The sequence below is a fragment of the Pan troglodytes genome, chromosome 6 (genome assembly GCF_028858775.2).
Source record: "Pan troglodytes isolate AG18354 chromosome 6, NHGRI_mPanTro3-v2.0_pri, whole genome shotgun sequence".
NCBI lineage: Eukaryota > Metazoa > Chordata > Mammalia > Primates > Hominidae > Pan > Pan troglodytes.
In genome coordinates this window covers 108998387-109142565 of record NC_072404.2, presented here as the reverse complement: position 1 = coordinate 109142565, position 144179 = coordinate 108998387, and the positions used below count along the sequence as shown (strand labels likewise).

Below are 144179 nucleotides of genomic sequence, written 5' to 3'. Positions count from 1 at the left end.
TTTTTATATCATGAATGGGAGTTGAATATTATCATGTATTATTAATATATTATTATTGAACTATCAAAGGCTCTTCCTAAAACAATTGAGATGATCTTATAATCGTTCTCCTTTAATCTTTTGATGATATCATTGGTATTTATACTTTTTCTCCGTTAACTATTCTTGAGTCTCAGGTTTAAATTCAACTTATCGTCTTAAATAAAAAAATTAAATGAATTAATTCAAACTCCTAGAGGGACACAGAGGCTGAGAGGCAGGCAGTCCTGCAGGGTTCTTCTGACTGGGACAAGGAGGACCTTGGTCTTCATAGGCCAATTCTGGTCAATTTTCCCCATGGACAGATGAGGAAACAGGCCCAGGAATATCCAAGGTCTCACACTTCCCATCCGTCAAGACTTGTTAATTCAGTTGTAGTCATGTCTTTCAAAGAGAGCTAGAGTTTAGGGAAAGAAGGAAGGAACAACTGTGTCTGATACCACCGGGAGCTTAAGTAAAGGGTTCTTTTACTTCATAGCATTTTTCCCAATTTGTAATTCAGTATTATTTGTGTTGCTGTTTAGCATCTCTTTCTCCTATTAGAGAGCTAGCTTCATCAGGGCAAGGATTCTGATTCTTTAATATTTAGTGCTAGCCACATGCCCTGAACACAGCAGGCATACAGGCTAACCAACATACAGTGGCCTCAAAGTAAGGCACCTACCTCCTCCAGTGCCTACAGTACATGGTCATGGACCTGTCACTCTCAACACCACCCCCAAGCATGAGGCCCAAAAGCATTAGCTAATCCCCTCCTCCAGCCACCAAAACTTAAAGGCCAGGTGTGGTGGCTCCCATCTGAAATCCCAGAACTTTTAGGAGACAGCAGCAGGAGGATCGCCTGAGGCCAGGAATTTGAGACCAGCCTGGGCAACGCACCTAGACCCCATCTCTACTAAAAATTAGCTGGGCATGGTCATATGCCTGTAGTACCAGCTACTAAGGAAGCTGAGGTAGGAGGATCACTTGAACCCAGGAGGTGGAAGGTACAGTGAGCTATTACCACAGCACTGAACTCCAGCCTGGGCAACAGAGTGAGGTCCTGCCTCTAAACAATTTTAAAAATAAATAAATAGAAACAAAATTTAGATACCACCTGGTCACCCCAACCTGCAAATTCAAGTTTTCCCTTACTGAGAAGAATGGGGACTTGAGAGCTGAGTTACAGAGAGATAATCTTCCTTTTTTGTTTTTGTTTCCGTTTTTGTTTTTGTTTACATCCTCAAGATCATGACCTGTGAAATTTGAATCTAATACACAAATCATTCCAGAGCAATGTTGCTTCCCCATACCACAAGTAATTCACTTGGCCACTGGAAGTCAGGACAAGCTTCCCAGAAGAGAGGTACCACTTGGACTACCAATATAAAAGGATGAAAATATAGGAGTGAAGGTGTTCCTTGCATCACTGAGTCCCTGGACAGCCTGTCCACTCATGCTGATATCTGAGCCTAATGCTTCTCTGAATGTTGAGATTTAACTTTGATCCAATGAAACTAGACCAAGAAAGAAGAAACGTCTTTCATTGTTGATAAGGACATTATATTTCTCAAAGTTTTATGATTATTTTTCCTTAGCTGTCGTGTAATTATTGCTTATTTGTCTCTTCTCCATGTGCTTAGGGTACAAAGTTGACCAAAACCAAGAATAATGTCTGGGAGCATAGTACTGAGAGCACAGCTTTAAAAAACATGATGAATGCTTTAATACAGGAAATGAGTAGGGGAGAGGCAAGTGGTGCTTGGGTGTTCTTCCAATGCATAGTATCTTCCTTGACACAGTCTGTGCAGCTCTCAGTAGACAAGTCCCTACATGTTAGAAGATGTTACCTTCTGTGGAATTAGGTGGCACAACATGCCTTCAGTTATTTTCCTTTGCAGAACACCAATTTCATTAGTTAGGACAGAGCGCTGGTTGCATTTGAATTCCAAGCAACGATTAGTCTATCACTGTTGGTATAGATTCCAACCAGTCACACCACCTCCTGAAGTTTGTAGGGCAGGTAAATCTTCATCTTAGAATAAAAATTATCTTAGCCAAGTATGTGTTTTAGAGGAAAGAGAAAACATATCTGTTTCCATAAGAGTTTTGTTTCTAAAAAAAAAAAAATAAGAAAGGCTCTTGGTTTAGGTGAGAGAATGAAGTTAATAGTTATTAGATGACACTGGAATATTTTACTTGTATGAATGTGCTCTGTGTACCTCTCAGTGTGGGAACATAGAGAGGGAGATCCTCCAGCAACGCCACTGATACAGTCAGAAACTGCATCTTTCTTTCTCCCTGCTGAGATGAGATGGAGTCCTTTTTTGTAGAAGACCCATGGGGTGCTGCTGGGAGTAACACTTGAGACAGGAACATGAATCTCAACCAATTTCTGGTTGCAGCCTTGAGTCTCACTATTTGCCATAGTGACGCTTAGCAGGGAATGGCAGGTGCACCAGAGCAGCAGAGGACCTTCTATCTCCCTTCCTGTTAGCTTTTTATAATGTTTTATTGTGATCAATAGCAGTTGGGAAGCTACTTGCAGCCACTGAGCCTCAGTTTCTACATCTGTAAACTGGAGATAGTAGCATGGCCCTATTTAATGGCCCAGCAAAGCCACTAAAAGGAGACAGAAATGTATCGGAATTCCCTGGACTTTTATCCTACTTCTCCTGGGGATTGTCACCCATCTTCTCATGTCCACCCTTTGTTGCTTTGACACTTGCTGTCACTTCTTTTCTTAGCTACCTCTCTGTAGGGCTCCATTTTTCCAGGGATTCCAGGGTTACAGCACATGCATACCTCCATCCAAGCATGTTTATGTGTCTCCTGCTTCACTAGGCTGTCCCCAAGGAACATGTGGCTCCCGGTACATACCTGGCACAACACTGCACATAACATTCACCCACTTGGTCTTGAATCTGACATGGAATCTGCCATGATGTTCACCCACTCAGGCCAGGTGCCAAGGAGCCCTGGAGGCTTAGGGGCCAGAGGGATGGGAAAAGATGCGTTTCTAGGGTGAGAATCAGTTTCTGCAGGAGTGCTGAATGTGAGAAAGAATAAAGAGAGAAGGAAGTGAACAAGCACAGCTTAAACATCATCTGTTTCTACTGAGTTTTAACAACTCTGAGATTTTGTTTGTCATGTAATCCATTCCTCAGGCCAAGCAGACACAGAACTTCAGTGTGAGTGAAGATAATGAGCTGATATAATTTTCACACCCTCATCACTGAGATCTCTCCCATCAGGAATGGGTCACGGGGTTCACAGGTGGCAGCAACTGCTATTACAGGCCTCATCTCTACCAGCTCCTGGCACCTGCTCTCCTCCCATTAGAAAATCCTCCACTTGTCAAAAAGAAAGCCATTTGCTTTGAATTCCAATTCCACCCTCAAGAGACCGGGACCATCTTATTGGAGTCCTTGATGCTGTGTGACCTGCAGTGACTGCTGCCCCATCGTTGCTGGCTGAGGTGGTTTGGGTCAACCTGGCCATCTGGGCAGCTGTTCTCTTCTCTCCTTCCTCTCCTACTATTTCCAGACATACAGTATTTCCAGAGAGAAGGGGCCACTCTTTGGCAAAGAACCTGTCTAACTTGCTATCTATGGCAGGACTTTTGAAAGGTTCAAAGGAAGCAGCACAAATTGATACTATTCCACCAAGCCATCAGCTCCATCTCATCCATGCCCTGTCTCTTTTTTAGGGGTCCTCTACCCAACAGAATCACAGAGGATCAGCCTGAAAATGCAGAGACAGCAGCTGAGGCACAGCCAAGAGCTCTGGCTGTATTAATGACCTAAGAAGATGGAGTGGTCACCAGAAAGTCAGAGGAAGTGACACACAGGGGCCCAGCAATCTCAGCCAAGTCAACTCCACCAGCTTTTCTGGTCCCCACTGTGTGTACAGCACCCTGATAGGGACCAGAGCCATGAGAGTGAGTAGACCAGACTATGCCCTTGAGGAGCTCACCTCTGCTAAGGGAAACAGGCCTGGAAACACACAATGGTGGTAAAGAGGAAAGAAGACAATAGAACTGCATGAAGGGGATGGAAAGTGCCCAGGGGAGGAAATGGTTACATCTGTGTGAGGAGGTTGGTGAGGAAAGACTCTAAGAGAAGGCTCTGTCTGGCTGGGTATGAAAGGATGTGTAGGAGTCTTCTAGGGGGCACAGGCACACTCCAGGCATAGGTAAAGATCTGTAGGCATGGCTTGTTGGAATGAATTTCAAGTATTCTGGAATGAGGACAGCCATAGAGACAAGGGCAGGAGAGAGGAGATTTAATAGATTTTATGCCAATGGCTCCATTTGAGTTTCTGATAAGAACCCAGAACCCTTGGACTCCCCAGTAACACTGATTGAGTTGTTTATGATTCCACATAGAATATGAACTCAAAGGAGGTCAGTGAGTGGTGTGTGTGTGCCAAGGTGGAGAAGCCTCTTCCAACTGCAGGCGGAGCACGGGGGGCCCTGCTACTGGCTGCAGCTCCAGCCCTGCCTCCTTCTCCAGCATATAAACAATCCAACAACCTCACTGAATCACTGCTGTGCAGGGCAGGAAAGCTCCACGCACACAGCCCAGCAAACAGCAGCACGCTGCTGAAAAAAAGACTCAGAGGAGAGAGATAAGGAAGGAAAGTAGTGATGGATCTCATCCCAAACTTGGCCGTGGAAACCTGGCTTCTCCTGGCTGTCAGCCTGATACTCCTCTATCTGTGAGTAACTGTTCAGGCTCCTCTTCTCTGTTTCCTTGGACTTGGGGTGCTAATCAGGCCTCTATTTTCCTTATCTGTTTTGTAGATCAAAAATGATGTTCAGGCCGGGCGCGGTGGCTCACACCTGTGATCCCAGCACTTTGGGAGGCCGAGGCAGGTGGACTGCCTAAGGTCAGGAGTTCAAGACGAGCCTGGCTAACATGGTGAAACCCTGTCTCTACTAAAATTACAAAAGTTACCTGGGCATGGTGGTGCATACCTGTAGTCCCAGCTTCTTGGGAAGCTGAGGCAGGAGAATTGCTTGAACCTGGGAGGCAGAGGTTGCAGTGAACTGAGATCATGCCACTGCACTCCAGCCTGGGTAACAGAGTGAGATTCCATCTCAAAAAAAAAAAAAAAAAAAAAAAAGAGAGAGAGAGAGAAAAGAAAAAAAAAGATTTCAAGGAGAAGTAGCTTAAGTGTTGGATGCTACAAACATATAGAAGTTATGGTGGATGTTTTGCAGATCTATAAAGGAATAAATAAGCATCTCCCCCATTCATCTTTAGTGGAAAGAAGGGTTTAGGGACAGCATTGATTGAGGATAATCTAATAGACAATGGTTTGGACCCAGCTTACTAAACCAGAATTTGGATTTTACATTTTTCCCTTTAAGTTGCAGGAGAAGAGGATGAATCTTCTCACCGGTGAGATCCTGGCATCCTAGAGCAGGTCGTGAGAAGAGTCACTCCCTACTGTGTGTAGAGGAGGTTTCCCGCCTGTCACATTTTACTTCTAACTCAATTTCACAGTTATTAAGAGTAAGGAATCATGGTCATATGGAAATAGAAAATATAAACCTTGTTTTAATTCTTTCACAGAAAAGTTAGCAATTCAGTGAGTTGTGGTAACATAGTTTCCATCTACTGGCAATTTAACATGAATTGATATGGCTTAAATTCATCCTTTTTAAAGCCAGATTTTTTTGGAGATAGACTATTTCCAGCATGTTCCTTCTGGGTGATAAAAGAGGGCTATTAGTTCAGTATTTGTGACAATAAATGTGTATAAAATAACCTCAACTTTCCAGAATAATGTCAGGAATATGAGTCTAATGCACAAATGTACATCTCTAGGACAAGATTGCATATGTCTTCTTAAAAATACCTTCCCAATAGTTTATTTTAATACCCCCATTTCAAATACACCTGCTTAGCAGGTTATCCTAAACTCTCAGGGCTAGGAAGTAAGCGAGACTGTGAGCCAGTGATGACAGCAAAAGCATCCAGGTAGGATCAAGATGAAGTGAGAAAATATTCCTCACCCCTCAGGGTAGAACTCCAAATAGACATTCGTGGGTCCTGGCCCCCTAGTGGAGGTCACTTGAAGGAAAAACATGTTGGCATCTCATCTGCTTGAAGCCTGGACACAGGGGCACCATCAGTGTCACTCTGTGTGTGGTCTGCCATGTTGTGGGGCTGTCACTACAGATTCTGGCAGTCAGGCAGACAATACCTTAGCCTTAGATGATGCCAGTACAGGCCAGGATTCAGAAGATATAGTGTAGACCATGCCCTTCTTAGGCCAACACAATTACATGCAATAGATGACGGGCTTTTCTGTTAGCCTCTTCATTGGAACCGAAAGCAGCATTACTCTACCAAACAGAGGGGAGCTGGAAAGAAACTAAACAGTTCGCCCAGCACAGCCTCTGCCTTGACATGGAACCATGTGAGTCTAGACACTCACCTAGATCTGTCCTCGGGGGCCAATGCTGCTGACACATTAACTCAATAGTTTGTCTTGGCCTGAGAGATCATGTAACATGTAGAAAGTTTAGAAGCAGAGATTAGTGTCATTGATTTTCCATGGCTGTGACAACAAAGGAAGAAACAGGAGTGGGAAAACCCAAGGCCACCCTGGTTTTGGTAGATGGTGCACACACTTCCACTAACTATTCTGGGGCAAGGATCCAAATGCACTATTAGGCCTGGCTATGCTGTCTCTGCTGGGTTCTCAAAACACGAGCCTCCACGCCATTTCTCAGTTGTATTTTACCACATATTATAAGAGTCACTGGATTTGTTTAGAATGTTTGGAACCTATACTGCCTTAAGGGCAGCCCTTTAAAGAAGAGAAAACAAGGTCTTAATTGAACTGTCTGGAACATTTTATGGTTACTTATGTGGAATACTGCATCTTTTGCTATGAACAGGAAGGTACGTGGACATTAGAAGGTGCCTGTCTTTCAGCTGAAAGCACATATGAGGTATATGGATCCATTTATATACACCATACTTTTCAGCCACATTTTCCTAATTTGCCTCTCTGGGGACAACCTTGTGGGACTAGCAGATTCATGATTGAATTGATGGCTGGTGACCTCTTCCATCAGCTTTTCTTCTTCCTCCAGTCTTCCACCCCTCAGTAACATCACACTGAGAAGGTCTTCAGACATCCAGAACCCACAGTTGGGGGAGTCCATACACGACCCATCAAATATGAGTTGCAAGCAGGCCTGCCATATGGAGCAGCAGCCTTAATGGGTTTTCCTACAGAGATATTTGACGTGCAGAGGCAATAAACTGACTGCTTTGTGGTTGATCACCTTGAAAAAAATGAGCATATCTGGCTGTATTAGTCTTTTCTCCCACTGCTATAAAGAAATATCTGAGGCTGGATAATTTATAAAGAAAAAAGACTTCATTGTCTCATGGTTCTGCAGGCTCTACAGGAAGCATAGCGACTTCTGCCTCTAGGGGGGCCTCAGGAAATTTACAATCATGGCAGAAGGTGAAGGAGGAGCAGGCAGATCTTACATGGCTGGAGCAGAAGCAAGAGAGGGTGGGGAGGAGGTGCCACACACTTATAAACCACAAGATCTCATAAAAACTCATTGTCATGAGGACAGCACCCTAGTGGGAATGGCGTTAAATCATGCTAAACTGCCCCTATATCCAATCACCTCCTACCAGGCCCAACCTCCAGCATTGGGGATTACATTTCAACATGAGATTTGGGTAGGAGCACAGATTCAGACCATATCACTGGCACTGTGCTTATCAGGTGAATATCACTAGTTGGAAGGCTAGATTCCACAAGAGGAGGAATGTCCTGGTTCTTTAGTTGTGATTCTTCTGCACAGTGTCATTCAGGGAAATATGAGTCAATCATCCTCCCCAATAGCTCAATCCAACCAGATCATCTGACCACAGAGACTGAGGTGTAGCTGAAAGATGCCCACATTTCCATAAGGCCAATAGAAGCCATGAACACACTAGTCAATCTGTAGAAATAATAACTCTGTGACTCCTCCAAGACCCCTCTGTGAATGACGGTTTAAGAAGGGCCAGATCCTAAAACAGGGTCAGAGCTTAGAGGGAAGGGAAAGCATAAAAGCCTCTGAGTAAATTCTAAAGACAGGGTCACCACAGACTCTCAGTGACACTCTGTGATTGAGTGGATGCAGTGATGCAAAATCTCATCATCTGTAATGCCCAACCTTGTTTTTACTAACCCTGTTTTTAGACTCTCCCTTTTCCTTTAATCACCCAGCCTTGTTTCCACCTGAATTGACTCTCCCTTAGCTAAGAGAGCCAGATGGACTCCATCTTGGCTCTTTCACTGGCAGCCCCTTCCTCAAGGACTTAACTTGTGCAAGCTGACTCCCAGCACATCCAAGAATGCAATTAACTGATAAGATACTCTGGCAAGCTATATCCACAATTCACAGGAATTCATCCGATTGATAATGCCCAAAGCCCCGAGTCTATCACCTTGTAACAGTCTTAAAGCCCCTGCACCTGGAACTGTTTACTTTCCTGTAACCATTTATCCTTTTAACTTTTTGCCTACTTTATTTCTGTAAAAGTATTTTAACTAAACCCCCCTCCCCTTTCTAAACCAAAGTATAAAAGAAAATCTAGTCCCTTCTTCGGGGCCGAGAGAATTTTGAGCGTTAGCCTTCTCTCGGTCACCGGCTAATAAAGGACTCTTAATTCATCTCAAAGTGTGGCATTTTTCTAACTCGCTCGGGTACAACAATCACTGCAGAAGACAAAAGAAAAAATTCTCACCCTTTCTACTCGGATGAGAATCCCAAAATCAAGGAAGAGTTCACTTACTAAAAAGACATAAGGGAATGAAGTACCCTGGAGGAATTCCTGCCTGAACCTCTCAGAAGCACTCACATTTGAGAAGATTGATCAAGTATTAATTCCAGGATTAGGACCATGAAGACTCCAGCTGCTTTGAGCTAATCATTGTGCCTTTTTTGTGTCTCATGGTGGAGGCGGGAAAGGACCTGATGAACAAATATAATCATTGCCGTCAGAGTTACTGTTATTATTTCTTGCCTTAATGTTACCTCCTTCTCTTGGGCATTCCAGTTCCTCAGTCAGTGACTCACCAGCCCCTATATCAATAAAGTCACAATCCCTGTGACCTGATTTCTGTTTCACTTTGTAGATATGGAACCCATTCACATGGACTTTTTAAGAAGCTTGGAATTCCAGGGCCCACACCTCTGCCTTTTGTGGGAAATGTTTGGTCCTTCCGTAAGGTAAGTGTTTTTGAGCTTCCTCTTTTGCTTCTTATGATTGCAAAGAGCAGCTTATTCCATCAGTAAAAATGCTTCTCATCAGGAGGAAGGTCTGAGGTTTTATACTTTCAGAAACAGTGTGTAGGCATCACCCAGAGCATGGCAAAGTTTACCCTGGGGCTCTCTTGCTAACTCTCAGGAACCTCTGGTTTGTCGCAGTTGAACAGCCCAAATCTCAGGTAGATCAGCAATCTGATGTTCACAACTTGGTGTGCAGACTTTGTGAGCACCATAAAGAGCATTTCCTTTTTGCTCCAGCAGGTTCCCAGGAAGGTACAGTCATACTTAGTTAGTATTAAAAGTAGGAACAGGAGTCCTTGATTGTGGTTTGTTATCTGTGGACATGAGAGTAAAATTCCTCTCTGTAGCAAGAGCTCATGAGTAGCCTTTTTTCTACTCATGAGAAGAGTTTTTATTAAAGAGGCATTAGTGATGGAGGACTCTTGCATAGTGAGGAAACCTCTTTCAGCCCATATAACAGTGTGGTGGTGCAGGATATGGAAGGCACATTTGGAGTCAGTATAAATATTGATGCGTAGTCCCTTTGCAAGCGTGAAGGTCCAAGTTAAGGCAATGAATTTGGCTTGATGACAGGTAGTGGAGGGGGACAGAGCGGTAGCCTCAATGATAGATGTGGAGGATAATATAGCATAGCCTGCCTTTGCTGGTGAGTGGTGATTAGGTCTGGTGGAACTGCCATCAATAAACCAAGTGTGATCAGGGTGAAAAACAGGAAAGAAGGAAATACGGGGAAATGGAGTGAATGTCAGGTGGATCAGAGAGATACAGTCATGGGGGTCAGGTGTGGCATCAGGAATAATGTGGGAGGCCAGATTGAAGTCCGGGCCAGGAACAGTGGTAATTGTGGGAGACTCAACAAAGAGTGAGTATAGCTGAAGGAGCCAGAGAGTAGAAAGTATACGCATCAGGTGTGAGGAAGAAAATTGATTTTGGAAGTTATGAGAACTGTATGGAGTGAGTTGAGCATAGTTTGTGATTTTGAGGGCCTCTAAAAGTATTAGGGTGGTGGCAGCCACAGCACAGAGACATGATGGCCAGCCTAAAACATTAAGGTCAAGTTGTTTGGACAAAAAGGCTACAGGGCACAGTCCCAGTCCTTGTGTAAGAATTCTGACTGCACAGCCCTGCACTTTTGCTGTGTGTAATGAAAAGGGTTGGGATGAATCAGGTAGAGCTAGTGTGGGAGCAGTCTCTAGAGCTGTCTTCAAGGAATGGAAAGAGGAGTGGGGAAAGGATTTAAGATCTATGGGGTCAGCTAGGTTTCCCTTTGTGAGTTTATATAATGGTTTTGTTAGGATGGCAAACCAGGTATCCAAAGGCAAAAGTATCCAACCATGCCCAGGAAGGAAAGGAATTGCTGTTTTGTAGAGGGGTTGGGGTTTGAGAGATCAGCCGGACATGATCAGCAGGGAGAGCACATGTGTTTTCGTGAAGAATTATGCCGAGGTATGTAACGGATGGAGAAAAAATTTGAGCTTTGGAGGGGGATACCCAATATCCTTTGGAGAATAAATGTTGAAGGAGCAAGATGGTATTTTGTTGAGAAGACTCAAAGGAGGGACTACAGAGAAGAAAGTCATCAACATATTGAATAAGGTGGGAAGCAGAGGGGTGGAAAGAAAGTAAATCATGAGGAAGAGCTTGGCTGAAGTAACGAGGGCTGTCCCAGAAGCCTTGTGGCAGTACAGCCCAGGTAAGCTGTTGGGACTGATGGGTGACAGGGTCAGTCCAGGTAAAAGCAAAGAGAGGCTGGGATGAGGGGTACAGGAGAAAAGTGAAAAAAAGCATCTTTAAGGGAGGGAGTAGAGGTGTCCCATACCTGTGGGTTAAGGTGGAGGGATACAAGAGGAAGACACGAAGGAGGCTTTGGGTTGGGAAGGGTAGCAATGAGATATGACTGTAGTCCAGGAATAGTCAGAGAAGCAGATAATTTGGTTAAAATATCTTGGCCTAATAAGGGAACTGGGCAGATGGAGATAACTAAAAAGGAGTGCATAAAAGAATGTTGTCCAAGTTGGCACCAAAGTTGGGGAGTTTTAAGAGGTTTAGAAGCCTGGACCTCAATACCCACAACAGTTATGGGGGCAAGGCAAACAGGCCCTCGAAAAGAAGGTAATGTGGAGTGGGTATCCCATGTATCAATTAAACAGGGAATGGACTTACCCTCCACTGTAAGAGTTACCTGAAGCTTACCATCTGTGGTGGTCCGGGGACTTCCAAGGCGATTGGGCAGTGCCAGTCTCCAGCTGCTAAGCCGAGGAGATCTGGGAAGGAGTCGGCCAAAAAACGTTGGGTTTGAGCTCCAGGAGCTTTAGGAGCAGCGGCCATGTGAGTCAGACAGTCTGACCTCCAGTGGGGGCCCGCACAGACAGGGCATGGCTTAGGAGGAATCCCAGGCTGTGGGCATTCTGAGGCCCAGTGGCCAGGCTTTTGGCATTTGAAGCAAGGTCCATGAGGAGGTTTTGAAGGAGACCCTGGGAGCTGTGGATTGGATGTTCTGAAGGTTTTTGTATGCTGGAGATGTGGTTGTGGGTTGTCTTACAGCAGAGGCAAGTAGCTGTAACTCAGAGATGTATTGTCGCTTGGCTGCCTCTTCTCTATTATTGTACACCTTGAAGGTGAGGTTAATTAAGTCCTGCTGTGGGGTTTGAGGGCTGGAATCCAATTTTTGGAGTTTTTTTCTAATGTCAGGAGCAGATTGGGTGATAAAATGCATATTAAGGATTAGGTGACCTTCTGGGCCCTCTGGGTCTGGGGCTGTGAAGCGTCTAAGGGTAGCTGCTAAGTGGGCCATGAACTGGGCTAGATTTTCATCTTTACCTTTGGTAGTTTCCTTTAGCTTGTCATAATTAACAGCTTTGTATGCTGCTTTTTTGAGCCCCTCGACTAGGCAGGAGACAATGTAATCTTACCTAACTATAGCAGGGGAGTCCATCTGGTATTCCCAATGGGAATCCTCTCAGGGAACTGCCCTGATGCCTTCTTGAAGGTCTGGCTCATGACACTGGTGGGTGTCAGTGTGAGATTGGGCTAGGGTATAAACTCTTTCCCGCTCATCTGGGGAGAGGGGAGAAGTCACGATGACATTTCAGTCACTCCAGTTTAACTTGCAGGACCGAGTTAAATATTATAATTCCTGTATATGTTTAGTGGGGTCTGATAAGAAAGAGTCTAAACACTGACTGATCTGGGAGAAGTCTAACAGAGAAAAAGGCACATGTACCCTGACTATGCCTTCAGCTCCAGCCACCTCTCTAAGAGGAAATTGTTGGGCAGGTAGGGGAGGGCTAGTTGCAGAATGAAACTGTAAGCTGGACCAGGTGTGAGGATGGGAGGTAATAGAAGGATTATAGGGTGGGGAAGCAGAGGCTGAGGAAGAAGTGGGACCTGGCTCAGCCTGGAGAAGAGCAGCCTGGGGAGGAGGGGAGAGGTCAGATGGGTCCATAGAAAAGGAGGATTCACAGGACTCAGAGCTTGGGGTGGAGACTGAAGGAACAGACAGGAGAGAAAGAAGAAAGATTTGGGAGAGATCACATTGGGAGCAGAGACTAGGGAGGGACTGATGTGTAAAACAATGCCTGGATGTCAGGCACCTCAGACCATTTGCCCATTTTTCGACAAAAATCATCCCCGTCTTGTAAGATGGAGAAATCAATAGTGTTGTTTTCTGGCTATTTGGAAGCATTGTCGAGTTTGTATTGGGACCAAGTGGTATTGCAGAAGAAAATAAGGCATTTAGGTTTTAGGTCAGGTGTTAATTAAAGGGGTTTTAGGTTTTGAAGAACACAGGCTAAGGGAGAAGAAGGGGGAATGGAGGGTGGAAGGTTGCCCACAGTGAAGGAGGCAAGCCAAGAGGAAAGAGAGGGTAGAGACATAGAAAGAGGGGGCATGGTACTTGCCAGCCAGGGGAGGTGGTACTTGCCACCAAGATGAAGGATCAAGGCAGGCACCCCTGCAGTGATCAGACACCTCTGAAATGTGGGTGGAAAATGAGGCAGGCATCCCCACAGTGATTTAGACACCACGGGAAGACTGTCTTCCCGAGTCCGTGACTGGTGCTGGAGTTTTGAGTTGATGGATAAAACACATCTCCTCTGTCTCTACCAGAAAGGGAAAGAAACCGAAATTAAGGAAGGGAGAGATTGAAGGGTGGAGGGATAGCAAGAGAGGTTGGAGAAGAGAATAAGAAGAGGCCGCTTACCCAATTGAAAATTTGTGAGATGTTCCTTGGGCTGGTTGGTCTGAGGACCCGAGGTTATAGGTGGATCTCCTCATGGAGTGAGGGTGAGGACTGGGGACTGTTCTCCCAAAGGAGTCCCCCTGTCCCAGGTCTTCAGCACCAAACGACATGTGTGTCCATGTGAAGAGACCACCAAACAGTCTTTGTGTGAGCAATAAAGCTTTTTAATCACCTGGGTGCAGGCCAACTGAGTCTGAAAAAGGAGTCAGCAAAGGGAGATAGGGGTGGGGCAGTTTTATAGGACTGGGGTAAGCAGTGGAAAGTTACAGTTAAAGGAGGTTATCTATTGTCAGCAGAGGAGGGGGTCACAAGGTGCATTTGGGGAGATCATAAGACTCATTGTCCAGAAGAAGAATGTCACGAGGTCAATCGATCGATCAGTTGGGGCAGGGCAGGAAAAAGTCATAATGGAATGTAGTAAGGTTGGTCAATCAGTTAAGACAGGAGCTGGCTATTTTACTTCTTTTGTAGTTTTTTGGTTGCCTCAGGCCATCTGGATGTATACTTGCAGGCTTGGGCTCAGAGGTCCGACACCCACCACCTTTCCCATATCAACTTTTTAGTAGATGTACCCCCAAGATACACATTCCTCAGACCTTCTTTTCCATAGTTAAAATTTCAAAGAGCTTCTGCACAGCAAAAGAAACTACCATCAGAGTGAACAGGCAACCGACAGAATGAGAGAAAATTTCTGCAATCTACTCATCTGACAAAGGGCTAATATCCAGAATCTACAATGAACTCAAACAAATTTACAAGAAAAAAACAAACAACCCCATCAAAAAGTGGGCAAAGGATATGAACAGACACTGCTCAAAAGAAGACATTTAGGCCGCCAAAAAACACATGAAAAAATGCTCATCATCACTGGCCATCAGAGAAATGCAAATCAAAACCACAATGAGATACCATCTCACACCAGTTAGAATGGTGATCATTAAAAAGTCAGGAAACAACAGGTGCTGGAGAGGGTGTGGACAAATAGGAACACTTTTACACTGTTGGTGGGACTGTAAACTAGTTCAACCATTGTGGAAGTTGGTGTGGCGATTCCTCAGGGATCTAGAACTAGGAATACCATTTGACCCAGCCATCACATTACTGGGTATATACCCAAAGGATTATAAGTCATGCTGCTATAAAGACACATGCACACTTATGTTTATTGCGGCACTATTCACAATAGCAAAGACTTGGAACCAACCCAAATGTCCAACAACGATAGACTGGATTAAGAAAATGTGGCACATATACACCATGGAATTCTATGCAGCCATAAAAAATGAAGAGTTCATGTCCTTTGTAGGGACATGGATGAAGCTGGAAACCATCATTCTCAGCAAACTATCGCAAGGACAAAAAACCAAACACCGCATGTTCTCACTCATAGACGGGAATTGAACAATGAGAACACATGGACACAGGAAGGGGAACATCACACACCAGGGACTGTTGTGGGGTGGGGGGAGGGGGGAGGGATAGCATTAGGAGATATACCTAATGCTAAATGATGAGTTAATGAGTGCAGCACACCAACATGGCACATGTATATATATGTAACAAACCTGCACGTTTTGCACATGTACCCTAAAACTTAAAGTATAATAATAATAAAAGAGATAAATTTCATGATACATAAAGCATATCTCAATAAAGCTGTTAAAGAAAAAAATAAAAAAATAAAATAAAATAAAATTTCACCCCTGAAATGTAGAAACAGGAAGGTTTGTTTTTAAGTTTCAGTGCAAACTCTGAGCAGGTGTCATAATTTGCTGTGTTTGATGTATAGAGGTGACATTTTCTCAGAACTTCCATCTTAAGCTGGAAAACTGGAAAGTGAGTCCACTTTGTCATTCTGTCACGCACTCATTTTCTCACTCAACAAACATGCCTCACACTTATCTAAATCTGCTAGACTAAAAGAGGTCCCTGGCATCTGTAACTTTCCAATTCTGCTAGAATTCTAGAGCCAGCTCATGAAATAAATGAAAACGATGAAGAACAAAGAGATAAAAGAGTGCACGTTCCTTTCTGATGCTCACTCACTTTCCCTCATCCTCAGTTTCTCCACATGCCCCTGGAGGTGATCATTCAGGGATTTATGAGATTTTAGAGACAACACATGGAAAAGCAAAAAGACATCAGAAAGACAAGGAGTTACTTAGTATTTATACACAAGGGTAAGTCATCCAGTATCCACAACACTTGGAGAAAATTCAAGAGTAATTTTAAATTTCCCATTTCAAATACCTCCTCTGTTTTCTCTCCTTTCCCTCATGATGTATCTAAATAAGCTTCCTCTAACTGCCAGCAAGTCTAATTTCATTGGTTTTGAATGTTTTCAGCCCCAATTAGAGGCAGGGTTAAGTACATTTAAAATAATAATGTAATATTATTTTGTTTCTCCTCCCAGGGCTTTTGGACGTTTGACATGGAATGTTATAAAAAGTACAGAAAAGTCTGGGGGTGAGTATTCTGGAAGCTTCCATTGGATAGACTTGTTTCTATGATGACTTTATGCCGCTGCACAGAGGACAGTCTCAGCCCAGGGTGTCTTGGGATGAAGATCTGGCCAACCTAACTGCAGAGAGGTTTTCTGAAGGAAGAGGATATATATTTGGGAGTAGAGTATTAGAATGGGAATCTGTGTGCCATTATAAGCTATGTGCAAATTCAGGGAGGTAAAGGAAGACAAAGATGTTCCAAAGAAAATATGAGGAGGACTTCATATGGGTTTTGAAATAGTTCTCCTTCACTACAAAGATCAGTAACAAGGGTGATGCCACACCAAGGTTGGACAGGCAGTTGCTGCGCCAGTGTCCTTGCAGAAATATTTTTGTGTAAGGTTGGGTTGGGCTTTCTGCAAGCTTGTGGTTTCGCCAAGTCTTTTGTGATCATTTTGTTATCAGGCACACAAGCATGAGAATCCACTCTTCATAGCTTTCTTTATTTGTCAGGGTTTTTAATAGCACACATAGGCACACAGACACACTGACACACACAAACAGACGTGCTATAATTTTGGTTCTCACAACGTTCACACTCGCTATTGTAAAACTTTTTGAGACTTGTCCTACCAAGGATCCCACATGTCACCAAGTGTTGAGGTCTTCAGTCTAAACTAGGCTGGGACCATTGTGGTTACCACTTTTCTCCAGGCTTTTGTGGCCCAGGGACTCATCATGTTCTGTCCAGTGTCTGCCTATTCCCCTCTTCTTTTTTTCTTCCCTTGGTGCCCTTTTATCACATGCATTGTCTCAGACTTTTCTAATATGTGCTCATAAATGCATGGCATCATCTCCTTCCCACATCGATTCACTTTCAATTAAAAGTCAAAACTCTTTCATTTAAACTTTGAATTTAACATGCTTTTGAAAGAAGGGTTGAGAGATACAGAGAAACAGATTGGGAAACCATGCTCTGCTGTTTGTTTGTTTAACTTTCTGTGTAAGTGTGGAATTTTTCATTCTGTTTTATTATTAACTTTAAGCCAAGATTTTTAAATTGTTCAATTCCCACCTATAGAAGTATAATAAAAAAATATATAAAGACTTTTTAATAGAAGGATATATGAGTATATCTTTGTCTATACATTTCTGCTGAATTTGAAGAAATGCTGAATATTCTTAAACCATTGTGTTTCCTGGTGGGCTGATGGACTGTGATTTTATAAGGTGGCCTTAGCCAACTGCAGCAGCTGTTCCCTGTCAGAGGGGCTAGAGGTTTGGCGACAGTGGTGGAAGAGGTGCAGTGGTGTGTTCATTCACTAGAAGCATCAGGGAGGTTTTGCCTCTTTTTAGTTCATCTTGTCTCATCAAGTCCTCAGAAACCACAGTGCTGCCTGAGGGTGCTGTGGAGCTGGCATGACCCATACAGGCAACACAACTGAGTAGAAAGAACACACAGCTCTGGATGTCCATGGGTCCCACAACAACTGCCCTTGACACATTTAGTCCTTGTGAGCATTTGATGATTTACTTGCCTTCAATTTTTCATGGACCTAATATTATTTTTAAAAGTGAAATATTTTAAACATATGAAACATTGTGGAGAATGGCATGGGAAATACCCACGTATGCACCACCCAGCTTAACAAATGCTCTCCTGTCATTTCTAACCATGATCTCTTTGAAGAGCTCTTTTGTCTTTCAATGTCTCTTCCCTGTTTGGCCCACATTACCCTTCATCGTATGAAGACTTGGGTGGCTCCTGTGTCAGACTCTTGCTGCGTCTTATACCTAATGAACTAGAACCTAAGATTACTGTGTATTGTACATCTAGGGGATTATGTAATGTCAGGATCAAAGTCTGGCTTCCTGGGTTTGGCTCCAGCTGTAGTATAAGGCTGTTGATGTTTAATCAACTCTGTTTTTCCACACAGTTTTTATGATGGTCTACAGCCTGTGCTGGCTATCACAGACCCCGACATGATCAAAACAGTGCTAGTGAAAGAATGTTATTCTGTCTTCACAAACCGGAGGGTAAGCATCCATCTTTTGAAATTAAAATACTCATTGATTGATTAAATTTTTATTTTGCAATTCTTATATGTTCATAGACAGTTGCCTAAAAACTGTGCAGGAAGCTTCCATGTACACTTCATCCTGTCCCCCCCAGATGGTAACATCTTGCAATCTTGCATAACTACAAATACAGTATACTCATGTTACTATAGTACAAGAAATTGACATTGATACAGGTCACAGAGCTTATACAGATTTCACCAGTTTTATGTGCCCTCATTTGTGTGTGTAGGTTTTTTTGTTTTTTGTTTTTGTTTGTTTATTTTTTGAGATGGAGTCTCACTCTGTCACCCAGACTGGAGTGCAGTGGTGCAGTCTTGGCTCACTGCAAAATCCGCCTCCAGGTTCAAGTGATTCTTCTGCCTCTGCCTCCCGAGTAGCTGGGACTACAGGTGTGCACCAGCATGCCCTGCTAATTTTTGTATTTTTAGTAGAGATGAGGTTTCACCATATTGGCCAGGCTGGTCTTGAGTGTGTGGGTAGTTCTACGCAAATTTATCACATTTGTAGATTTGTGCAATGACCAGCATGATCAAGACGCAGACCTATTCCATCTCCATATGGCTCCCTGCTGCTATCCTACAGTCACAAGTCTTTTTCTCTGAGAGGGTCTTTATCAGAGCTTTTTTTTATCAAACATTTTTTATTTTGAGGAGGCTAATGTATTAATTTTTATTTATGAATTGGACTTTCGGTGTCAAGTCTGAAAGTTCTTTGCCTAGCCCTCCTTCCTATGTTGCCAATTTTTCTAAAAGTCATAAAGTTTAACACTCTACTAAATGTAACTCTATTATCTATTTTGTGTTATTTTTTGTATAAGGTATGAGATTTAGATCAACGTTCATTTTTTGTGGCTTATGGCTGTCCAATTTTTCCAAAGCCATTTTTGGAAAGGTGGGCATATTGTTAAAAATCAATTGGGCATATTTCTTTGCATCTCTCATTTGCTATTCTGTCCCATTAATCACTGTGTTTATTCCACCACCGATAACAAACTGCTGACTCTAATAGCTGTACAGTAACTCTTAACATCATGTAGAGTGATTCTTCCCACTTTTATGGATGTATTTTTTCAGATTTGTTTTAGCTCTTCCTGGTCCTCTGCTTTTCCATAAAAATTCAGAATGAGTTTCTCAGTGTCTATAAATAAACATGCTGTTATTTTGACAAGAATTGAATTAAATGTATAGATCAATTTAGGGAAAGTCTTTATCTTCACTGTGTTTGGTCTTTCAATTCATGAACCTAGTATGCCTCTCCATTTCCTTAGATTTTCTCTGATTGCTTTTAGCAATTTGTAGTTTTCAGCATAGAGATCCTGTACATGTTTTGTTGGATTTACAGCTAAAGTATTTCATTTTTGTTGGAGTGACTGTAAATGATATTATGTTTTTCTTGTATTTTCAGATATTGATTGTTGGTACATAGAAACATGCTTGGTTTTTGTTTGTTGATCTTGTATCATAGAACCTTGCAGAACTGACTTAGTATTTCAAGCATTCTTTTTGTATATTCCTTGAGATTTTATACATTGACAATTACGTCACTTGAAAATAGAGACAATTCTTTTATTTCCTTTCGAATCTGTATGCCTTTTTAATTCTTTTTCCTTGTCTATTGCACTAGGACTTCCAATATAATGTCGAGTAAATGTGGTGAATTTTTGAATTGTTCCTAATACTAGGAGGGAGGCATTCAGTCTTTCATCAATAAGCATGATTTAGATGAAGTGGTGTTTTTTTGTAGATTCTCTTTATCAAATTGAGGAACTTTCTCTCCCTAGTTTGCTGAATTTTTAACATAAGAGTGCTGTAAGTACTCATTATAAAACAAAATATTGTTATGGAAGACGAAAGAAAGGTGCAAGCATGCTGGTTTGATAGCCAAGTTGGCAAAAATAATTATTTCTTTCTTTTTCTTTCTATCCATGGAATAAAAAATTAAGAGAAAAGAAAGTTCATAGAATTGTATTATTTCTTTAAAATACGTTCCTAGTTTTAAAAGTATTACCTATCATTTTTTTAAAACCACCATATCGAGGCACCTCTTTTTCACGTTGCCCGTGCTGTAGGAGAACATAAAGACAGCTCGTTTTAGGCAACATACAGTCCACCAAAGTCACCTGCTTCTCTGTCTCCACTCCCTCTCTACACTGCAGAAGTACTAGGTCTTGATTGTGTCTACTCTACTGGAAGAACACGTTGCCTACCATGTGGATAATCTGAATGTAAAAGGAGACTGGGATATACAGGCTGGAGACCACATCAGGTGGCTGGGTCTCCTGAACACTGCCCCCACACACAAATACATCCCAGGACACTGGGTATCTGGGATAAATCTCTATTGAGCATCTAGCATAGGGCCCGTCACCTAGTAGACAGTCACTAAATAATTGTTGAAAACGTGATTCCTGTTTAACACATTTTCTACAACCATGGAGATCTCCACAACTGACGCAGGACAAAATGTTTCTGCTTTGAACTCTAGCCTTTGGGTCCAGTGGGATTTATGAAAAGTGCCATATCTAGAGCTGAGGATGAAGAATGGAAGAGAATACGATCATTGCTGTCTCCAACCTTCACCAGTGGAAAACTCAAGGAGGTATGAAAATAACATGAGTTTTAATTAGAAACTTAAAGAATGAATCTGGTGGGGACATGTAGAAAGTAAGATCACAGTCCCTTTCCAAGGGGTAGTCCGCTGAATTTGAGCTTCCTAAAAATGGTCTTATATCTTTATGTACATAAAAGACATCACAAAATTCTTTATAAAATGTCACTTATTGTTCCATGCCAGGTAAAGTCATGTCCTTCTGGGACTTGTGTCTGCACACTTAACAATGGGTGGTGTTGTGTTTTGTGCTTAGATGGTCCCTATCATTGCCCAGTATGGAGATGTGTTGGTGAGAAATCTGAGGCGGGAAGCAGACACAGGCATGCCCGTCACCTTGAAAGAGTAAGTAGAAGCGCAGCCATGGGGTTCTGAGCTGTCATGAACCCCTCCAGCTGCCTGCCATGAAGCTGATATTCCTGCTGTTGGGTTATTCCAGTGACCAGACAAAAGGATGGCTGTGGTATTGCAACTTCAATGGGTCTCCCAAGATGGGGCAGTTCCCAAGAGGAGGTGGGGCAGCTGGAGGAAAAAGGTCTTCTCCCATATGCACATGGGCAAGGATTTACTTATCCATTAAATTGTCAGCATGAATGTTCTGGAAGACTAAATGTATACTTTAGGGGGGAAAATGTGTGATTGTACCAAAGTTTTAAGCATGGCGTGTATGGGATGGTAAAAGGGGAAGGCACTTGGTATCTGTTGGTTGGCAGTGAGTAGAGTGGGAAAGTTATAATGGAGAACTTTGAATAACTTTGACCCTTTCATGGTTTTTCTAAGGATATCAGTAGAATACTAAATATTAAACATTCCCACCACTGCTTTTTCCTCCAGTCTTAAAGAGACAGGGTGCTATAAATGCTATAGGTAAGGTAAACCTATTATTTGCTGTCTACACTGGTATGTGCTTCAATCATGCAGGAACAACAGGTGTAATCTGAGCCTGTCCTGGGCAGACCAGGGATACATGGTCACTCATCTATAGGAATTTCCAAATCAATTTTTAGTGACTTTTTTTTTAACCAGGATATTGTCGGTCATTATATTTTACTAAAATGATTCTGCCGTCAGGGCAATCTCAGCTCACAAGAGCTGGGGATAGTGAAATTTTCCAAAGCTTGAGCAGGGAGTGTAGAGAATAAGGACGATATTTCTAGGAGCTCAGAACAGGGTGTTGCTGTTCTGCGAAGTGCTGAAGAGGAATCAGCTCTGGGCATAGAGTCTGCAGTCAGGCAGTGTCACCTGTCTTGAGCCCCTTAGGAAGAGTGAATTTTTCTACTCTTGTTCTGCTGAAGCAGAGGGCTTACACATCTTGTATCATCCACACTCAACACATGCTACTGTAGTTGTATGATAGTGGGTCTCTGTCTTCCTATGTCAGGCTCCTTGATCCCAGAGGTAAGTCTAACTCAGTTGAGTGGCTCCATTACCCCCAGCATAGGGCCAGCTGCGTCACTGGCACCTGATAACCACCTTCAGAGGGAATGCGATGGGAGATGATCCAGTAGATAGTTCTCAAAGTCTGTGGCTCTTTGTCTGTCTTGACTGGACATGTGGGTTTCCTGTTGCACATATAGTGGAAGGATGGTAAAGAGGTGCTGATTTTAATTTTCCACATCTTTCTCCACTTAGTGTCTTTGGGGCCTACAGCATGGATGTGATCACTAGCACATCATTTGGAGTGAACATCGACTCTCTCAACAATCCACAAGACCCCTTTGTGGAAAACACCAAGAAGCTTTTAAGATTTAATTCATTAGATCCATTCATTCTCTCAATAAGTATGTGGACTACTATTTCCTTTTCTCTCTCTCTCTCTTAAAAATAACTGCTTTATTGAGATGTAAATCACCATGTAATTTATCCATTTAAAATGTACAGTTTAATGGTTTGTAGTACATTTGAAGATATGTGTGACCATCACCATTTTAAACTTTGAAACTATTTTTGTCCATCTAGAGACCTCATACATTTTTAGCTATCAACCCCCTGCCACAAACCCTGTCATCATATGCAACCACTAATCCACTTTCTGCCTCTATGGATTTGCTTATTCTGGATGCTTCATAGAAATGATATTAATTTGTCAGGGTTTTTTTTTTTTATTCTCTAGTTCATGAATTTATACTTTAGTCTGTATTATTTTCTTTCTTCTGCTGGCTTCAGGCTTAGTTTGCCCTTCTCCATTTACTGTGTTGTGGCATGAATGTAGATTATTGATTTGTGATTTTTTGTTCTTCTAAATTTACACATTAAACTATGAATTTCCCTCTAAGCACTTCTTTGCTAAAAACCATGAGATTCTGGCCTATCACATCTTAATTTTTGTTCAGCTCAAAACACTTTCTATTTGCCCTTTTAACTTCTATTTTGACTCATTGGTTACTTAAAAGTTTATTATTTAACTTCCACATATGTGTGAGTTTCCCAATTTTCTTTACCTTATTGATTTTAGCTTTATTCCATGATGGGTGACAGAGATACACTGTGTTATTTCTATCTTGACTACCTGCTGTTTCTTGAATGGCACGATTAATTTAAGCAGCAGATTATGATTTGGGTTATTGTAACAGACTCATCCAATAGATAAAGGCAAAGAGATTAGGGCATTGAGTTTTGTTTTTTTCATTATTCGAAAGATGCAGAAGGGACTGCTGATCTCACTGCTGTAGTGGTGGTCCCTATGCACAGACCTGCCCTTGCTCAGCCACTGGCCTGAAAGAGGGGCAAAAGTCATAGAAGGAATGGCTTCCAGTTGAGAACCTTGATATATTTTACTCTTCTGATTGGTAGAGAAAATTAGAATTGCTCCAGGTAAATTTTGCACATTCACGATGGTTTCATTTTCTGTTGTTTTTTTTTCCTACAGAAATCTTTCCATTCCTTACCCCAATTCTTGAAGCATTAAATATCACTGTGTTTCCAAGAAAAGTTACAAGTTTTCTAACAAAATCTGTAAAACGGATAAAAGAAGGTCGCCTCAAAGAGACACAAAAGGTAAAATGTGGAGGTAGTTATAGGAGGATGTTTAGTTTTTCATAATTTTTTAGGTAATATACATATGATTGGTGCACTTCCCTGTATGTTTTTAGAGAAAGATTTTAACACAAAGAGTACTTATGTTTAGAGCAAGATAATTCATTTGGTAGGAATGCAGAAAGTGGAGTTTGAGGAAGAAGATATGAGAATGAGTCAGAGAGAGCACTTAAAATTTGATATCAGGCACAAAAATTAGTATGCCATGGCATAAATATTATTCAGATAAAATTTTATCACATCACTTCCCTTCAATAAATTGTCAAATGATAAACATTACTGTTTGAAAATATATTTTACTGGTATTATGCTTTCTCTAGATCATAGATTGGTAAAGAGTCATTTCAAGTACAAGCCTGTTATTTTACACATTCTCCAACGAAAGACCCTATCAGGCCACCTGCTGAAACGTAGTATGTGTTACATTTGAGCCCTCTCACAGCCTCAAGTGAACAGGGGTCTTTCATGGGAATTGAGGCTGCAAGGCTGGCTAACTCACCTTGCTTTTATGAGCCCTAGATTGCAGCCAAAGGATGTCTGCAGGTCAGGGAGGCAAGAAGGGGTAACCCAGATGTCACTGAAGATAGTATAGATTTTGGGAATGTTGGAGTATTTGAAGATGCTCCCACCAAAGCTGCTGATAAGTTCTGGAAATGTCAGGAGAATAATCTTTGTGCACATTGGTGAAGAAGAAGACAGAAGAATAAAAGGTCCAGGACTTCTTCACGGGTATGCAGTTAGGACCAGGGATAAGACCAAAAAGATTTGTTTCAGGAAAACATCCTGCTTTCCAAGGATTTAGATGGATTTTTTTTTTCCACTGGGGACTCAGGGAACACCCGTCAGATTTCTGGTCTTCAAGGGGTCATATTCTCAGAAGGGAGGTTGAGGACTGCACTTCTGATTAACTTCTGACTTCATGAGTCACTTTCTGTCAATAAAATTTCTCTTTTTGCTTCTAGCACCGAGTGGATTTCCTTCAGCTGATGATTGACTCTCAGAATTCGAAAGACATGGAGTCCCACAAAGGTAACCAAAGTGTGCTTCTGGGGGCTACTTGTGGGGCACTCAGAGGGAGGGCCTTGTTCTGAAAGTGTGCAAGAAGTATTCCAGGAAGATGAGAATTTCTGCCACATAGCAGAACGACACAGGTTTGAATGTTATAAATGGTAGCTGGAGGCACTTTCTGGAGGCATGCAGGCATAGATGGCCATATTCTAAGCTTAAAGGGCAACGCTAAGGAAACCTGGCAGGCCAGAAAGAGTCAGCGGTCTGTGGATCACCTATATAAAACCAAATGCCAGTTCTCACCCTCCTCCAGATCCACAGAATTAAAGTTTCTGCCTGGAAATGTATTAGGTTTCTGCAAAAGTAATTGCGATTTTTGTGATTACTTTTAATGGCAAAAAGCGCAATTACTTTTGCAGCAACCTAATGCATCTAACACCTAATCAGGAGGCATGCTGTCCAAATAAGGGTGATTTTAACTGGCAATTTTTGGTGAAAGTGTGTTCACCAGGTTAATCGACTACAAAGTTATTTTTTCCTTTGGAATGGATAAGTAACTTGGGAAAACCTCCGAGACTGTGTAAATATCCTCTTTGTCTTCAATCTTTCACCTACTAGTTTTACAACCCATGTATGATTTTCACTGAAGTCACTGTTACTATGACAGTGGCAAAATGATGGCCATGTTCAATTTCAAGCCACCAAGATTTGGCAATCATGTCACAAAATTCCTGAATATTTAATCATTGGTTCTAGAGAGCAGGAGTAGGCTGACTTCAGCATACCGCTTTAAATATGTCCATGTCCATGTCTACATCTACTTCTATCTGTCTATCTATCTATCTATCTATCTATCTATCATCTATTTATCTACTTATTGATTATCTATCTATCATCCATCTATCTATTCATCTACTATCCCAATACAACTTGCTGTGATAAAGGAAATAGCCTATTGTTTTAGTGTTTCATCTAGAAATCACTACACACATATAGCTATTGAGCACTGCACATGTGGCTAGTGCCACTAATGAAAAATTTTAAATTGTATTTAAGTTTAATTGAATAAAATTTGATTTTAAATAGCCACATGTCAATAGTGGCTACCATATTGGACAGCAGAGCTCTAAACTTTGAGATAATAGTTCAATTTTGCATCAGTATCATCAGGTTCATGGTAACTGAATGCAATTATTAGATAGTTGAATTTACCCACAACTGCATCACAGAAATCTTCACTGGCAAATCACAGTTCTGTCGACATTTCTCACACACCTTTCATATTGGTTTTGGTTGTGAATTACATGGTTGGAACAGGCATCATATTTATTTCTGTGTTCCAGGTCTCTAAATGTCCTAATCCAGTCCTGATCAAACAGACCAGTGATGGACCATCCTGAGCTTCTCTCAGGAGAAAAATCAAGAAGGGGGCAAACTTATAATCACAGGAGCTTATACTATTTTAATGCCATTCATCAGACTACAGTCAATCACCACTCATCTAGCTTTTTGTCCATCTTCAGTTGCTCTACATCCTGAGATAGTCAATTTTGAGACCTGTAGCCTACACCTATCACCTGATGCATTTCAAAGATATAATCCATACTTCTCAAGCTGGGCTAGGCACACAAATCACCGCATCTTGTGAAATTCAGATTTTGAATCAGTAGTTCAATGGTGGGGTTTGAGATTTTGCATTTCTGTTTTTGTTGTTGTTGTTTGGTTTTGAGATGGAGTTTTTGCTCTTGTTGTCCAGGCTGGAGTGCAATGGCACGATCTTGGCTCACCATAACCTCAGCCTCCCTGATTCAAGCAATTCTTCCACCTCAGCCTCCCGAGTAGCTGTAATTACAGGCATGCGCCACCATGCCTGGGTAATTTTGTATTTTTAGTAGAGACAGGGTTTCTCCATGTTGGTCAGGCTGGTCTTGAACTCCTGACCTCAGGTGATCCACCCGCCATGGCCTTCCAAAGTGCTGGGATTACAGGTGTGTACCACCGTGCACAGACTTTGCATTTCTAATAAGCTTCCAGATGCTTCTGACCCATGGACCACACTTTGAGTAGCAAAAGGTGGTCTGTATTCCAACAGTGGTCTCTTAAGTTCCCTCAAACATATCTACAGGAAAGGTCCTTTAGTTTCCATACATTTAACCATTAATGTTGCAAATTCTCTCAAAGTTTGTCAAGGTATATTTTAGCTATAATAAATTACATTTTTCTTGGGAGAGAAGACTACCCCATATTAATTTACAATAAAGTACTTTTAGGATCATTAAACGAGCACACCCATAACACTGAGTATGTTATGCAGAAATGCTTTCTCTGGAAATTACCTAGCTGTGCAGATGGCAGGGATGGCACAAGGAGGAGTGGATGGCCCACATTCTTGAAGACCTTGGGGGAAACTGGATTAAAATGATATGCCTTGTTCTGGCTCTATAAGATACACATCCGAGTGAAACCACCTCCAGTGAGACTCTGAACTGCTTTTCTATTTTTTCCCCTAGGGATTTGAGGGCTTCACTTAGATTTCTCTTCATATAAACTCTGATGCCCTACATTGATCTGATTTACCTAAAATGTCTTTCTTCTCCTTTCAGCTCTGTCTGATCTGGAGCTCGTGGCCCAATCAATTGTCTTTATTTTTGCTGGCTATGAAACCACGAGCAGTGTTCTCTCCTTCATTATATATGAACTGGCCACTCACCCTGATGTCCAGCAGAAACTGCAGGAGGAAATTGATGCAGTTTTACCCAATAAGGTGAGTGGATGATATGTGGAGAAGGAGGGAGGAGGTGAAACCTTAGCAAAGTTGCCTCCTCACCACTTCCCAGGAGAATTTTTATAAAAAGCATAATCATGATTCTTTCACTAACGCTGTGTAGGAAGGCTCTAAAAAGAAAAAGAAAGAAACATAGGGAATGGTTGCTACTGGCAGAAGTATAAGATCTCTGTTAAACAGTCCTGGCCCTGGTTCATCTGCTTTCTGTTATCACAATAATGCTAAATAAAAAACATCCAAAAACCTCAGTGGCATCTAACCATAAGCATTTATTGCTCACAAGTCTTGATAGTGAGCTCTGGTGATATTGGCAGGACTTGCTCTGGTCTGGCTGTGGTCTGATGGAGCCTGGCCCTGGGTGCGCTGTGCAGGCTGACACAGCTCTGCCCCACACGTGTCTCATGTTTCAGTCAGGTAACCACTGGTGAAGAAGCAAGCTAGGAACCAGGGTATCTGACTCCTGAGCTAAACTCTTAAACTCTATAATATTGCCTTTCAAATATAACACCAAGTACTAGGTGCATATCAACCGTACTATTTTCAGACCTCTGCCAAAACTCAGATTCTTTGTGGTATGAAGAGACGGCTTTGGGGCTGGCCTGGGTGTGGCAGTGAGATGAACACAAAGGGATGTTCTTCAGAGATTACAGTCCAGCCCTGAAGCAACAACTAGGAGACTGTTTCAGCAAGTGAGGACAGGGCTGTGTGGAGTTCTATCCTCTTTATAACTTCCACTAGCACTGAAATCATGTGCTCTGATAACATCCAACCAGAACCTTCTTTTGTCATATTTGGGATAGAAAGGAACTAGTTTGTCCTCAAATTATTGATAGAGATTTTATATAATATAGTGCTTCTCTCCACATTTTATGTATATAACAAAAGTCCTGTGTGTGTGTATATATATATACACACACATATACACACACACACACACATATATGTAATACAAATCCTGCTTAGTAATTGTTTTTGTTTGTATATATAACAAAAAGAGTTATGAAGCAGGACTTTGACCAATAGTCCTTGTGTGGCACAGAGAATTTGCTTTTTCTATCTGTTTTCACTTTCTTGGTTACAGACATGTGATCTCTTTTTTGAAAGGTGACAATCACTTTGTCATATTTTATTTGACGCTAGTGGTCATAGCCTATTAGTCACGTTTGTTTCCATGAGAAAGAAAAACCACTAGACGGTTATGCTAAGGACTTCACACCCTGGGGAGAGATCGGTCCTGAATGTCTCCCGCTTTCATAACTCCTCCACACATCTCAGTGGGCCATTGAGCACATCAATGAGCATGACAGTTACTCAAACACTTTATGAGGGTGGGGGAGGGGGGAGGGATAGCATTAGGAGATATACCTAATGCTAAATGACGAGTTAATGGGTGCAGCATACCAACATGGCACATGTATACGTATGTAACAAACCTGCACATTGTGCACATGTACCCTAAAACTTAAAGTATAATAATAATAAAATTAAAAAATAAAAATAAAAAAATAAAACACTTTATGAATGCTATGATCCTTTACCAGTATGAGTTATTCTCTGGAGCTTCTAACATGTCAATAGTACTGCATGGACTGAGTTAAAAGTTAATTCAAAATCTCAATTTATCCAAATCTGTTTCTTTCTTTCCAGGCACCACCCACCTATGATACTGTGCTACAGTTGGAGTATCTTGACATGGTGGTGAATGAAACACTCAGATTATTCCCAGTTGCTATGAGACTTGAGAGGGTCTGCAAAAAAGATGTTGAGATCAATGGGATGTTTATTCCCAAAGGGGTGGTGGTGATGATTCCAAGCTATGTTCTTCATCATGACCCAAAGTACTGGACAGAGCCTGAGAAGTTCCTCCCTGAAAGGTACAAGGCCCCTGGGAAGGGAGCCCTCCCTGAACCAGCCTGGTTCAACCATATTCTGCCTCTCTTAATCTACAGGACAGTCATGGGCTTGTACAATCATTTGCTTGTCTTTTTACATTTAAAAGTTTTTTTATCATCAAATTGATCATTGTCACACCTTACAAACCGTAGACTAGATAAAAGAAAACTACAGCCAGCCACAGTCCCAGCAACTTAAGATGAAGGTCATCAGTTATGTCCTTATGGGTTATGTGTCCAAAATATAAGGACTTTTTTAAAAACACATGATCACAATGCTATTATTATGTCCCACAAATGAATATTTTTTCCTTAATATAATCAAATATTTAGGAGTCAAGTTTGAACAAAAAACATGGGTCTAATCTTCAAAGAATTTATAGGTTAGTGGAACAGATAGACAAAGAAAGCAGTGATGATACTGCTTTGCATTGGTACAGTAGCATCATATGCCCGTGTAAATTATCTGACTTAAACTATTCTATGGAGGTGTGGGGGAGAAAGAGGGAGAGATGGAGAGAAGAAGAAGGAGGAGAGAAGGAAGGATAAGACAAGATAGGAAGGAGAAGGAGGAGACTTAGAAAAACAAGAGAGGAGAGGAGAAGCAAATGCAAAATAACAATTTCGTAATAGTGCAAGACAATTTCTTCTTCTCCTTCCTCATGACCAACATAAATGTGAGGCGAGGGAGGAATTTACTTTTCCATCAGTCAGTCTCATCACTTATGTGCCTTTTAAAGTGTGAACACATCACCACCCTGAATATAATCTGAGTATTTAGAAATAAATATTCTTTGCAACACTGTTTATCTCCTCTCAACAAGACTGAAAGCTCCTATAGTGTAAGGAGAGTAGAAAGGATCTGTACCTTACAATTCTCATAGCAAAATATGCATAGCAGGATTTCAATGACCAGTCCACAAAAGTATCCTGTGTACTACTAGTAGAGGGGTGGGCCCTAAGTAAGAAACCCTAACATGTAACTCTTAGGGGTATTATGTCATTAACTTTTAAAATATCTACCAATATGGAACCAGGTTCAGTAAGAAGAACAAGGACAACATAGATCCTTACATATACACACCCTTTGGAAATGGACCCAGAAATTGCATTGGCATGAGGTTTGCTCTCATGAACATGAAATTTGCTCTAGTCAGAGTCCTTCAGAACTTCTCCTTCAAACCTTGTAAAGAAACACAGGTCAGTCAATTTTCTGCATAAATAATGTTTTATTAAGAATTATTTTAACTGAAGGGTCTATACATTTAAAAAAGAATACACTCATTTAAACTTTTAATAATTTGTTCTATGGGCCAAGGAATCTATTTGGACCCATCTATGATCTTTAAGGGTGCTTCAATTCTGGCATTCAAAAGCTGTAGCATTAAAAACATCATGAACGCCAATGTAGATTAGCATGGCATGACTATCTGCAGTCTCCCTGAACTTGAGCAAGGTTTAAATTCAGTTTCAAGTTGACTGGAAAGATGGGGAAGTATTTTGCACAATTGTGAAGTGCAATTATTATCTTGTTTTGACTTTTGAATGGTGATCTTCCTTCCCAGAACTTGTAGAAGCTTTCTCATGACAGTGGCTCCCAACCACTAGCTGTACATTGGAATCACCAGGGAGCTTTAAAAATTCATGATGCCTAGGACATCTCAGAAATTCTAAACTAATTTGCCCAGAGTGTGGCTTTAAAAGCTCCCCAATTGCTTCTCATGTGAAGCCAAGGTGGAAAATGACTAATTTAAAGTATTTCTATTGGATATGAAGGACTACCACAGTCCAAGGCCATACTTACTGACCTCACCTTCCAGTTGCCTAGCTCTATCCAACTGGGATCCTTTTCAACCCAATTATAACTCTATTAATCTTCTTCCCTTTCTTCTCCTCATTCTGTTCTTATCTTTCAAGACCTAGTTCAATTCTCAAGCTCCTCCAAGGTGTCTTCTCGACCTAGTCCACAGCTCATTTACTCCTCTGCTCTGTTATTGGTTACCGGAGACTATTATCATATAATTTCATAATTTGCCATTAAATCATTGAATTTTGTTCTCTATATTTTCTCTGTATCTAAGAATGTCTTCTCCCTATCCATTAACAATATCCTCTCATTTTATTCCTTTTAAAATATCCCAGTGGTGCCTTGCAAGCAACCTCATCTAACTCAAGCATTTGGGCACTTGGTAAATGTTTAAGGAGTGATATGCAGTCAATTGGCTTGCATACAAATATTAAGGTTTTTAATGTGAACTTTAAACAAAGTGACATTCATGTATTTGCATGTGTGTGCATGTGTGCACATGTGCATGTCTGTCTGTAGGGAAAATATATTCATGCCTTTTGAAAATTTTTAAATGATAAGGTGTTACATTTAAAAAAGATTTGGAATCTTTTCTCTGAAGAAGTTAAAGAACAGATGTCATTGATTCATATTAAGCAAGACCCTATAAATCTTATTTCTAGGTCTCATGTATTTATTAAGCAAATCCACCCCTTAAGCAGGCATTCTACATAGGAGAGGAAGAAGATAGAGACAGTTTCCATATTATTTCCATATTCCACATTATTTGTGGCTTTAGGCCAGCTATGTAGCTATCCCGTATTTGTGCTCAGACAGAGGACTCAGCCCTGAGAGAAAGTGGTCCTCTGGCACACCTGGGATGGGGAAGGTACTCCCTTGGAAGTCCCAAGCTTGCACTTGGTCTCCATGGCAATTTTCTTGCCCATCACTCCATGGAGATCAGAATATCACTCTGTTGTGTTCCCTCAACACTGAAGCAGTGTCTCAATAAGAATAGGGCTAAATGTTGAGTCAAAACACTGTAGGAATTGAGAGGTTCCCCACTTGCGCTACCCTTGGAAACCAAGAGAAGATGTTAAAAAAATAAAACGATAATGCTTCCTGAAGGTGTCTTCCCATCTTTACACTAGATGGGTTCAACTGGGAGAAATTACTGGTCTCTGGAAGTTGAAGACTGTCCATATAATTAAAATGTATAATAGGTACTCAGGATTACCTTTCAAGTTTCAACATATACAAAATTAACTTTATATAACTCTTCAAAAATAGTTTACCATTATACCTAATAATCTGGTTTAAATTTTTAAAACTCATCCATTTTACTTAAAATTTAAATCAAAAAGAACACAGGTTCCCATGAATTTGTCTCAGGTCAGGCTTGGCACAGAATAGTTGCTCCATAAATATTTTGTTAAATGATAGATGATGAATGCTCTCACTATCCAATCTTCACACATCTTATAGAGTAAGCATAAAGAATCCAAGATTTATAGTGCTGAAAGCAGTTTTTATATGTTTACAAAGCATTATTGTCATTAATGCATTTTTTTACTTTGATGCTATACTTTCTACTTTTGCTTTATTTAATGCTTCTCAATATGCTTGTTTATCTGTTGCAGATCCCCCTGAAATTACGCTTTGGAGGACTTCTTCGAACAGAAAAACCCATTGTTCTAATGGCTGAGTCAAGGGATGAGACTGTGAGTGGAGCCTGATTTCCCTAAGAACTTCTGCTTTGCTCTTCAAGAAAGCTGTGCCCCAGAACACCAGAGATCTCAAATTGCTTTGTGAACAGAACCCTGAAATGAAGATGGGCTTCATCCAATGTACTGCATAAATAACTGGGGATTCCGTACATGTATTGAGCTCTCTCACAGTCTATATAGAGTGTTATACTTGGTAATATAAAGGAGATGAACAAATCAGTGCTGGGGAAGTAGATTTGGCTTTTCTGCTTCTCCTAGGACTATCTTCACCACCCCCAGTTAGCACCATTAACTCCTCCTGAGCTCTGATAACAGAAAAAACATTTCTCAATAACTTCATCCACAATCATTAATGAAAATAAGAATTATTTTGATGGCTTGAACAGTGACATTTATATCACATGTTATATCTGGAGTATTCTATAGTAAGTTTTATATTAAGCAAATCAATAAAAACCTCTTTATAAAAGTATTATTGGATACTTCCCACACATTAATGAGAAAACTATAGAACCGATGACAGAGAACCAACAAGCAAATATTTAGATCATTGTAATCACTGTTGATGTGGGGCCTTTGTCAGAACTCCAATTTGATTATTAACATAGGTGAGAGTTAATCCACTATGACTTTGCCCATTGTTTAGAAAGAATATTCATAGTATAATTATGACATTTTTGACCAGGCATATTGGCTCATGCATGTAATCCCTGCACTTTGGGAGGCCAGTGCACGCAGATCACCTGAGGCCAGGAGCTCGAGACCAGCCTGACAAACATGGTGAAGCCCCATTTCTACTAAAAATACAAATATTAGCTAGGTGTGGTGGCACACGCCTGTAATCTAAGCTACCCAGGAGGCTGAGGCAGGGGAATTGTTTGAACCTGCAGTGAGCCAAGATCATGCCACTGCACTCCAGCCAGGGTGACAGAATGAGACTGCATCTCAAAAAATATATATATATGACTTTTTGTTGCACATATATTTAGTAACATACAACTGAAGCCATTATTATATTATTAGTTTTGATTTAATGTTTTCAGCCCATCTCCCCTGATATTTCTGGGAGACAGGAAATGTTTTCTTACATCGCTTGCATTCTGTCCTCAACTCCCAACTGTCTCAATGCAATGAACACTTAATAAAAAACAGTTGATTGATCAATTGATTGGGCAACAAGGCTAAAAGTACTCATTCCTTTTCTTTTCCTATTTCTTCCTTTATTTTTCCTTTCTGAATAATTTAGTCCTAGAGCCATTAGGTGGGTGGCAGCCAGATGGTGGCCAACATTAAGGTAGAGAAGAGAGTCATGGTGGTTCCAAGTCAGAGACCAAGTAGGATGAGGACCAAGTGAGTGTTCATATGGAAACAGCCTGCCTGGGTGTGGGAGTCCAAGCAAGCAGAGAAGGGGTCCACATAGAGGTGTGGCCTACAAGAGCAGCCATAGCCTAAATATGGCATGGAAAACCCACACAAGGTCAGGAGGGCCTCCAGGAGTGGAAAGGGATGGGCGAGGTTTGGCTACATAAAGGGGATTTATCAAAGAAGTAAATATATTAAGGATGATGGAAGCCAGGCTTCTCACTTTTGCAGAAGGGAGTCACGGATTCAGAAAGGGAGAAAACTAGCAGGAATCCCATGAAATTAGATTGGAGTGGATGTACTCGTGTATACTCATACCCTTCTAGATAGACAGATGGGTAGATAGGTAATAGATAGATAACAGATCAATGACAGGTAGATAGATGTAAATGTATATGTGTGTTTGTGTGTGTGTACAAAAAAATTTAAAAACCATATATTTCCTAGGTCTCTCCACTGATAGGGCTAAGTAACAATGACATTTCAATAGCAATGAGCACACTTAGTGCCAAGATCTTGGCTTATGAATACCATTTACCACCGAAGGGAACCAGAGCTCTTTAGAGAAATGCCTGATTCCAGGGCCAGGTTGAGAATGTTCAAGACAAGCCTAGGACACATTTTGTGCCAGGAAGCAAGAAAATGTTCACATGATTTCCAAGTAATGTTTGGAAATGATATTTGAAAAAGACTTCCAAATGATAATTCCAAATTATTTCCAAATGATATTTGCAAAAACATAAAGACTCCACCAAAGAACTATTAGAACTGATAAACATATTCAGTAAAGTTGCAGAATACGAAATCAACATACCAAAATCAGCAGCATTTCTATATGCCAATAGCAAACAATCTGGCAAAAATAAAAAAGTAATCCCATTTACAATAGCCACGAATAAAACTAAATACCTAGGAATTAACTTAATCAAAGAAGAGAGAGATCTCTATAATGAATACTGTAAAACACTGATGAAGGAAATTGAAGAAGACACAAAAACAGAAGGATATTCCATGTTTACATATTGTAAGAATCAATATTATTAAAACTGTCCACACTACCCAAAGCAATGTACAGATTCAATGCAATCCCTCAAAATACCAATGACATTCTTCAAAGAAATAGAAGAAAAAATTCTAACATTTCTATAGAACCACAGAAGACCCAGAATAGCCAAAGCTATCTTCAGAAAAAAGAACAAAACTGGAAGAATCATATTACCTGACTTCAAATTATATTACAGAGGCATAATAACCAAAACAGTATGGTACTTGAATAAAAACAGACGCATAGACCAATTAAATAGAATAGAGCACCCAGAAACAAACCCACACACCTACAGTGAACTCAATTTCGACAATGTTGTCAAGAACATACACTGGGGAAAAGACAGTCTCCTCTGGTGCTGGGAAAGCTGGATATCAATATGCAGAAGAATGAAACTAGACCCCTATATCTCACCAGACACAAAAATCAAATCAAGGTGGATGAAACACTGAAATCTGGCCGAGTGCGGTGGCTCATGCCTGTAATCCCAGCGCTTTCACAGGCAGAGGCAGACAGATCACTTGAGGTCAGGAGTTCAAGACCAGCCTGGCCAATAAGGTGAAACCCTATCTCTACCAAAAAATACAAAAGTTAGCTGGGCATGATGGTGCATGCCTGTAGTCCCAGCTACTCAGGAGGCTGAGGTGGGAAAATCACTTGGACCCATGAGGCGGAGGCTGCAGTGAGCCAAGATCATGCCAATGCATCCCAGCCTGGGCAACAGAGTGAGACTCTGTCTCAAAAAAAAAAAAACGACTGAAATCTAAGATCTCAAATGATGAAACTGCTACAGGAAACATTGTGGAAACTCTTCAGGACATTAGTCTGAACAAAAAATGCTGAAGTAATACCCCACAAGCACAGGCAACCAATGCAAAAATGGGCAAATGGAATCACATCAAGTTAAAAAGTTTCTGTGCTGCAAAGAAAGCAATCAACAAAGTGAAGACGCAAACCACAGAATGGGAGAAAATATTTTCAAACACTCCAACAACAGATTAACATCCAGAATATACACAGAGCATAAACAACTCTTGGAAAAAATTTAATAATCCTAATAATCAAAAAATGGGCAAAATATTTATACAGACATTTCTCAAAAGAAGAAATACAAATGCCACATAGGCATATGAAAATATGCTCAACATCATTGATCATTAGAGAAATGCAAATCAAAACTACAATGTCATCTCTCCCCAGCTAAAATGGTTTTAATCCAAAAGACAGGCAATAACAAATGCCAGCGAGAATGTGGAGAAAAGGGAATTCTTGTACATTGTTGGTGTAAATTATTACAACCACTATAGAGAACAGTTTGGAGGTTCCTCAAAACATTAAAATGGACCTATCATAAGATCCAGAAATCCCCGTGCTGGGTATAAACCAGGAAGAAAGGAAATCCATATATTGAAGAGGTATCTTCATTCCCATGTTCCCAATAGATGCTATTCACAGATGCCAAGATTTGGAAGCAACCTACGTGTCCATCAACAGATGAATGGATAAAGAGAGTACTTCACTTATGCACAATGGAGTACAATTCAGCCATGAAAAAAGCATGAGATCCTGTTCTTTATAATAACGTGGCTGGAAATGGAGGTCATTATGTTAGGTGAAATAAGCCAGGCACAGAAAGACAGATATCCATGTTCTCACTTATTTGTGGGATCTACAAATCAAAACAATTGAGCTAATGTCTGGGTCTTAGTCAATTTTGTACCCTAAGTACAGGGAGCACAGCCGTTAAAATACATGATGAATGCTTTAATACAGGAATGAATAGGTGAGAGACGCAGGGTAGTTGGGTGTTCTGATACATAGTATCTTCCTTGACACATTCAGTACAACTCTCAACAGGTAAATCTCTTCATGTATGTTACCTTCTGAGGAATTAAGTGGCAGAACATGCCTTCTATTATTTTCCTTTGCAGAACAAGACCAATTGCATTAGTTGGGAAACAGTGCTGGCTGCATTTGAGTCCCAAGCAACCATTAGTCTATTGCTATCACCACAGACTCAGAGGGAATGACACACAGGGGCCCAGCAATCTCACCCAAGTCAACTCCACCAACATTTCTGCTCACCCACCATGTGTACAGTACCCTGCTAGGGTCCAGGGTCATGAAAGTAAATAATACCAGACTGTGCCCTTGAGGAACTCACCTCTGCTAAGGGAAACAGGCACAGAAACCCACAAGGGTGGTAGAGAGGAAATAGGACAATAGGACTGTGTGAGGGGGATAGGAGGCACCCAGAGGAGGAAATGGTTACATCTGTGTGAGGAGGTTGGTAAGGAAAGACTTTAATAGAAGGGGTCTGTCTGGCTGGGCTTGCAAGGATGTGTAGGAGTCATCTAGGGGGCACAAGTACACTCCAGGCAGAGGGAATTGCATGGGTAAAGATCTGCAGTTGTGGCTTGTGGAGATGGATTTCAAGTATTCTGGAATGAGGACAGCCATGGAAACAAGGGCAGGTGAGAGGAGATTTAAGAGGCTTCATGCCAATGGCTCCACTTCAGTTTCTGATAAGAACTCGGGTTCCGTGGACTCCCTGATAAAACTGATTAAGTTGTTTATGATTCCCCATAGAATATGAACTCAAAGGAGGTCAGCAAAGGGGTGTGTGCGATTCTTTGCTACTGGCTGCAGCTGCAGCCCCACCTCCTTCTCCAGCACATAAACATTTCAGCAGCTTGACCTAAGACTGCTGTGCAGGGCAGGGATGCTCCAGGCAGACAGCCCAGCAAACAACAGCACACAGCTGAAAGTAAGACTCAGAGGAGACAGTTGAAGAAGGAAAGTGGCGATGGACCTCATCCCAAATTTGGTGGTGGAAACCTGGCTTCTCCTGGCTGTCAGCCTGGTGCTCCTCTATCTGTCAGTAACTGTCCAGATTCCTCTCCTCTGTTAACTTGGACTTGGGGTGCTACTCAGACCCCTGTTCCCTCATCTGTTTTAAAGATCAAAAGAGATGTTCAAGGAGGAGTAGCTTCTTGGATGCTACAAACACATAGAGGTTATTATTGGTCTTATGCAGATTTATGAAGAAATAAATAAGCATTTGTCCCAGCCACCTTCTAATTTTGGTGACTAGGAGGGTTTGGGGACAGCATTTGTTAGTGGGAATGATTTGATTAGCTTAGATTTGACCTATACTAATCAATGAAAACGAAAACCCAGCAAAGGCAGATTACAAACTGCTGAACAGGACGAGGAGTGTGATCCTCATCCCCTTCCCAGGTTCTCGGGATTCTGGGGGCAGGAGGGAGCAGCTTGGGTTTTTGTCTCATTACCTTCATTTTCTGGGTTCTCTGTCTGCTGGAAGAGATGTGTAGAAGTTTTTCCTCTGTGGACCTGGTGGTTCCTGCTCCCCTAACTTCCACCCCAGGATATCATTTACATAACACACCAGGGAACACCAAGACTTCATGGGAAGCTGTTCCCTAGCTCTTCCCTCTTTCCTGTGCCATGTCCCAAAACATCCCCTCCCTCCTATGACTCACTCCTCCACCCTGTCATACACAGAACTATTTACCTTGCAATGATTAATCTCCAGAGCAAAGGAGACTTGGAGGAAGTTTTGAAGATTTATTCTTTGCTTTAATCTTTTTCCTCCCGTCTCTGGGAGGCTAGCATTAATATAGAGCTTTGTTTCTCAGCTAATGGGAATCTGCTAGCAGCCTGAAAAGGCAGGAGCTGTGAAAGCCAATTTGGATTTTACACATTTTTTCCCCTTTATGCTACAGTAAAGGAGGACAAACCCTCTCACTGGTGGGATTCCTGGCATCCTAGAGCAGGTGAAGAGAAGAGTTACTTTCCACTGTGGGTAGTGGAGGCTCCACCTGTCCCATTAACTTCTACCTCAATTTGACTTTTAAGAGCAGGCAACAACAATGACATGAAAATAGGAAATATAAACTTCATTTTAATTTTTTCACAGAAAGCTTAGGAATTCAGTGAGTTGTGGCAACATGGTTTCCATTGTCTAACATTTTAAAATGAATTGATATGGTTTAAATTCATTCATTTTTAAATCAGAATTTTTTGGAGATGGAATATTTCCAGCATGTTCCTTCTGGGTGATGAAACAGGGCTGTTAGTTCAGTATTTGTGACAATAAATGTGTGTAAAATAACATCACCTCTCCAGAATAATGTCAGGAATATGAGTCTAAAGCATGAATGTATATCGCTAAGACAAGACTGCGATATACATATTTATGTATATCTTTTTATATGTAAAAAGATATGTCTTTTTAAATATACATGCCTGACAGTTTATTTTAATACCTCCTTTTTGAATATACCTGCTTAGCAGGTTATCTTAAACTGTCAGGCAGGGGAGTAAGCAATACTGTGAGCTAGTGATGATAGCAAAGGCATCCACGTAGGATCCGTATGAAGTAAGAAAATATTCCTCAGCTCTCAGGGTAGAACTCCAAAGAGATATTCATGGGTCCTGGCCCCACAGTGGAGTTCACTCAAAGGGCAAACAGGTTGGCATCTCATCTGCTTCAAGCCTGGACACAGGGACATCAAATGTGTCACTGTGTGCGTGGTCTGCCATGTTGTGGGGCGGTCACTACAGACTCGGGCAGCCAGGCAGACAATGCCTTAGCCTTAGACGATGCTGGTGCAGCCCAGGAGTCAGAAACTGTAATGTAGACCATGCCCTCCTTAGGCCAACACAATTACGTGCAATAGATGACTGGCTTTTCTGTTAGCCTCTTCATTGGAACCAAAAGTGGTATTACTCTACCAAACAGAGGGGAGCTGGAAAGAAACTAAACAGTTTGCCCAGCACAGCCTCTGCCTTGACATGGAACCATGTGAGTCTAGACACTCACCTAGATCTTTCCTTGGGGACCAATGCTGCTGACACATTAACTCAATAGTTTGTCCTGACCTGAGAGATCACGTAACTTCTAGAAAGTTTAGAAGCAGAGATTAGTGTCATTGATTTGCCATAGCTATGACAATAAAAGAAGGAACAGGAGTAGAAAACCCAAGGCCACCCTGGTTTCAGTAGATGGTGCACACACTTCCACTAACTATTCTGGGGCAAGGATCCAAATACACTATATGCTGCCTCTGCTGGGATCTCCAAACACGACCCTCCATGCCATTTCTCAGTTGTATTTTACCACATATTATCATAGTCACTGGATTTGTACAGAATGTTTGGAACCTATACTGCCTTAAGTGCTACCCATTATAGAAGAGAAAACAAGGTCTTCATTCAACTGTCTGGAACATTTTATGTTTACTTATGTGGAATACTGTACCTTTTGCTATCAACAGGAAGGTACCTGGACATTAGAAGGTGCCTGTCTTTCAGCTGAAAGCACACATGACGCATATGGATTCATTTATATACACCATACTTTTCAGCCACATTTTCCTAATTTGCCTCTCTGGGACCAACCTTGTGGGACTAGCAGATTCACGGTTGAGTTGATGGCTGGTGATGTCTGCCATCAGCCTTTCTTCTTCCTCCAGTCTTCCACCCCTCAGTAACATCAGACTGGGAAGGTCTTCAGATATCCAGAACCCTCAGTTGGGGGAGTCCATACATGACCCATCAAAGATGAGTTGCAAGCAGGCCTGCCATAGGGAGCAGCAGCCTTAATGGGTTTTCCTACAGAGATACTTGATGTGCAGAGGCAATAAACTGACTGCTTTGTGATTGATCACCTTGAAAAAAGTGAGCATATCTGGGTGTATTAGTCCTTTCCTACATCACTGTAAAGAAATACCTGAGGCTGGGTAATTTATAAATAAAAGAGATTTAATTAGCTCATGGTTCTGCAGGCCCTACAGGAAGCATAGCGACTTCTGCCTCTAGGGAGCCCTCAGGAAATTTACGATCATGGCAGAGGGTGAAGGAGAAGTAGGCAGATATTACATGGCTGGAGCAGAAGCAAGAGAGGGTGGGGAGGAGGTGCCACACACTTATAAGCCACCACATCTCATAAAAACTCATTGTCACGAGGAAATACCCAAAGGAGGTTGGTGTGAAACCAGGAGAAACTGCCCCTAAGATACAATCACCTTCCATCAGGCCCCACCACCAGCATTGGGGATTACATTTCAACATGAGATTTGGGTAGGGGCAGATTCAGACCATATCACTGGCAGTGTGCTTATCAGGTGAATACCACCAGTTGGAAGGCTAGATTCCACAAGAGGAGGAATGTCCTGGAAATTGGTTTTTTAAGTTGTGGATCTTCTGCACACTGTCATTCAGGGAAATATGAGTTAATCATCCTCCCCAATAGCGCAAATCAACCAGATCATCTGGCCACAGAGACTGAGGTGTAGCTGAAAGGTGCTTGCATTTCTACGAGGCCAATGGAAGCCTTCAGCACAGTTGTCAATCTGTAGAAATAAGGACTCTGTGACTCCTCTGACACCCCTCTATGAATGACAGTTTAAGAAGGGCCAGATCCTAAAATAGGGTCAGAGCTTAGAGGGAAAGGAAAGTATAAAAGACTCTTCACAAATTCTAAAGACATGGTCACCATAGGCTCTCAGTGACCCTCTGTGACTGAGTGGATGCAGTGATGCAAAATCTCATCATCACTGCAGAAGAGAAAAAAAAAAAAAGTCACCCTTTCTGCCTAGGATGAGAATCCCCAAATCAGGGAAGAGTCCACTTACTAAATAGACATAAGGAAATGAAGTGCCCTGGAAGAATTCCTGCCTGAACCTCTGAGGAGCACTCACGTTTGAGGACATTTATCAAGTATTCATTCCAGGATTGGGACCATAAAGATTTCTGCTGCTTTCGACTAATCATTGTGACTTTTTGGGGTCTCATGGTGGAGACGGGAAAGGACTTGATGAACAAATATAATCATTGCTGTCAGAGTTACTGTTATCATTTATTGCCTTAATGTTACCTCCTTCTCTTGAGCATTCCAGTTCCTCAGTCAGTGACTTACCAGCCCCCATATCTATAAAGTCACAATCCCTGAGACCTGATTTCTGTTTCAGTTTGTAGATATGGAGCCCATTCACATGGACTTTTTAAGAAGCTTGGCATTCCAGGGCCCACACCTCTGCTTTTTTTGGGAACTACTTTGTCCTACCATCAGGTGAGTGTTTTTGAGCTCACTCTTTGGCTTCTTATGATTGGAGAGAGCAGCTTAGTTCCATCAGTAAAACTGCTTCTCCTCAGGAGGAAGGTCTGAGGTTTTACACTTTCAGAAACAGTGTATAGGCATCATCCAGAGCATGGCAAGGTTTACCCCGGGACTCTCTTGCTAACTCTCAGAAACCTCAGGTTTGCCTCAGTTGAACAGTCCCAATCTCAGGTGTATCAGCAACCTGATGTTCAGAACTTGATGTGCAGACTTTGTGAGCACCATAAAGAACATTTTTCTTTTGCCCCATGTAGGTTCCCAGGAAGGTACAGTCATATTTAGTTAGTATTAAGAGTAGGAAAAGGAGCCCCCAGTTGTGGCTTGCTATCTGTGTACATGAGAGTCAAACTTTCCTCTCTATAGCAAGAGCTCAGGAGTAGCCTTTTTTCCCTACCTCCTGGACAGCTTTGAAACTCACTTTATTAGGGAGCTCAAGTATTTACCATTGGGTCATTCGCACTTGCTTGAATCCTCTCCAAAAAATGCTAAATCCCCTGAAGGTATTTCCATGGCTCTACCCCAGCTCTTACTCCCCATGACATCTTTTGCAGCTTTGGGAGTCAGAACAAAGGTGTTCTGCTTTACTTCTTTTATTTCAAAGGCTGCACCTTATGGGTGAGTCTGAGCAGGGAGTGGATATAACTGAGATGAGATAGTGGTTATCTATCAAACTCAGATATTTAAGCATAAAATGAATTTGTGGTTTTTTTTACACAAAGGCAGAATCACATGCAAAATCACTAGAAAGGTGATAATTTGATGAAATTATTAAATATTTAATTTTGCTGAATAAAATGTCATATGTGCCACATGGACTGTGAACTTTGGTCGAGCCTTTGTGCCTAACCTGGTCTGATGCTCTGTCTAGGGCCTGGCCCCTGAATGGAAAATTATGAGCTTATCTCCACAGGGCCAGCAGCAGCAGTAGTCAGCTCTGTGGCTTAGATCATCTTTCCCGCATACCTGAGGCTTGTTTCCCTGATTCCAATTCTTCCAAGTGAGGGTTTTGTTGTCTAATTACTGCCCAGGAATTTCATATTTTTCCCTTTGCAAAAGCAATAATATCCCCGCCACCTTTTCTAGGTCAGTTCTTTAGTAGATGTACCCCCAAGATAAACATTCCTGGGATCTTTGTTTGCACAGGTAAAACATCAACCCTGAAATGTAGAAAACAGGAAAGTTTGTTTTTCAGTTTCAGTGAAAACGCTGAGCAAGTGTTGTAATTTGCTGTGTCCAATGTGTAGAGGGGACATTTTCTCAGAACTTCCATGTTAAGCTGGAAAACTGGAAAGTGAGTCCACTTTGTCATTCTGTCACTCACTCCTTTTCAACTCAACAACATGCCTCAGACTTATCTAAATCTGCTAGACTAAAAGAGGTCCCTGATGTCTGTAACTTCCTAATTCTGCTAGAATTCTAGAGCGAGCTGATGAAATAAATGAAAAGGATGATGAACAGAGATAAAAGACTGTGCATTCCCTTCTGACACTCACTCTCTTTCCCTCAGCCTCAGTTTCCCCATGTGCCCCTGAAGGTGATCATTCAAGGATTTATGAGATTTTAGAGACAATACATGAAAAAGCAAAAAGGCATCAGAAAGACAAGGAGTTACTTAGTTTATACACAATGATAAGTCATTCAGTATCTACAACACTTTGAGAAAATTCAAGAGTGATTTTAAATTTCCCATTTCAAATACCTCCTCTGTTTTCTCTCCTTTCCCTTATGATGTCTCCAAATAAGATTCCTCTAACTGCCAGCAAGTCTGATTTCATTGGATTCAACTGTCTTCAGCCCCAATTAGACGCAGGGTTAAGTATATTTGAAATATTAATCAAGGGAAGCATTTCCAAGATGGCCGAATAGGAACAGCTCTAGTCTGCAGCTCCCAGCAAGATCGAGGCAGAAGATAGGTGACTTCTGCATTTCCAACTGAGTCTTAGCAACAGGCAGACCAGGAGATACCCTCCCGTGCCTCGCTCGGCAGGTGCCACACCCACGGAGACTTGCTCACTGCTAGTGCAGCAGTCTGAGATCCACCTGATATGCTGCAGCTTGATAGAGGAGGGGTGTCAGCCATTGCTGAGGCTTGAGTAGCTTGCTGTGTAAACAAAGAGGCCTGGAAGCACGAAGTGGGTGGAGCCCACCACAGCTCAGCAAGGCCTACTGCCTCTGTAGATTCCACTTCTGGGGGCAGGGCAGAGTAGAACAAAACACAGGAGACAGACAGCCTCTGCAGACTTAAACGTCCCTGTCTGACAGCTCTGAAGAGAGCAGTGGTTCTCTCAGCACGGTATTCGAGCTCTGAGAACGGATAGACTGCCTCCTCAAATGTGTTCCTGACCCCCCTGTAGCCTGACTGGGAACCACTTTTCAGTAGAGGCCGACAGACACTTCAAACATGCGGGTGCCCCTCGGGGATGAAGCTTCCAGAGGAAGGATGAGGCAGAAATATTTGCTGTTCTGCAGCCTCTGCAGGTAATACCCAGGCAAACAGGGTCTGGAGAGGACCTCCAGCAAACTCCAAAAGACCTGCAGCTGAGGGGTCTGACTGTTAGAAGAAAAACTAACAGACAGAAATAGCATCAACATCAACAAAAAGGACATCCACACCAAAACCCCATTTGTAGGTCACCAACATCAGAGACCAAAGATAGATAAAACCATAAAGATGGGAAGAAACCAGAGCAAAACAGCTGAAAATTCCAAAAAACAGAGCATCTCTTCTCCTCCGAAAGATCACAGCTCCTCACCAGCAAGGGAACAAAACTGGACAGTGAATGAGTTTGATGAGTTGACAGAAGTAGGCTTCAGAAGGTCGGTATTAGCAAACTTATCCGAGCTAAAGGAGCATGTTCTAACCCATCACAAGATAGCTAACAACCTTGGAAAAAGGTTACATGAATGGCTAACTAAAATAAACAGTGTCAAGAAGACCTTAAATGACCTGACGGAGCTCAAAACCATGGTACGAGAACTTCGTGATGCATGCACAAGCTTCAATAGCCGATTCGATCAAGTGTAAGAAAGGATATCAGTGATAAAAGATCAAACTAATGAAATAAAGCAAGAAGACAAGATTAGAGAAAAAAAAGTGAAAAGAAACGAACAAAGCCTCCAAGAAATATGGGACTATGTGAAAAGACCAAATCTACATTTGACAGGTGTATCAGAAAGGGACGGGGAGAATGGAACCAAGTCAGAAAACACTCTTCAGGATATTATCCAAGAGAACTTCCCCAAACTAGCAAAGCAGGCCAACATTCAAATTCAGGAAATACAGAGAACACCACAAAGATACTCCTCAAAAAGAGCAACCCCAAGACACATAATTATCAGATTCACCAAGGTTGAAATGAAGGAAAAAATGTTAAGGGCAGCCAGAGAGAAAGGTCGGCTTCCCCACAAAGGGAAGTCCACCAAACTAACAGCAGATCTCTCAGCAGAAACCCTACAAAACAGAAGAGATTGGGGGTCAATATTCAACATAATTAGGGAAAAGAATTTTCAACCTAAAATTTCTTATCCAGCCAAACTAAGCTTCATAAGTGAAGGAGAAATAAAATACTTTACAGACAAGCAAATGCTGAGAGATTTTGTCACCACCAGGCCTGCCTTACAAGAGCTCCTGAAGGAAGCACTAAACATGGAAAGAAACAACTGGTACCAGCCACTGCAAAAACATGCCAAATGGTAAAGACCATCAATGCTATGAAGAAACTGCATCAATTAATGGGCAAAATAACCAGCTAACATCATAATTGCAGGATCAAATTCACACATATCAATATTTTTTTTTTCAGAAGCATGTTATAATTTAATTTATGATTTATGTTTCAAAGATAACCGCAATGTAACCACCCAACAGGTTCATGTTGCCTGCTGCCTAGACAAGGCCAATTTATCAAGACAGGGGAATTGCAATAGAGAAAGAGTAATTCATGCAGGGCCAGCTGTATGGGAGACTAGAGTTTTATTATTACTCAAAATAGTCTCCCTGAGAATTTGGGGATTAGAGTTGTTTTTTTTTTTTTTTTTTTTTTTAGTCTTTTTTTTTTTTTTCTTTTTTATTGATCGTTCTTGGGTGTTTCTCGCAGAGGGGGATTTGGCAGGGTCACAGGACAATAGTGGAGGGAAGGTCAGCAGATAAACAAGTGAACAAAGTTCTCTGGTTTTCCTAGGCAGAGGACCCTGCGGCCTTCCGCAGTGTTTGTGTCCCTGGGTACTTGAGATTAAGGAGTGGTGATGACTCTTAACGAACATGCTGCCTTCAAGCATCTGTTTAACAAAGCACATCTTGCACCGCCCTTAATCCATTCAACCCTGAGTGGATACAGCACATGTTTCAGAGAGCACAGGGTTGGGGGTAAGGTCACAGATCAACAGGATCCCAAGGCAGAAGAATTTTTCTTAGTACAGAACAAAATGAAAAGTCTCCCATGTCTACCTCTTTCTACACAGACACAGCAACCATCCGATTTCTCAATCTTTTCCCCACCTTTCCCCCCTTTCTATTCCACAAAACCGCCATTGTCTTCATGGCCCGTTCTCAATGAGCTGTTGAGTACACCTCCCAGATGGGGTGGTGGCCGGGCAGAGGAGCTCCTCACTTCCCAGTAGGGGCGGCCGGGCAGAAGCGCCCCTCACCTCCCGGACGGGGCGGCTGGCCGGGCGGGGGGCTGACCCCCCCCACCTCCCTCCCGGACGGGGCGGCTGGCCGGGCGGGGGGCTGACCCCCCACCTCCCTCCCAGACAGGGCGGCTGGCCGGGCAGAGGGGCTCCTCACTTCCCGGTAGGGGCGGCCGGGCAGAGGCGCCCCTCACCTCCCGGACAGGGCGGCTGGCCGGGCGGGGGGCTGACCCCCCCACCTCCCTCCCGGACGGGGCGGCTGGCCGGGCGGGGGGCTGACCCCCCCACCTCCCTCCCGGACGGGGCGGCTGGCCGGGCGGGGGGGCTGACCCCCCACCTCCCTCCCGGACGGGGCGGCTGGCCGGGCGGGGGGCTGACCCCCCCACCTCCCTCCCGGACGGGGCGGCTGGCCGGGCGGGGGGCTGACACCCCCACCTCCCTCCCGGACGGGGCGGCTGGCCGGGCGGGGGGCTGACACCCCCACCTCCCTCCCGGACGGGGCGGCTGGCCGGGCGGGGGGCTGACACCCCCACCTCCCTCCCGGACGGGGCGGCTGGCCGGGCGGGGGGCTGACCCCCCACCTCCCTCCCGGACGGGGCGGCTGGCCGGGCGGGGGGCTGACACCCCCACCTCCCTCCCGGACGGGGCGGCTGGCCGGGCAGAGGGGCTCCTCACTTCCCAGAAGGGGCGGCCGGGCAGAGGCGCCCCTCACCTCCCGGATGGGGCGGCTGGCCAGGCGGGGGGCTAACCCCCCCACCTCCCTCCCGGACGGGGCGGCTGGCCGGGCCGGGGGCTGACCCCCCCACCTCCCTCCCAGACAGAGCGGCTGGCCGGGCAGAGGGGCTCCTCACTTCCCAGTAGGGGCGGCCGGGCAGAGGCGCCCCCCCCACCTCCTGGACAGGGCGGCTGGCCGGGCAGGGGGCCGATCCCCCCACCTCCCTCCTGGACGGGGCGGCTGGCCAGGCGGGGGGCTGATCCCCCCACCTCCCTCCCAGACGGGGCGGCTGGCCGGGCGGGGGGCTGACCCCCCCACCTCCCTCCCGGATGGGGCGGCTGGCCGGGAGGGGGGCTGACCCCCCCACCTCCCTCCCGGACGGGGCGGCTGGCCGGGCAGAGGGGCTCCTCACTTCCCAGTAGGGGCGGCCGGGCAGAGGCACCCCTCGCCTCCCGGATGGGGCGGCTGGCCAGGCGGGGGGCTGACCCCCCCACCTCCCTCCCGGACGAGGCGGCTGGCCGGGCAGAGGGGCTCCTCACTTCCCGGTAGGGGCGGCCGGGCAGAGGTGCCCCTCACCTCCCGGACGGGGCGGCTGGCCGGGTGGGGGGCTGACCCCCCCACCTCCCTCCCAGACGAGGAGGGAGGACGCTCCTCACTTCTCAGACGGGGTGGCTGCCGGGCGGAGGGGCTCCTCACTTCTCAGACGGGGTGGTTGCCAGGCAGAGGGTCTCCTCACTTCTCAGACAGGGCGGCCGGGCAGAGACACTCCTCACATCCCGGACGGGGCGGCAGGGCAGAGGTGCTCCCCACATCTCAGACGATGGGCGGCCGGGCAGAGACGCTCCTCACTTCCCAGATGTGATGGCGGCCGGGAAGAGGCGCTCCTCACTTCCTAGATGGGATGGCGGCTGGGCAGAGATGCTCCTCACTTTCCAGACTGGGCAGCCAGGCAGAGGGGCTCCTCACATCCCAGACGATGGGCAGTCAGGCGGAGACGCTCCTCACTTCCCAGACGGGGTGGCTGCCAGGCAGAGGCTGCAATCTCGGCACTTAGGGAGGCCAAGGCAGGCGGCTGGGAGGTGGTTGTAGCGAGCCGAGATCACGCCACTGCACTCCAGCCTGGGCGCCATTGAGCACTGAGTTAACGAGACTCCGTCTGCAATCCCGGCACCTCGGGAGGCCGAGGCTGGCGGATCACTCGCGGTTAGGAGCTGGAGACCAGCCCAGCCGACACATCGAAACCCCGTCTCCACCAAAAAAATACGAAAACCAGTCAGGCGTGGCGGCGCACGCCTGCAATCGCAGGCACTCGGCAGGCTGAGGCAGGAGAATCGGGCAGGGAGGTTGCAGTGAGCTGAGATGGCAGCAGTACCGTCCAGCTTCTGCTCGGCATCAGAGGGAGACCGTGGAAAGAGGGGAGAGGGGAGAGGGGAGAGAGGAGAGGGGAGAGGGGAGAGGGGGGAGGGGGGAGGGGAGAGGGGAGGGGGAGAGGGGAGAGGGGAGAGGGGAGAGGGGGGAGGGGAGAGGGGAGAGGGGAGAGGGGAGAGGGGAGAGGGAGCTCTATCTCCACACATATCAATATTAACCTTAAATGTAAATGAGCTAAATGTCCCAATTAAAAGACCCAGACTGATGAACTGGATAAAGAGTGAAGACCCACTGGTGTGCTGTGTTCAGGAGACCCACCTCACAAGCAAAGACACACATGGGCTCAAAATAAGAGGATGGAGGAAGATCTACTAAGCAAACGGAAAGTAAAAAAAAGCAGGGGTTGCAATCCTATTCTCTGATAAAATAGACTTTAAACCAACAAAGATTAAAAAAGACAAAGAAGGCCACTACATAATGATAAAGGGATCAATTCAACAAGAAGAGCTAACTATCCTAAATATATATGCACCCAATACAGGAGCACCCAGATTCATAAAGCAGTCCTTAGAGACCTATAAAGAGACTTAGACTCCCACACAATAATAATGGGAGGCTTTAACACCCCATTGTCAATATTAGACAGATCAATGAGACAGAAGGTTTATTTTATTTTATTTTATTATTATTATACTTTAAGTTTTAGGGTACATGTGCACAATGTGCAGGTTTGTTACATATGTATACATGTGCCATGTTGGTGTGCCACACCCATTAACTCATCATTTAGCATTAGGTATATCTCCTAATGCTATCCCTACCCCCTACCCCTACCCCACAACAGTCCCCGGAGTGTGATGTTCCCCTTCCTGTGTCCATGTGTTCTCATTGTTCAATTCCAACCTATGAGTGAGAACATGCGGTGTTTGGTTTTTTGTCCTTGCGATAGTTTGCTGAGAATGATGGTTTCCAGCTTCATCCATGTCCCTACAAAGGACATGAACTCTTCATTTTTTATGGCTGCATAGTATTCCACGGTGTATATGTGCCACATTTTCTTAATCCAGTCTATCGTTGTTGGACATTTGGGTTGGTTCCAAGTCTTTGCTATTGTGAATAGTGCCGCAATAAACATAAGTGTGCATGTGTCTTTATAGCAGCATGATTTATAATCCTTTGGGTACATACCCAGTAATGTGATGGCTGGGTCAAATGGTATTCCTAGTTCTAGATCCCTGAGGAATCGCCACACTGACTTCCACAATGGTTGAACTAGTTTACAGTCCCACCAACAGTGTAAAAGTGTTCCTATTTCTCCACATCCTCTCCAGCACCTGTTGTTTCCTGACTTTTTAATGATCACCATTCTAACTGGTGTGAGATGGTATCTCATTGTGGTTTTGATTTGCATTTCTCTGATGGCCATTGATGATGAGCATTTTTTCATGTGTCTGTTGGCTGCATAAATGTCTTCTTTTGAGCAGTGTCTGTTCATATCCTTCACCCACTTGTTGATAGGGTTGTTTGTTTTTTTCTTGTAAATTTGTTTGAGATCATTGTAGATTCTGGATATTAGCCCTTTGTCAGATGAGTAGGTTGCAAAAATTTTCTCCCATTCTGTAGGTTGCCTGTTCACTCTGATGGTAGTTTCTTTTGCTGTGCAGAAGCTCTTTAGTTTCATTAGATCCCATTTGTCAATTTTGGCTTTTGTTGCCATTGCTTTTGGTGTTTTAGACATGAAGTCCTTGCCCATGCCTATGTACTGAATGGTATTGCCTAGGTTTTCTTCTAAGGTTTTTATGGTTTTAGGTCTAACATGTAAGTCTTTAATCCATCTTGAATTAATTTTTGTATAAGTTGTAAGGAAGGGATCCAGTTTCAGCTTTCTACATATGGCTAGCCAGTTTTCCCAGCACCATTTATTAAATAGGGAATCCTTTCCCCATTGCTTTTGTCAGGTTTGTCAAAGATCAGATGGTTGTAGATATGTGGCATTCTTTCTCAGGGCTCTGTTCTGTTCCATTGACCAATATCTCTGTTTTGGTACCAGTACCATGCTGTTTTGGTTACTGTAGCCTTGTAGTATAGTTTGAAGTCAGGTAGCATGATGCCTCCGGCTTTGTTCTTTTGGCTTAGGATTGACTTGGCAATGCAGGCTCTTTTCTGGTTCCATATGAACTTTAAAGTAGTTTTTTTCCAATTCTGTGAAGAAAGTCATTGGTAGCTTTATGGGGATGGCATTGAATCTATAAATTACCTTGGGCAGTATGGCCATTTTCACGATATTGATTCTTCCTACCCATGAGCATGGAATGTTCTTCCATTTGTTTGTATCCTCTTTTATTTCATTGAGCAGTGGTTTGTAATTCTTCTTGAAGAGGTCCTTCACATCCCTAGTAAGGTGGATTCCTAGGTATTTTATTCTCTTTGAAGCAGTTGTGAATGGGAGTTCACTCATGATTTGGCTGTCTGTTATTGGTGTATAAGAATGCTTGTGATTTTTGTACATTGATTTTGTATCCTGAGACTTTGCTGAAGTTGCTTATCAGCTTAAGAAGATTTTGGGCTGAGACGATGGGTCCTGGACTTTTTTGGTTGGTAAGCTATAGATTATTGCCACAATTTCAGAGCCTGTTATTGGTCTATTCAGAGATTCAACTTCTTCCTGGTTTAGTCTTGGGAGGGTGTATGTGTCGAGTAATTTATCCATTTCTTCTAGATTTTCTAGTTTATTTGCATATAGGTGTTTGTAGTATTCTCTGATGGTAGTTTGTATTTCTGTGGGATGGGTGGTGATAGCCCCTTTATCATTTTTTATTGCATCTATTTGATTCTTCTCTCTTTTCTTCTTTATTAGTCTTGCTAGCGTTCTATCAATTTTGTTGATCTTTTCAAAAAACCAGCTCCTGGATTCATTAATTTTTTGAAGGGTTTTTGTGTCTCTATTTCCTTCAGTTCTGCTCTGATTTTAGTTATTTCTTGCCTTCTGCTAGCTTCTGAATGTGTTTGCTCTTGCTTTTCTAGTTCTTTTAATTGTGATGTTAGAGTGTCAATTTTGGATCTTTCCTGCTTTCTCTTGTGGGCATTTAGTGCTATAAATTTCCCTCTACACACTGCTTTGAATGTGTCCCAGAGATTCTGGTATGTTGTGTCTTTGTTCTTGTTGGTTTCAAAGAACATCTTTATTTCTGCCTTCATTTTGTTATGTACCCAGTGGTCATTCCAGAGCAGGTTGTTCAGTTTCCATGTAGTTGAGCAGTTTTGAGTGAGCTTCTTAATCCTGAGTTCTAGTTTGATTGCACTGTGGTCTGACAGACAGTTTGTTATAATGTCTGTTCTTTCACATTTGCTGAGGAGTGCTTTACTTCCAACTATGTGGTCAATTTTGGAATAGGTGTGGTGCTGAAAAAAACGTATATTCTGTTGATTTGGGGTGGAGAGTTCTGTAGATGGCTATTAGGTCCTCTTGGTGCAGAGCTGAGTTCAATTCCTGGGTATCCTTGTTAACTTTTGGTCTCGTTGATCTGTCTAATGTTGACAATGGGGTGTTAAACTCTCCCATTATTATTTTGTGGGAGTCAAAGTCTCTTTGTAAGTCACTAAGGCCTTGCTTTATGAATCTGGGTGCTCCTGTATTGGGTGCATATATATTTAGGATAGTTAGCTCTTCTTGTTGAACTGATCCCTTTACCATTATGTAATGGCCTTCTTTGTCTCTTTTGATCTTTGTTCGTTTAAAGTCTGTTTTATCAGAGACTAGGATTCCAACCCCTGCCTTTTATTGTTGTCCATTTGCTTGGTAGATCTTCCTCCATCCCTTTATTTTGAGCCTATGTGTGTCTCTGCATATGAGATGGGTTTCCTGAATACAGCACACTGAAGGGTCTTGACTTTTTATCTAATTTGCCCATCTGTGTCTTTTAATTGGAGCATTTAGCCCATTTACATTTAAGGTTAACATTGTTATGTGTGAATTTGATCCTGTCATTATGATGTTAGCTGGTTATTTTGCTCGTTAGTTGATGCAGTTTTTTCCTAGCCTTGATGGTCTTTACCTTTTGGCATGTTTTTGCAGTGGCTGGTACCAGTTGTTCCTTTCCATGTTTAGTGCTTCCTTCAGGAGCTCTTTTAGGGCAGGCCTGGTGGTGACAAAATCTCTCAGCATTTGCTTGTCTGTAAAGTATTTTATTTCTCCTTCACTTATGAAGCTTAGTTTGTCTGGATATGAGATTCTGGGTTGAGAATTCTTTTCCTTAAGAATGTTGAATATTGGTCCCCACTCTCTTCTGCCTTGTAGAGTTTCTGCCAAGAGATCAGCTGTTAGTCTGATGGGCTTCCCTTTGTGGGTAACCCGACCTTTCTCTCTGGCTGCCCTTAACATTTTTTCCTTCATTTCAACTTTGGTGAATCTGACAATTATGAGTCCTGGAGTTGCTCTTCTCGAGGAGTATCTTTTTGACATTCTCTGTATTTCCTGAATCTGAATGTTGGCCTGCCTTGCTAGATTGGGGAAGTTCTCCTGGATAACATCCTGCAGAGTGTTTTCCAACTTGGTTCCATTCTCCCCATAACATTCAGGTACACCAATGAGACGTAGATTTGGTCTTTTCACATAGTCCCATATTTCTTGGAGGCTTTGTTCATTTCTTTTTATTCTTTTTCTCTAAACTTCCCTTCTCGCTTCATTTCATTCATTTGATCTTCCATCACTGATACCCTTTCTTCCAGTTGATCGCATCGGCTCCTGAGGCTTCTGCATTCTTCACGTAGTTCTCAATCCTTGGCCTTCAGCTCCATCAGCTCCTTTAAGGACTTCTCTGCATTGGTTATTCTAGTTATCCATTCATCTAATTTTTTTTCAACTTTTTAACTTCTTTGCCATTGGTTTGAAGTTCCTCCTGTAGCTTGGAGTAGTTTGATCATCTGAAGCCTTCTTCTCTCAACTCGCCAAAGTCATTCTCCATCCAGCTTTGTTCCATTGCTGGTGAGGAGCTGCATTCCTTTGGAGGAGGAGAGGCACTCTGATTTTTAGAGTTTCCAGTTTTTCTGCTCTGTTTTTTCCCCATCTTTGTGGTTTTATCTACTTTTGGTCTTTGATGATGGTGATGTACAGATGGGTTTTTGGTGTGGATGTCCGTTCTGTTTGTTAGTTTTCCTTCTGACAGGACCCTCAGCTGCAGGTCTGTTGGAGTTTGCTAGAGGTCCACTCCAGACCCTGTTTGCCTGGGTATCAGCAGTGGTGCCTGCAGAACAGCAGTGGCTGTAGAACAGCAGATATTGGTGACCCGCAAATGCTGCTGCCTGATCGTTCCTCTGGAAGTTTTGTCTCAGAGGAGTACCCGGCCGTGTGAGGTGTCAGTCTGCCCCTACTGGGGGGGTGCCTCCCAGTTAGGCTGCTCGGGGGACAGGGACCCACTTGAGGAGGCAGCCTGCCCGTTCTCAGATCTCCAGCTGCGTGCTGGGAGAACGACTACTCTCTTCCAAGCTGTCAGACAGGGACATTTAAGTCTGCAGAGGTTACTGCTGTCTTTTTGTTCATCTGTGCCCTGCCCCCAGAGGTGGAGCCTAAAGAGGCAGGCAGGCCTCCTTGAGCCGTGGTGGGCTCCACCCAGTTTGAGCTTCCCAGCTGCTTTGTTTACCTTATCAAGTCTGGGCAATGGCAGGCACCCCTCCCCCAGCCTCACTGCCACCTTGCAGTTTGATCTCAGACTGCTGTGCTAGCAATTAGTGAGACTCCGTGGGCATAGGACCCTCCGAGCCATGTGCGGGATATAATCTCCTGGTGTGCCGTTTTTTAAGCCCGTTGGAAAAGCACAGTATTAGGGTGGGAGTGACCTGATTTTCCAGGTGCTGTCTGTCACCCCTTTCTTTGACTAGGAAAGGGAACTCCTTGACCCCTTGTGCTTCTCAAGTGAGGCAATGCCTCGCCCTGCTTCGGCTTGTGCACAGCACGCTGCACCCACTGTCCTGCACCCACTGTCTGGCACTCCCCAGTGAGATGAACCCGGTACCTCAGATGAAAATGCAGAAATCACCCGTCTTCTGTGTCACTCACGCTGGGAGCTGTAGACCGGAGCTGTTCCTATTCGGCCATCTTGGCTCCACCCCCCGAGTTTTGGCTTTTAATTGAAAGTGTATTGATGTGGGAAGGAGATAATGCCATGCATTTATGAGCACATATTAGAGGGTCTGAGACAATGCATGTGATAAAAGGTCACCTAAGGAAGAAAAAAAGAACAAGGGAAGACACTGGAAAGAACGTGATGCTAGGAGTCCCTGGGCCACCAAAGTCTGGAGAAAAGTGGTAACCACAAGGCTCCCAGCCTAGTTTCACTGAAGACCTCGACACTGGGTGACTTATGGGATCCTTGGTAGGACAAGCCTTGAAAAGTTTTACAATAGCAAATGTGGACGTTGTCAGAACCAAATGATGTCACGTGTGTATTTGTGTGTGTGTGTGTGTGTCAGTGTGTGTGTTTAAAAATCGTGACAAATAAAGCAGGCTGCGAAGAGGGGATTCCCATGCTCGTGTGCCTGATAACACAACTATCACAAACGCTTTGCAAAACCATAAGTTTGCACAAAGGCAATCCCAACCTTACACAAAAATATTTCTGCAAGGGCACCTGCCCAGCGACTGCCTGTCCAACCTTGGTGTGGTGTCACCCTTGTTATTGATCTTTTAGCAAAGGAGAATTATTTCAAAACTGATATGAAATCCTCCTCATATTTTCCTTGGAACATCTTTGTCTTGCTTTACCTCCCTGAATTTCCACATAGTTTGTAATGGTCACAAACTATGTGCATAGTCAGCAATACATTTTTTGTTTACTTTGATGCTACAGTTTCTAATTTTGCTTTATTTAATGCTTCTCAATATGCTTGTTTAACTGTTGCAGATCCCGCTGAAATTACGCTTAGGAGGACTTCTTCAACCAGAAAAACCCATTGTTCTAAAGGTTGAGTCAAGGGATGGGACCGTAAGTGGAACCTGAATTTCCCTAAGGACTTCTGCTTTGCTCTTCAAAAAAGCTGTGACCCAGAACACCAGAGACCTCAAATTACTTTGTGAATAGTACCCTGAAATGAAGATGGGCTTCATCCACTGTACTGCATAAATAACCAGGGATTCTGTACATGCACTGAGCTCTCTCCCTGTCTGTGTAGAGTGTTATACTTGGGAATATAAAGGAAGTGACCAAATCAGTGCTTGGGAAGTAGATTTGGCTTCTTTGTTTTTCACAGGACAATCTCAGCCACCCCTAGTTAGCACCATTAACTCCTCCTGAGCTCTGATAAGAGAATCAAAATTTCTCAATAATTTCATCCAAAATTATTAATGAAAATAAGAATTATTTTGATGGCTCTAACAGTGACATTTATATCATCTGTTTTATCTGGAGTATTCTATAATAAGTTTTATATTAAGCAAATCAATAAAAACCTCTTACAAAAGTATCATCGGATACTTTCCTGAACATTAAGGAGAAATCTATAGAACTGAATGAATGAGAACCAACAAGTAAATATTTGTGATCATTGTAACCATTGTTGGTGTGGGGCATTTGTCAGAACTCCAATGTGATTATTAACATAGGTGAGAATTAATCCACTGTGACTTTGCCCATTGCTTAGAAAGAACATTCATAGTTTAATTATGCCTTTTTTGACCAAGCACAGTGGCTCATGCCTGTAATCCCAGCACTTTGGGAGGCCGAGGCGGGTGGATCACCTGAGGTCAGGAGTTTGAGACCAGCCTGACCAACATGGTGAAACCCCATCTCTACTAAAAATACAAAAATTAGCTAGGTGTGGTGGTATGCACCTATAATCTCAGCTACCCAGGAGGCTGAGGCAGGAGAATCACTTGAACCTGGAGGCAGAGGTTGCAGTGAGCCGAGATCGCGCCATTACACTCCAGCCTGGGTGACAGAGTGAGATTCCATCTCAAAAAAAAAAAAAAAATTATGCCTTTTTGAAGCACATACATTTTATAACATACAACTGAATCCCTTATTATATTATTAGTTTTGATTTAATGTTTTCAAACCATCTCCCCTGATATCTCTGGGAGATGGGAAACATGTTTTCTTACACCTCTTGCATTCCATTCTCAACTCCCAACTGTCTTACTGCAATGAACACTTAATAAGAAACAGTCAATTGGTCAATTGATTGGGCAACAGGCTAAACACACTCATTCCTTGTCTGTTCCCACTTCTTTCTTTACTTTCCCTTCCTGAGTAACTTATCCTAAAGTCATTAGGTGGGTGGCAGCCAGATGGTGGCCACACATTAAGGTAGAAAAGAGAGTGTCATGATGGTTCCAAGTCAGAGACCTAGTAGGGTGAGGACCAAGTAGGTGTTCACGTGGAGAAACAGCCCGGCCTGTGTGTGGGAGTCCAAGCAAGCAGAGAAAATGTCGACACAGAGGGTTGGCCTGAAAAAGCAGCCAGAGCCTAAACAGGGCATGGAGAACATATTTAGGGCATGAGGTGAGGAGGGCATCCATGAGTGGGAAGGGATGGGTGAGGTTTCACTGCATAAAGGGGATTGATCAAATAAGTAAATAAAGTATACTGGAAGCCAGGTGTGTCACTTTTGCAGAAAAGAGTCATGGATTCAGAAAGGGAGAAAACTAGCAGGAATCCTATGAAATTAGATTAAAATGGATGTATCCATGTATATTCATACCCTTCTAGATAGATAAATGGTTAGATAGGTGATAAAAAGATAACAAGAGGACAAGATAATTAGATAGACATAAATGTATGTATGTGTTTGTGTGTGTGTACAAAAAAACATATACTCCCTACTTCTCTCCACTGATAGGGCTAGGTAACAATGGCATTTCAAAAGCAATGAGCACACTTAGTGCCCAGATCTTGGCTTATTAATACCATTTTCCACTGAAAGGAACCAGAGCTTTTTAGAGAAATGGCTGATTCCAGGGCCAGGATTAAGAATGTTCAAGATAAGCCTAGGATACATTTTGTGCCAGGAAGCAAGAAGATGTTCAAATGATTTCCAAGTAATGTTTGGAAATGATATTTGAAAATGATTTCCAAATGATATTTCCAAATGATTTCCAAATGATATATGGAAACACTTAAAGACTCCACTAAAGAACTATTAGATCTGATAAACAAATTCAGTAATGTTGCTGGATACAAAATCAACATACAAAAACCAGCAGCATTTCTGCATGCCAACAGTGAACAATCTGGCAAAAATAAAAAATGTAATCACATTTACAATAACCCCAAATAAAACTAAATACCTAGGAATTAACTCAAGAGAAAGATGTCTACAATTAATATTGTAAAACACTGATGAAGGAAATTGAAGAAGACACAAAAAAGAAGGATATTCCATGTTTATATATTGTAAGCATTAATATTGTTAAAAATGTCCATACTGCCCAAAGCAATGCACAGATTCAATGCAGTCTCTCAAAATACCAATGGCATTCTTCAAAGAAATAGAAAAAAAAAAACCCTAAAATTTGTATGGAACCACAAAAGATCCAGAATAGCGAAAGCTACCTTCAGCAAAAAGAACAAAACTGGAGGAATCATATTACCTGACTTCAAATTATACTACAGAGGTATAATAACCAAAACAGTATGGTACTTGTATAAAAACAGACACAGACCAATGAAATAGAATAGAGAACCCAGAAACAATTCCACACACCTACAGTGAACTCATTTTCGACAATGTTGTCAAGAACATACACTAGGGGAAAAGACAGTCTCTTCTGGTGCTGGGAAAGCTGGATTTTAACATGCAGAATAATGAAACTAGAACCCTGTATCTCACCAGACACAAAAATCAAATCAAGGTGGATGAAAGACTGAAACCTGGCTGAGTGCCGTGGCTCATGCCTGTAATCCCAGCATTTTGAGAGGCCGAGGCGGGTGTATCACTTGAGGTCAGGAGTTCAAGACAGCCTGGCCAACATGGTGAAACCACATGTCTACCAAAAAACACAAGAGTTAGCTGGACATGCTGGTGCGTGCCTGTAGTCCCAGCTACACAGAAGGCTGAGGTGGCAGAATCACTTGGACCCAGGAGGCGGAGGTGGCAGTGAGCTGAGATCATGACAATGCACCCCAGCCTGGGCAAGAGAGTGAGACTCTGTCAGAAAAAAAAAAAAAAACTGAAATCTGAGACCTCAAACGATGAAACTGCTACAAGAAAACATTGTGGAAACTCTTCAGGATATTGGTCTGGGCAAAACTTTCTGAAGAACTACCCCACAAGCACAGGCAACCAAAGCAAAAATGGACAAATGGATCAGATCAAGTTAAAAAGCTTCTGTACCACAAAGAAAGCAATCAACAAAGTGAAGACACAAACCACAGAATGGGAGAAAATATTTTCAAAGTCACACTCTGACAACAGATTAATAGCCAGAATACATGAAGCGCTCAAACAACTCTGTAAGGAAAAATCTAATAATCCAATCAAAAAATGGGCAAATATTTGAATAGACATTTTTCAAAAGAAGACATACAAATGCCACATAGGCATATGATAAGGTGCTCAACATCATTGGTCATTAGAGAAATGCAAATCAAAACCACAATGAGATATCATCTCACCCCAGCTAAAATGGTTTTTATCCAAAAGACAGGCAACAACAAATGCCAGCAAGAATGTGGAGAAAAGGGAATTCTTGTACACTGTTGGTGTAAATTAGTACAACCACTATAGAGAACAATTTGGAGGTTCCTCAAAACATTAAAATTAACATTAAATAGAGCTACCACAATATCCAGAAATCCCCATGCTGGGTATATACCTGGAAGAAAGGAAATCATATATTGAAGAGATAACATCACTCCAATATTCACAATAGCCACTATTCACAAATGCCAAGATTTGGAAGCAACCTAAGTGTCCATCAACAGATGAATGGATAAAGAAAGTACTCCAATTATACACAATGGAGCACAATTCAGCCATGAAAAAAGCATGAGATCCTGTTATCTGTAATAATATGGATGGAACTGGAGGTCATCATGTTAAGTGAAATAAGCCAGGCACAGAAACACAGATATTGCAAGTTCTCACTTACTTGTGGGATCTACAAATCAAAACAACGGAGCTAATGTCTGGGCCTTAGTCAGTGTTGTACCCAAGTACTGGGAGCACAGCTTTTAAAATACATCATGAATGCTTTAATACAGGAATGAATAGATGAGAGGCACAAACTGGTTGGATGTTCTTCTGATACACAGTATCTTCCTTGACACATTCAGTACAACTCTCAACAGGTAAGTCTCTTCATGTTATGTTACCTTATGAGGAATTAAGTGGCAGAACATGATTTCTATGATTTTCCTTTGCAGAACAAGACCAATTTTATTAGTTGGGACACAGTGTGGCTGCATTTGAGTCCCAAGCAACCATTAGTCTATTGCTATCACCACAGAGTCAGAGGGGATGAGACGCCCAGCAATCTCACCCAAGACAACTCCACCAACATTCCTGATTACCCACCATGTGTACAGTACCCTGCTAGGAACCAGGGTCATGAAAGTAATAATACCAGACTGTGCCCTTGAGGAGCTCACCTCTGCTAAGGGAAACAGGCACAGAAACTTACAATGGTGGTAGAGAGAAAAGAGGACAATAGGACTGTGTGAGGGGGATAGGAGGCACCCAGAGGAGGAAATGGTTACATTTGTGTGAGGAGGTTGGTAAGGAAAAATTTTAGCAGAAGGGGTCTGTCTGGCTGGGCTTGGAAGGATACGTAGGAGTCATCTAGAGGGCACAGGTACACTCCAGGCAGAGGGAATTGCGTGGGTAAAGATGTGTAGGTGTGGCTTGTGAGGATGGATTTCAATTATTCTAGAATGAAGGCAGCCATGGAGACAGGGGCAGGTGAGAGGAGGGTTAATAGATTTCATGCCAATGGCTCCACTTGAGTTTCTGATAAGAACCCAGAACCCTTGGACTCCCCGATAACACTGATTAAGCTTTTCATGATTCCTCATAGAACATGAACTCAAAAGAGGTCAGCAAAGGGGTGTGTGCGATTCTTTGCTATTGGCTGCAGCTATAGCCCTGCCTCCTTCTCCAGCACATAAATCTTTCAGCAGCTTGGCTGAAGACTGCTGTGCAGGGCAGGGAAGCTCCAGGCAAACAGCCCAGCAAACAGCAGCACTCAGCTAAAAGGAAGACTCACAGAAGACAGTTGAAGAAGGAAAGTGGCGATGGACCTCATCCCAAATTTGGCGGTGGAAACCTGGCTTCTCCTGGCTGTCAGCCTGGTGCTCCTCTATCTGTGAGTAACTGTCCAAGCTCCTCTCTTTGTTTCCTTGGACTTGGGGTGCTAATCGGGCCCCTTTTCCTTTATCTGTTTTGAAGATCAAAAGAGATGTTCAAGGAGAAGTAGCTGAAGTGTTGGACGCTACAAACGCATAGAGGTTATTATTATCTTATGCAGATCTATGAATGAATAAATAAGCATTTCTCCCATCCACCTTCTAATTTTGGTGACTAGGAGGGTTTAGGGACAGCATTTGGTAGTGGGAATGATTTGATTAGCTTAGATCTGACGAAGACTAATCAATGAAAACATGGCAGAGGCAGATTACAAACTACTGATCACGATGGACAGTGTGATCCTCATCCCCTTCCCAGGCTCTGGGGATTCTGGGTACAGGAAGGAGTGGCTTGCATTTTTGTCTCATTAATTCGCTTTCTGGGTTCTGTGTCTGTTGGAAGGGATGTGTAGATGTATTGCCCCTGTAGACCTGGTTCCTGCTCCCCTGCCTTCCAACCCAGGATATCATTTACATAACGCACCAGGGGACACCAAGACTTCATGGGAAGCTGTCCCCTGGCTCTTCCCTCTTTCCTGTGCCATGCCCCTGAAAGTCCCCTCCCTCCTATGAGTCACTCCTCCACCCTGTCATACACAGGATCGTTTATCTTGCAATGATTAACCTCTAGAGCAAAGGAGACCTGGAGGAAGTTTCAAGGATTTATTATTTGCTTTAATCTTTTTCCTCCCGTCTCTGGGAGGCTAGGATTAATATAGAGCTTTGTTTCTCACCTAATGGGAATCTACTAGCAGCCTGAAAAGGCAGGAGCCATGAAAGCCAATTTGGATTTTACATATTTTTCCCCTTTATGTTACAGTACAGGAGGGCAAACCCTCTCACTGGTGGGATTCCTGGCATCCTAGAGCAGGTGGAGAGAAGAGTTACTTTCCACTGTGGGTAGTGGAGGCTCCACCTGTTCCATTAACTTCTACCTCAATTTGACTTTTATTAAGAGCAGGGAACCACAATGACATGAAAATAGACACTATAAACCTCATTTTAATTCTTTCACAGAAAGCTTAGGAATTCAGTGAGTTGTGGCAACATGGTTTCCATTGTCTAACATTTTTAAATGAATTGATATGGTTTAAATTCATTCATTTTTAAACCAGAATTTTTTAGAGATAGACTATTTCCAGCATGTTCCTTCTGGATGGTAAAACAGGGCTGTTAGTTCAGTATTTGTGACAATAAATGTGTGTAAAATAATGTCACCTTTCCTGAATGTCAGGAATATGAGTCTAATGCACAAATGTATACCTCTAAGACAAGACTGCACGTCTTTTCAAATATACCTGCCCGGCCATTTATTTTAATAACTCCTTTTCGAATATACCTGCTTAGCAGATTGTCTTAAACTCTCAGGACAGGGGAGTAAGCAAGACTGTGAGCTAGTGACAATAGCAAAGGCATCCAGGTAGGATCCATATGAAGTGAGAAAATATTCCTCAGCTCTCAGGGTAGAACTCCAAAGAGATATTCATGGGTCCTGGCCCCACCGTGGAGGTCACTCAAAGGGCAAACAGGTTGGCATCTCATCTGCTTCAAGCCTGGACACAGGGGCACCATCTGTGTCACTCTGTGTGTGGTCTGCCATGTTGTGGGCCGGTCACTACAGACTCGGGCAGCCAGGCAGACAATGCCTTAGCCTTAGACAATGCTGGTGCAGCCCAGGAGTCAGAAAATGCAGTGTAGACCAGGCCCTCCTTAGGCCAACACAATTACATGCAATAGATGACTGGCTTTTCTGTTAGTCTCTTCATTGGACCCAAAGGCTGCATTACTCTACCAGAGGGGAGCTGGAAAGAAACTAAAGAGTTCGCCCAGCACAGCATCTGCCTTGACATGGTACCATGTGAATCTAGACACTCACCAAGATCTTTCCTTGGGGGCCAATGCTGCTGACACATTAACTCAATAGCTTGTCCTCACCTGAGAGGTCAGGTAATGTGTTTAAAGTTCAGGAGCAGAGATTAGTGTCATTGATTTGACATGGCTGTGACAACAAAGGAGGGAACTGAAGTGGGAATACCCAAGGCCACCCTGGCTTTGGCAGGTGGTGCACACACTTCCACTAACTGTTCTGGGGCAGGGAACCAAATGTATGACTGGGCCTGCTCATGCTGCCCCTGCTGAGTCCTCCAAACCCTGCCCTTCATGTAATTTCTCAGTTTTATTTTATCACATTTTATAAGTCACTGGATGTTTACAAAATGTTTGGAACCTATACTGCCTTGAAGGCTAACCTCTAAAGAGGAGTAAACAAGGTCTTAATACAACTCTCTGGGACATTTTATCATTACTTATCTTATATGCCATACTGCACCGTTTGCTATCAACAGGAAAGTACCTGGACTTTGGAAGGTCCCTCTGTGTCTTTTAGCTGAAAGTACATATGAGGCATGTGGATTCTTTTATGCACATCATCTTTTTCAGCCACATTTTTGTAGTTTGCCTCTCTGGAGCCAACTGTGTGGGGCTAGCAGCTTCACAGCTGAATCAGTGTCTGGCAACCTCTTCCTTCAGCCTCTCTTCTTCCTCCAGTTTTCCATCCCTCAGTCACACCGGAGGGGGAAGGTCTGCAAGGATCCAGAACCATCAGTTGGAGGAGTTTGCACATGACTCATGAAAGATGAGTTCCAGGCAGGCCTGCCATAGTGAACACCAGGCTTAATGGGTTTTTCCTCAGAGATACTTCACGTACAGAGGCAGTGAACTGACTGCTTTCTGGTTGACCACCTTGAAAAAGATGAGTGTGCCTGGCACTGTGCTTCTCAGGTGAGTATTACCTGAGAAGTATTAGTTGCTGGTTCTTCTGCACACAATCATTCAAGGACATATGGATCAACCATCCTCCTCAATAGCTCAAATCAACCAGATCATCTGACCACAGAGACTGAGGTGTACCTGAAAGCTGCCCACATTTCTATAAGGCCAATAGAAGCCATGAACACAGTTGTCAATCTGTAGAAATAAGGACTCCATGACTCCTCCAAGGCCTCTCTGTGAATGAATGTTTAAGAAGGGCTAGATCCTAAAACAGGGTCAGAGCTTAGAGGGAAGAAAAAGCATAAACATTTCTGAGCAAATTGTAAGGGCAGTGTCACCATAGGCTCTCAGTGACCCTCTGTGATTGAGTGCATACAGTGATGCAAAATCTCATCATCAGTACAAAAGACAAAAAAAATCTTACCCTTTCTACCTCGGATGAGAGTCCCCAAATCAGCGAAGAGTCCACTTACTAAACAGACATAAGGAAATGAAGTGTCCTGGAAGAATTCCTGCCTGAACCTCTCAGGAGCATTTGAGGACATTTATCAAGTATTCACTCCAGGCTTGGGACTATGAAGACTTCAGCTGCTTTCAGCTAATCATTGAGACTTTTCACGGGTCTCAGAATAGAGTCAGGAAAGGACCTGATGAGTGAATGCAATTACTGATGTTGGAGTTGCTGTTATTATTTATCGTGTACATATTACCTCCCTCTCTTGACCATTCCAGTTCCTGAGTAACTCACCAGCCCTCTGATCTATAAAGTCACAATCCCTGTGACCTGATTTCTGTTTAACTTCGTAGATATGGGACCCGTACACATGGACTTTTTAAGAGACTGGGAATTCCAGGGCCCACACCTCTGCCTTTGTTGGGAAATGTTTTGTCCTATCGTCAGGTGAGTTCCTTGAGCTTCCTCTTTTGCTTCTTATGGTTGCAAATATCAGCTTAGTTCCATCAGTAAAAATGCCCCTCCTTGGGAGGGAGTTCTGAGGTTTCACATTTTCAGAAATGGTGGGACTGGGTGCAGTGGATCATGCCTGTAATCTCAGCCTCTGTGAGGCCAAGACTGGCAAATTGCTTGAGCCCAGGAGTTTGAGACCAGCCTGGGCAACACAGTGAGACACCTGTCTCTAGAAAGAAAAAATTACCTGTGCATGATATGGTAGCCCATGCCTGTAGTCCCAGCTACTCTGAATGTTAAGGTGGGAGGATTGCATGAACCCAGGAAGTCAAGGCTGTATTGAGCTGTGATCGCACGACTGCACTCCAGCTTGGTCAACAGAACAAGACAGAAAGGAAGAAAGAGAGAGAGAGAAAGAAAGAGAGAGGAAGGAGAGGAGAGGGGAGGGGGGAGGAGGGGAGGGGGGAGGAGGTGAGGGGGGAGGAGGGGAGGGGAGAGGGGAGGGGAGGGGGGAGGAGGGGAGGGGGGAGGAGGGGAGGGGGAGGAGGTGAGGGGGGAGGAGGGGAGGGGAGAGGAGAGGGGAGGGGAGGGGGGAGGAGGGGAGGGGGAGGAGGGGGGGAGGAGGGGGGAGGAGGGGAGGGGAGGGGGAGGAGGGGGAGGGGAGGGGGAGGAGGGGGAGGGGAGGGGGAGGGGAGGGGGAGGGGAGGGGGAGGAGGGGGAGGGGAGGGGGAGGAGGGGGAGGGGAGGGGGAGGGGAGGGGAGGGGAGAGGAGGGGGAGGGGAGGGGGAGGGGAGAGGAGTGGGGAGGACAGGAAAGGAGAGGAGAGAAAAGGAGAGGAGAGAGGAGAGGAGAGGAAAATGTGTGTAGGCTCCACCCAAAGCATGGCCAGGTTTACCCCTGGAGGGAAAGTCACAAGCTCATGTCCAGAAGGCCAGTAGCAGCAAGCTGCTCTCCGGCCCAGATTTCCTATCCTGTGTACCTGGAGCTTGTTTCTCAGATTCTAACTCTCACAACTGAAGCCTCTGTTGTCTGATTACTATCTGAGAATTCTACACAATTTTACCCTCGATAAAAGCAGTAATTTCTTCTTCATCTTTCCCAGATCAACTCTTGTAGTAGATCAACATTTCTGGGACCTTCTTTTGCATGGTTAAAACATCACAGCTGAATCTTAGCAACAGGAAGGTTTGTTCTTATGTTTCAGAAGTGAAAGCTCAGAGCACGCATTGTAATTTGCTGGGTGTGATGTGTAGAGGTGGCATTTCTCCACCTTTTCTGTGTTAAGCTAGAAAACTGGAAAGGAAGTCTACTTTCTCATTCACTCACTCACTTTCTCACTCAACAACATGCCTTAGACTTATCTAAATCTGCAAGACTAAAAGAGGTTCCTGGTTTCTTTAACTTTCTAATTCTGCTAGAATTCTAGAGAGAGCACATGAGATAAATGAAAAGGATACTGATGGAGGAGATTAAAAAATTGTGCATTCCCTGCAGACACTCACTTTTCCTCACCTCAGTTTCACCCCTGCCCTTGCAGGTGATCATTCACGGGGTTAGGAGACTTTAGAGAGAATAAAAGAAAAAGCAAAAATACATCAGAAAGACAAGGAGTTACTTACTGGTCATAGACAAGGGTGAGTCCTTCAGTACTTAGAGAAAATTCAAGAGTGACTTTAAATTCCCCACTTCAAATATATTCTCTGTTTTCTTGCCTTTCCCTTAAGACATCTCTGAATAGCTTCCTTCAACTGCCAGTGAAAGATAGCAGGCCTGATTTCATTGGACGCAACTGTTTTCAGCCCCAATTAGAGGTAGGGTTTATTCTATTTAAAATAATAATCAACTTGTATTTTGTTTCCTCTCCCAGGGTCTCTGGAAATTTGACACAGAGTGCTATAAAAAGTATGGGAAAATTTGGGGGTGAGTATTCTGGAAACCTCCATTGGATAGACCTGCTACTGTGAGGAGGTTACCCCACTGCAGGATAGTCTCTGCCCAGGTCTTCATGGGATGAAGCTCTTGTCAACCTAAATACAAACAGAGAGAGGTTGTCTGAAAGAAGAGGATAATTACTTGGGAGTAGAATATTGCAATGGGAATCTGCTTGCCGTTATAAACTATGTGCAAATTCAGGGAGGTAAACAAGACAAAGATGCTCCATAGAAAATATGAGAAGAATCTCATAACTGTTTTGAGATAATTATTGTTAGCTACAAAGATCAATAACAAGGGTGATGCCACACCAAGGTTGGACAGGCAGTTGCTGGACAGGTGTCCTTGCAGAAATATTTTTGTGTAAAGTTGAAATAGCCTTTGTGCAAAGTTGTGGTTTTTGTAGAGACTTTTGTAATAGTTTTGTTTCCAGAAACACAAGCATAAGAATCCTCTCTTCATAGCCTTCTTGGGATTTATTTGTCAGGGTTAAAAAACAATTAGTGACGTCACTTTGGTTCTGATAAAGTTCACACTCGCTATTGTAAAACTTTTCGAGGCTTGTCCTACCAAGGATCCCATGTGTCACCAGGTATCGAGGTCTTCAGTCTGAACTAGGCTGGGAGCATTGTGGTTACCACTTTTCTGCAGGTTTTGGTGGCCCAGGGACTCCCAGCATCGCCTTCTGTCCAGTGTCTGCCTATTCCCCTCTTCTTTTTTTCTTCCTTAGGCGCCCTTTTATCACATGCATTGTCTCAGACCCTTCTAATATGTGCTCATAAATTCATGGCATCATCTCCTTCCCACATCGATTCACTTTCAATTAAAAGCCAAAAGTCCTTCATTTAGACTGAATTTAACATGTGCTTTTGAAAGAAGGGTTGAGAGATAATAGAGAAACAGATTGGGAAACCACTTATGCTCCACTTTTTTAAACTTTCTCTGCAAGTATGGAATTTTTTGTTCTGCTTTGTTGTTTAAATTTAAGCCAAAACTTTTTAATAGAAGGATATACAAATATTTATTGGTTTATACCATTGCACTTACTTTGAAGAAGAGATGCTGAATATTATTAAACCATTGTGTTCCCTGGTGGGCTGATGGACTGTGATTTTATAAGGTGGTCTCAGCCAATTGCAGCAGCTGTTCCCTGTCAGAGGGGCTAGAGGTTTGGTGAGAGCAGTGGATGAGGTGCAGTGGTGTGTTTGTTCACTAGAGGCAAGTGGGAGAAAGCTTTGCCTCTTTGTACTTCTTCATCTTCTCCCCTCAAGTCCTCAGAATCCACAGCGCTGGCTGTGGAGTGCTGTGGAGCTGGCATGGCCCATACAGGCAACATGACTTAGTAGACAGATGACACAGCTCTAGATGTCCATGGGCCCCACACCAACTGCCCTTGCAGCATTTAGTCCTTGTGAGCATTTGATGATTTACCTGCCTTCAATTTTTCACTGATCTAATATTCTTTTTGATAATGAAGTATTTTAAACATATAAAACATTATGGAGAGTGGCATAGGAGATACCCACGTATGCACCACCCAGCTTAACGAATGCTCTACTGTCATTTCTAACCATAATCTCTTTAAAGAGCTCTTTTGTCTTTCAATATCTCTTCCCTGTTTGGACCACATTGCCCTTCATCACATGAAGACTTGGGTGGCTCCTGTGTCAGACTCTTGCTGTGTGTCACACCCTAATGAACTAGAACCTAAGGTTGCTGTGTGTCGTACAACTAGGGGTATGGATTACATAACATAATGATCAAAGTCTGGCTTCCTGGGTGTGGCTCCAGCTGCAGAATCGGGCTAGTGAAGTTTAATCAGCTCCGTTGTCCCCACACAGAATGTATGATGGTCAACTCCCTGTGCTGGCCATCACAGATCCCGACATGATCAGAACAGTGCTAGTGAAAGAATGTTATTCTGTCTTCACAAATCGAAGGGTAAGCATCCATTTTTTGAAATTTAAATAACGATTGATCCACTGATTAAATTTTTATTTTGAAAAAAACATATATTCACAGAAAGTTACCTAAAAAATGTACAGGAAGGTTCCATGTACTCTTCATCCTGTCCCGCCCAGTGGTAACATCTTGCAATCTTGTATACTGCCATATATATCTAGTATATTCATATTATCAGGTTGGTGCAAAAGTTAAAATGGCAAACTACAGGCTGGGCATAATGGCTCATGCCTGTAATCCCAGCACTTTGGGAGGCCGAGGCAGGTGGATCACGAGGTCAGGAGTTCGAGACCAGCCTGACCAACATGGTGAAACCCCATCTCTACTAAAACTACAAAAATTAGCTGCGTGTGGTGGCATGCGCCTGTAGTCCCAGCTACTCAGTAGTCTGAGACAGGAGAATCGCTTGAACCTGGGAGGCGGAGGTTGCAGTGAGCCGAGATCACGCCATTATACTCCAGTCTGGGCAACACAATGAGACTCCATCTCAAAAAACAACAACAACAACAACAAAAACCGGCAAACTGCAATAACTTTTGCACCAACCTAATACTATAGTACAGGAAATTGACTTTGATATAGTTTACAGAGCTTTTCAGATTTCACTAGTTTTACATGCCCTTGTTTGTGTGTGTTTATGTGTGTGGGTAGTTCTAAGCAATTTTTCACATTCGTAGATTTGTGCAACGACCAGCACCGTCAAGATGCAGACCCATTCCGTCACCATGTGGCTCCCTCCTGCTGTCCTACAGTCACAACATGGAGTTTGTCTTTTTCTCTGACAGGTTCTATATCAGAGCAAACTTCTATTTATTTGAGGAGGCCAATGTATTAATATTTCCTTTTATGGATTGTTCTTTTGGTGTTAAGTCAGAAAATCCTTTGCTTAGCCCTCCTTCCTACATTGCTTTTTCTAAGAGTTATACAGTTTAACACTTTACAAAATGTAACTCTATTACCCATTTTGTGTTAATATTTGCATAAGTTATGAGATTTAGATCAAGATTCATTTTCTGTGGACTATGGCTGTCCAAATGTTCCAACACCATTTTGGAAAGGTAGGCATATTGTCAAAACTCAGCTGAGTATATTTTGTGAATCTATTTCTTATTGTTTACTCCTCCACTAATACCACACTGTGGTGACTCTAGTAGCTGTACAGTAACTCTTAACAACATATAGGGCAATTCTTTCCACTTTATTGATTTATATTTTCAGAATGGTTTTAGCTTTTCTTGTCCCTTGCCTTTCCATAAAAATTCAGAATAAGCTTGTAAGTGTCTACAAACAAACCTGCCATAATTTTGATAAGAATTAAAGCAGAGGTGTCCAATCTTTTGGCTTCCCTGGGCCACAGTGGAAGAAGAAGTGTCGTGGGCCACACATAAAATACACTCACACACACACACACACACACACACAAATGGTCTGTGTATAGTTTTCATTATATATCTACCACCACAGATAAGCAAAAATGTCCTTGCATAATAATCCTAATTATGCACTGCCCCATTCAGAGGGTCTTTCAAAATCATTGAACAGGCCCCAAGTTTGCAATCACTGATACAGAAAATGTACATATCTAGCTAAACTTCACTACTTTTTTGATATTTTTTATTATAAAAGAAAAGAGAACAATATAAAACTAGTGGGGTACTTGACATTGTTTTTGAGAAACTAATCCATCAGTATCTGGCTTGATGGAAGTAGTTGCAATTCTCAGTGAGTTCTCAAGGTGCTCATCAGATATTTTGGTTCTAATTTTACTCTTCGTGTTCTTCATCCTTGAAAATAGTAGCTCACAAATGTAAGTGCTGCCAAAAAGCAATGACATGAACAAGGTGTGATTGTGAAGCAAGGGATATTTGTCATTGGGAAGACAGGTCTTACAAAAGTCCAGTAAAGAGGCAAAATCAAATTTTTCTGTAAGTTGAACATCAGATTGCAGCTCTAGGCATTCCATTTCAAAATTGCCAGGTAACATATATATGTCGACTGAAAATGGAGTTGCAAATATACCAAAATATTGATGATTTTTTCAGAAATCTTGAAATACCTGTTTTCAAATTCCTGTATCAAATTGAAAAGCAAGGCTGCGTATTTTTGGCTGTTCACAGGACCATGTTTAGCCAACATGTCGAAATGCATAAAATTGTTTGCCTTAATTTGAGCTTGCCATAATTTCAGTTTCATATGGAATGCTGTTATGGTTTGAAACATTGTATTGTTAAGTTGGTTTTCACCTTGAAGACACAGGTTTAACTCACTTAAATGGGCCGTCAAACCCACTAAAAATGCTAAATCTGTAAGCCAGTTTTCATTGTCAAGTTCTGGCACCAATTTTGTTTGATACCATAAACAGCTTGATTTCACATCACAAAGCGTAAAATCTTTACATTTTGCCTTGACTTAACCATCTTACTTCTAAAAAGTGAATGACTTGCTAGAGTCAGCATCCATACTTTTAAGGAATTCCTGAAACTAGCGATGATTCAATTCCTGGGCCCTTGTGAAATTTACAGCCTTGATGACAATTTGCATGACGTTATCTACTTTTAAAGCTTGTGCATATGGATTTTCTTGATGTATTATGCAATAATACTTCATCAAATGTGAGTTTTGTGTGGCAACTGCATCATCTATTAATTGTACAAGTCCCTCTCTTTTACCTACCATCGCCAGGGCACCATCTGTAGCTATATCACATATGTTTACAAAGGACAAAGAAAATTGCTTTAACATATTTTTCACTGCTTCATATAAATCTCTTGATTTAGTTGTGTCTTTTAATGGCATGGTGACATTTCGATTTCTTCAGTGACATTATATTCATCATCAATACCTCTAATAAAAATAGCAAGTTGTGCCATATCTGTAGTGTCAGTGCCTTCATCCATCACCAAAGCATAAAATTTTAAATTAGCAGTTTTACTCTCCAAACGTCTTTCAATAGATTTCCCAATTTCTCCAATTCTCCTGGCTATAGTCTGGTGAGACAAACTGATTTTAGAAATATCAGTTTCTCAAGGCAAATAATATCTACCACATCTTCCAGACATTGCTTAATAAACTCACCATCAGTAAATGGTTTTGATTTTTTTGCTATTAAATTTGCTACCACATAACTAGGTTTTACCTTACAATTGAGTTCGAGTTGTAACTTTTTTAAAAATCTTTTTTGTTGAAAAGACAGACTTTTTTCCAGTTCTGCTATTTTGTCCTTACAACACATACACACCAAATTTGTCAGCATGTTTTTGCATATAATGCCTCTTCAAATTGTAGTCTTTGAAAACTGGCACAAATTCCGTAGAAATTAAGCAGAGTGCTTCGCTATTTGCCTCAACAAGAAAAAGTCATTTGTCCACTTTTCATTGAACAATCTTCCTTCATCCATAATTTTTGTTTTTTAGGGTTTTCTTTTTAAGACATTGTGGAAGCCATTCTGGAATTAAAAGCATTATAATAGATAAGCAACTATATTTACTTTTATTATGGAAATTAACAGATAGGAAAATAGAAAGAACAGAAAGCAAGGTTTAACAATCAAATAAGAATACTTACATGTCTTCTAAATAATATTAAACACCTATCATCTACAAAGGTAGGTTGAAATATTATTGATAATTGCTGGGTTTTACTTGCCAAGTTGCCACAAACACACCTAATACCTGATAATGTCAATTCAACTGTCCGTGATTAGAAGATAACACACTGGAAGTCGCACACCACCATAAAACTGAAGCCACACATGCGTACAAATGGCGACAGTGTCTGGTGTACAGCAGCGCTCTGCCTTGTCCAGAATACACACTTGAATTCTTTGTCACAATTCACTTCACGTGGCATTGCAATAGCGTCCTCTCGCTCTTTATTTTGTTAGTTAATTTTAATGGCTTTTAATTTCTTCTTGCTGAACTGTTTGCAATTATAATGCAAATTATGGATACTAGTCCATTATTTGTGGATGTGACATACTCTGATTACCCCTTTCCATTCCATTGTTGTCTACGAAGTTCACACTTGAGAATCACATAGTCAAATTACAAAATTACAAAAAAAATTGCAAAAAAACTCAAAATGTTTTAAGAAAGTTTCCACATTTGTCCTGGGCTACATTCAAAGCCATCCTGGACTGCATGAGGCCTGCAGGCCACAAGTTGGACAAGCTTGAATTAAACCAATAGAACGATTTGGGTATAATCTGTATCTTTACTATGTTCAGCCTTTCATTCTGTGAATATAGTATGCCTCTCCATTTCTTTAGCTTTTATTACTTTCCTCAACATTTTATAGTTTTCAGCATAGAGGTCCTGTACATCTTTTGTTAGATTTACACCAGAAATATTTCATTTTTGTTGGAGTAACTGTAAATGATACTGTTTTTCTTGTATTTTCAGATATTGATTATTGTTACATAGAAATGTGAATAATTTTGTTTGTTGATCTTGTATCCTATAGCCTTGCAGAACTTACCTATTCGTTCTAGAAATTTTTTTGTATATTCCTTGACATTTTATACATTGACAATTATGTCACCTGAAAATAGAGACAATTCTATTATTTCCTTTCCAATCTGTATGCCTTTTATTTCTTTTTCTTGTCTAGTGTATTAAGACATCAGGTATGCTCTTTAGTAAGAATGTTGAGAGTGGGCATTTTTTAGTTCTTCTTGATCTTGGAAAAACCATTCAGTCCTTCATCATTAAATGTGATTTAACTGAATGATTTTTTTACAGATTATCTTTATCAAATGAAGGAACTGTCTCTCTCTCTTCCTAGTTTATTGAGATTTTATCATGACAGCTGGAAGTACACATTTTAAAACAAAACATAGTTGTGGAAGATAAGAGAAAGTTCCAAGCATGCTGGCTTGATAGTCCAGCCCCAAGTTGGGAAAAATAATTATCCCTTTCTTTTTCCTTCTATTTATGGAATAAAAAATTAAGAGAAAAGAATTTTCAAGGAAATTGCATTATTCCTTCAAAACAGGTTTCTAGTCTTTAAGTATTACCTACTTTTCAAAAAAAAAAATCACCACATCATGGCATCCCTTTTTCAAGTTGCCCATGCTGTAGGTGTATTAAAGACAGAGCTGGTCTGCGGCAATATACAGTCTGCCCATCTGTCACCAATCCTTTTCTACTCTGCACACTCCTGGGGAAGGGCTAGGTCTTGTTCCTGTCTATTCCACTGGAAGAACAGTTCCCTACCACGTGGAGCATTTGCAATTAAAAGGAGACTGAGATATAGAGGCAGGAGACCACACCAGATGGCTGGGTCTCCCCACTCCCACCCCTGCCCCATATACACTCAGAAGAGGCTAGGCATCTAGGATCTCCATTGAGCATCTTGAATATGGCTTGCCATAATATCATATACAGTCAATAAATATTTGTTAAATAAGGATGCCTCTTCAATATATTTTGTGCAACCATGAAGATCACCACAACTAATGTGAGACAAAATGTTTCTGTTGAACTCTAGTCTTTAGGCCCAGTGGGATTTATGAAAAGTGCCATCTCTTTAGCTGAGGATGAAGAATGGAAGAGAATACGGTCATTGCTGTCTCCAACCTTCACCAGCGGAAAACTCAAGGAGGTATGAAAATAAGATAAGTTTTAATTAGAAATGTAAAGAATGAATCTGGGGACAGGTAGAAAGTAAGATCACAGTCCGTTTCCAAGGGGTAGTCCACTGAGTTCGAGCTTCCTAAAAATGGTCTTTTATCTTTATGTACAGAAAAGACATCACAAAATTCATTACAAAATGTCACTTACTGCTCCATGCTGGAGAAAGCCATATCCTTCTGGGACTTGAGTCTGCACATTTAACTACAGGTACTGATCTGTTTTGTGCTTAGATGTTCCCCATCATTGCCCAGTATGGAGATGTATTGGTGAGAAACTTGAGGCGGGAAGCAGAGAAAGGCAAGCCTGTCACCTTGAAAGAGTAAGTAGGAGCACAGCCATGGGGTTCTGAGCTGTCATGAGCCCTTCCAGCTGCCTGCCATGGAGTCGACAGTCGCACTGTTGGGTTACTCCAGTGACCAGACAAAAGCAGGGCAGCGCTGCAACTCCAAAGAGCCACCTAAGAGGGAGTGGCTCCCATGAGGCGGCAAGTCAGCAAGGGAAAAGGGCCTTCTCTCCTGTGCACAGGAGCCAGGATTTACTTATCTGTTAACTTGTCACCATAAATATTCTGGGAGATTAAATACATACTTTAGAAATTTAAAAAACATGATCGTATCAAAGTTTTGAGTGTAGTGGATATGGAACTGTGGGTAAGCAAGCATTTGGTACTTGTTGCCTTGCATTGGGTAAGATGGGAAAGTTACAATGGGGAACTTGGAACAATTTCAATCCCTTCATGGTTTTTCTGAGAATATCAGCAAACTATGAACTATTAAACCTTCCCACTACTTCCTTTTCCTCCAATCTCAAAAAAGAAAGGGTGCTAGAAATGCTATGTGTAGAGCAAGCCTATTATTTGCTGTCTACACTGGTATGTGCTTCAATTATGCAGGAACGACAGGTGTAATCTGAGCCTGTCCTGTTCAGACTTGGGACATGTGGTCACTCAGTTTTGGGTTCTCCAAATCAATGTTGGAGAGATCTATTTTTTTTAACCAGAACATTCTTGATTGTCACATCTTACAAAAATGACTCTGCTCTCAGGGCAACTTCAGGTCAGAGGAGCTGGGGATAGTGGAGTTTTCCAGAGCATTAGCAGGGAGTGTAGAGAATAAAGGATGATATTTCTAGGAACTCAGAACAGGGTGTTACTGTTTTGTAAAGTGTTGAAGAGGAATCGGCTCTGGGCATAGAGTCTGTAGTCAGACAACGCCACCTTTCTTGAATCCACTAGGAAGAGTTAATTATTCTACTCTTGTTCTGCTGAAGCACAGAGCTTACATATCTTATATCATCCACACTCAACACATGCTACTGTAGTTGTCTGATAATGGGTCTCTGTCTTCCTATGACTGGGCTCCTTGACCTCAGAGGTGAGTCTAACTCAGCTTGGTGTCTCCATCACCCCCAGCATAGGGCCAGCTCCATCACTGGCACCGGATAACCACCTTCTGAGGGAGTAGATGGAAGATGATTCAGCAGATAGTTCTGAAAGTCTGTGGCTCTTTATGTGTCTTGACTGGATATGTGGGTTTCTTGCTGCATGTATAGTGGAAGGACGGTAAGAGGTGCTGATTTTAATTTTCCATATCTTTCTCCACTCAGCATCTTTGGGGCCTACAGCATGGATGTGATTACTGGCACATCATTTGGAGTGAACATCGACTCTCTCAACAATCCACAAGACCCCTTTGTGGAGAGCACTAAGAAGTTCCTAAAATTTGGTTTCTTAGATCCATTATTTCTCTCAATAAGTATGTGGGCTATTATTTCTTTCTCTCTTTTTAAAAATAACTGCTTTCTTGACATATAATTCACATATCATATAATTCATCCACTTAAAAGGTACAATTCCATTGCTTTTAAGATAATCAAAAATATGTATGACCATTACTATTGTAAACTAAAATGTTTTTGTCAATCTAGAGCCCTCACACACTTTAGCTGTCAACACCCCACCACAAACCCCATTGCCCTAAGCATCCAATAATCAACTTTCTGCCTCTATAGATTTGCCTATTCTGGACACTTCATAGAAATAATATCATTGATTTTTCTCTGTTGTTTTTTATTCTCTATTTCATGAGTTTATTTTAGTCTGTTATTTTCTTTCTTTTGCTGGCTTTAGGTTTCATTTGCTCTTCTTCTTTTAGTGTTTTCTGGTGTAAATAATTATAATCAATTTGAGATATTTTCTTCTTTTAAATTTAGATATTACAGCTATAAATTTCCCTCTGAGCACTGGTTTGGCTACATCCTGTGTTTTGGTACATCATGCCTTCTTTTTGTTCATCTCAAAACAATTTCTTGTTGCCCTTTTGATTTCTGCTTTGACTCACTGGTCACTTAAAACTGTATTGTTTAACTTCCACAAATGTATGAGTTTCCCAAATTTCTTTCCCTTATTGATTTCTAGTTTTATTCCATGGAAGTTGATGTATATATGCTGTGTTACTTCTATCTTGACTATCATTTCCTGAACAGCATGATTAAGTTAAGCAGCAGATTATGGTCTACATTAATCCAAAAACTCTAGTCCAATAGATAAAGGCTAAGAGGTCAGGGAATTTAATTCTATTCCTTTGGTCACTCCAAAGACTCAGAAGGTGCCATTGATCTCACTGCTGTAGTGGTGTTTCCTATGTATAGACCTGCCCTTGCTCAGTCGCCGGCCTGAAAGAAGGGCAAACATGATAAAAGGAATGGGTTCCAGTTGAGAATCATGATGTTCTTATTCTTATTACTGGTAGAGAAAATTATAATTGCTCCAGGTAAAGCTTGCATTTTCAATGATTTCCTTTTGTTTGTTTTGTTTTTCCCACAGTACTCTTTCCATTCCTTACCCCAGTTTTTGAAGCATTAAATGTCTCTCTGTTTCCAAAAGATACCATAAATTTTTTAAGTAAATCTGTAAACAGAATGAAGAAAAGTCGCCTCAACGACAAACAAAAGGTAAAATCTGATGGTGGTTAAATGACGATGTTTAGGTTTTGATAAATTTAGATTTTATACACATGATAGAGCATGTATCTGTATTTTTAAAAATAAAGACAGAGAACTTATGTTTAGAACAAGAGAAGTCATTTGGTAGAAATAAAGAAGGAGATTGGGGAAGGAGATGAGAATGAGTCAGAGAGATAGCATTTAAAACTTGAAATCAGGCACAACAGTTAGTATGTCATGATATAAACAGTATTGAGATAAAATTTTACCACTTCTCTTCCCTTCAATAAATTGTCAAAGGATAAAGTTTCCTGTTTGAAAATATATTTTACTGGTATTGTGCTTTCCTCATATCACAGATTGGTAAAGAATCATTTTAAGTCCAAGACTCTTATTTTACATATTCTGCAATTAAAGGTCCTATGAGGCTACCTGCCGACTGCTGACATGTAGTGTGTGGTAAATGTGAGTGTTTCACAGCCTGGAGTGAACAGGGGTCTTCTCTGAGAATTGAGGTTGCAAGGCTGGCTAACTCAGCTTTGCCTTCACGAGCCCTAGAGGCCAGCCGAAGGATGTCTGCAGGTCAGGGAGACAGGACCAGGTAACCCAGCTGTCACTGAAGATTATATAGAGTTTGAGAATGTTGGAATATTTGAAAATGCTCCCCCAAAAAAGCTGCTGATGAGTTCTGGAAATGTCAGGAGATTAATCTATACGGACACTGCTGAAGAAAAAGGTAGAAGAATAAAAGATCCAGTACTTCTTCCTGGGTAAGCAGTTATGACCAGAGATGGAACCGGCAACTCTTTGGCCAGAAAGCTGTATCCAAAAGACAGAGAAGATGAGAAACAGGGAGGGCAAAGGCGAAAAAGCAATTGGACATGATAGCTAGATTTGTTTCAGGAAAACATCCTGCTTTCCAAGGATTTAGATGAATGTTTTTGTTCACTGGTGACTCAGGTAACACGTCTTCAAGAAGCCATAGGGAGGTTGAGGGAGGGAAGTCAAGAAGGGAGGTTGAGGACTGCACTTTTGATTTACTTCTGACTTCACGAGTCACTTTCTGCCAAAGAAATCTCTCCTTTTGCTTCTAGCACCGACTAGATTTCCTTCAGCTGATGATTGACTCCCAGAATTCGAAAGAAACTGAGTCCCACAAAGGTAACCAAGGAGTGCTTCTGAGGGCTACTGGCGGGGACACTAAGAGGGAGGGCCTTGTTCTGAAAATGTGCAGGAAGTATTCCAGGAAGATGAGAATTTTTGCCACATAGCAGAACAATACACATTTAGATGTTATAAATGGTAGCTGGAGGCACTTTCCAGAAGCCCACAGGTATAGCCATGTTCCAGGCTGAAAGGGCAACCCTAAGCAAACCTAGAATGCTTGGAGGACAGTCAGTGGTTTGTGGATCACCTACATGAGATCAAATGCCAGTTCTCAGCCTCCTCCAGATCCACCAAGTGAGAACCTCTACTTGGAAATTTACATCAAACATACCGATCAGGAGGCACACTATCCCAGTAAGGGTGATTTTAACTGTCAGTACTTGAAAGTGTGTTTGCAAGGTTAATCCACTGCAAAGTTTTATTTTTCCCTTTGAAATGCATAAGTAACTAATGGGGGACACCTCTGATACCATGTAAATCTACTTCAATCTTCAGTCTTGTATCTACTAGTTTTATGACCCATGGATGGTTTTGACCAAAACCATTATTACTAAGACAGTGGCAAAATGATAACCATGGTCAATTTCAAGCTACCAAGATTTGGCAACCATCTCACAAAATTTTTGAATATTTAACAATTGGTTCTAGAGAGCAGGACTCAGCAGACTCCAGTATACCACTTTAAACATGTCCATGTCTACATCTACTTCTGTCTGTCTATCTATCTGTCAATCATCTATCTGCCTACAATTTATCAATTAATCATCTATCTATCTCAACAAAACTTGCTGTGATAAAGAAAATAGTCTATCATTTCACTGTTTCATATAGAAATCACTAGACACATATGGCTATTGAGTACTGGACATGTGGCCAATGCCACTGAAGAACAATTTTTAAGAGTATTTAATTTTAATTGAATAAAATTTGAATTTAAATAGCCACATGTGGATAGTGGCTACCAGATTGGACAGCAGAGCTCCCAACTTTAAAATTACAGTTCAATTTCAACTCAGTATAATGGGGTTCAATGTAACTGAGTAAAATAATTGGATGGTTGAATTTACCCACAGCAGCATACAGAAATATTCACTGATAAATCAGAACTCTGTAGACCTTTCTCACACTCATTTCATATTGTGTTTGGTTGTGAGTTACATGATTGCTGCAGGCACCATATTTATTTCTGTGCTCCAGGTCTCTAAAGGTCCTAATCCAGTCCTGACCAAACAGACTAGTGATGGACCATCGTGAGCTTCTCTCAGGAGAAATATCAAGAGGGAGGCCAACCTGTAATCATAAGAACTTCTGCTATTTTAATGCCATTCATCAGACTACAGTCAATCACCACGCTTCTGGCTTTTTGTCTATCTCTGCTGTCTTGTACATCCTGAGATAGTCCATTCTGAGAACTGTACCCTAGATCTTGTATTGCCTGATGCCTGTCAAAGATGTAATCCATGCTGCTTAAGTGAGGTTGTGCACACAAATCACCATATCTCCTGCAAGTCTGGATTTTGATTCAGTAGTTCGATGGTGGGGTTTGAGATTCTGCATTTCTAATAAGCTCCCAGATGCGGCTGGTGCTGCTGGTCCATGAAACACACTTTGAGTAGCAAGAGGTGATCTGTAGCTCAGTATTGGTCCTTTAAGTTCCCTCAAACATATATAGAGAAAAGGTCCTAAATATTGCAAATTCTCTCAAAGTTTGTCAAGCTATATTGGAATTCTCTCAAAGTTTGTCAAGCTCTATTGTAGAAAATCAAATTTTTCTTGGGGAAAAGCCTACCCCATATTTACTTACAGATAAAGTACTTTTAGGATCATTCAAGGCACACACCCATAACACTGAGTATGTAAGACAGAAATGCTCTCTCTGGAAATTACAGCAGTGCTGGTGCTGGGATGCCATGATGAGGAGTGTATGGCCCACAATCATGTAGACCTTGGGAAAACCTGGATTAAAATGATTTTGCGTCATCCTGGCCCTGTGTAAGATACATATCAGAATGAAAACCACTCCCAGTGTGACTCTGAATTGCTTTTCCATTTTTTCTTCTTGGGATTGGAGAGCTTCACTTAGATTTCATCTAAGCTGTGATGTTGTACGTTGACCTGATTTACCTAAAATGTCTTTCCTCTCCTTTCAGCTCTGTCTGATCTGGAGCTCGCAGCCCAGTCAATAATCTTCATTTTTGCTGGCTATGAAACCACCAGCAGTGTTCTTTCCTTCACTTTATATGAACTGGCCACTCACCCTGATGTCCAGCAGAAACTGCAAAAGGAGATTGATGCAGTTTTGCCCAATAAGGTGAGGGGATGACCCCTGAAGATGAAGGGAAGAGGTGAAGCCTTAGCAAAAATGCCTCCTCACCACTCCCCAGGAGAATTTTTATAAAAAGCATAATCACTGATTCCTTCACTGACATAATGTAGGAAGCCTCTGAGGAGAAAAACAAAGGGAGAAACAGAGAATGGTTGCTACTGGCAGAAGCATAAGATCTTTGTACAATATTGCTGGCCCTGGTTCATCTGTTTACTGTTATCACAATAATGCTAAGTAAAAAAAAAAAAAAAAAAAAAAAAAAGGAGTGTGGCGAGAAGATGGCCAAACAGGAACAGCTCCAGTCTACAGCTCCCAGCGTGAGCAACCCAGAAGACGAACGATTTCTGCATTTCCAACTGAGGTACCGGGTGCATCTCAATGGGGATTGTTGGAGAGTGGGTGCAGGACAGTGGGTGCAGTGCACCCAGCCTGAGCCAAAGCAGGGCAAGGCATCACCTCACCTGGGAAGTGCAAGGGGTCAGGGAATTCCCTTTCCTAGGGGTGACGGACAGCACCTGGAAAATCAGGTCACTCCCACCCTAATACTGCGCTTTTCTGATGGTCTTAGCAAAAGGCACACCAGGAGATTATATCCCGCACATGGCTCAGAGGGTCCTACGCCCATGGAGCCTCACTCATTGCTAGCACAGCAGTCTGAGATCGAACTGCAAGGCAGCAGCGAGGCTGGGGGAGGGGCGCCCGCCATTGCTAAGGCTTGAGTAGGTAAACAAAGCTGCCAGGAAGCTCAAACTGGGTGAAGCCCACTGCAGCTCAAGGAGGTCTGCCTGCCTCTGTAGACTCCACCTCTAGGGGCAGAGCATAGCCAACCAAAAGGCAGCAGAAACCTCTGCAGACTTAAATGTCCCTGTCTGACAGCTTTGAAGAGAGTAGTGGTTCTCCCAGGACACAGCTGGAGATCTGAGAACAGACAGACTGCCTCCTCAAGTGGGTCCCTGACCCCCGAGCAGCCTAACTGGGAGGCACCCCCCAGTAGGGGCAGACTGACACCTCACACGGCCGGGTACTCCTCTGAGACAAAACTTCCAGAGGAATGATCAGGCAGCAGCATTTGCGGGTCACCAATATCTGCTGTTCTGCAGCCTCCACTCCTGATACCCAGGCAAACAGGGTCTGGAGTGGACCTCCGGCAAACTCCAACAGACCTGCAGCTGAGGATCCTGACTGTCAGAAGGAAAACTAACAAACAGAAAGGACATCCACACCAAAACCCATCTGTACATCACCATCATCAAAGACCAAAGGTAGATAAAACCACAAACATGAGGGAAAAACAGCAGAAAAACTGAAAAATCTAAAAATCAGAGCACCTCTCCTCCTCCAAAGGAACGCAGCTCCGCACCAGCAATGGAACAAAGATGGATGGAGAATGACTTTGACGAGTTGAGAGAAGAAGGCTTCAGACGATCAAACTACTCCGAGCTAAAGGAGGAAATTTGAACCCATGGCAAAGAAGTTAAAAACCTTGAAAAAAGATTAGACAAATGGCTAACTAGAATAATCAATGCAGAGAAGTCCTTAAAGGACCTGATGGAGCTGAAGACCATGGCACGAGAACTACGTGATGAATGCACAAGCCTCAGTAGCCAATTCAATCAACTGGAAGAAAGGGTATCAGTGATGGAAGATCAAATGAATGAAATGAAGCAAGAAGAGAAGTTTAGAAGAAAAAGAATAAAAAGAAAGGAACAAAGCCTCCAAGAAATATGGGACTATGTGAAAAGACCAAATCTATGTCTGATTGGTGTAACTGAAAGTGACGGGGAGAATAGAACAAAGTTGGAAAACACTCTGCAGGATATTATCCAGGAGAACTTCCCCAATCTAGTAAGGCAGGCCAACATTCAAATTCAGGAAATACAGAGAACACCACAAAGATACTCCTCGAGAAGAGCAACTCCAAGACGCATAATTGTCAGATTCACCAAAGTTGAAATGAAGGAAAAAATGTTAAGGGCAGCCAGAGAGAAAGGTTGGGTTACCCACAAACACAAACCCATCAGACTAACAGTGGATCTCTCGGCAGAAACTCTACAAGCCAGTAGAGAGTGGGGGCCAATATTCAACATTCTTAAAGAAAAGGATTTTCAACCCAGAATTTCATTTCCAGCCAAACTAAGCTTCATAAGTGAAGGAGAAATAAAATACTTTACAGACAAGCAAATGCTGAGAGATTTTGTCACCACCAGGCCTGCCCTAAAAGAGCTCCTGAAGGAAGCACTAAACATGGAAAGGAACAACTGGTACCAGCCACTGCAAAAACATGCCAAATTGTAAAGACCATCGAGGCTAAGGAGAAACTGCATCAACTAACGAGCAAAACAACCAGCTAACATCATAATGACAGGATCAAATTCACATATAAAAATATTAACCTTAAATGTAAATGGGCTAAATGCTCCAATTAAAAGACACAGACTGGCAAACTGGATAGAGTCAAGACCCATCGGTGTGCTGTATTCAGGAAACCCATCTCACGTGCAAAGTAACACATACGCTCAAAATAAAGGGATGGAGGAAGATCTGCCAAGCAAATGGAAAACCAAAAATGGCAGGGGTTGCAATCCTAGTCTCTGATAAAACAGGCTTTAAACCAACAAAGATCAAAAGAGACAAAGAAGGCCATTACATAATGGTAAAGGGATCAATTCAACAAGAAGAGCTAACTATCCTAAATATATATGCATCCAATACAGGAGCACCCAGATTCATAAAGCAAGTCTTCAGAGACTTACAAAGAGAGTTAGACTCCCACACAATAATAATGGAAGACTTTAACACCCCACTGTCAACACTAGACAGATCAACAGGACAGAAAGTTAAGAAGGATATCCAGGAATTGAACTCAGCTCTGCACCAAGTGGACATAATTGACATCTACAGAACTCTCCACCCCAAATCAACAGAATATACATTCTTTTCAGCACCACACCACACCTATTCCAAAATTAACCACATAGTTGGAAGTAAAGCACTCCTCAGCAAATGTAAAAGAACAGACATTATAACAAACTGTCTCTCAGACCACAGTGCAATCAAACTAGAACTCAGGATTCAGAAACTCACTCAAAACCACTCAACTACATGGAAACTGAACAACCTGCTCCTGAATGACTACTGGGTACATAACGAAATGAAGGCAGAAATAAAGATGTTCTTTGAAACCAACAAGAACAAAGACACAACATACCAGAATCTCTGGGACACATTCAAAGCAGTGTGTAGAGGGAAATTTATAGCACTAAATGCCTACAAGAGAAAGCAGGAAAGATCTAACATTGACACCCTAACATCACAATGAAAAGAACTAGAGAAGCAGGAGCAAACACATTCAAAAGATAGCAGAAGGCAAGAAATAACTAAGATCAGAGCAGAACTGAAGGAAACAGAGACACAAAAAAACCCTTCAAAAAAATCAATGAATCCAGGAGCTGGTTTTTTGAAAAGATCAACAAAATTGATAGAATGCTAGCAAGACTAATAAAGAAGAAAAGAGAGAAGAATCAAATAGACGCAATAAAAATGATAAAGGGGATATCACCACCCATCCCACAGAAATACAAACTACCATCAGAGAATACTATAAACACCTCTATGCAAATAAACTAGAAAATCTAGAAGAAATGGATAAATTCCTCGACACATACACTCTCCCAAGACTAAACCAGGAAGAAGTTGAATCTCTGAATAGACCAATAACAGGTTCTGAAATAGAGGCAATAATTAATAGCTTACCAACCAAAAAAAGTCCAGGACCAGATGGATTCACAGCCGAATTCTACCAGAGGTACAAGGAGGACCTGGTACCATTCTTTCTGAAACTATTCCAATCAATAGAAAAATAGGGAATCCTCCCTAACTCATTTTATGAGGCCAGCATCATCCTGATACCAAAGCCTGGCAGAGACACAACTAAAAAAGAGAATTTTAGACCAATATCCCTGATGAACATTGATACAAAAATCCTCAATAAAATACTGGCAAACCAAATCCAGCAGCACATCAAAAAGCTTATCCACCATGATCAAGTGGGCTTCATCCCTGGGATGCAAGGCTGGTTCAACATATGCAAATCAATAAACATAATCCAGCATATAAACAGAACCAATGACAAAAACCACATGATTATCTCAATAGATGCAGAAAAGGCCTTTAACAAAATTCAACAGCCCTTCATGCTAAAAACTCTGAATAAATTAGGTATTGATGGAACGTATCTCAAAATAATAAGAGCTATTTATGACAAACCCACAGCCAATATCATACTGAATGGACAAAAACTGGAAGCATTCCCTTTGAAAACTGGCACAAGACAGGGATGCCCTCTCTCACCACTCCTATTCAACATAGTGTTGGAAGTTCTGGCCAGGGCAATCAGGCAAGAGAAAGAAATAAAGGGTATTCAATTAGGAAAAGAGGAAGTCAAATTGTCCCTGTTTGCAGACGACATGATTGTATATCTAGAAAACCCCATCGTCTCAGCCCAAAATCTCCTTAAGCTGATAAGCAACTTCAGCAAAGTATCAGGATACAAAATCAATGTGCAAAAATCACAAATATTCTTATACACCAATAACAGACAAACAGAGAGCCAAATTATGAGTGAACTCCCATTCACAATTGCTTCAAAGACAATAAAATACCTAGGAATTCAACTTACAAGGGATGTGAAGGACCTCTTCAAGGAGAATTACAAACCACTGCTCAATGAAATAGAAGAGGATACAAACAAATGGAACAACATTCCATGCTCATGGGTAGGAAGAATCAATATCATGAAAATGGCCATACTGCCCAAGGTAATTTATAGATTCAGTGCCATCGCCATCAAGCTACCAATGACTTTCTTCACAGAATTGGAAAAAACTACTTTAAAGTTCATATGGAACCAAAAAAGAGCCCGCATTGCCAAGTCAATCCTAAGCCAAAAGAACAAAGCCGGAGGCATCACGCTACCTGACTTCAAACTATACTACAAGGCTACAGTAACCAAAACAGCATGGTACTGGTACCAAAACAGAGATATTGATCAATGGAGCAGAACAGAGCCCTGAGAAAGAATGCCACATATCTACAACCATCTGATCTTTGACAAACCTGACAAAAACAAGCAATGGGGAAAGGATTCCCTATTTAATAAATGGTGCTGGGAAAACTGGCTAGCCATATGTAGAAAGCTGAAACTGGATCCCTTCCTTACAACTTATACAAAAATTAATTCAAGATGGATTAAAGACTTACATGTTAGACCTAAAACCATAAAAACCCTAGAAGAAAACCTAGGCAATACCATTCAGTACAGAGGTATGGGCAAGGACTTCATGTCTAAAACACCAAAAGCAATGGCAACAAAAGCCAAAATTGACAAATGGGATCTAATGAAACTAAAGAGCTTCTGCACAGCAAAAGAAACTACCATCAGAGTGAACAGGCAACCGACAGAATGGGAGAAAATTTTTGCAACCTACTCATCTGACAAAGGGCTAATATCCAGAATCTACAATGATCTCAAACAAATTTACAAGAAAAAAACACAACCCCATCAACAAGTGGGGGAAGGATATGAACAGACACTTCTCAAAAGACATTTATGCAGCCAACAGACACATGAAAAAATGCTCATCATCACTGGCCATCAAAGAAATGCAAATCAAAACCACAATGAGATACCATCTCACACCAGTTAGAATGGCGATCATTAAAAAGTCAGGAAACAACAGGTGCTGGAGAGGATGTGGAGAAAACAGGAACACTTTTACACTGTTGGTGGGACTGTAAACTAGTTCAACCATTGTGGAAGTCAGTGTGGCGATTCCTCAGGGATCTAGAACTAGAAATACCATTTGACCTAGCCATCCCATTACTGGGTATATACCCAAAGGATTATAAATCATGCTGCTATAAAGACACATGCACACTTATGTTTATTGCGGCACTATTCACAATAGCAAAGACTTGGAACCAACCCAAATGTCCAACAACGATAGACTGGATTAAGAAAATGTGGCACATATACACCATGGAATGCTATGCAGCCATAAAAAATGATGAGTTCATGTCCTTTGTAGAGACATGGATGAAGCTGGAAACCATCATTCTCAGCAAACTATGGCAAGGACAAAAAACCAAACACTGTATGTTCTCACTCGTAGGTGGGAATTGAACAATGAGAACACATGGACACAGGAAGGGGAATATCACACACTGGGGCCTGTTGTGGGGTGAGAGGAGTGGGGAGGGATAGCATTAGGAGATATACCGAATGTTAAATGACGAGTTAATGGGTGCAGCACACCAAGATGGCACAGGTATACATATGTAACAAACCTGCACGTTGTGTACATGTACCCTAAAACTTAAAGTATAAAAAAAAAATCCAAAAACCTCAGTGGCATCTAATGAGAAGCATTTATTGCTCACAAGACTGGATAGTGAGTTCTGCTGATACTGACTGGACTCACTCTGGTCTGGCTATGGTCTGAGGTAGCCTGGCCCTGGGGGCGCGATGGAGGCTGACTCAGCTCTCCCCACACCTGTCTCATGTTCCAGTCAGGTAGCCACTGGCCAAGAAGCCAAGCTAGGAACCAGGGTATCTGACTCCTGAGCTAAACTCTAACCCTCTACAATACTGTCTCCCAAATATAACACCAAGTGCTAGGTACATATCATCCACAGTTTTCAGACTTCTGCCCAAACTGGGATTCTTTTTAGTGTGAAGAGACCTGGCCTGTGGGGCTGACCCTGGTGTGGCTGTGAGGCAGACACAAAGGGACATTTACATCCAGTCCTGAAGATTACAGTCCAGCCCTGAAGCAACAACTAGGAAACTGTTCCAAAAGGAGGGGATGGGGCTGAGTGTGGGGTTCTATTCTCTTCATAACTTTAACTAGAACTCAAATTGGGTACCTTGGTAGCATCCAATCATAAATTTATTTTGTCGTATTTGTGATAGAAAGGAACAAGTTTATCCGCAAATTTATTTATTTATTTATTTATTTATTTATTTATTTGAGACAGGGTCTGACTCTACGACCCAAGCTGGAGGGCAGTGGTGCAATCTCAGCTCACTGCAAACTCTGCCTCCCAGGCTCAAGCCATCCTCCCGCCTCTGTCTCCTGAGTAGCTGGAACTACAGGCACACGCCACCACACCCAGCTAGTTTTTGTATTTTTTGTAGAGATGGGTTTTCACCATGTTGCCCAAGCTGGTCTCAAACTCCTCAAAAGAGTTACCAAGCAGGACTCTGCAACCAATAATCCTTGTGTGAAGAGGATATTTGCTCTTTTCCTTGTTTTTCTTTCTTGGTACAGATGTGTGACCTCTTTTTGAAAGGTGATAGTGACTTTGGTGTATTTTATTTGGTGGTAATGGTCATAGCCCCATTAATCACATTTCTTCCCATGAGAAAGAAAAACCACTACATGGTCATGCTAAGGATTTCAGTCCCTGGGGTGAGGATGGTCTTGAATATCTCCTACATTCATAACTCCTCCACACATCTCAGTAGGTCACTGAGCACATCAATGGACATGCCAGTTATTAAAATACTTCACGAATACTATGATCATTTACCAGTATGAGTTATTCTCTGGAGCTTCTAATACTTCAATAGTACTGCATGGACTCAGTTGAGAGTTAATTCAAAATCTCAGATTATCCAATTCTGTTTCTTTCCTTCCAGGCACCACCTACCTATGATGCCGTGGTACAGATGGAGTACCTTGACATGGTGGTGAATGAAACACTCAGATTATTCCCAGTTGCTATTAGACTTGAGAGGACCTGCAAGAAAGATGTTGAAATCAATGGGGTATTCATTCCCAAAGGGTCAATGGTGGTGATTCCAACTTATGCTCTTCACCATGACCCAAAGTACTGGACAGAGCCTGAGGAGTTCCGCCCTGAAAGGTACAAGTCTCCAGGGAAATGGAGCTCACCCTGACCCAGGCTGGTTCAAGCATATTCTGCCTCTCTTAATCTACATGACAATCGTGTGGTTGTACAATCATTTGCTTGTAAGTCTTTTTATCACAAAAAAAGTGATAATTATCAAACTTTACAAACCACAGACTAGAAAAAACGAAACTACATCCATCCACAGTCCCAGCACAAGACGAAGATCATCAATTATGTCTCTGTGGGCATTTTTCTATGCCTATATAGATTTTTAAAAATTAGAATGGTATCACTTTTTATTTGGTTTGAATTGCTGCTTACTTGATTTAACAGGAAACTATCCACTGACCTATATTACTATAAATATACATATATATGTATATATATATAAATATATATATGTATATATTGCATATGCCATAAACCATTTAACCATGATGTTATTTCAGGTGTATAGGCTTTTTATTCCTTTCTGTTTTTTCTATGCTGTGCCCTTTAGCTCTCTGAATTTAACAGCAACTTTAAAACATGCTTCCACATTCCATTTGCTTTCAACGTTACTTGTTATTTCCTCTGTAGTAATTATAAAAGTGCAGGCTGAGGTCCTGAGAAGTCCTCATCCCTAACGGTTTAAGCCACTTCACTGAAGACACAAGACAGCACAGGTCCTCCTGGTCCTATCTGTGGCTGCAGTCCTGTGCCAGCTCCCTTATACTCTCAGTAGACATCTCACACACTCCTCCTTGGAGGTGTCTTGAGCATGCTCTTCTGGGAATTCAGGGACAAGGTCAGGCCTTAGGCACAGTTCGCACTCTGGATATAGTTGGTGTTTTCCCATTACTGTATTATTAAGCAAAATTTAGAATGAAATTTTTAGGATACTGGCTGGTGATTTAGGATGCTTGGGATCTAGACTTTCATTAGCCCCTACCTGCAAGTTTGCTGATGGGAGGAACCTTGTCTTGTTGGTCATGGTGTCCCTAGTGCTAGCATGGAGTCTGCACATAATACTTGTTCACAGAGTAAGTCAGAGCTGACCAAGTTCTCTGTTTTCTGGAGTAGAGGACTTCTATGTTTCCTGCAAGCTCAGCACTTCCACCTCCTGTGGCTGCACTAATACGAAATCAGAGACCACTCGCTGTACTTCACTTTGAATCACTCAGTCACCAAAAAGATAGTGCTTGCCATGTGTCAGGAACTTGGCCAGGCAGGGAGAAATTCATATGATTTGTATAAATCCATAAATCCATATGATTTACATAAATCCATAAATTCATGTGATATATACGTATATGTGTGTGTATATATATATTAGAGAATGTTTGACATATACACAAGTATATGTTACCGACACCAGCCTATAGAATAGTTTTCGTGCATCTCCATATATCTATCACTGGTTCCAACAGCCATCAATCCATGTTAGCTGCCCCATCCAAATGCCACCATCACCCTCCTCCTATCATGTTATTTTGAAGCAATAGCCTGTAAATATTTCAGAATGCTCTCCAAAATATAAAGACTCCTGTAAAAACATATGACAACAATGCCATTATTACTTTCCTCGAATCAACATTTTTTCCTTACTATAATCAAATATTTAGAAATCAAATTTGAATAAAACATGGGTCAATCTTCAAAGAATTTATAGCCTAATGGAACAGATCAAGGAAAGCAGGGATGACACTACAGTAGGGTAGCATCATATGCCCATGTAACTTATGTGACTTAAACTATCCTGTAAGGGTGTGGGGGAGAAAGAGAGGAAGAGATGGAGAGAAGAAAAAGAGAAGGAGGAGGAGAAGGAGGCAGAGGAGAAGGTGGACGGGGAAGGTAGAGAGGAGGAGGAGGGGAATTAGAAAAAAAGAGATGACAGGAGAAGGAAAGGGAAAAATAACAACTTGAAATAGCACAAGACATTTTCTCCTTCTCCTTTCTCAATGAGCATGTGACCAACATAAGTGTGAGTTGAGGCAGGAATCCACTTTTCCATCCATCAGTCTTATCACTTATGTGCCTTTTATAGTGTGAACATATCACCACCCTGAATATAATTTTAGTGTTTAGAGATAAATATTATTTGCAACAATATTCATCTCATCTCAAGAAACGCTCCTATAGGGCATGGAGAATTGAAAGGACCTGTAGGTTATGATGATTATAACGAAATAACCAAAGCAGGATTTCAATGACCAGCCCACAAAAGTATCCTGTGTACTACTGGTTGGGAGGTGGAGGGGGGTTGTTCTTAAGTAAGAACCCCTAACATGTAACTCTGTGGTTTTTATGTTTCATTAACTATTTAATCTACCAATATGGAACTAGGTTCAGTAAGAAGAAGGACAGCATAGATCCTTACATATACACACCCTTTGGAACTGGACCCAGAAACTGCATTGGCATGAGGTTTGCTCTCATGAACATGAAACTTGCTCTAATCAGAGTCCTTCAGAACTTCTCCTTCAAACCTTGTAAAGAAACACAGGTCAGTACACTTTCTGTATGTTTTATTAAAAATTTTTTTAACTGAAGGGTATATATTTTTTAAAAGAATATGCATGTTTATCTTTTAATAATTCATTCTATGGGCCAAAGAACCTACTTGGATCCATCTTTGATCATTAAGGATGCTTCAGTTCTGGACTTCAAAACCTGTAGCATTAAGAACATCATGTAAAGTCCACACAGATTAGCATGACATGATTATGTGTAGTCTCTTTGAACCTGAGTAAGTTTAAATTCAGTTTCAAGTCAATTGGAAAGAAGAAGTGTTTTGCACAATCATGAAGTGCAATGATTACCTGGCTGTGACTTAAATGGTGTTCTCCATCACCAGAACCTGCAGAAGCTCTCTCATGACAGTGGTTCTCAACCACTAGCTGTATATTGGAATCACCAGGGAGCTTTAAAAATTCATGATGCCTGTGACATCTCAGAAATTCTAAACTAATTAACCCAGAGCGTGACTAGGTTCTGTCATGCTGTCGGGTGAACCCCTGATTAGTTCTCACGTGAAGCCAAGGTGGAGAATGACTAATTTCAGGCATTTCTGGTGGATATGAAGGACTACCATAGAGCAGGGCTATCCTTACTCCTTGACCTTATGTTCCAGGTGATACATTTAAAGAAAGATTTAGAATCTTTTCTCTGAAGAAGTTAAAGAACAGATGTCATTGATTCATATTAAGCAATAGCCTATAAGTCTTATTTCCAGGACCGGTGCATTTAATATGCAACTCTACCCCTTAAGTACACTTTGTGCTTGGGAGAGGAGGAGGATGGAGATGGTTGCCATCTTATCTATGGCTTCAGGGCAGCTGTGTAGCTTTCCTATGTGTGTATTCAGGCAGGGGGCTCAGCCCTGAGAGAAAGTGGGCCTCTGGCACACCTGGGACAGGGAAGATATTCCCTGGCAAGCTCTCAGGCATCTCAGGCTGGCACTTCTTTGTATCCATGGCAATTTGCTTTCCCCTCACTGAACTGAGATCAGAATGTTACTCTGTTGGTGGCTCCCCCAACAGTGAAGGGGTGACTCAGTGACAATAGTGCTAGAAGTATGAGTCAAAACACTGTACAACTTGAGAAATTCCCCGTTTGCACTATGCTTGGAAGCCAAGAGGAGATGTTAAAAAGAAAAGAATAATTCTTTCTGAAGACATTTCCCATCATTGCACTTGATGGGTTCAACTGGGAAGGGTTACTAGTCTCTGGAAGTTGAAAACTGCCCACATAATTAAACTGTACAACAGCTACTCAGGATTACCTTGCAAGTTTTAACCTATAAAAATTTAACTTTATATAGCACTTCCAAAATAGTTTGCCATAATACCTACTAATCTGGATTTAATTTTTAAAACTCATCCTTTTTACTTAAGATTTAAATTAAAAAAAAACACGAGTCCACAAGAATTTGTCTCAGGCCTGGCACAGAGTTGGTGCTCCATAAATATTTTGTTAAACGATGGATGGTGAGTGCTTTTACTATCCAGTATTTACCCAGTTTATAGATTAAGTATGAAGAATTCAAGATACATGGTGTTGAGTCGTTTTTATATGCTTGCAAAGCATTTTTGTCATATTTTTTCTACTTTGCTTCCATCTTTTCTTCTTTCACTTCATTTATTAATTCTCCATATGCTTGTTTAACTATTGTAGATCCCCTTGAAATTAGACACGCAAGGACTTCTTCAACCAGAAAAACCCATTGTTCTAAAGGTGGATTCAAGAGATGGAACCCTAAGTGGAGAATGAGTTATTCTAAGGACTTCTACTTTGGTCTTCAAGAAAGCTGTGCCCCAGAACACCAGAGATTTCAACTTAGTCAATAAAACCTTGAAATAAAGATGGGCTTAATCTAAGGTACTGCATGAGTAGTTGGTGATTTTGTACATTCATTGAGCTCTCCCAGAGTCTGTGTAGAGTGTTGTGCATTATGTAGTATAAAGGAGGTGACCAGGTAAGTGACAGATAGGTAGACTCAGCTTCTCTGCTTCTCATAGGACTACCTCTACCCACCTCTAGTTAGCATTATCAACTCCTCCTGAGCTCTCATCAGAGGATAAATATTTCTCAACAATTTGATCCATAACTTTTAAGAAAAATAAGAATTATCATGATGACTCTAATAGTGACATTTATATCACATGTTTTATTTGTAATATTCTATAAGTTTTATATTAAGCGAAGTGATAAAATCCCCTTTACAAAAATATTATCTGATGCCATCCTGCACACTAAAGAGAAATCTATAGAACTGAATGACTGAAAACCAGCAAATAAACATTTTTTATCATTGTAATCACTGTTGGTGTGGGGCCTTTGTCAGAATTCCAATTTGATTATTAACATGGGTGAGAGTTAATCTGCTGTGACTTTGCCCATTGTTTGGAGAGAATATTCATAGTTTCATTCTGCCTTCTTTGAAGAACATATTTTTTGTAACACTCAACGAAGCACTTATCATATTATTAGTTATGATTTATTATTTTTACCACATCTCCCCTGACATTTCTGGAACACAGGAAACATGTTTTCTTATACGTCTTGCATTCCATCTTCACCTCCCAATTGTCTTAATGCAATGAACACTGAATAAAAAATGGTCAATTGTTCAGTTGATTGGGCAGCATGTCTAAAAGCACTATTCATTTTCCTTTTTTATTCTTTCCTTTTCCCTCCTTTTCTGAATACTAAAGCCATTAGGTGGGTTGCAGCCATGTGGTAGCCACACATTAAGGTGGACGAGAGAGTCATGGTGGCTCCAAGTCAGATTCCAAGTGTGCTGGGGAAGGCATCCACATGGAGGGGCAGCCTGACCTGGAAGCGGGAGCCCAAGCAATCAGAGAAGGGGTCCACACAGAGGTGTGGCCTTCAAGAGCAGCCAGAGCCTAAATAGGGCCTGGAGAACCCACGTGAGGTGAGGAGGGTATCCCTGAGTGGGAAGGGATGGGTGAGAGTTGGCTACATAGAAGGGATTGATCACATAAGTAAATAAACTATACTGGAAGCTAGGTGTGTCACTTTTGCAGAAAAGAGTCATAGATTCAGAAAGGGAGAAAGCTAGCATTAATCCTATGGTGTTAGATTGGAATGGATGTATCAGTGTACATTCATACTTTTCTAGATAGATAGATGGATAGATAGACAGATGATAGATAGATAATAGATAGTTGATAGACAATTAGATAGATGTAAATATATGTGTTTGTATGTGTGAGCATGCGTGTGTGTGTGTGTGTGTGTATAAAACATATATTCCCTACTTCACTGATAGGGCTAGATAACAATGACATTTCAATAGCAATGAGTATACTTAGTGCCTAGATCTTGGCTTATGAATATCATTTTCCACTGAAGGGAACCAGAGCTCGTTAGAGAAATAGCTGATGCCAGGGCTAGGACTAAAAATGTTCAAGATGAGCCCAGGACACTTTTTGTGCCAGGAAGTAAGAAAACACTCAAATGGTTTCTAAATGGTATTTGGAAATGATTTCTAAATGATATTTCCATATGACTTCCAAATGATATTTTAAAAACCTAAAGACTCCACCAAAAAACTATTAGAACTGATAAACAAATTCAGTAAATTTGCAGGATACAAAATCAACGTACAAAATTGGTAGCACTTCTATATGCCAGCAAGGAACAATCTGAAATAAAATCAATAGCCACAAATAAAATTAAATACCTAGGAATTAACTTAATCAAAGAAATGAAAGATCTCTACAATGAAAACTATAAAACACTGATGAAAGAAATTGAAGAGGACACAAAAACATAGAAAGATATTCCATGTTTATATATTTCAAGAATCAATATTGTTAAAAATGTCCACAATACCCAAAGCAATATATGGATTCAATGCAATCCCTATCAAAATACCAATGACATTCTTCACAGAAATATTTTTTTAATCCTAAAATTTGTATGGATTCACAAAAGACCAAGAATAGCCAAAGCTAACATCAGCAAAAAGAACAAAACTGGAGGAAACACATTTACCTGACTTCAAAGTATACTACAGAGCTATAGTAACCAAAACAGCCTGGTACTGGCATAAAAACAGACACATAGACCAGTGGAACAGAATAGAGACCCCAGTAACAAATCTACACATCTACAGTGAACTCATTTTTGACAAAGGTGCCAAGAGCACAGACTGGGGAAAAGAAATGCAAACTATACATCCAACAAAGGTCTAATAGCCAACATCTATAAAGAACTTAAATTTACAAGAAAAAAAATTTAAAAATGGGCAATGGACATGAACAGACATTTTTCAAAAGAAGACATACATGTGGACGACAATCATATAAAAAAAAAGCTTAACATCACTGATTACTAGAGAAGTGCAAATCAAAACCACAATAAGATACCATCTAACACCAGTCAGAATGGCTATTAATAAAGAGTCAAAAAATAACAGGTGTGGCAAGGTTGTGGAGAAAAATAAACACTTATACACTGTCGATGGGAGTGTGAATTAGTTCAACCATTATGGAAAATAGTGTGGCAATTCCTCAAAGATCTAAAGACAGAAATACCATTTGGCCCAGCAATCCCATTACTGGGTATATATCCAGAGGAATATAAATCATAAAGACACATGCACACATATGTTCACTGCAGTACTACTCACAATAGCAAAGATATGAAATTAACCTAAACACCCATCAATTACGGACTGAATAAAGAAAATGTGGTACATATACACCATGGGATACTATGCAGCCATAAAAAGGAATGAGATCAGCTGAGCATAGTGTCTCACGCCTGTAATCCCAGCACTTTCAGAAGCCGAGGTGGGCAGATAACAAGGTCAGGAGATCGAGACTATCCTGGCCAACATGGTGAAACCCCATCTCTACTAAAAATACAAAAATTAGCTGCATGTGGTGGCACGCACCTGTAATCTCAGCTACTCGGGAGGCTGAGGCACGAGAATCGCTTGAACCCAGGAGGCGGAGGTTGCAGTGAGCCAAGATCGCGCCATTGCACTCCAGCCTGGCAACAGAGTGAGACCATCCCCACATTCTGAAGTGAACCTAGCTCTGGGGCCAGGCTTGATCGTCCTCCTCAAAGCCATCCTGCTCCTGCTGGGTGGGCTTCTGTGGCTCCAGGCACTTGCATCAGGAGTGTCTGCAGTGAAGGTCTCATGTCTGACCCTCCTGACTTCCTGAGCTGACCTCAACCTGTCCCACTATGTGTTCTCTTTTTTCAAAAAAAGAAAGGTCTGTTACATACATGGAAAGGAAAGAAAGGAGACCAGATCTGGCATTGCTTTTCTGTGAGTGAAGAACATGCAGGAAATCGGCTATCATAATCCCTAGGAATGTGCTTCTCCACTCATTGACTTGGGAAAGGAAACAAATGAAGAAAGGCCTCATAAAAATGAGTTCATGTGGGAGGAATTACATGCAGTTTCCTATCAATTACAGTAATAGGCTGCAAAGGGCGTGGCGGAGGAAAAAGAATTACTCAGAGGGTCACAACAACTGCCTTCTAGTCCAAGTCCCTCTCATTTACCAAAGACACCATGCTTTTAGTCCCCCTCATGCTGTTCAGGCAGCCCAACTTGCCCATTTCTATCTACAAAATTCCACTTGTCCTTCAAGGCTCAGATCAAATATGTTCTTCATGAAGCCTCCAGTGCCCTAGGCCAGGAGAGGGTCTTCTTTCCCCTCCAGAGCTCTCCAGAATGCAAATTCTGTGACAGTCCTTTTCATGCTCTGCTTGGCATCAGTCAAGTGCACCCCAAATGCTACCCCAAACAGGACTGTTTGTTCTTAAGTTGTATAAAAGATCCTGTTTATCCAAATAACCCCATCCACAGAAGAATCTATCACAGCACCTGGTGTAAAACAATGACTCAGTACAAGTGTGCTGCTATAGCTAATGATGGTGAAGGTGACAATGATGACAAGGACGATGACAGCAAACACTGGAGAAAGAACACTGATGACCATCTCCAAGAGATTTTGCCTTAACCCATTCCCTTCGTCTCCTTGATCCTGATCCCATCCAAAGAAAAAGAATTAAGTGTGTGCTTGTCAGAGCCCCAGGATCTCACTGGCCCCTATTTTATGAAGGGTGGTGTGCCTCACAGGGTCAGCATCTGAGATGAAGCTTCCTTCCTTTTTGCCTGGCCCTGAACAGTCTTCTGCTTGTGCATCTCTTGGAATTCCCATTTGGTCTCCAATCTCCCTCCTGCACAGTGTGCCTGAACCCACAGGTTTTCAACTCAGATGTGGGGCTGAGAGGGAGGAGCAATGCAAGCCTACACGATCTCGCAACTCCCTTCCCCAGTGACCTCTATGATGCAGGTTACTGGGTGCAGCTCAGAGACTACTACAGTGGGACTGAGAGCCCCATCTGCTGTTGCTCCTTGGGCCATCGGGGTTGGGATGATTGGCAGGGCAAGAATCAGCCTTTCCTGGGTCTCTGGCCATAAAACCACAAAAAACTCAACAGAATCTCACCTCAAGCCTGTGAAAATGACATGAAGAGTTGACATCACTATGAAGAAATGTTCAATATGCATTTGCTGTAATGGTGAAGAATATAATGATTTGGCCCCATGGAAAAAAAAATGAACAAGAAAAAAAAGGGGGGGCAGCAATGGGTAAACATGAAAGACCTTCACCTAACCTTGCTCTATGCTGGTTTGTAAGGAGACTTTCCGGCTCACAGGCTTCTAAAGTCCAATGGAGTACATAGGGTAAGATGATTCTTCTCTTATGGCAAACGCCTTTCTAGATGGGCACCGGTCTTGGCCTGCAGGCTGCTTGCTTAGGGGTATGGGGAGAGGAACATTCCCTTTCTCATCCTGCACATAAGGCAACCATAAAAGGTTCAGAAGCTTAGTCACTCTTACAGACTTGGAAGTGTAAACTCGATCCTATAAACACCAGAATTTTTATTTCTACTTCAAAAATAAATTGCTTTTTTGAAAAAAAGAAAAAATAACTTCATTACCTACATTAAAAAATCATTATTAAGGACCACTAATGGGGAAGTAGAAGTATCCTCAAGAATAATGAGAATAATAATATCTCCTATGTGGTCCTTTCCAAGTTCCACAATACTTTCACGCCCATACTGTCTCTGTTCAACTTGGGTGCCTTCTTCACATCACAGACCACAGGTACATCCATTTAACAAAACAATCTGAGCTTGAGTGACTAGTATGTACCAAGCACCATTCTAGGTAGTGGGGGAAATATCAGCAAAAAAAGCAAAGTTTCTACTTTCACACAGCTGAAGTTCCAGGGCATGTGGTAGAACAGGAAACAAAAACAAATTTATAATACGTCAGATAATGGTAAGGGCTACAAAGAAAAATAAATCTGGGTAAGAAAATAGAGACTGATGGGGAGTGCTACTGTAGAAGGGTTGTGTTCCAATTATCTATTGCTATGTAATTAAACCACTCATACTTAGTGGCTAAAAACAATAGCATGCATTTATTTTTGTTCACATTTCTGGGGGTGACTAGGCTGAGCTTGGCAGTTTCCCTGTAGGGTCTCTCACATGGTTCCAGTCAAACAGGGACTGGAGCTGGAGTCATCTGGAGGGTTCCTTCTCACCTGACTGATGGTTGGTGCTAGGTGTCCACTATGACCACAGTGAGGACTATTGCTGGAATACCTCTGTGCAGCCTGTCAATGTGGTGGGGGCTTCCTCCCAGCATTGCAGCTCTGTTCCAAGGGCAAGCATCCCACCTATCACCTCTTATGACTAAGCATCACTGCCTTCACATTTAATTTGTTAGAAGTGAGTCACTTTGGTCAGTTTCAAGAGGAGAGGAACTGGACTCTAACTCTTGGTGAAAAGAGTGTCAAAGAATTTGCAGATATGTTTCAAAAACATGACAGATAGTTAGAGAAGGTCTCTCAAAACAGGAACTCACATGAAGAGAAGGAGAAAGTTGTGTAAAGGGCTTGAGAAAGTAGCTTCTAGGCAAGAAGAACAACAGGAGCTGAAAACAAAACTGGGAGTGTGCCTGGCATGATCAGGAAGAACTGTCAGGTATGAAAGGACTTTGTTATTCTGAGAGGAGAAACCTTTGGAAAGTTCCAAACAACATGTAAAATCATCTTAGTTATATTTTTAAAAGATTATCTGGTTCTTGGATAGAGAAGAGAGTATGCAGAGGAAAGAGTAGAAGCAGGGAGACAGCTGACAAAGTCTAGGGAGAAGATGGTGGATTGGACCTGAAGCCTTGGAGGGAGTGGGAGTTGTCCGTCTCTGTCAATATTTTGAAAGTAGGGCCAACAGGATTTGCTGATGGCTTAGATGTAGGGTATAAGAGAGTGACATCTAGGCTTTTTGGACTGAGCAACTGGGGCATTAGAGGGTCCATTCATTAAGATGAGGAAGAATTAGGTATGGATGGTGGGAGGAGAATGAAGAGTTTGGTTTTGTGGTGGTAAGTTTGAGATGCCTACTTGATCTTTAAGTAAGTAGTTGTGAATATGAGTTAGAACTCAAGGGAGAAATCTACAACCCCCTGGAATCAAATAGCTCCTGGAGGTAGGAGTCAAGGATGGGAGGTGATATGGTTTGGCTGTGTCCCCACCCAAATCTCATCTTGAATTATAGTTTCCATAATCCCCACATGTTGTAGGAGGGACCCGAAGGAAGGTAATTGAATCATGGGGGTGGTTACCCGCATGCTGTTCTCATGATAGTGAGTTCTCACAAGATCTGATTGTTTTGTAAGGGGCTTATCCCCCTTTGTTCAGCACTTCTTCCTGCTGCCATATGAAGAAGGACATGTTTGCATCCCCTTCAACCATGATTGTAAGTTTCCTGAGGCCTCCCTATCCCTGAGGAACTGAGTCAATTAAACCTCTCTCCTTTATAAATTACCCAGTCTTAGGCAGCTCTTTATAGCAGCACGAGAACAGACTAATACAGGAGGTAAACGAAGATTCTACCACCTCTCTCCTCCCAATCTCTATCTAAAAGCTCTCCTACCACCTTCTGAAGAGACTGCACTTTTTGACTAGGAAGGGAAAACATGAAGCTCTTGGGTTTGCTACCATTTCCTGGTCTCTGGCCACTCAGATGATAGAACAGAGCTACGGCTAGTGTATGTGGCAGCAAAACTATTTGCTCTTCCTGAAAGCCAAACTGCTCCTCCCAAGTCGCTCTGCTTCTCAGGGCACAACACATATACTACCCATGCATTTCCATCCTCCCTCTCCCATTAGTTTAAATTCTCAGTGACAAAGAATATTGCCTGTTTTCCCAGCTTCATAGCCAATTTTTATGGAGTTTTTTTATCAAAACATATTGATCCTGGGAATGCGCTGGACAAGATGGCTCTCTGGAAGTATATCCTTCCCTGAGATCTTACAGAAAACAGGCAGGACAGGAATTCAAAATTGTGAGAGGCCCAAGTGAATTTATTTGGCTTGGAGAATTTCTGGCAAGTGAATTCAGTATAATTGCAATTGGTGGCTCAACAAACAGCTAGAGATCATTGCCTATGATGGGAGAAGCAAGATTTGCTGATGGTTTGGATGTGGGGTATGAGAGCAGGAATCATATCATTCATTAAAATAAGGGAGAGGCCAGGTGCGGTGGTTCACGCCTGTAATCCCAGCACTTTGGGAGGGCAAGGCGGATGGATCACCTGAGCTCAGGAGTTCAAGACCAGCCTGACCAACATGGTGAAACCCCGTCTCTACTAAAAATACCAAAAATTAGCCAGGCTATGGCAGGCGCCTGTAATCCCAGCTACTCTGGGGGCTGAGACAGGAGAACTGCTTGAACCTGGGAGGCGGAGGTTGCAGTAAGCCAAGATCGCACCGTTGCACTCCAGCCTGGGCAACAAGAGCAAAACTCCATCTCAATCAATCAATAAAGGAGAAATAGATTTTGAGGGTGGGAAGAAAACGAAGAGTTTGGTTTAGTGTGTGATGTATGAGATGCCTATTTGACCTTTAAGTAGTTTTTGTTTGAGACAGTGTCTTGCTCTGTCACCTTGGCTGAAGTGTGGTGACACAATCTTGGCTCACTGCAGCCTTGACCTCCTGGGCTCAAGCAATCCTCCCACCCCAACCTCTTGAGTAGCTGGGACTACAGACGCATGCCACTATGCTCAGCTAATTTTTCAACTTTTTGTAGAGATGGGGGTCTCATTATGTTGCCCAGGCTGGTCTTGAGCTCCTGGGCTCAAGTGATCCTCCCACCTCAGCCTCCCAAAGTGCTGGTATTACAGACGCGAGCTACTGCACCCAGCCTAAGTAAGTTATGAGTTAGAATTCACAGGAGAAATCTACAACCCACTGGAATCTGGCTTTCCCCCACTATGCCACTGAAACTGCTCTCACCATAGTGCCTTCTAATTGCTGAAACAGGTAGAAATCCAGGTCTTTCATTCAAATATTTACTGTCTCCTATTATGGAGTAAAGAGCCTGTAATTGGCTGCAATGCCCTTAAGTGGCCCTTGCTAAGGGAAGGTTAGTCTACACCCAAGCAGAGGCTCTTTGTGATGCAGAGGCATTGTGGCAGGGACCTACCTGACAGGAACCAAAAGCAGCAGTGCTGGAGCCAGGGTGCCTCCACAGGGACCACCTAGCTTGCTTGATACAGAATTGCAGGCCCCTGCCCTGAGATTAGACTTCAACAGCTCTTGACTCTGCTTGACAATACTACCTTTACCCCCAAGTGATCTCTAGTAAAACTCCTTTGTTTTCTAGGAACTAGGTGGAGACTTTAAACTCTGCAGGAAACAGGTCCAGTCCATGGAGTTCCAGTCCTTCTCTCAATAGCTAAAATATCTAATTGACCTATTATCCTGAATGCTAAGAACAGTGATTCTCAGCTAAAGTCGATTCTGCCTCCCCCAGGGGACGTCCAACTATTTGCTCTTCCTGAAAGCCAAATTGTTCCTCCAGAAACATCTTTGATTGTTACAGCCGGCAGGTGCTACTGGCATCTGGTAGGTTGAGGCCAGGATTGCTGCTAAACATCCTACAATGCATAAAACAACCAGGACAGCCGGGCCGTGCCTCAGCAGGACGGCGGCTCCCAGCACAGACTCCGGCCCCAGGTGGCAGCGGCGACTGGAGGAATCAAGTTGTGCGGTCGGTGATGCCCGAGTGAGCGACAGGCCTGGGCCTCTGCCCTTAGGAGACAACTCCCAGGCCGCAAAGGCTGGGAGCCTTCGTTTCGGTTTCGCAGCAGCGGCGGCGTTGTTGGCTGAGGGGACCCAGGACACCTGAATGCCCCCGGCCCCAGCTTCTCTGACGCGATGGGGAAAGTGCTATCCAAAATCTTCGGGAACAAGGAAATGTGGATCCTCATGTTGCGCCTGGATGCGGCCGGCAAGACAACAATCCTGTAAATGTTGAAGCTGGGCCAGTCGGTGACCACAATTCCCACTGTGGGTTTCAACGTGGAGACAGTGACTTACAAAAATGTCAAGTTCAACATATGGGATGTGGGTGGCCAGGACAAGATCCGCGCTCTCGCGGCATAACTACACTGGGACCCAAGGTCTGATCTTCGTAGTGGACTGTGCCGACTGCCACCGCACCGATGAGGCTTGCCAGGAGCTGCATCACATTATCAATGACCAGGAGATGAGGGACGCCATAATCCTCATCTTCGCCAACAAGCAGGACCTGCCCGATGCCATGAAACCCCACAAGATCCAGGAGAAACTGGGCCTGACCTGGATTCAGGACAGGAACTGGTATGGGCAGCCCTCCTGTGCCACCTCAGGGGACGGACTCTGTGAGGAGCTCACATGGTTAACCTCTAACTACAAATCTTAATGAGCATTCTCCACCCATCCCCTGGAAGGAGAGAAATCAAAAACCCATTCACAGGATTATCGCCACCATCTCCTCTTTCAATTGCCACTTTTCTTTTGAATTTGAACTCTGGAGTTACTGTTCTACAGTTTGGGGGGAGAGGGCTTGGGGGTCTTCTCTTTTGTTTCCCTTTCTTTTTCCTTTTTCGGCTTTGCGTTAGGATGCTCTGACATTTGACATGAACACAAAGTTGCCAGATGCTCTTGTTGACTTCCAGCAGATGGGATGGGGGATATACAGCAGTTCTTGGTAAAGTCCTTTGTAATAATTGATTTTTTTTTATTTCGAGAGAATCTTTCATTTTCCTATGTATGCTTTTTTCCTTTTTTGTCCAGTTTCCTTATCACTTGCTGTAGATGGCTTATTTTGCATTCATGCAGACTATGTTGCAAGTCTGTTTCATCTAGTAAACTGAAAATTATTGCTTAATCAAACTGTCATTTGTCTTTTATATTTAAGGCCTTTCCCCCCTTTCTTATGAGTTCTAACTTAGTAATTTCAAATGTGACCTTTTATATCTAAGACCAGTATAGTAAACTTAGCCCACAGTGGCAAATGATGACTAATATCATTGTAATATGTTCCAGTTGCACCTCAGTATGTTAAACAGGTAATGTAAGAAGTTCTCTGAAATGTCAGCAAATAAGTTCTGAAACATACATCATGCATGAGCAGGAATAAAACCCAAGTTCCCCATAACGTAGCTAACTTAACACTGCATAAAAATATGAAAGTGTAAACCATGAAGGACACACTTTTTTTTTCCACTGCAAAGTAGTCACTTTGCTGTTTTTCCTCTTTTTTAAACTTTAAAAAAACACTCTTCCCAGAAATTGGAGCAATAATGGTGTACACCACACATAGATTAAATATTTGTAGATATTTTAAGTGATTTTTGGGCAAAACTAGAATGTATACTTTTACCTTGTTTCAAACGCCTAAGACCAGTAATTTAAAAATTACTAACAGGTTTACTTTGTTCATTAATAAAGCATGTAACCATTCAAATTATATGCACCTTTTACCTAGTTGAAAAAAATACACATTCCTGTTTTCACATTATAGCAACTAATTAAGCTGAAGCTATGTCATTTTTTATAGATGTGTGATCCACATCTCCATCAATTAGAACACTGAAAAATATGTTTTATAAAAAAGGTATTTAATTTTGTTTGTAGGATTAACTCATGCAAATAATAAAAAAGATACCCTGTTGGTTCAATAGTACACTGTCTCCTTTAAGGAAGGAAGCATGATGAATGAATGATGTGTAGACTTGAGGGATGACTATTAAAGTGGATGGAGGATGAGGACAAAGAACCTACAGATTACAATGAATGTAAACTTAATTTTTCTTCATGTGTAAGCAGTGTGCTCGCTGATGATATCTAGATCCTAACAAGATTCCTTGGTTAGCTGGCTAGGACCAGTAACTGGATTGCAACCACTATGATAATATTTTGAACCAAAAGTTAATGCTTGATGCAGAATTGTAAAGCAGCATCTGGCTCCTATATAGCCTTAAGGAATAATTTTAGTGATCCTCAAGGAATTAAATAGGGAATTTAAGAAATGTAGACTGCAAAGGCAGTATACAGGAAAAGGTGGAGTGGGTTTTGTTTATGAGTGTGTCTGAAAACTAAAATTAAGCGGGACATCTTGGTATAGTTGGACAGTATTGGTCCTTCATGCTTTGGCCATATTGTATAATGGAGCTTTTACCAAAGACGTATGAGAAGTGTAAGACTATAAAAAAAAATGAACTATTCAAAGTAAAACTCTTGACAAACATTTTACTTAAAGCAGATGCAAAAGGTTATTCTCATGTAGGCTCCTGTTGGTGCAGAGGGATTTTTGATTTCAAGATGCAACTAAAGTACAAAGTTCTCAGTTTCACTTTAGTAGAAATAGTTCTAGAAATAAGGCTAATAAACACATCTAAGAACACTGGTTGCTTTCTAAAATTCCCAAAGTTCCACCATAAATGTAATTCTTAGTGTTTTAAATGATTGCATTGTAAGGTATATAAATATGGGTTATCCAACATCAATGCTATAGTAACATCCTGAAACAAAACAAGCACAAAGGTACAAATGCCTAAACCGGAGGAAACTTGAAACCCTCATGTTAAATCTTTTTTTTTTTTTTTTTGAGATGGAGTCTCGCTCTGTTGCCCAGGCTGGAGTGCAGTGGCGCGATCTCCACTCACTGCAAGCTCTGCCTCCCGGGTTCACGCCATTCTCCTGCCTCAGCCTCCCAAGTAGTTGGGACTACAGGGGCCCGCCACCACGCCCGGCTAATTTTTTGTATTTTTAGTAGACACGGGGTTTCACCATGTTATCCAGGATGGTCTCGATCTCCTGACCTCGTGATCCGCCCACCTCGGCCTCCCAAAGTGCTGGGATTACAGGCATGAGCCACCGCGCCCAGCCCATGTTAAATCTTCAATGTAGTATTTCTAACTTGTGAAGACAGATTGGTAGGCAGCCACTTTTTTGTGTCTTAAAATAACTGGGAGCATAGTTAAAATTTTATACATCAAGTGATTGCTATCATTGAATGTTGCAGGTGAGATGTGGTTATTTTTAGTTTATTTGAAATGTCTGACTGGAAATGGGGGAGGGGGAAGGAAATATTTGAAATTTGGAAAACTCTAAACCTTTTGGTAAGAAATTGTAATTTTCACTTAAAATTTTCTTTAAGGATATAAGAGGTTTATAATTGATGTAGTTAAATTGAACAATAATCATTGGTGACTGGAGCAGGTAATTATAGCCTGCAGAAAAAAATTATAATCTAAGAATTGAAAAAATAAGATCCTGAAGTTGTTTAATTGCATCAGTTTCTGTATTTATGTGAATTTATAAACTGCAGTACGTTTTGAATGAGGTTAATCTTGTTTAATATAAGTAAATGAGTCTGTAGACTATGATCGCCCCAAACTAAAAAGTACAGTACTTGAAACTGTGTTCTTTATGGTTGTAGTGTTAGTAAAGCACTAATATGCAGAAAATAAAGGAATTACACAGTGAAAAAAAAAAAAAAACAACCAGGACAGCTGCCAACAGAGAATTATCTGGCACAAAATGTTAACAGTGCAGGGGCTGAGAAACCCTGGCGAAGTTTAAGAGCAAGTACCTGCTAGAGAAACATGTTGCTACCTGTCATTTTCCCTGTCTCAGAAGTGGATTAAGTCAATCTGTACTGTACAGAGGGAGGGGACTTGAAACCAGCTTATTATTATTACTATTGAGACAGAGTCTCGCTCTGTCACCCAGGCTGGAGTGCAGTGGCATGATCTCGGCTCACTGCAACCTCCGCCCCCCGGGTTCAAGTGATTCTCCTGCCTCAGGCGCCTGCCACCACGCTTGGCTAATTTTTTTTTTTGTTTTTGAGACGGAGTCTCACTCTGTCCCCCAGGCTGCAGTGCAGTGGTGCGATCTCGGCTCACTGCAAGCTCCGCCTCCCGGGTTCACACCATTCTCCTGCCTCAGGCTCCCAAGTAGCTAGGACTACAGGTGCCCACCACCATGCCCAGCTAATTTTGTTTTTTTATATGTTTTTAGTAGAGATGGGGTTTCACTGTGTTAACCAGGATGGTCTCAATCTCCTGACCTTGTGATCCACCTGCCTCGGACTCCCAAAGTGCTGGGATTACAGGCGTGAGCCACCGCGCCTGGCCAAATTTTTGCATTTTTAATAAAGACAAGGTCTCACCATGTTGTCCAGGCTGGTCTCGAACTCCTGGCTTCAGGTGATCCGCCCGCCTCGGCCTCCCAAAGAGCTGGGATTATAGGCGTGAGCCACTGCACCTGGCTGAAACCAGCTTATTTTTTAAGAAACAAAGGTTCTCCTTGCCTCTCAGCTGGGATAAAACAGGTACTGAAAGTATTTTAAGCATAATCAGCCTGCAGACAACACCCATAGCACACACTATGACATGGACCAAACTTTCTTGATGAAATATTTCCCCAGGACAGACCTTAGGCAGTTACCTGGTTCTACCACCACCCAGGGGAGAAAACAGAGTTTCTCTTGCAAAGGACAACAGCCTCCCTCATTACCCAGCAGCACGGCACATGCAGCCAGACACTGAAGGTGTACAGCATCATCACAATGTGAGGCAACCGCAGATGCCTTGTCATACAAAAGGAGGCCCATCTATGAGTTGACCAAATACCCATTTGACCTGGAGAGTCCCGGTTTACACCACTGTCCCAGCATAATAAATAGCACCCACTTTCACTCTCAAAAGGGGCAGGAAATATGGAACATTTGCCTGGAACATCTTGTCATGCCAGAAAGCAAAGAAGCTGTCAATGAGAATTAGGGTTGTGTCAAAAGGATTCAGGAGCCAAGGTCCAGGGGCCTCCACTGGTCAAAGGTGAAATAATTTGAGCATCAAATTATAACTCCAGCAGACTGATCAATACCAAGTATGTTTAAATCCATGAGTGCAGGCCAGGTGCAGTGGCCCACACCTGTAATCTCAATAATTTGGAAGGCCAAGGAAGGGGTAGCACCTTAGCCTGGGAGTTTGAGGCTGCAGTGAACTACAATTGCACCACTGCATTCCAGCCTGGGTGACAGAGCAAGACTCTGTCTCAAAAAAACCAATAAAAGCAAAAAGCTATGAACGCATTGATTTCTACAGACTTGACTGCCTTTACAGGAAGCAAAAAGTAACTAGCTCATTATTCTGAAAACAGGCAAATAAAGAGGAGGATCAAGCATTTTCTTGCCTTCCCTGTATGAACTATATCTAAGGGCAACCTAAGTTAATGAAGGGAAATTTCTTACAGAAATATTCCAACTACTAAATGATGAAGCATTTACAGAACTAACGAAAGAAGCAGATCTAGGCTTCTAAAACCATATGAAGAGAAACAGGGCATGTCACAACCTATAATGTGTTCTTGCCAAAATGTGAAATATGAATCTGATTACACCACTAAACACTTCTACATTTTTAGATAATACAGAAGGCAGGGAAATATGTTAAATCACGCCATGGGTATGCAAACAGAAAATGCAGAATGATTAGCTGGGCATGGTGGCACATGCCTGTAATCCCAGCTACTTGGGAGGCTGAGGCAGGAGAATCGCTTGAACCCGGGACAGGGAGGTTGCAGTGAGCTGAGACTGTGCCACTGCACTCCAGCCTGGGCAACAGAGCGAGACTCCAGCTCAAAAAAAAAAAAAAAAAAACAAACAAACAAACAAAAAAACACAACAGAAAATGCAGAATGTAAAAAACTCTCCAGGATAAATGATCGAGTTTTTTAAAATGAATAAATCTCAAGAAGAAAAGGATAAGTACTACAGATTATAAGCCTTAAGAGACAAAGCAACAAATTATATTATATTGAAAAATTAGGTGGGTTCTTAAAATTCACTGGATATTTTGACATTAAGGAACTGTTTTGTTTTGAGACAGGGTCTTGCTCTGTCTCCCAGGCTGGAGTGCAATGGCACAATCAGGGCTCACTGCAACCTCAACCTCTTAGGGTCAAGTGATGCCCCGCCTCAGCCTCCTGAATAGCTGGGACCACAGGCGTGCACCACCCATGCCCAGTTAATATTTGTTTGTAGATGAGGTCTCACTATGTTGCTCAGGCTGGTCTCGAACTCCTCTCAAGCAATCCCACCTTGGCCTCCCAAAGTGCTGGGATCACAGGTGTAAGCCACCACACCCAGCCGCCCTTACCTTTTACAGGTACACACTGAAATGGTTATAAACAACACTTGGGATACACTTCGAAACTTCAGTGGGGGAGGAAGATGGGGAGGAAGGAGTGGACAGAGATGAAACAAGATTGATTATGAGTTTATAATAAAGTCAAATGATAAATACATAAGGATTTATTTATATAGGTTTGAAATTATCTATTATAAAAAAATTTCTAAAGAATAGAAAAATACAGAAAACAAAATATTTCTTAACATTTGAATAGATATGAAAAATCATACTACTACAATCCCATGGGAAAAACCCCCTACTAAGAGGCTTTTCTGAGACACTGTCCTAAGCTCTTGGCCCCACAGGAGATAGGGAAGAGGCCAGATAGGAAAGTCAGCAAGGCCCAGCTCCTTCTGAAGCTTAAGATATCCCAACTTGCTGAAACCCAGAGGAGTGCTGGCTGTGTATGATAAAAGAGCATCTGTGATTCAGGTAAACAGAATGATGAGTGACAAGCAGCCCCCCGAGGCCTCCCCAGTCCCCACCTGCCTTTGGAAAACCACCCTCTGGGGAAGGCCACACTCAGGCCAGAAGCCTCCCACTGAGTCTGCCTGGCTGTCAGCCCTGCCTAGCTGCTCTGATAATTACGGGGGAAAAAAAGCTGATTTTGCACGTGGACCTCAGTATTACAGAGGAGCAGCAGCAGCCCCGTGTGGACATCTCAGATACATTTACGACCCGGTCAGTGCAGCCTCGTGGGCACAGCTAATGAGCCAGGAAGACCAAGAAGGGTCATTTGCTAAGCCAAAATTAGACACCATGCTGCCTACCAAGAACAGGTGATAAAACCACATTTCAAAGTGGGCTGAGTAATACAGCTTTGTGTTAGTCATTACCATTTACCTTATTTACAATGGAAAATGAAAAAAAAAAATCTCAGTAAAAGAATCTGGTATTAAGAGGCATCAGAAGACAAACCACATTTTGCAATTATAGTACACTATCAACAAAAGACAAACTCACTCACTCAGCCAGGGTTCAAAGGCACAGCACAATGACACAGCAGTCAGTCCATGCTAGTTATGCAGCTTCCAGAACTTTAAACAGAAATGAAAAGAAGTGATGGCACAATAAGGAAGCTTCAACAGTTTACAAATATTGCATCTTCTCATTTTTAAAGAAATTGTATTTTTTTTTAATGCCTACAAATATCTTTATTTTTCCTGACTTGGCACTCATGCAAAACAGGTCGCTACCAGCTCATCATCCCCAGTGGGTGTCTAGGATCCCTAGTGCCTTGGATGACAAGGGTCTAGAGGGCAGAGACCATTTAGTAACAAGAGGTAGGTGGCAAATGCATTTCAGGGCAAGATGCTGACAAAACAATGAATACAGGCCCAGAGGATTTGCAGGAATATCCACGGGTTCTGAAGATCAGGTACATCCACGAGACATAAGCTCTACGAGGTCAACAGCTTCTCCCCCTATTTTATTCATGGATGTGTCTCAAGCACCCAGAAGAGTTCCTGACATGTTTGTTACAGGGCCTCAATAAATACTTGGGAAATGGGTCCAATGAGAATGGGGTGAAATTAATTTTATGAACTATAAAGTGCCATCAAATATAGGGCATTAATACTAGAGTTCATCTTTCAGACTCATTTTAATTATAACAGTTCTTTCTAGAGAACTGTTTTTTAAAATACTCTGATGTTTATTCAGTGATCAATAGCAAAATACTAACTTCCTAATAGCTGGTGTGTTGACAGTTGTTATAGTGCAAGGAATAATGGACGGGGAAGTTTTACAGATGAGGATAGAATGTTATAGCCTGACACAGATGAGGCTCCAAATAATGTAAAATTCACACAGTTGCCTGGGAGCAGATCCCAGCTGGGGAGGGAAGATCCAGCACGGGGCAGGAGGGCAGGAGTGGTCATGGGAAGATGTTCTCACGGGCACACAGCACAGATACCCTGAGAATGCCTCGGGTCATGGGCTGTCGCATGCATCCCCAACGCACAACCCCCAGAGGCATCACGTCTAGTCTCTCATTCACCACGGCATTCCCACGGCCAGGTGCTCAGAGGATGTTCAATAAATGTTTGTTCAATGGAAAAGAGAGGGGGTAGGGAAAGAGTCTGAGCTAATGACCCTGCAGGCAAGACAGAGCCCTCAGGAAGATGAGGTCCCAGCTACCAACACGTGTCAAGGTTTTGCCTTTACTCCCAGCTTTGTTCGGCAGGGGGACACAGACAGTCCACTGAAGGAGAAAATCTCAGCCTGAACTGAACCGCAGGAGACTGCTTCCCTCAAACATTGGAAGAAAAATTGTTTAGCACCACTTGGGTAAGAGATGGAAGCAGCTATGCTCTCTGGAAGCTCTAAGTAAGCCAGGCCTTGCCTTTCCCGCGTTTGCAAATGGGTGGGAAGGCGATGGGACCAGTGCTTTCCTGCAGCCATCACCTTGCGCCCCACAAGGCCCTGCAGTGAGAAAGATGAATGATGGTGCTGCCTGCCACCTGCTATGCTCACTGCACCAGCGGCTCCTGGCGGTGCTGGGTCTTCTGGTGCCGGTTGAGGATGGACCTCTGGTTGAAGCTTCGCCCGCAGGCAGGACAGTGGTAGGGCTTCTCCCCTGTGTGGATTCTCTGGTGTCGGACCAGCCGCTCCCCTTTGCTGAACCGCTTCCCGCACACCTGGCACCCATATGGCTTCTCGCCAGTGTGGGCACGCCGGTGCACCGCCAGATTGGCATTCCTGCTGAAGCTCTTGCCACACTCGCAGGTGTAGGGCTTCTCCCCGGTGTGCGTCCTCCGGTGCACCTGCAGGTGCTGCCTGCGGCTGAAGCTCTTCCAGCAGTCCCCGCACTTGTAGGGCTTCTCCCCAGTGTGGCTGCGCTGGTGCACCTCCAGGTGGTGTCTCTGGCTGAAGGTTTTCCAGCACTCGCTGCACACGTAGGGCCTCTTTCCCAGGTGGGTTCTCTGGTGCTTCATCAGGTACTCTCTCAGGGTAAAGCCCTTCCCACACTCCACACAGCCATAAGACTTCTCCTCTTCGTGGGTTCGCTGGTGCCTGACGAGATTGGAGCTCCGACTGAATCCTTTCCCACACTCAGGGCACTGGAAAGGCTTCCAGAAGGAGCTGTGGGTTTTGACTTCGTCAGGCAGGGGGATGGCACCGTGCTGGGGAGGAGGAAGCCCAGGCGCACTGCCTGCAGGGCCACCAGGCTCCTGCTCACAGACCCTTCCGAGCCCAGGGCCCTGGAGAGAGGCTTCCCCAAACCTCTCTGATGTCAGTGCCACCAGCGCCCCTTTCAGGTCTTCCTGTGGGGGTTTTGCCTCCTTTTCCTTGCTCCCACCGCCTACAGGACAGGAGGAGATAAAGATTGATTCTGTGGTAGCCGCAGGACATTTACATGTTAGAACTCTGCTTCACAGGGGTCCCATTCATGGTTCCTTCTCTTTTTTCCTTTGACCAACAACCTCAACTCAGGCTTTCCTTACTTCTTTTTCCTTATTTCCACCTCCATGTCTTTTTACAGAATAGTCTGCCAAATTCCAGTGCCCGCCCACTTATCTTGCTGCTAATCTAGACTTTTACTTCTTTCAAAATGTAGCTCAATAATTTCCTCTAAGACACTCACCATGATTATTCTCTTACTCTGGGCCTCTTCAGCACTGTGCACCTAACTAGCACTTTATTATTCTGTACCTATTTACATGTGACTTTGTTGGAAATGCTGTTTCCATTCATCCAGATGTCCTGCGCCTTCCCCAAACGATTCTACACCTGCTGTAGCACAGGGCAGCACACAGCTCTCCAGACCTTCCAGGTGCCTGCTCAGTCCCCTGTCCTGCCCACATGCTCCCTCTGCCTAACCAGGTTCATTCATCTGGGTCTCCTAGGAGCCTGGCAGGGGACTGACTCAGGGAAGATGCTTGCTAACTGCTGGCTGAATGAATGAAGCAGGCTTCACTGAGGCTCCTGCAGGAGAACACCCCTAGGTAGCATATTTATCAGGACTGAGACCATGACGCTGCTGAAATGCTCAGCTTCACCCTTCCTTCATCCTCACTCCGATCCTTCTTATATTCTCTCTAAATTAATGGAACAGGTGTTTATGGAAGAGTAACAGAAAGGGGAGGAAAAAAAAGAAAAGAAAAGGTATTGGGGAACAAAGAGGCAAAGAAAAAAAGAAAAGGAGAAATAAGTGGTGCTTAAAGCGGAAGAGTCCTTTTAGGCAAGATGACTAGAAGACAAAAAAAACCTGACAGTATATGCCTCCTGGTTTGATAAAATATGAAATACATACTTATCAGCTTGGATTTTGTTTTGTAAACTTTTCATGAAAATAAAAGTGTACAAGCCATTTATGTTTTGTACACGCAAAGATTTTATTTTTATTTTTTTGGATCCAGCGCTGGCTAAAAAATGTCACGTTACCCTTTTTTTCCTTTTTGTGGAGATGGGGGCCTCACTATGTTGCCCAGGCTGGTCTCGAATTCCTGGGCTCAAGTGACCCTCATGCCTCTGCCTCACTGAGTGCTGGGATTACAGGTGTGCGTCACCACACACTATGCAAAGAATTTTCTTAACGAACCCAACCACGTAAACAGCATTCAGTTCAACAAACAGAACATAACCAGTCCCTAGAAGCCCCTTTTACATCTCCATCACTATACCCTGCCATATATATACTATACATATACAGTATATACATATACAGCATATACGATATATGTATACAGTATATACGATATATACAGCATATACGAGATATACGTATACAGCATATACGAGATATACGTATACAGCATATACGATATACGTATACAGCATATACGAGATATACGTATACAGCATATACGAGATATACATATACAGCATATACATGATATACGTATATAGTATACATATATACTATACCAATGGGAACACACTGTCTGGACTTTTTTGCCTGTTCTTGAACTTCAGGTAATTGTCTCACACATTGTTTCTGGCTTCTTCTACTCAATATCATGTTTGTGATGTTCACCTATATCATAGTGTGAAGCTGTAGTTTATTCTTTTTCATTGGTATATAGTATTCCACTGAGTATATGTATGTGTGTGTGTGTATGTATATATAGATAGATATACAGATATAGATAGACTGCAACCTACTTATTAATTTGACTGATGTTCATTTGGGTAGTTTTCAGTTTTGAGGTGTTATGAATAGTAAGATTAAAACTAAATGCAATGCACAAACCACAGCTAGATCTTGGGGAAAGCTGACTATGCACTAGATGTTACATATATCGAATTTATGTTTATTTTCTTAGATGAAATTATGCTACTGGGCTATGTTGGGAATGTCATTGTTAGACAAATGCTGAAGTATTTACAAATGAAAGATTGAGATGCCTCCCACTTCCATATCATTCCAAAACAAAACACACATTATACAGCTAAATATGGCAAATGTTAACAATTGGTGAATGTAGATAAAGACCTAAGTGTGTTCCCTGTACTAGTCTTAGCTTTTCTGTATGTTTGAAAATTTGTATAATAAGAGTTCAAAATATAAAGCTGGGGGAAGAATAAATACAATGATACCTAAGTATAAATAGAGACACTGGGAGAAAGACACAGTAGTGGAAGAGAAGGGACCTAGCAGTGAGAAACCCGTTTTGAGTGCTGCACTGGCTGCTCAATTGCTGTGTGATCATGGGAAAATCAATTAACCTCTCCGAGCCTTACATTCACCACCTTCAAAATGGATTGTACACTCATGAAGTTTACTGCACACATGGAGCAGGAATGCAATGGTTCATGATATTATTTTAACTCCCAGACCATGTACCTGACTTGCAGCTACTTCCAGGGACCATCCACTTAGATCTCAAAGTCAACAAATGGAACTTTCCATTCTTCCTCCCTCTTAGGAAAATGCTTCCCTCTCTTTCTGACAGTAGTAACATAATTTTTCCAGTCCCTTAGCCAGGATCCTAAGATGTAGACTCCTCTCTGACTCTTCTCTTTCCTCCCCTCTGGCCAATCTGTGGCCCATCCTTGGAAGCATATTTCAGTAAACCCCCTTCTACATGACCACTGGCCTGGTTCCTGCTCTTACCCCAGTGCCTACACTATTTCAACCCTCCAGACTGGCTGTACCCTGCCGTCAATCCAATTTTCCTCAAGTAAAACCTCCATCACATTACTCTGCGCAGAAAAAATTTTTAAACAAGGACCCGGAGTCCTCACGGACTCCTCAGCGGCCTCACTCTACTCACTCCTACCTCCTCCTTACTCCTCTGAGCACTCATCTTTCACTCCAGGACCCTCACCATCCTGGGAACCAGCCTGCAGAGTCCTGCATTCAGGTTTCTGCACCTGCTACTTTTTGCCTCTGTGATTCCAAATCCTGTTGTGAGTTCTTGCTCCAGTCCTTGTGGCCATTACTGCAATTACAACCCAGACGACAAGGTCTGCACCTCACCGTCTGCTAATGAGAACAGACGAACAACTGGAAGTGATCTGGGCAGCCACCTAGCTCAACCCTGCCCTGTGCATTCAGTCTCTTTACAGGTGAAGCAGCTCAGGCCCAGCCCCAAGCAGCTGTCAGTACAAGCACCAGGACAACCCGAGTGTGAATCCCAGGAAGACCTGAAAGCTGGGACAGCAACTGAATGGTACACTTGGGAAACAGGCCTTCGTGTCACCTGGCCTCGGCAGAAATGTTCAGGTATGGGCTTGAGTTGCTCTGAGTTCTGAGAAACTGAGCTGGTGAGGGGACAAGGACAGAACCAGTCTCCAGAACAGTCAGAAATGGCCAGGAGGGCATGAAAATCTTCTGAGAATGGGGGCGAGGGGCTCCTCACCCCACACAGCAGCATCACTGGGAGGGGAATATCCCTGAGGGGGACCCTGGCACCAGGACACTGGCACCTTTGTCTGGGGCTCATCACTCGAGCCCCTGCTTTGTTCTGTCATCCTCTGCCGTTACAGCAATCACACATCTCCACATAAAGTATGCTGACATCTTTCTGCCACTTGCATCACTGCCACGCTGTATCAACCGTGCCCTGGACCCAGGTCTCCCAGGAGACCAGTGCCCCTTACCGTATCCCACTATTACATGCACATGGCCTCTTCCCCTGAACTCTAAGACCCCACAGGCAAGCGCCTTTATTTTTAACTCTTCATAGTGACCAGAACAGCACTGGCCACAGAGCCAAGTCCACCTCTGTGGTGAATAAATGAGTGAAGGCTGAGGGCTCCTACAAGAATCCCTTAGTAATACTTACAGCACTAACTAAACAATCTAACACTACCATGGTCACCACACATTTAGATATGTCACCTCCCTTCATCCTCATGGCACCATGAGGACAGGTTCCATGAACAGCCCCATTCCACAACAGAGGAAACTGAGACCTGGAAAGCTCAAGGGAGATGCTCAAGGTCAGGGTCAGCAAGTGGAGGAGCAGGATGGATTCTCTTACGTCCTGAAGGAAGCACAGGGATAATCTTGCTCATCCTTCAAGGCATTTCAGGATAAGGAAAGGCTAGGTGGGGTCGGTACAGATGGGTGGTCAGTGCACAACTCACAAAGAAGTTATGAAACAAAAAAGAAGAAAATCAAAGAACAAGGACAGGCCGCTCCAGCCACAGTGTTTCCTCTCCCCGCCGGCATCCTGATTCCACGCATGCAGACTCTCCATACTGTCCCTCGCCCTGGCAGCCCCAAAGCCCCGCAGTGCGCTCTGCTGGCAGCCCCTGTGGGCTCTCTCTCGCTGCTCCTCCTCCCATGAGCTGCTGTCACACACAATGGCCGCATCCCCCCAGGCTCTGAGCCCAGGTCAAACCCAGCCACCACTTGAGTCCCAGCGCAGCTCTGCTTCCTCTGTGACTCGGGCCACTCCGACCTCTCCCATCGCGAAGCCCCCTCGTGCCCTCCTACGTGCACACCGTGAGCTCCAATGCTTTCGTGCACGTTAGTCCTGCCCACTTCCTGCCGCAAGAGAAAACCACTAACACAGGGCCCACATGCAGGGAGCACTCAATAAATATCTGAACAAGCTCAGATGCCCCATCTTTTGCTGTTCGTATCTTGTTCTCAAGCCCTCAGTGTCTTTAATCATGGACACAATGTAGGTGTTTGGGGGTCCTCATGACCGACCTGTCTCCATACAGCCAGAATAATGGCCTCATGTTTTCCTGCTCCATCATTTGGCTCCTCTATTGACACAGGAAAGCAGCTCCTCGTGCCCCATGGTCCATGCTGGACCCATTTACCCGCCTGCCATGAAGTCCCCTTCCTTTGCCAGGAGCGCCAGAGCTACGGCAGGACCCCTGACCTGAGCTTTCAGAACTCCCCAGTTCCTCACCTGTGGGTGGAGACAGTCTTACCTGGAGAGACCCTGCAGTCCTGCGGTTCCACGTACTCCCCAAAGCAGTCTATCTGGGCTGGGGTCACATGCCTCCACTCCTCCTCAGGGAAGGCCAGGGCCATATCTTTAAATGGCCCCAACCCCTGCAACAATAGGAGATTGCTATGAATAAAGAAAGAATCCTAGGCCAGAGACAGTGGCTCATGTCTGTAATCCAACTTCCTCCCAACCAGCTTCCTCCCAACAGTTGAATGGGAGTAATCCACTTGTTTGAGCCACTGCAGTTTTGAGCCTCTGTGGCTGGGGCTCAGCTTGCCCCTAACAACCAAGTCACCTCATTTCCACTCTGCAGCAGCCTCCCACTCACACCTCATGCTTGACAGAGCCTGGCAGCCGCTATTTACCTTCTCATCAAGAACAAAGTTCACATTCGGCCAAGCCCTGTCTTAAGAACAAGGCTGTGATAAAATAAACGCATCCTCAATTTCTCACTCACTGCACCACGAAGAACTATTATGGTACAAGGGAGGGTCCAACCAAATTAAAAAGCACTGATGTCATTCCTCATCCCCTCCAAAGTACATCCTTGGACAACAGGAAAGGGAAATGATGCTGGCATCCAGCCTTGCCCAAATACGGCTTGAGCAGGACCAGACTTGATCCCCTTCTTTTTTCTGCCAAACAACACCTTTTCTTCTTCAAAGAACTCTTTTAGACTCGCCTCCTTGAGGAAGGTGCCCCACTGGAAAGCCCCCACCTCCCTGCTACTAGTGCTCAGCACCCTGTGGAAAAGAGAGCACCCCATCTATGCTTCAGTTACCTCATTTGTGGCAGATGAGTAATGTTAACGAGGTCCAACTCCTAGTGTGGCCTGTATGGCCAAAGAGACCACCCTGCTCAATGCTTCTGAAAGCCCCAACCCTGAGTCAGCCACATTCCTGCTGAGGTTAGGGGACAGGAAAGTTTCCAAAACAGAAAAATCAGCAGCAGAAGTACCCATAAACGGCACCCACAAAGGGTTATCTCGGGGCCAATCAGCACAGCCTAGATAGCCCTAGGGGGTTTCTATCTGTAACAGTTGTAAGAGTCCATCTGTGGCTGGGCGCGGTGGCTCATGCCTGTAATCTCAGCACTTTGGGAGGCCGAAGTGGGTGGATCACAAGATCAGGAGATCGAGACCATCCTGGCTAACACGGTGAAACCCCGTCTCTACTAAAAATACAAAAAATTAGCCAGGCGAGGTGGCAGGTGCCTGTAGTCCCAGCTGCTTGGGAGGCTGAGGCAGGAGAATGATGTGAACCCAGGAGGCGGAGCCTGCAGTGAGCCAAGACCGCGCCACTGCACTCCAGCCTGGGCGACAGACAAGGTTCGACGTAAATTAACAACTGCGGCTGATGGTTCAGTGGAGGAAACCACACCATCAGGTCCACCGGGACTAGGAAGGGAGAATGACTCAACTTGGGACAGGAAGGGCACACTGTTGTGCAGAGAAACCTTGGGGAAGGTGAACCTCAATCAAAGCAACGGTCATGATTTCTGCAAAGGGAGTCAGAGCTCACCTGCGATCCAGCAGTAAAGAACCCAGCTGCCATCTCTTGGTCTCTGGGATTCACTGCGGGGAGGCCAGGACCCGCCTGCAGAACAGGTAGTGCTGAGCAGGGACAAAAAGCATGAGAAAGATCAGAAGGATCAGTGATGTTATGCTGTTAGCTCGTTCAAATGTGTCCCCTACCAGATGCGTACAACCTCAGGAACCAGAAGACTCCAGACAGAATCCCTTTTCACTCTGGTACCATACTTTCCCACACACAGGGGCCTGGGTGTCCCTTGCCCTATTCTCAGCTGGGGCCTGGGTGTCTCCTGTTCTCAGCTGGCAAGATTGTCCCGGCCCTGTCCGTTCAGGGCTACCCATGCTACCCAGTCACACTCTGGGAATAACCTCCTTTGAGATTCAGTAACAAAATAAAGCTACGTGGGCTGGGCGCGGTGGCTCATGCCTGTAATCCCAGCACTTTGGGAGGCTGAGGTGGACAGATCACGAGGTCAGGAGATCGAGACCATCCTGGCTAACATGGTGAAACCCCATCTCCACTAAAAATACAAAAAAATTAACAGGGCATGGTGGCACATGCCTGTAGTCCCAGCTACTTGGGAGGCTGAAGCAGGAGAATTGCTTCAACCCAGGAGGCAAAGGTTGCAGTGAGCTGAGATCGCGCCACTGCACTCCAACCTGGGTGACAGAGTGACACCCCGTCTCAAAAAAGAAAGAAAGAAAGAAAGCTACATATTACTTTGGGGGATATGGTTTATCTGCCTACTGAAAAAGTATTCCTGCAAGTCAGCTGAATATTTCTTGGTAGTTTCTAGAAGGGATCTGAGGGAAAGAAAAGAGAAATAATAAGAAAGCATGATCCCAGATATCCCCTCCAGACACCAGAGGGTAAAGGGAGAAGAAACAATTTCACTTCATCTATTTCCTAAGGTGGAGGAAGTAGCCAAGAAAATTCACAATTACACCTCGTGGGTAACTTAGTTGCTCCATTGCTGGGTTTCTGAAAAGAGTTGGCTGCACAGCACTGTTTCCTATGACCTGACATCCCCACTATCTGCGTCTTACTCACCTTGCTCCTGGAAGGCCCGTGTCTCATCTCCAGGGTCCTGACTGAGCTGCTCCTCGGTACCTGGGTCTGGACCTTGAACTCCTTCCCCAGGGGGCATCCCCCACTCAGGCTTGACCTCCACTGGCCCCAGCTGGATGCCTGGCTCCCAAGCGCCTCTGCAAAGTGCTGTTTCCTCCTGCTCTCCCTGCCTGTGGCATGGAACCTAAGAACAGTTCCCAACACCGATTAGAATGAGGCCTGGGCAAGGCTGTTATGAAGGGAGTTGAACTAAAATCTAAAAAGAGAACCAAGAAAAGAACCATTCCAGCTTCAGGGGAGAGGAAGGAAAAATCAGCTGAGCTCTTCCCCAGGACATTAGTGAGGAAGTGAAAAGGAAGCTAAACTCATGCATCAGGCCCTGAGCAACTTTTATCTGTCCACGCCATTTGACAAGGGTCCCCTCTACCTGCCATCACCAAGCCCAAATATTATCCTGCTGAGGATTTTAACACAATATACTCACTACTAGAAAAAAAAATTCCTAATTGAAAAAGCTGAAAATAAAAAATGCAAAGCCTAGACCCTGCAGTGAACAGGCCAGTGAGAAATAGTTGCTTTAAAGAGAGCCAGGAAGCCTGGGCAACATGACGAGACTCCATCTCTACAAAAAATAAAAAAATTAGCCAGGCATGGTGGTACATGCCTGTGGTCTCAGCTACTCAGGAGGCTGAGGTGGGAGGATCAACTGAGCCAGGAGCTCAAGGCTGCAGTAAGCTAGGATTGTGCCACTGCACTCCAGCCTAGGCTGTTGGCTGACCCTGTCTCAAAAATAATAAATTAAAAAGAGCAAGAAAAATCAGGAGGACTCTCTCACTGAGAAGTACTCACAAAAACAAGGCATTTCTGGTCCACTTTTAAGCTCCTGAGTTGAGTAGGAAAAAATTCTCTTAGGATTCTGAAGACAGGAAGTCAGGGTGACGAGAGTGTGCACGGGAGGCTGAACTACAGAAGGACGGGGGCTTGTGAGCAAGACGGTGTCATCAGTCCTGCTCTCCTTTCCCAGTCATCCATCAGGGGGCTGTACCACAAAGTGACCGAAATATGGCTGGAACCTCAAGGAAGCACGTGCGGTGCCAAATCACTTGGTGTCATTAGAGCAGCACCAAAGAATTGTTACAGGAGCCCTATGAGCCACAGAGAAAACAGTACTGCCATGGACAACCCTTTTCCGGAAAAATATTCCCCAGGTGGGATTCTCTGCCTTCCCAGAGGCATCTCTGTCCAAAGCAGGGTCAGGTCTATGAGGGACCCCAAAAACAATCACAACTGCCTTCTTTTTGCCTGATGCCCACAGGGGAAATATGGCCAGGCCTCTGCCCTCATGACCAAACAGAGGCTTCAGGCCCTTCTGCATGGCAGCATCTCCCCTGGGAATGGCCTTTCTTGCTGAAAACGCCACTGCTCTCCAAAAAGAACCTCAAGGAGTCTGAGGGCAGAGGAGGGCGGTTCCACACCTCGTCCACTCCTACTGCTTCCTCAAATCTTTGGATTCTTTAACATTCCCTGCCCACACCAAGGGCGCCAGACCTGGATCCCCTCCTCACCCACCGCCTTGGCCTCCAGCGCTCTCTCTGTCAGGTCCTCCACCATGGCGGCCAGGGCCTTGCCACTCTCTGGGCCATGCTCCCGGATCCAGGCGTAGAACTCGCAGGGCAGGATAGTGAGGAACTGCTCCAGCACCAGCAGCTCCAGGATCTGCTCCTTGGTGTGCAACTCGGGCCTCAGCCACCGACGACAGAGTTCCTGGAGCTCCCTAAGAGCTTCCTGGGGTCCAGCTGCCTCCTGGTAGCGGAACTGCCGAAACCTCAGCCGAAAAGTCTCTGGACTAGGGTCCTCCCTTCCTCTGCCCCATGGCAACTCTTTCTCCAGTTTCACCACAGGAATACCCAACTGCTGCTGAGGAGCTTCCGCCATCTCTGGATGCTCTTTAAGCATCTTCACACTCCCTCCGAGGAGACTGAGAATGACTGCATCAGTGACCCTTTTGAGAACAAGAGACACGTGAAAGGTCAGCCCATCCCAGTTCTGTCTCTACATCAAGGAATATTCCACTGGAGAACACAGTAATTACCTTTTACAAGGCATTTTCAAAAGACTGAACACAGATCCCAAAAGTCAGGTCAATTCAACATAGTAATCATTTGCTAAGCAACTATTAGGTACAGAGACTAAACAGAAAATGTCTAAGATTTTGCTTTTATACCCACAAATAACTTAGGATCTCACTGGAGAATAACACTACAATCAGAGAATAATATATAATGGGTTATAACTGGGTGAGTCACCAGGGCCTACTCTTCCAATACTAAAGGAAACATACATGCAACACACAAACACACACATATACACACACAAGAGGCAGGCAGAAACAACAAACAAAATAGAGAACAAGACACACTGGGAGCTTACCCTCCTGAAACTCATATGCTGGTACAGCAGACAGAAAAAGTCAAATGGAAGCAACTCTTTTAAAAACTGCAAGTGGAGACAAGTTCTAGAAAGAAAATAAGTAGGGTGCTCTGTTAACAGGGGGCAACTGACTTGAAGAAGGCTTTTCTAAAGACATGATACCAGGCTGACTCAAGGATGAGAATGAGTCAGTCATTCTAAGAGCATTCCAGGCAAAAGCCCTGAGGCTAAGAAATTACTCTGGGTGTCCAAGAACAAGCCATATCCCAGTGTGGCTTCAGCAGTGACGAGCAGAGCTGCACCAGAAGAGGTGGCAGAGGCAGAGAGAAACCAGATCACCCAGAGCCTGCGCCACAGAAAGAATTATGAACTTTATTCTTATTTCTTACTTTAGCGAGGAACTACATGTTTTATAAAAGTCATTCTGCCTGTGTGTTGACAGGGAATAGGCTAGAGGTGGCAAGAGAGAAATGGCACTTACAGTGATTCAAGCAGATGATAAGGGCTTAGATCAGGGTGGTGGCAAAGAGTCAGACAAAATCAAGACGTATTTTGGAGATTAAAACCAACAAACTTGCTGATGGCTTAGACGTGATGGTGCGCTCAACCTGAAAAAGACAATGGAGCAACATATATACCATTATGACAAATGACCTAAAGATTTCTAACTTGTACAGGCTTTACTCTTTAGAAAGCATGTGAACACATATTTCATTTAATACTTAAAACACTTCTGTAGGATGAGTGCTACTCCTCCTACTTCTCAGAAGGAAAAAAAAAGAGACTGGATGATAACTGCCTCCCAAAATACATGGTACAGATTGAAAAAAAAAAATGTGAAGTCAAAAAGAGAGAAAACTAATCTAAGTCCAAGTACTCAAGGAAAAGAAGAGGCTTGAAGTAGACTGGAGAATGAGTCCTATTTACCTCCAAGTGGATTATGCGGAAGACCTAGACTGGGAAGACAGACTTGGAAGTCCAAAGCACCAGGGGAAGGAGATCATGCTTGTCAGAAAACGGAAAGATCACCTGACTGGAGCAGAGAATGGGCAGCTAGCAGGAGGCACACCCCAAAGCTTCTGCTAAATATTCTATTGTGAGTTTCTGTATTTATCTACCCCCACTTAAACCAAGTTTATATTTTCAGTCTATTCATTGACTCTGCAACATTGAGATTTCTCTTTCATTCTTTTCTAGCTATTGCATTGGTTCACTCCACTAGTGCATTTAATGCACTACAGTGCAAATGTTTACCCATGTGTCTCCCTCTAACAGATTCCCTGGAGGCAAGAAAGATCCTCATTCATCTTTTATCTCTGCCATTTGACAAATAGAAATTGCCCCATTGCTATTCTTTATCTCCCCCCACCCATTGTGACTCTTTTGTTTTGTTTCTGAGACAGGATCTCAGGGTTTTATCACCCCAGCTGGAGACCAGTGGTGCGATCACTGCAGCCTTTGCCTCCTAGGATCAAGCGATCCTCCCACCTCAGCCTCCCGAGTAGCTGGGACTACTGGCGAGTGCCACCATGACCAGCTAATTATTTATTTTTGTAGAGACAGGGTCTCCCCATGTTGCCCAGGCTGGAGTGCAGTGGCATGAATGTAAGTCAGTGCAACCTTGAACTCCTGGGCTCAGGCGATCCTCCTGCCTCAGCCTCCCGAGTAGCTGGGACCTCAGGCGCGTACCACCACGCCCGGCTACTTTTCAATTTTTGTAGAGACAGGGTTTCGCTATGTTGACCAGGCTGGCTCATCACTATTCTTTAAATGAGTGTCCTATGTGATTACTTTCACTTTGCACAGAGTTCTGCTTTGGTTCAAGATCTCTTCGGGTTCGTGGCCAGCCCTGCACTAAGCCAAGCCTGGCAGAGCGGGATCAGCCTCGCTCCTACCTGAGCCTACAGCGCGGCGGCCCCTCAGCATCCAGACCCGCAGGGCCTCGGGGCCGCTGAAGGCAGCTCCTGAGAGACTTGCCGCCCTCACCCGGGGCTGAGCGGAGGGAGACGGGCTCTACTGCAACCCCGCTGCCGCCGAGCCCCGTAGCGGCACCAAAACCCGTCCCCGCGCCCGTTTACCACTTCGCCCGCCACCCGCTGCGGCCCTGAAGAGACTCTCACCCGCCGCGGCCCTGAAGGGCCTCTCACCCGCTAGGGTCGCCAGTGCTCTCCGCGGTCCGGAAGTGAGCTGCGGACGCTGTCAGACAGGTGCGTAAGGAAAGACTCGCTTCCGTGTCCTCTCTAGGATGCTCGGAGGTCTCGGCGGATGCGTCTCGATGGTTGCTGATCCCAGCCTGCTGTTCCGAACCCGGCGAGGCGAAGACGACCAGGGCTTCCCCAGGATTGACTGCCCAGCTCGAGGCGCTCTGTGGCTAGGCCCCTTCCACTTCCGTGCCATTTCACCTGCTTGCCCTCCGTGGAAAGGACTCGGTGCATCGCCAGATACACTACTGGACACAGCACCTGCCCCAAGGGGCTTTAGAGTCCAGTCGGTCAATGCGCGACTATTCCGGCCGCGAGGGCCTTGCGCGAGGCGTAGGGGCAGAGGAGATAGGGGGCGCACTGGATCTAACCGGCTCACTTAAGAGGCTCCTGACCCCGGGTAGTGTGCGTGCGTGTGTGTATGTGTAGTCAGGGAAGGCTTCCTGGAGGAGCCAGCATCGGAGCTGTTTTTTGTGGGGGGGGTTTGTTTGTTTGTTTTTGTTTTTTGAGAAAGAGAGAGAGAAGTCTCGTTCTGTCTCCCAGGATGGAGCGCAGTGGTGAGATCATAGCTCACTGCAACCTCGAAGCCCTGAGTTCAAGCAATCCTCCCACCTCAGTCTCCTGGGTAGCTGGGACTTTTTTTCAATTTTTTGCAGAGAGGGGGGTCTCTCTATGTTGCCCAATCTGGTCTCCAACTTCTGGACTCAAGCGATCTTCCCCCCTTGGCCTCCCAAAGTGCTGGGATTGCAGGCGCAAGCCACCGCGTCCAGCCTGAAGGCAGTCTGTCTCAACTGGGTGGCCCAGTGTTACTCCAGAATCCACTCAGGAAACAGGAAACCCTCTTGTCTTACTCTTCTCCAGCACTTTGCAAAGTGTCTGGTACAATATTTGCTAAAAATATACACTTATAGAGTAAATGAACTCCTAGAATATAACATAGGTGTTAGACCATCTCACTTTATCCTCCATGTCTCTGTCCCACTTTCATATTTTTCTTGTCTGCCCATATTTGACTTGGGTTTATGTCTTCACCTTTTTATTAATAATCCACTTTTCAGCTGTTTCTAATGTGCTACAAAATCCACAGTTGTTGTTTTTTTGTTTTGTTTTGTTTGTTTTTTAAGAGACGAGGTCTTGCTGTGTCACCTAGGCTGGAGTACAGCGGTGCTATCATAGCTCACTACAGCTTCCAACTCCTGGGTTCAAGCAATCCACCTCAGCTTCCCAAATAGCTGGGACTACAGGCATGAGCCACCACACCCAGCTAATCTTTAAAAAATGTTTTGTAAGGACAGGGTCTCACTATGTTGCCCAGGCTAGTCTTAAACTCCTGGGCTCGAGCAATCCTCCCCACTTGGCCACCCATATTTTTGTTTTAATTAATATATTTTTTCCATTTCTAGAATTTCTATTTGATTTTTTCCAAATATTCTAGATTGATCTTTTAAAAGAATTTACCGATATGTTTAAGCTTTTTATACATAGTAAATATAGTTGAGCCTGATAATTCTGAGATCTGAAGTCCCCTCAGATATCTTTCTGTGATCTGCTATTTCCACTGTTTTTGATGGTGCCACTTCCACCAGCAGTACCTAACAGCATCCATTTCCCATATCTCATCATCTCTGCCATTATCCAGCTTTAATTTTTGCCAATTGACAGGTGAAGTAAATGTTACCTCATTTTTTAATTTGCATGTTCTTCATTATAAGTGAGGTCAGTCATTATTCCTACTTTCATTAACTTCTTGCCTTCCCTTTTCTGTGAACTGACTTTTCTTTGTGTTTCTATTAAGCTGTTTATCTCTTTCTTATTGATTTATGAGTTCTGGGGACATTATATAATGTCCCTAGAGCATTAAATAATGTCCCCAGGACATTAATTGGGGGCATTCCTCAAACATATCTTCCTCGAACATACCACGGTACCTTCTTTCCTTGTGTGACAGGCTGCTCATTTTCCTTGGAAACATTTTTGTGAAATTTCTTTGAGTTCCAGGATAAAGTGAATTTATCTAGAGAGGGTTGATATTGTTTTTCTTCCATGTAAATTTTTTTCTTGTCAGCATCACCAGTCCAAGGTCATTGTAAACCAAATTTATAATTTGAGGATTTTTGAACCATGCTATAATAGTAATATGAATTTGGGCTGCAAATATTGAGGGGTGATTTGTGGTTGCAACTTCTCAACCACAAATCTTTGTGGTTTTGTGGTTGTCCAGCGTGGCACTAAGACAAATTGCCTTGCTGGCTCCTGGTGGTAGGGGTACGGGATAGGTGACTTATCTCTCACCCTTACATTGATAACCCAGCCCTTGTCTACGGCCATACCACCCTGAATGTACCGGATCTCTTCTGATAATCCACACTTTTGCAGTCCTTGGTTTATGGGGGGAAAGCTCTCTTATCAGATGCTCTTCCTTGAGTAAACTTTAGGCATAGTTTTAAAAAATCAAATCTCTGCAAGATGATTTCTCTAGGTATTATTCTTTACTTTGATGTTATCTTATAATTCATTACTATTTTGTTACCTGATATCTTTAGATTTTATTATTTATTTTATCATTTCTGTTGTTTTTGGCAGACGAATCAGCCCAACTATTTAGTCTGCCATGTTATCAGATGTAGGATGTCTCCAGGCTTCTTTATTTATATGTTTTTATTTCTTCCAAATAGGACACTTAAAATTACATTTTTACTGCCTGTATAATATTCTGTCCTCTGAATACACTATACTTTTAAAAATTATTTCAACATGGGGGAAATAATCTAGAATATACTCTTTTATTTTTGCTATTATAAATAACCTGGAACAAGCATTCCTTTGTATAAATACTTGACCTCACCCCTGGTTATTTCCTTAGAATAAATTCCTAAAATTCAACTCCTGGGCCACCAGGTATGAATATTTTTAAACCTATTAATGCATATGCTATTATAAAATGCTTTCCAGAAAGTTCATGCCAATTTACATTCCCATCAAATGTATATGAGAGTGCTCAACTCACCAAAATTGGCTAAGACTGGTTTCTAATCTTTGTGGATTTGATTTTCATTTAATTTTTTTATTTGACCACTTTTGTAGGGCTGTAGTAAAAATTCTTCCCAAGTTCTGGTAATAAATCCATCATCAATCCTAGCTTTCACTGGTGGCATGAATTTCCATTCTTTGTGTGTTTGTTTGAGACAGAGTCTCGCTCTGTCACCAGGCTAGAGTGCAGTGGCGCTATCTCTGCTCACTGCCACCTCTGCCTCCTGGGTTCAAGCGATTCTCCTGCCTCAGCCTCCCAAGTAGCTGGGACTACAGGTGTGCGCCACCATGCCCAGCTAATTTTTGTATTTTTAGTAGAGATGGCATTTCACCATGTTGGCCAGGATGGTCTCGATCTCTTGACCTCGGGATCTGCCCACCTCAGCCTCCCAAAGTGCTGGGATTACAGGCGTGAGCCACCATGCCTGGCCGAATTTCCATTCTTTTCTGGTTATTTATAGGAATTTGGGTGAGAAGATGGGGGAGGTGAGTCATGGACTACTGGCCTATTCTAATTCTAAGCTGAAATAACTAAGTCAGGCTGATTCTTAAATCTTTCCCTCTACAGGCCCCAATGCCCTTTCCATGTCTTCCACCCCTCCCCAACACACATCCCACCATGTTTGTTCTGTATTGCATTCATAGCCATTCCCTCTTAGGGTGGGTCCTTCTCAGGCATCTGAGGGTTGATATTTGCTAATGATTTGAAATTTGCTACCCCTGGAACCCCTATATGTTCTCTAATCTGCCCTACTGTGCCCACCAAGCCAGTCTCCCATCTGTGGCTTCCCAAACTGGTTATGCTGGATTGCGGTGGTTTGGGCCACAGATACATAAGTTGGAGTTTGTAGATATTCTCTATTCCTAGTTTCACTGACAATTACAGTTCCTATGGTTTCTTTTTTAAGATGGAAAAGTGAGACAATTTGGAACTAGGCTGTAATCATATCCCTATAAGAAACTCCCAAGATACCTTTTGGGGAGAAATGTAATAAGAAATTCCAGGCTGGGTGCGGTGGCTCACGCCTGTAATCTCAGCACTTTGGGAGGCCGAGGTGGGCGGATCACGAGGTCAAGAGATCAAGATCATCCTGGCCAACATAGTGAAACCCTGTCTCTACTAAAAATACAAAAATTAGCTGGGCATGGTGGCACACGCCTGTAGTCCCAGCTACTCAGGAAGCTGAAGCAGGAGAATCGCTTGAACCAGGGAGCCAGAGGTTGCAGTGAGCCTAGATCGTGCCACTGCACTCCAGCCTGGTGACAGAGTGAGACTCTGTCTCCATAAAAAAAAAAAGAAATTCCAAAAAAATTGGTTGTTCAAGTGTGTATGTCTTAGTTCCTCTGCTTGGGTGTTTGCTTCTAGGAACAGGGACAAATTCTGAAATCTCTTTGTACCCCAAGGTGTACCACATGAGTTCACCTTCAATGAATGCTGTTTAATCACCATGGAGTCCACGTGACTCTAGCCATGTCCATTGTATCTCCTCTCCCAAAAGACATCCACAGCTCCCTGCACTTGCTTTAGAAGTTGCACTGCTTAAGTGCTAAGAGCTTTTTCTGCACATTTGTTCTTTGGAGAGAGAAGTGGGAAGCCATTGGTAGGTGGTATCTTTGAGATGAAGGATGGAGATTCATATGGTTTGGCTTTGTCCCCACCCAGATCTCATCTTGAATTTGTAGCTCTCATAGTTCCCACGTGTTGTGGGAGGGGCCCAGTGGAAGATAATTGGATCATGGGGGCGGTTTCCCCCATATTGTTCTCGTGGTAGTGAATAAGTCTCATGAGATCTGATGGTTTTATAAGAGGTTTCCCTTTTTGCTTGGTTCTCATTATCTCTTGCCTGCCACCATGTAAGACATGACTTTTGCCTTCCACCATGATTGTGAGCACCCCCCCCCACCCTGAGCCACATGGTACTGTGAATCCATTAAACCTCTTTTTCTTTATAAACTACCCAGTCTCAGATAGGTCTTCATCAGCAGCGTGAAAACAGACTAATATAGAGATGAAGCCAGTGGAGGGCTTGGATCACTGTTCTAGCTGCCCCACTGCCCCACACATGTGTTCTTCCCAGCTACACCCATTCTTGTTAGGAGGCTGAGTGCTCCCTGTGATGCAAGCACCATAGGGCTGTGAATGGAGCACACTGGAGGAGCACTCGGGAGGCCTCTGGCTATAGGGAAATGATGGAATGCCAGATATGTTGATTGGCTAATGTGCAGTCCTAATTATGGAAAAGGAGTCAGGTTGGTGTGAGGAGGGGAAAGCAAAAAGAAGAAGCAGATAAGCTACAAGTCGGCCTTTCTTCATGGTCCAGGACACGTAGCCCTCCTGTGCAAATAACTCACAATCTTCCTGCGCCCAAGCTATCACCAGACACCTGCAAGTTAGCTCACTGCAACACTGGCATTATCAGTACTGCACAAAGCCCTCTTCAGCATACAGCATAAACACTATGCCATCAAATCTCCAACAAGTCTTTGTTTCCTTTCAGTCAGCTCCTCTTCTGCTGGTCCTGCCTGTTGCTCCCTGGCAATGTACTTTTTTTTTTTTGAGACGGAGTTTCGCTCTTGTTTCCCAGGCTGGAGTGCAATGGCGCGATCTCGGCTCACCGCAACCTCCACCTCCTGGGTTCAAGCGATTCTCCTGCCTCAGCCTCCCGAGTAGCTGGGATTGCAGGCATGCACCACTACACCCGGCTAATTTTGTATTTTTAGTAGAGACGGGGTTTCTCCATGTTGATAAAGCTGGTCTTGAACTCCTGACCTCAGGTGATCCACCCGCCTCGGCCTCCCAAAGTGCTGGGATTATAGGCATGAGCCACCACGCCCAGCCCGGCAATGTACTTTTATACTTCCTTTAATAAATCTGCCTTTCTTTATCTACAACTGTCTTGGTAAATTCTTTTACCCCTGTGCCACCAGCCCAAATAGTTGTCATTCCCCCGAGTATATTCTGTATTCTGTACGGTTTCTGTTTCACAAAATCCCATTTTACTTGGTTATCTTGTAATATTCCTCCCTCCCCTCCTGCCCTGTGGACTTGGTTTTTGAGATATGGATGAACAAAGTAGCCTTTCTTTTTATTGAAAATACCTGCAAAAACGTCACTTAGGAAGCTCAGAAGAGTTGAAAGGACTTTTAGCAAATTTCACATACAAGCAAGATAGAATCACTGTGAGTATGGGGAGGTGGAGAGTTGATCTGACACGCAAGAAGCTCCTCAAAGGCACAGATACTGGCAGAGAGGGTGGGGAGGACTACAAACAGCTACATGTGTACACTCACATGGCTTGAAGAAGGGTAAAGAAGCCATGTCCTGGGCTAGATGACTGTTTCTGCTGTCACCTGTGTCTCCTTTTGTACTGAGCTCGGTTCTCCTCCCAAACTCTCCAGATTGTCCAGGTACAGGCTCCCGTGGTCCTCCTCCATACTCTGGGAAGTGGACAACAAGTGCCAGCAAGGGCAAACCATTTCTTGAATGAGGCAGATGGTACCTAGGGAACAGCCAACGTTTGGGTCAGGTCAGAGAAAGTCCAGAGCTCCACGCCCTAGAGGTCAGGTCCCTCTAGCTCCAGAGCTGCCCTCCCTCATTCTGCCCCCTAATCTAGAGTATTACAGAGAGAGATTACAGACAGGATGCGTCAAAGGACAAGAAGTACAAATACATATATAAAATCACAGACCCATGGTCAGCACCTAGAAGACATCTCAGCAATCATGTAGCCCATTAATGGGTGAAAAAAAAAACTAAGGTTTAGAGAAAGGAAGTTCCAACACAAAACCCAGGCCCAACCCAAGACCTTCAGTGAAGTAAAAGATAGACAACTGACACGAATAAGAACAAACGAGGGATGGACGTGGTAGTTCACGCCTGTAATTCCAGTGCTTTGGGAAGCCGAGACAGGAGGGTCTTTTGAGCCCAGGAGTTCGAGACTCATCATGGGCGACATAGCAAGACCTCGTGTTTACCAAAAAAAAATTAAAATTAGCCAGGCATGATGGCATGAGCCTGAAGCCCCACTGACTTGGGAGGGTGAGGCAGGAAGATCACTTGAGCCCAGGAGGTCAAGGGTGCAGTGAGCTATGATCACACCACTGCCCTCCAGCCTGGGCGACAGAGCAAGACCTTGTCCCTTTAAAAAAAAAGAACAAATGGCCGGGCGCGGTGGCTCACACCTGTAATCCCAGCACTTTGGGAGGCCGAGGTGGGTGGATCACAAGGTCAGGAGTTCGAGACCAGCCTGGCCAACATGGTGAAACCCCGTCTCTACTAAAAATATAAAAATTAGCCAGGCATGGTGGTGCGTGCCTGTAGTCCCAGCTACTTGGGAGGCTGAGGCAGAATTGCTTGAACCCGGGAGACGGAGGTTGCAGTGAGCCGAGATCATGCCACTGCACTCCAGCCTGGGTGACAGAGCAAGACTCCATCTCGGGAACAAAAAGAGACAACAAATGGAGATATCTTGAGTAAATGATCAATGCTGTGTTAAGATGAAGACTAAGATAAAAGACATCTTCTATTTTCAGCATTATAGCAGACTACTCTACCACTAAAATCCACAAAAATTTTAAATAAAATGTGAGAGAACTTCAAAGAATTCATGGAAATCATGGAAAAATGGAATTAAAAGGTTAAAATATAAAATATTGTAACTCTATTTGGTGAAGGGGAAATTAAGAAATAAAAGCTTAAATATATGGTTTTTTGTTTGTTTGTTTTTTTGAGATGGAGTCCCGCTGTTGCCCAGGCTGGAGTGCAGTGGTGAGATCTCAGCTCACCACAACCTCCACCTCCTGGGTTCAAGTGATTATCCTGCTTCAGCCTACTGAGTAGCTGGGATTACAGGCACGCACCACCATACCCAGCTAATTTTTGTATTTTTAGTAGAGATGGGTTTTCGCCATGTTGGCCAGGCTGGTCTTGAACTCCTAACCTCAGGTGGTCCACCCGCCTCGGCCTCCCGAAGTGCTGAGATGACAGGTGTGAGCCAGTGCACCTGGCCATATATACATATATATGTGTGTGTGTATATATATATACGTGCACACACACACATATATGTATGTCTATATACATATATATACACACATACATATATATGTGCATATATAAATGTGTGTGTGTGTGTGTGTATATATATATTTTTTTTTAACTAGCTGGCCATGGTGGCACATGCCTGTAGTTCCAGTGATTCAAGAGGCTGAGGCAGGAGGATCGCTTGAGCCCCAGAGTTGGAGGCTGCAGTTGTACCACTGCACTCCAACCTGGGCAACAAAGCAAGACCCTATCTCTTAAAAAAAAAAAAAAAAGGTAGAGACAGAAATAGATAGCCTAAGGAACCAGGATGGTGGAAGGGAGACTATAAAAATTTGAAAGAGTTTAGTTCTAAGTCAAGAAGGATAAGAACAGGAAGGCCAAGGATGGAGTTGAAGCTCCAGAGCAGTGCTGTCCGGTAGAACGTTCTGCAGAGAAGGAAATTTCTCTGTCTGCACTGTCCAATATGACAGTGTCCAATAGCCACTGGACATATGTGGTTATTGAACATCGGTGATGTGGCTAGTATGGCTGAGGAACTGAATTCATAACTTTTTATTTTATTTTAGAGATGGAGTTTTGCTCTGTCACCCAGGCTGGAGTGCAGTGATGTGATCTCGGCTCACTGCAACCTCTGCCTCCTGGGTTCAAGCAATTCTCCTGCCTCAACCTCCCGAGTAGCTGGGATTGCAGACATGTGCCATCACGCCCAGCTAATTTTTGTATTTTTAGTAGAGATGGGGTTTCACCATGTTGGCCAGGCTGGTCTCAAACTCCTGGCCTCAAGTGATCCACCCATCTCGGCCTCCCGAAGCACTGGAATTACAGGTGTGAACCACCACATCTGGCCAATAACTATTTGAATTAACGAAAGTTAAATAGCCACGTCTAACTGGCAGCTGCAGTTTGGAACAGTGCAATTCTAGAGAATCCAAAGGGAGGGCCTCCACAAGACAGGTTCCTAAATCCAGACCGAGGACAAGAAGCAGGGCACTGTTCCCTGGACACTCACCAGCCACTATGAACAGAAAGACGCCGAAGCCCAGCACATAGTAAGGCCACAGCACGGAGAACTGCAGGGGGCCGAGCGTCATCCTCAGAGCCTTGATCTCCAGGGCATGCAGCACCAAAGCCAGGAAGGCACAGGCCCCTGGAGGGTCACAGGGAGACACCCTCGGTCTCCTCCCATGCTACCCGCCTTCCCTCCAAACTTCACCCCCTGTGGCTCCTGCCTGGAGGCTCCTTCATCCTTGCCCCCTCTCTGAAACAAAACTCCTACCCAGATGCCTGTCCCTCCCTCCTTTCTGACTCATCTTCAAAGCCCATGTGCTTTACCTTCCAGGGAACCATCATCAGAACTCCCTTTCCTAGCACCCTCTGCATCTGCCCTTAGCTCACCTCTGCACCTTAGCAGAGGGTGCAACACTTTGGATTAAATGCAATCCCATTTTCCTACTGCTCTACCTCCACCATTTGCCTAGGAGCCTCTCAGGGTGGAGCCTGGGTCACCCTTTATAAATGTCAAAAGGGGCCAGGTGCAGTGGTTCATGCCTGTAATCTCAGCAATTGGGAGGCTGAGGCAGGAGGACCGCTTGACACCAGGAGTTCAAGGCCAGCCTGGGCAACATAGCGAGATCCCCATCTCTACCAAAAAAAAAAAATGTTTAAATTAGCCAGGAATGGTGGTGCATGCCTAGAGTCCCATCTACTTGGGAGGCTGAGGTGGGAGGATCACTTTAGCCCAGGAGGTTAAGGCTGCAGTGAGCTATGATAGCACCACTGCACTCCAGCCTGGGTAACAGAGTGAGACCCTGTCCCTGAAAAGAAAAATTATGCCTCTTTTGACATCACAGAGACTGAGCACCCCTCTTTCTCTGGACTCCTCCCCAGGCCCTAGCGAAGGTCAGGGATCACCTAGCTGTTCCACACCTGTGAAGAAGCTGATGCAGGCTAACACAAAGTTTTGCTTCCAGGTCCTCGGGAAGAACTCGGATGCAAAGGGCATCATGATGAAGGTGGTGACGAAAGCCAAGAAAACTGCAGAGAGCAGGAAAACCCGGCCGAGGATGATGTAAACTGCAGGGGAGGGAGAAGTGGGGCTGAAGCTGGGAACCCTGACCCGGAAAGGTCAGAGTCCCTCAGAGCCTGGGCAGGGCTGGCCCCCGGAGCCTCCACCACCCTTAGATCCCAAAGCATGGCCTTGGGACCAAGGTTGTGACCATGCCACTTTGGCCCCAAGAATGCTTTGGCCCCACAATTTGATTCCCAATGGCATAGAAATATAGGGAAAAAAATTAAATTGACAATGTCAGACACTGAAATCACCAGTTCTTAATAAATATATTTTTTCTTTTTTTGAAACAGGGTCTCCCTCTATCGCCCCAGCTGGAGTGTGGTGGTGCAATCTCAGCTCACTGTAACTTCGACTTCACAGGCTCAAGCAATCCTCCTGCCTCAGCCTCCAGAGTAGCTGGGACGACAGGCATGTACCACCACACCTGGCTAATTTTTTTATTTTTATGTTTTGTAGAAGCAGGGTCTTGCTCTGTCGCCCAAGCTAGAGTGCAGTGGCACCATCATAGCTCACTGCAGCCTCAACCTCCTGGGCTCCAGCGATCCTCCCATTTTGGCCTCTCAACGCGCTGGGATGACAGGCGTGAGCCACCGTGCCTGGCCTTAACAAATGTTATTATGGGAATTTGGTTGTACCAAACCATGTATCATCCACTAGGGGAAAATGGTGGTTTTAAAAAGCAACACAAAATCAAACTCTTGTGATAAAATTTGTTGCACATGCAAATGTGAAGAATCACACCTGTATTGGTTACCCTGAAGTAATTCGCCTGTGGAAAATCAGAACTTTGTGAGGTCAAAATGTTCTGAACGCTGAGGGAATCCCCACATCTTTATTTAATTTTCCTAGTTAATAGGAGTGAGACTGGGTGCAATGGTTCACGCCTGTAATCTCAACACTTTGGGAGGCTGATGTGGGAGGATTGCCTGAGGCCAGGAGTTGGAGACCAGCCTGGGCCACATAGTAAGACCCCATCTCTACAAGAAATTTTAAAAAGTTGTGCACGGTGGGGCACACCTGTAGTCCCCGCTACTTGGGAGGCTGAGGCAGGAGGATCACTTGAGCTGAGGAGATGGAGGCTGCAGTGAGCTATGATCACACCAGCCTGGGCAACAGAGCGAGATCCTGTTTTTACAAAACCTAAAATTAAAAAATTAGCTGGGAGCTGTGGTGCGCACCTGTAGTCCCAACTACTCAGGAGGCTAAGGTGGGAGGATCGCTTGAACTCAAGAGTTGGAGGCTGCAGTGAGCTGTGATCACACCAGCCTGGGTGACAAAGCGAGATCCTGTTTTTTACAAAACATAAAATTAAAAAATTAGCTGGGAGCTATGGTGAGCACAGGTAGTCCCAACTACTCAGAAGGCTGAGGCGGGAGGATCGCTTGAACTCAGGAGTTGGAGGCTGCAGTGAGCCATGATCACGCCACTGCACTTCAGCCTGGGCAACAGAGTGAGACCCCATCTCTAAAAGCAACAACAACAACAGAAGTAGTGAAATAGACCAAAATTAGCAGAGCCAGAGTCTGATAACAGGGTGATTTGTTCTCTGACTGCTGGCATGATGCAGACCCATGTGAAAATGAGTTTGCATACCCTCCTGAGCTGGCAGAGGTGGGCAGCTGGCAGTGGGATAAGGAGTCAAAGTTGCTGTTGAAGTCCCAGATATCCCAGAGTCTGCCCTTGGGTTAACCAAGCCTGGTTAATTTTTTGTGTTTTGTTGTTGTTGTTGTTGTTGTTGTTGTTGTTTTGAGACAGGGCCTCACTCTCACTCCCAGGCTGGAATGCAGTGGCATGATCACAGCTCACTGCAGCCTCGAACTCCTGAGCTCAAGCAGGAGCCCTCCAACCTCAGCCTTTTGAGTAGCTGGGACTACAGGCACATGCCACCATGCTCAGCTAATTTTCTCATTTTTGTAGCAACAGGGTTTGGCTATGTTGCCCAGGCTGGTCTTGAACTCCTGGCCTCAAGCAATCCTCTCGCTTCGGCCTCCCAAAGTGCTGGGATTACAAGTGCAAGCCACCGTGTCCAGCCCTGAGCTAATTAGATTTTGTCCTCTCTGCTCCCACCCTGTTCTTTCACCCCCTACCTCTGTCCCAACACTGGCCCCATCTCCCTCTCTCTCCTCCCCGTCTCCATCCTTCCTTACTGGATAAGGGTCGAGGCTTCCAGCATTTGGCATTGAAGCAGTTCTCAAATAGGCCACTGAAAAAGACTTCGTGGGACTCCTCGTTCGTCAGTTGCACCCAGAAGGGAAAGATGGAGACCACCAGTATAAGCAGGTAGCCTAGGGAGGTTAAGGCTGGGACTATGGCCCAGGAGAATCCCTTCATGTCCTTGTCCTCTAACGTCAGCATCACCTGTGTAAGAGAAAAGTGATCGTGGAGGTGGGACACCGACCCAAATTCTCCTGCAGCACAGAGGGAAGGAGACAGTGGCTGGGGAAATGTCAGTGCTGTGTGTGGTGCATATGTGAAACTCAGTAAATGATGATTTCTTTGCTTAACTTTACAGCCTATACACCTCTGCAGCAGACCAAAAAAAAATGCATAAAATGCTTTCTGTCGCTAAATCACTGGGTGATCTTGGGCATGTCAGGTTCCCTCTCTGAGCCCTCTTCCTCTGGTAAACTGAGGAGGTTGAACTGGGCCATTCACAAGGCCTCCTCAGCTTTAAAGTTCTCAACTTTCAGCTGGGTGCGGTGGTTCACACCTGCAATCCCACTACTTTGGGAGGCTGAGACAGGCGGATCGCTTGAGTCCAGGAGTTCAAGACCAGCCTGGGCAACATGGCGAAACCCCATCTCTACCAAAAATTAGCCAGGCATGGTGTTGCACACCTGTAGTCTCAGCTACTCAGAAGCCTGAGGTGAGAGGATCGCCTAAGCCCAGGAAGGTCAAGGCTGCAGTGAACCATGATCACACCACTGCCCTCCAGCCTGGGTGACAGAGCAAGACCTTGTCTCAAAAAAAAAAAAAAAAATTAAATAATTTTAATAAAAAGAAAAAAACTAAAGTTCTAAGCTTTCAATTTTTTTTTTTTTTTAAGATGGAGTCTTGCTGTTGTCAGCCCAGGCTGGAGTGCAATGGCACCATCTCAGCTCACTGCAACCTCTGCCTCCCAGGTTCCAGCAATACTCCTGCCTCAGCCTCCTGAGTAGCTGAGATTACAGGTGCCCGCCACCACGCCCAGCTAATTTTTGTATTTTTAGTAGAGACAGGGTTTCACCATGTTGGCCAGGCTGGTCTCGAACTCCTGACCTCAGGTGATCCACCCGCCTCAGCCTCCCAAGGTGCTGGGACTGCAGGTGTGAGCCACCATGCCCGGCCCTAAGCTTTCAATTCTATCAACAGCCACCTCTACTGGCCATCAGAAGGACAACTCCAGCCTATTTTGCAGTCAACTGTCTTCCTTTTGGGATTTCAGACTGAGAACCAAGGGGAGATATTCAGACCAGAGCCTTAGGTGCCCTTATTCAGTGACTGGCCTTCTGACCACAGGAACTGTGGGTTTAGGTGGGGAGAGGTCCATGTGCGCAGGAGGAGCCCCTGCTGAGAAATGAGCAGGTCATGTACAAACAGGAAGTTTTACAAAGAGTTCTGGTGTTTCATAGAGCCTCCTGCAGCCCGGGCCCTCAGTGAAGGATCCCTATCACGTGGAGTTCCTCCCCCAAACCCATCTTCTCTTTCATCACCATCTGTCACTAAGATGTCTCCTTTTGTGGCCAGTCACTGGTGGCTCATGCCTATAATCCCAGCATTTTGGAAGGCTGTGGTGGGAGGATCACATGAACTCAGGAGTTTTGAGACCAGCCTAGGCAACACAGTCAGACCAGTCTCCACAAGAAATTGTTAAAAATTAGCCAGGCTGGGGGCATGTGCCTGTCTGTAGTTCCCAGCTACTTGGGAGGACGAGGCAGGAGGATCTCTTGAGCCCAGGAGTTAGAGACTGCAGTGAGCTATGATCATGCCACCGTACTCCAGCCTGGGCAACAAAGCAAGACCTTGTCTCTGAAAGAATAAAAATTTTCAAAAGATGTCATCTTTTGAATGAGTAGTTACACCGTGGTGGGTAAATGCTGGCTGGTCTTGTCTCAGCTTCATCACTTCCTAGCTGTGTGATCTTGGGGAACTTGCTCAGAGTCTCAGGACCTTGCTTTCCCCATCTGGAAAAGGAAGGATATAACACCTGCCTAATGATAAGGAAGGATATATTATAACACCTGCCCAATGATAAGAATACAACACCTGCCACTGAGAGGACCAAATGAAATAACGCATACCAAAGTGTCCAACACAGTGCTGAGCACTCAGGTGCTTGGTTAAAGTTGGGAGGGCAGGGATGGAGGGCAGACTTCTAAAATTCAGATATCCCTGTGGGAGAAGGGGCTGGAGGCCACACCCAACTTCAGGACAAATTGTTTCAATGAATCTGCTTTCCCCTCTGTCTGTGCTGAGCCTGGCAGCTCTGAGGAATGAGAGTTATCCAGCAATGGGAAGGAAGGAAGCAGGGACGGTGATTGGAGCTGCAGGGAGGGTGGGCCTGGCCAGAGGCCTCCAGGTGGCACTGCGATGACCCTCGCTACCTGGCAGTGCAGAAAGGGGGCATCAGGAGGTGAAAGGAAGATGTGACAAGGGAGGTGCACCCCAAGATGACAGCCTTTCTTTCCAAGTCCTACCCAAAGCCAGACCTGGGGACTCTTGCCTGTGCAAGGCTGGGCTTGGCAGCATCACGGTTTTCAAGCTGTGCCTGGGCAGTAGAGAGCACAAGGCCCTCGAAGTGAGCATGCTTTCCTCCCCTGCTCCCACACCCTGTGCAAACCTTGCCCAGTGCAGACACTGGGGCCTCTACCCAATCCCCATGCAGACCCTCACTGCAGCCAGGGAAGGGGGCGTCTTTGCCCATGCAGACACTTGCTGCAGCCAGGGAAGGGGGCATCTCTGAGAGCTACCAATGGCTATGGCTGAACAAGCCTAATGGCAGAGGGCAGAGGTGTGGCTCCCTTCCTGTACCCCCCACACCCAAGTACCCTGGTTATAAACAGGTAAACACATGTTCATCTTCGATGCTGTCAGAGTGACTTGAAAATGTTTGTACTTTCTCTTCCTTTCTGACATTCTCTAGTTTCTCTTCTTCCCACTTGAAAAATTGAATTATTCCCTTCTTTCCTTATTATTTTTTGTTTTTAGATACAGGGTCTCACTCTGTCACCCAGGCTAAACCTCCTGGGCACAAGTGATCCTCCCACCTCAGCCTCCTGAGTAGCTGGGACTACAGATGCGTGCCACCACGCCCAGCTAATTTTTTAATTTTTTGTAGAGACGGGGTCTAACTATGTTGCCCAGGGTGTCTTAAACTCCTGAGCTTAAGTGATCTTCCTGCCTTGGCCTCCCAAAGAGTTGGGATTACAGGCTTGAACCACCACACCCGGCCCTTCCCTCTCTTTAAATCTCCCCTTTCCATCTCCCATCCACTCTCCAGGTCATACAAGTCACCCCAACCTCAGGGCTTCTGCTTCCTTCTATCTAAAATGATGAAGTCTGTTGGACCAGAGGGCATTGAGGCATCCTTCTAGTATTAGAACTCAATGGGAAGGAGTCATGGCTGCATCTTGATCCTGTCCTCTGTATAGATGGGAGTACACTGGGCATTCTCATTTGATAGGGGGCACCTCTTCCTGTCTACCCCATCTCCACCTGAATGTGACTAGAAGTGATCTCTGTCTCCTTCATTTTCTACCTTTTTTTCTCTCCTTCACCCAAACCCTAGCCTTGAGCTCATGCTGGTTCTTCCCTCTCCCCAACCCCACTTCCATCTCATCAGCCTTCCTCATCTTCTCAGTTTTCCCTTCATAAAGTTCCCCAACCTTCCAACCTTCCTGTCCCCATGCCTGCCACGTCTCCCTCCACACCTGGAACATCACCGTCATCCCCAGGCTCCTCTGGCCTCTGTACCTGGTGATTTGGTTTGGCTGTGTCCCCACCCAAATCTCACCTTGCATTGTAATAATCCCCATGTGTCAAGAGCAGGGCCAGGTGGAGATAATTGAATCACGGGGGCAGTTTCCCCCATACGGTTCTCGTGGTAGTGAATAAGTCTCACAAGATCTGATGGTTTTATAAGTGGAAGTTCCCCTGCTCAAGCTCTCTCCTGCCAGCCACCATGAAAGATGTGACTCTGCTCTTCATTCACCTTCAGCCATGATTGTGAGGCCTCTGCAGCCATGTGGTGCGAGTCAATTAAACCTCTTTCCTTTATAAGTTACCCAGTCTTGGGTATGTCTTTATTAGCAGCATGAGAACAGACTAATACACCTGGGTTCCTTCCTGGGGGCGGGGGTGCCTGTTCTGCTCCCCAAATTTTCCAAACCCCACTCCCCTGAAAAGTGCAGCTTGGTCCTGTCCACTCCACGCAGCCCTCCCAGCCACTCCCTCAGCAAAAATTCACTGTGCACTTACAGGTCGCCCCACTCCCAATGTAGGCCAATGGTGGGGATTCAGAGATGAAAAAAGGCAGGAACTCAGAGGCTCTTGGAACTGCTAGGGAGAGAGACACAGAAACACATCATGTGATGCAGTGCTTTTGTCTTCACAGCCCGGGGTTACTTTGGGGCCAGGTATACCCCAGGGCACTATCCCTTATCTGTCCCATTCCCACTGCCCCCTCCACTCTCCAGTGATGAGGACCTTGTCCTCCTTTCCCTGGGCACCAGGCCAGGTCCCTCCCTGAAGCAGCCCTTAGTGCCAGCACTGGACAAGGTTACATCTTCGGATACACAACTTCAGATCCGCACGGATATAGGCCAGACTGAAAGGTCATAGATATTTGAATATAAGAGGGGATTTGTAGATCCTTTTGTACAGAAGCAGAGATGGAGAGCTGGAGAGAGGGAATGACTGGTGGAGGATTCCACAGCCCATCAGTGCTGGCACAGGGACCAGAATACTGCATCACTGCCAGGACAGCCTCACCAGCCACCAATGGCCGGCAGTTCAATTCAGTGATTCCCAAATCTGGAATTCTGTGGATCCAGAGAATGCTTTCTTATAGGCATGTGCATGTGTGAGAAAGAGAGAGAGAATGGGGGAATATACGACTGCCAACTTTTTATTTTGCCAAGAGCATTAAAAACAAAGCAACTTATCTACTGTCACTGGTTTGGTTTTTATTCAAATTTTTGTTGTTGTTTTTTGAGACAGGGTCTTGTGTCACCCAGGCTGGAGTGCAGTGGTGCATTCATGCCTCCTGGGCAAAAGCGATCCTCCTGCCTCAGCCTCCCGAGTAGCTGGGACTACAGGTGTATGCCATTACACCTGGCTAATTTTTTTTTGAGATGGGGTCTTGCTATGTTGCCCAGGCAACCCCTGGGCTCAAGTGATCCTCCCACCTTTACCTCCCAAAGTGCTGAAATTACAGGCATGAGGCCCCACGTCTGGCCAAATTATTATTTTTTAAAGGACCCATGGGCTGGGCGCGGTGGCTCACGCCTGTAATCCCAGCACTTTGGGAGGCCGAGGCAGGTGGATCACGAGATCAGGAGATCGAGACCATCCTAGCTAACACGGTGAAACCCCGTCTCTACTAAAAATACAAACAAAAAAAAAAATTAGCCAGGCGTGGTGGGGGCGCCTGTAGTCCCAGCTACTCAGGAGGCTGAGGCAGGAGAATGGCGTGAACCCGGGAGGCGGAGCTTGCAGTGAGGCGAGATCGTGCCACTGCACTCCAGCCTGGGCGACACAGCCACAGCGAGACTCCGTCTCAAAAAACAGAAAGGACCCATAACACCAGGAGGTAAGAAAAGCTGTGTACCCCGTGGTGGTGCCTGGACCAGCATCTGAGGACCACTGGCTTGGCAGGAGGTTCCTGGACCCTAGGCCCCCTTCAGCACCTGAGCTGCAGCCCCGCACCTCCCAGGCCCTGGCACTTCACGGGAAAGTCGGCAGCTGCTCTGGGGATGAAGGAAGTGGGCGACCTGAAGGGCATCCTGGTTTGGAATGGGAAAGAGACCTTCCCTTCCCACTGTTTCCTCCGGTCATTTGTGGCAACTTGGACTGCACATTGACCCAGGGTAGGGTCAGAGGTTCCTTCCCGTTGACAACCGTCCTCGGCCCTTTCCCCTGAATGCCAGGACTCCGCCCTTCTGTGGCCCCAAAGCCATAGGAATATTTTCAAGACCCCAAGCTGGGCCCTAACCAGGCCATCCGCCCCCAGCCCCTGCCCCGGGCGTCCCACAGCCAGTTAGGCGATGTTCGGCCTTGGGTGGGTAGGGGGACTTCCCCACATCCTCTCCCAACCTGTGGGGCCACCTTGCTCTCCCCTCTACTGGTCTCCCCTCTACCCTTCCCTCCACCTGCGGCACCGTCGTAGGCGGTTTCGCGTCCCAGAGCTGGGCTGCCCTCCAGGCGGGTCACAGTGGGACCCTCGCCCTCCACTCCAGGCTCCACCGCGCTCCTGGAGCTTCCGTTGGCCCCAGAGGCCCCGGTGGAGGGTTGCCCCGACCCGGGGGAGGAGCCCACTGAGCCTGGGCCTCTGAGCGGAGCTCCAGCTCCAGCTCTGCGGAGGAGACGCGGGCTCACCTCCCTACCTGCCGCCCCGGCCACCCGCAAACCTGGCGGGTGGAGGGTGGGGAAACCTGGCCCTGGCGTCTGCCCACAGTACCGGCTTCGCTCACGGGTGTGTGGGGGCGGAGGAACAGAGAGCGGGAGGGATCTGAATTCAAATCCTAGCTCTGCCATTACCAGCGTGGGGACTTTGAATAAATTTCCTGTGTCTCCTTCCTGGGTCCTGGGCTTCTAATCTGTAAAATGGGAATAATAATAGTATTAATAATATGGTGTTAATAGTATTAACACTATTATATTAATGATATACTATTAACACTATTATATTAGTAATATAGTGTTGAGTGTTAACACTTATATTAATAATATAGCGTTAATAGCATTAACACTATTGTATTAATAATATAGGGTTACTATTAACACTGCTATATTAATAATACATGATTAACACTATTAATCATATAATAGTGTTAACACTATAATATTAACAATATAATATAGTGTTAACACTATTATAGTGTTAACAGTATTATATTATATTAATAACACTATTATATTAATAATAATTGTTAATAATATAGTGTTAACAGTATTATAATTATATTAATAATTAATAACACTTGTATATTAATATTATAAATAATAATAAAGTGTTAATAGTATTAACACTATTATATTAATGATAATAGTGTTAACACTATTAATAATGTAATAGTATCTA

At 43.6% G+C, this 144179-nt stretch overlaps 4 protein-coding genes and 1 pseudogene across 27 annotated transcripts; 3 read left to right on the top strand and 2 right to left on the bottom strand.

The window, feature by feature from the left end:
* The first annotated feature begins 4558 nt into the window (after positions 1-4558).
* Positions 4559-33414, top strand: CYP3A7 (cytochrome P450, family 3, subfamily A, polypeptide 67). 2 transcript variants are annotated; one of them, NM_001093774.1, is given in 13 exon segments: positions 4559-4737; positions 9184-9277; positions 15991-16043; positions 17959-18058; positions 20588-20701; positions 20967-21055; positions 22343-22491; positions 23580-23707; positions 24709-24775; positions 27358-27518; positions 29187-29413; positions 30469-30631; positions 32858-33414. In NM_001093774.1, coding segments are annotated over 13 exon segments (1512 nt in total). In that variant the 5' UTR covers positions 4559-4666; the 3' UTR covers positions 32954-33414.
* A 26961-nt stretch (positions 33415-60375) lies between these two features.
* On the bottom strand, positions 60376-125174 carry ZSCAN25 (zinc finger and SCAN domain containing 25). Of its 13 annotated transcripts, XR_008536482.2 has the most exons (9): positions 124674-124763; positions 123035-123161; positions 122554-122638; positions 121693-122125; positions 120106-120307; positions 119044-119135; positions 117504-117627; positions 63896-64124; positions 60376-61574 (listed from the first exon to the last, which is right to left on the bottom strand). XR_008536482.2 is itself a non-coding variant. In XM_063814780.1 (8 exons), exons 4-8 carry the CDS (start codon positions 122077-122079, stop codon positions 67244-67246), a joined length of 810 nt encoding a protein of 269 aa, XP_063670850.1. In that variant the 5' UTR covers positions 122080-122125; positions 122554-122638; positions 123035-123161; positions 124674-124763; the 3' UTR covers positions 67018-67243. The 13 variants fall into 13 exon arrangements, 12 of the variants coding, with proteins under 12 accessions (XP_063670850.1, XP_054511987.1, XP_063670848.1 ...); XM_063814780.1 differs by lacking the exons at positions 60376-61574; positions 63896-64124 and adding an exon at positions 67018-67248; XM_063814778.1 differs by lacking the exons at positions 60376-61574; positions 63896-64124 and adding an exon at positions 70735-72560.
* On the top strand, positions 61332-93460 carry CYP3A5 (cytochrome P450 family 3 subfamily A member 5). 3 transcript variants are annotated; one of them, NM_001093777.2, is given in 13 exon segments: positions 61332-61502; positions 65122-65215; positions 67089-67141; positions 68995-69094; positions 74603-74716; positions 74979-75067; positions 76354-76502; positions 77573-77700; positions 78786-78852; positions 81009-81169; positions 88884-89110; positions 91424-91583; positions 93254-93460. In NM_001093777.2, coding segments are annotated over 13 exon segments (1509 nt in total). In that variant the 5' UTR covers positions 61332-61431; the 3' UTR covers positions 93350-93460.
* Positions 102773-103494, top strand: LOC134810469 (ADP-ribosylation factor 6-like; annotated as a pseudogene).
* A 5675-nt stretch (positions 125175-130849) lies between the features above and the next one.
* Positions 130850-143689, bottom strand: TMEM225B (transmembrane protein 225B). 9 transcript variants are annotated; one of them, XM_009453727.4, is made up of 6 exons: positions 143636-143689; positions 141356-141436; positions 137047-137257; positions 134755-134901; positions 133838-133975; positions 130850-131284 (listed from the first exon to the last, which is right to left on the bottom strand). In XM_009453727.4, exons 3-6 carry the CDS (start codon positions 137252-137254, stop codon positions 131112-131114), a joined length of 666 nt encoding a protein of 221 aa, XP_009452002.1. In that variant the 5' UTR covers positions 137255-137257; positions 141356-141436; positions 143636-143689; the 3' UTR covers positions 130850-131111. The 9 variants fall into 9 exon arrangements, with proteins under 9 accessions (XP_009452002.1, XP_024213704.1, XP_009452004.1 ...); XM_024357936.3 differs by having other exon boundaries at positions 141356-141433; positions 143636-143657; XM_009453729.3 differs by having other exon boundaries at positions 143482-143654.
* Between the last annotated feature and the right edge of the window lie 490 nt (positions 143690-144179).

Bases quoted from the DNA above. Each gene is read 5' to 3' on its own strand.
- CYP3A7 (XM_054687236.2), top strand. From the start codon at position 4,667: ATGGATCTCATCCCAAACTTGGCCGTGGAAACCTGGCTTCTCCTGGCT. The intron at 20,702-20,966 runs GTATGAAAATAA...TTTTGTGCTTAG, and splicing joins CCAGTGGAAAACTCAAGGAG to ATGGTCCCTATCATTGCCCA. The intron at 22,492-23,579 runs GTATGTGGACTA...TTTTTCCTACAG, and splicing joins TCCATTCATTCTCTCAATAA to AAATCTTTCCATTCCTTACC.
- CYP3A5 (XM_016956892.4), top strand. From the start codon at position 74,624: ATGAAAAGTGCCATCTCTTTAGCTGAGGATGAAGAATGGAAGAGAATA. The intron at 78,853-81,008 runs GTAACCAAGGAG...CTCTCCTTTCAG, and splicing joins AGAAACTGAGTCCCACAAAG to CTCTGTCTGATCTGGAGCTC. The intron at 91,584-93,253 runs GTCAGTACACTT...TAACTATTGTAG, and splicing joins AACCTTGTAAAGAAACACAG to ATCCCCTTGAAATTAGACAC.
- ZSCAN25 (XM_054656009.2), bottom strand. From the start codon at position 122,079: ATGCTTAAAGAGCATCCAGAGATGGCGGAAGCTCCTCAGCAGCAGTTG. The intron at 119,136-120,105 runs GTGAGTAAGACG...GTCCCTGCTCAG, and splicing joins ACGGGCCTTCCAGGAGCAAG to CACTACCTGTTCTGCAGGCG. The intron at 112,471-117,503 runs GTAAGACTGTCT...CCTGTCCTGTAG, and splicing joins GGACTGCAGGGTCTCTCCAG to GCGGTGGGAGCAAGGAAAAG.
- TMEM225B (XM_009453727.4), bottom strand. From the start codon at position 137,254: ATGCTGACGTTAGAGGACAAGGACATGAAGGGATTCTCCTGGGCCATA. The intron at 133,976-134,754 runs GTGTGGAACAGC...GTGACCCTCCAG, and splicing joins CTGCATCAGCTTCTTCACAG to GGGCCTGTGCCTTCCTGGCT. The intron at 131,285-133,837 runs GTGAGTGTCCAG...GCTGTTCCCTAG, and splicing joins CTTTCTGTTCATAGTGGCTG to GTACCATCTGCCTCATTCAA.